The sequence below is a fragment of the Muscardinus avellanarius genome, assembly GCF_963383645.1.
Source record: "Muscardinus avellanarius genome assembly, chromosome: 17".
NCBI classification, from domain to species: domain Eukaryota; kingdom Metazoa; phylum Chordata; class Mammalia; order Rodentia; family Gliridae; genus Muscardinus; species Muscardinus avellanarius.
This window is the reverse complement of record NC_137803.1, coordinates 23,636,795-23,780,973: the sequence shown is the minus strand read 5'-3', so window position 1 is coordinate 23,780,973 and position 144,179 is coordinate 23,636,795. Positions and strand designations below refer to the sequence as shown.

The 144,179-nt window shown below is 37.4% G+C and overlaps 1 pseudogene across 1 annotated transcript; it reads right to left on the bottom strand.

Annotated features, from left to right (window-relative positions):
- Positions 1 to 51,000: 51,000 nt before the first annotated feature.
- Positions 51,001 to 133,012, bottom strand: LOC308276083 (G/T mismatch-specific thymine DNA glycosylase-like; annotated as a pseudogene). The gene is made up of 3 exons: positions 132,909 to 133,012; positions 51,692 to 52,151; positions 51,001 to 51,492 (listed from the first exon to the last, which is right to left on the bottom strand). The product of its transcript is annotated as a G/T mismatch-specific thymine DNA glycosylase-like (transcript).
- Positions 133,013 to 144,179: the final 11,167 nt, after the last annotated feature.

Here is a 144,179-nt window from a genome sequence, read left to right as displayed (position 1 = left end):
GCTGTGGTGTTGTTAAAGCTCTTCTAATCACTTGTAGTTCTCTTCCAGGCATTCAGAATATTAGATTTAGCTTCTGTTATTGTATGTGATTTGCAGGAATTCTAGGATACCAGTCTCTAGGGATTAGAAAAGAGTTTAAGAACTGAAATTTACATTTGCCCAATAATTTATGGAGACCGTAGGGGTTAGAAGTAGGTGGTGCTGACAGGCACAGCATCACAGATTTCAACAGGTTATTCCCTTGCCTGGAATTTTAACATAAGTTCTTCCCCTCTCACAAATTTTAATTCCCTTCACCAAGAAAATACCAATTCACTAAGCCACTAAGAATTATTAGGGGAAATCTTTTCCCTTTTTTTTTTTTTTTTTGGTGATACTGGGGATGGAACTCAGGTGCCTTCTACCTATGGGCTACACACCCAGACCTATTCTATATTTTTTATTTGGAAACAGGGTCTCTTAAGTCAGTGGAGGCTGGCTTCGAACCTGTGTGATCCTCCTGTCTCAGCCTCCTACATGCGGGGATTACAAGCGTGCGCCACCACACCTGGCTATATTTTCCCTTTTTTAAAAATAGAATTTTATTTGTGCATTACAGTCTCACATCACACTGTAGTTCAGAGTCATTAGGACATACAGCAGTTGGTGAGCTTCCTTCCTTCAGCCCTTCCTACTCCCTCTCCCTCCCCTTCTCTGTATATGATATTGAGATTGGCAATGATAATTTTACATATGTACATAACATCAATGTAAGTATTTCCTTCATTAATGCTCCTTCCCCCAACCCGCCCCAGACCACCTCTTCACTCCATTTGGATTTTTCCTCCTTTATCTAAAGTCCCTTTGGTATCTCAATTACTCCCTAGCTTCCATATAAAAAAGAAAATATATTACCCTTCACTCTGTTCTCATGGACCATTCATTTTCATGCATATATCATAATTTTATTCTTCTTTATTGCTGAGTATAATTCCATTATGTATATATTCCATAATTTTGTAATTTCTTCATCTGTTGATGGTCACCTAGATTGGTTCTATGATTTGGCTATTGTCAAATGTGTTGCTATAAACATGGATATACATGTATCATCATAATATTCTGATTACAGAAGACAGTATAAAGTTAAGTTTCAACTTTCTAAACATGATCTAAAATGATGTTTGAAGTGCACCAGATAGTATATTTTAGCATCTCTTCAAAAAGGTGTGCAGTATGAGGTCCTCTTGAGATCAAAGGATTATGTAGTCAAGCAATGAACATATTCTTCTAATTGACCTGTATGTCTGTGCCACTAGTTCAATGTGAGACACAATCAGTATAAAAAAAAGCAAAACAATCTTGAAAAAGAACAAAGCTAGAAGATATATATTTTCTGATTTCAAACCATATAAAGCTAATGTGAGATTATCATTTTTAATTTTGGATAAATTGCTATAATACTAGATGTCAACCACTAAGCCAAGCATGGGAAGGAGGGATGGGGAGGGAATGGGGTGGGGATCGGGTGGGGGCTGACTGGGCGATGTGTGCATATATGTCTACAAAAGTTTGTATCCCACTATGATGTATGAATACAGTGTAACAATAAAAAATAAAAAAATAAAAAAAGCAAAACAAAATATAAGTAGGAAATAGTTTGGCTTGCTCTTTCCCCTGATGGTTTCCAGACATTTCTTCTTACTCATATGTGCATAGGTTATAAATCAAGATTTAGTTTGGATAGTGAGTGGTTGATGCAGCCATTGGTTGGATGAGCTCTGGACTGTGGATGATTGAGCCCAGAATCCAGGTCAACACAGTATTAAAGGGCAAAATAGAGTAATAGATGCTCAGGAAAGTCAGAAGATATAAGCACAGCTGGAAAAAATATAATATTCTAGATGTGAAGGGAGGAGGGAGTTTTATATAAGGAGTAATGGGACCTATTCAATACCACTGAGAGGTGGAATGGTCAAGCTTCTTTAGAAAGAAGATCTTATTCTAAGGTAGGTTACATAAGAAAGCAATACTAATGAAGGAAGGAAGGAATATGAGGTACAATATCCAGGCAACTGGCTGGACAGTTGAAACTGGACCTCTCTGGGGCTTTTAAGAAAAAAAAATGAAGGATATGTCTTGTAATTGACTTCACAAAGAATGAAAAAAGGAAATATTTATCCTACCAGCTCCATCTCTTGATTTTTAAGTTCTGTACCATGGGATAGGAACTCCTATTTCCAGATTTCAGGGAGTTAAAATATCCGTGGTTTAGGTGAGGCAATACTATCCAGAAGGTTTGATGTTTTATCTACATGGAACTGATGGACATAGCAACAGTAAAGGCTTGGAGCAGAGGTTGGAAGGCAGGACACAAGAGGTGTTCAGTATAGAGGCAAAGTAAAAATCAGAATTATTTTCAGAAAATGACAAATCAGGTCAAGTAATGCAGGAATAATTTTAGTTCCAACACCAAATCATTTAGGACTTTAACAGCTTCAGGTGTAACTGGACCCAGAGGCTTGGCTGATGTCTTCAGCTTCCTTGAATCTTCTCAGTTTTTCTTCTCTTTGTATGCCCTTCATTTTCAGTGAGATTTCTCCCAAGCAGAAAGTGGTGCTTGGAAGTTCCAGGTTATATGCCATTTATATGTCATAATTTCAAAATATATGTTAGCCTTAGTATGTTTTTATTTTGTTGTTGTGGTGGTGGTTGCTATAGCAGTATATTTGAGACTCGTTACTTTATGATGAACAAATATTTATTGGCTCACATTTTGGAGGCTGGGACATCCATTATTAAGATGCCAGCATCTGTTGAGGCCTCCTTGATGTTTCATCACATTGGCAGATGGAGGGGAAAGTGAGAAATTACGCAGAGGATGCTGAACTCACCATTTTATTATGGTACCAATCCTGCTTACCTCTTAATATCATTACAATGGCAATTACATTTCAACATAATTGTGGAGGGTACAAACATTCAAACCAGAGTAATAAGGTACCTTCTCTCTTTCATCATTGACATTGGTCCCTTCAAAATAACTCATTGGTCTCATCAGGCTAGACTACCATTCCAAGTTGAGTTGCTGTGCTCTGGGTGACAGAGTATTGTTACGAGCCAGCCTATGCTGTGTCTCTACTGTGACCTTTCAATCATGACTTTATTGATAAACCCAACAAAAATACATGGAGCTTTAAAGGTGTGGCTTGAAAATAGAGAAGTCAGGGAATGTGAAGACAGAGCAGGGTAAAAGTATGATAAGCATCTTGTATAAGAAGAAAGAGTACAGGAACTGGCAATATTACGTACCCAAGTAACCTGACTTCTAAACTTAGCTACACTACTTTGCAGTTATGTGACATTGGACAAATTGCCCAACCTCTCTGAATCTGTTTCTAATCTAATATATAAATGAGGGCCAGAAGTGGTAGCACAAGCTTGTACTCCCAGTTCTTGAGAGGATGAGATAGGAGGATCACAAGTTCGAGTCCATCTGCATGCAGCAACTTAGTGAGGCTCTCAGCATCTTAGTGTCATAAATAAAGAGAAAAGAAAAAAAATAAGACAGGGATGGAAGTATAGCTCAGGGATAGAGTGCCCCTAAATTCAATCCCCAAACAGTAACACACACACACATGCATATGCACATATACACTCACACACAAGCATATGCGAATAATACAATTCAATTTTTTATTTTTATTTTTATGTTCTTTTATTGGTACATTAAGTTCCCACATAATAATGTAAATCATGTGGAGAGTGGCATACATGCACACAGCATTTATCTTTATTTCAGCATTAGCATCTGTATAAGAATCATCCAAGTCTACAGACAATATTCTTGTAGATGATAGTCATTAGAACTCCCTCCCTCCTTTGAGACACATGGTGTGCTCACTGTTAAACTATTCACAGCTGCCATAAAATCAGTCAATATTCTAATCATAATCTTCCATCAGAATCAGTTCATGTTATATCAATCATGTATCAACATGACAATATCTACTGTAATTTCACAGCATTGACAAAGTAATATCAGTCTCATTTAATGTAACACACTTAACCCATCTGAGTACCCAGAACTTGTTTATTTACAGCCTTTGAACATACATGGATGTCCTTAAATGCAAGAAGCATCCATAGATTATTTGTAGTTATTGGTGTTTGTAATGTTTATTACCAAACTATGGGTTTGTAGATTTAAAATATCTCACCAAAACATATGAACAAGTTTTAAAAAATGTCTGTCACACAGCTGAGTATCTGCATGTGCTCTCTGCTTTTCCTGACCTGGGCAGCCTTCCTGTCAACACCAACACTGACTCCATCAACAGTTTCAAAAGTGTAAATATTTTCTTTTTCATACTGCAGCTTTGTGTTTGAGAGTTGACATGACTTCATATAATAAAGAGTGGTGGATAGAAATGGAATATCCATTCATAAACATATCAAAGTCAATCAGTAAGCCAAACACGAGGAGAAGGAAGGGGGGATGAAATGGGGTAGTAATTGGGGAAGGGCTCAATGACCGATGTGTGCATATATGCCTCTACCATCTTGTACCCCATTAAGATGTATGACTACAATGTACCAATAAAAAATTAAAAGAAAAAAAGGAATACCCACTGCCTCTCAAAGATGCAGCAAATGCAATTTGATGTCATTCTTAAATGAGAAAGTATGTAGACAGAAGGAATGGCAGAATATTAATAAAATTATGAAGTGCATTTTAAGTTGAATTTGAAATAAGATAAAACACAAATATTCAATGAGGTTTTATATTATATTTTGTGATATAAAGAGAGATGATAAAAATAAGTAAAATTAAAATACTATGTTCCATTACTTCCAAAGAAGATTTTTCTAAGGGGAAAATTCATATGAGAGCTTAAACCAAAATAAGAAGGAAAGCATATAATTTTAATATATCCTATTTTGAACATTAAAACAATTTACTTAAATGTTGTTAAGAGAAAAATTATTCCAGCAGAAACCTTTCAATATCTGTTGGACTATGTTGGTTTGTCTACCAGCAAAATGGCACTTAACTTAAATAAGAACTTAGTATTTTAACACTTTATGTAACATCAACATTCCTCTACATTTTCTTAAAAATGTGTTCAAAGTACTAGTGGATATATATTTTCTATTGAGTGCACTAATTTTGGAAATGTTAGGACAAAAGTATCTTTATACTACATAGCATTCTCCATGTTTGTGATTTTGGCTGTACAGATTCAAATCAACTGTGATAGAAAATATTTGAAAAAAGAAAGGGCCTATATTTACCATGTGCCTATTTCTTTTCTTTTCATTTCATAAACAAACCAGCTTAATAATTATTTACATAATGTTTACATTGTATTATGTATATAAGTATCTGAGATATGACTTATTTATTTTGTGGTACTGAGGGTGGAACCCAGGGTATTATGAATATAATTAAATAAGATATGATTTATTTATTTATTTTTGGTGGTACTTAGGGTAGAACTCAGGGGCTTTTCTACCTCTGGGCTATACTCCCATACCTAGTTTTTTATACTTTATTTGAAAACAGGGTCTCACTAAGTTGCTGAGAGCCTCACTAAGTAGCTGAGGCTGGCTTCGAACCTGTGCGATCCTCCTGTCTCAGCCTCCCAAGCGCCGGGATTAAAAGCTTGTGCCACCACACCCAGCTAAGATATGATTTAAAGTGGGAGGATGTGTGTAGGATACCATTTTATTTAGAGGTCTTAAATCTGTGGATTTGGGGCTGGCTGTAGTGATGTACTCTCATAATCCCGGTAGGAAGCCAAAACAGGAGAATCACAGGTTTACAGCCAGCCTCAGAAACTCAGGCTTTTCATACCTTAGTGCAACCCTGTTTCAAAATAAAATTAAAATAGGTTTACCTCAGGTATTGGCCAATCCTTCCAAAGCACCTGCTTAGAGCATGCAGAACAGGGTTCTGGCTGACATAGACTTGCAAAAACATTTACAACTTTCTAAACTGATAGTAAATAAAGTTGTCCCTCCATATCCTTATGGGATTGGTTTCAAGACAATAAGTTACTGGGAATTGAATCCAGGGACATTCTACACCTGAGCTATACCTTTAGCCCTATTTTTAACATTTAGCAACCAGTATTCTAAAATTAGTAAGATCCAGCTCCAGCATACCACTGAGACTGCCAGACCCCACACTTAATCCCATTGCCTGCTCTTATTATGATGCAATCAAAGCAGCAGAGATAAGGATAGAAATGTTTAGCAACAGCAGTGGAGCAGAGAACCACGCATCCAAGTCATTTCTTCTCAACATGCCTGGACCTCTTTTGTCTGAGGGAAGCTCCTTCCACTACCTTACTCTGATAATGGTGCAGTTTCATCAAGACAGGCAATCTGTGTTTATTTTTCCCATGAACACGTCATAGCTTAGGTCATTAACATTTCACAGTTTCCTATTTGGCAACAAGCATTGAGTTATTTTCTAAGCAACCCAGAGCAATACTTGATTCAATAAATTTATTTGAAATTTTTTGAGTGCTGATTCAGTGCAAGGCTCAGACAAGAATCCTTCAGGGACACAAAGATGATTAAGACACGATTCCTATTCTCAAAGAGTTTAGTGTCTAACTTGGGAGAAGAAATATGTAGCAACTATGTAAGTCACATAACAAAAACACTTTAAAAAGAGAAAATTTCATAAGAGAAGTGCTGCTTAAAATCAAGAAAGACAAATATCGATTTTAGCGATCAGGAAGAATGGTGGTAACTGGGAAGGGCTTTGGTTAATTGGTGGCATCCCTCTGCATTTGATTTCTTGAAAAAAATCTTGGTAGTTGCCAGTCAAGCAAAGTGCTTTCTATTTAGATTGGACCAGGAGAAAGGTTAACATATAGCAAATGGGATTGAGTGTGGGGTCTGACAGTCTCAGTGGTATCCTGGAGCCGGATCTTACTAGTTTTAGAATACTGATTGCTAAATGTTCTGAGATTTTGAAAGCAGATTGACCCTGCCTTGATTGAAATCATCATTTGGGAGAGTTTGACATAAAATGCAGTGTACATTACAATTCAGGGTATTTCTCCACCCCTGCCCAGAGCCATTGTTTGTGGGCCTGGTTGTGTTCTAGGATGAGGGAGGAAATAAACACTTAACTAGTCAAGTGATTTCCTGGGTCTTTCTGTGGTTACTTCTTTTTCATTTGTGGGAAGTTTGATACTTACTGTTTTCCTAGTGCAACTATACAATGGACAGAAGGGAGAGTGGTAAATGAAATCCTAAAACCCAGTGATGAAAGGGTTAAGATGGATCAGGGCACTTCTGCAGCTTGTCTGCTTCTTGTTGGGCAGGTGCTCCTGGAGAAGTGCTAATAAGCATTGATCTCCAGGCTGTAATGAGGGGCTGCCAGCCACTCCATGGGAGTGCAGTTTCCCTGCTATGAGGGTCCTCTGAAGTGGCTGAATAGAGCCTAGAGCTAGAGAAATGTGGAGACCCCTCCTCCCCAGGTCTCTGTGGGACACCGGGGCAAGTCATTTAACCTCTCAGTGCCTAGTGGTCTTCACCTGCAAATTAATCTCCCTCTTCTCCTCTTGTCCCTGCTAGGATCATGTTTAGAGCATCTATAGGCCAAGCTGAGGCTATCTAAAGGTCTCAGGGAGCAAAGTACTGTGAGAGAATGAAACACCTGTCACTATTTTTTCAGGAAAGGAAGAAGACCTTGAAGATTTAGCTAACGTGTTTAACAGCATCAAATAGCTCCATTTTTATGGTAACTGGATAGAGAGATGGCGATGATATTTTGACTCCCTGAAATTTCGTATTAGCTCCTGCCAGAGATCTTAGCTACTTCTTTTTGAACTTTAAAAAATACTCTCCTTTTTCTGCTTAGCAAGCAAATATGGGGACTTGTATGAGAAGCATATGGGGACCAATGGAAAGGATTGGGTTTCTTTTTTTTTTTTTTTTTTTTTTTTTTTACTTACATTGACTGAGAAGTTTTAAGAGTCATTCTTTTCTGGTTCCATAATTGGTAAATTCCATATCTCCCTGAAGTGTCTAAGTAATATAAATGAATTCTGATCCCCGGGAATGGCCTTTTTATTCCATCACCAAAGCAACCCTGGCTGATACAGATGAGCTCTCTGGGCATTCATGAAATTGGCATCTGTGCCATTTAGAAAAGATGAGAGGCAAAGCCAATATTGGGTCCAAATATTAACTCTGTCATTTGCTAAGTGATACGGGTCAGGTCATTTCCATCTTTCTGCACTTAAATTTCTCATCAGTAAAGAAAGTTTTTGTTGGGCATGGCCTGTGCTCTTTGATTTTAGGCACATTTCCAGCTTTGCCTGCCTCTGCTTGGCTTTGTAAGGGTTTACTTTCTGCAGGCTCAGGTGCTACATTCTCAGGTGTTCAGGTAGCTGATTTTTTACTGGACTTGTCTATAGGGAGGTCTTGGCAGGAGACAAAAGGGTGGGTGTGATAAAAAAGACAGGAGGCTGCTCTGCCCCTCTCCTCCTGTGCTATGTCAAGAGTGTCTGAGTCTCCTGTGGGCTTCTGAGTTCAAGGATGGAGTCCTGGTTCCTCCATCCTGTAATTCCAGCTTTCCTCCTTTAGGCTGCACTGGTGTCCTGCTTTATGCAATAATCTGTGCTGCCTCAATGTCCTGATTTCTGTGTTCTTAGTTCTTAATATTGGAGCAGTTTGTTTCCATGGCTAGATCTTGACTGATATAGAGTTGATGACCTAGCTATTTTAAGAGGATGTTGTAAGATTTAAAGAAAATCCTACACAATTTCTTACTAGGGTAAGTATTAAATAAATGTCTATGGAGTCCTCCTTTTTATCAACCTTCTTTTCTTTTACCTCCCAATACCATCACTCCTCTCTCTCTCCTCCTCTTTCTCCTCATTTTCCTCCTCCTTTCCCTCCTCCTCCTTCTTTTTTGGGGGGATTGAACCCAGGGACATTCTACCTCCAAGCTATACCCCTAAGCCCTTTATTAAGTTTTATTTTGAAACAGGGTCTCACTAAGTTGCTGAGAATCTTGCTGAATTGCTGAAGTTATCCGTAAGCCTTTAATCTTTCTATCAAAAAATCCCAAGTACAGGGATCACTGGTGTGTACCACCATGTCTGGCTGCTCCTTGATTTCTAAACATCCTGCAAAGCTCAATATAGAGACTAATCTCTTCATGAAGTTTTGTTCATCCCTTATAAGATAGGATCTTTCTCATACCACTTTAGGTATGCATTTCTATCAGGATTTAACATATTTTTCGAGAAGTTAATTATAAATTTTCCTTTTCTTGTAATCTCTTTAATCTTTGTTTATTTCCCAAACCCTCAATATCTGAAAAATATTAGGTGAACTGAATAGAATGGAAATATCTCCTAAGCTGGGTGTGGTGGTGCACAATTATAATCCCAGTACTTGGCTTAAACAGGAGGACCGCAGGTTCAAGACCAGACTCAGCTACTTATGAGGCCCTCCACAACTTAGTGAGATCCTGATTTAAAACAAAGAATAAAATAGGGCTGAGCATGTATCTTGGAGGTAGAAGGACCCTGTGTCCAATCCCCAGTACTACAAAAATAAAAAGGACCTTTTGGGGTACTTTTTTCTCTTTTTTTATTCCTGTAGACTGAGAAGATTATGGCAGATGCAGAGCATAAATCTCTTAATTAAGTGTGGGTACATTTTTTATTCAGCTAAAAGTATTAAAAAAGTTGTTTGAAGAGTACAGCTACCCCATCTATTCTTGTGCTTATTTTATATTAGAAGTCCATTAAAAGTTACATCTATCCTGTATTCACTGGATGCCCCATGCTAAGTACATTCATATCAGAGAGTGTATAGGATATGAAAAAAATGTTTTTATTAGGGAGCAATAGAAAATAATGTCTAATTTGTGTTAGCATGTGGGATCCATGAGCATATATTAATTCATATATCTAGAGTCCTTATTTGAGCCTGTCATATTACAGGTACTCAACAAACATTTGTTAACTAATTGAATAAATGTATGTTTTGGGTAAGCTATTAAAATTATTTTTGTGATTTTATATCATTTTTATGTAAATTTCACATTGATTTTTAATTTTTTCCCATAGTCTTATTTTTATTTTTATAAGAAACTCACCTTCAGACTATCTTTTCTTTTTCCTCACTTTTTTTTCCAATTCAAACATGTTGCCCATTATTTGGCTTCCATAAAGCTTTCTTAAAATGTAAAATGAAGCCAGAGATGGTAGTAGATGTCTGTAATCCAAGTACTTGAGAGGCTGAGATGGGAGGATCACGTGTTTGAAAACAGCTTCAGCAATTTAGTAAGGCTCTCAGCAACCTAGGACCTTGTTTCAAAATGAAAAACAAAAATGGATGGAGTGTAACTCAGAGGTAGAATGCCTCTGGGTTTAGTCTATAGTAACACACACACACACACACACACACACACACACTGCAGTGATTCTAATTACTTCTAAGATATTATTGGTAAAACAGTGATAACAGGAGACTCAGTCTTTACTGCATGCTAATTCAAGGGCTTTCTTTCCTGCCCTTTCTCTGGTTTTATGCTTGATCCTCCCATCCCTCCTCATTCCAGCCAGCCCTCCTCATTTTCATAGCTATTATCTAAAAGAAGTGACCATGTAACTTAGAGGAAAAAAAATTTATTTGCTCATGGTTTAGTCCATGTGAGGCTGGGGACCATGGGAACTCAGATTGTTGTGGGAACAAAAAGTGGAGAGAAGGAAAGCACAAGGCTTTGCTCCTCATATCATAGAGAATGAAAACTCGAAAGCAAGTGAGGGAAAGAGGAACCATATGTAATCCCCAAGGCTGCAGCCCCAGGGACCTTCCTTCTCCACCTACACCCTACTGGCCTGGGCCACCACGCAGATAAATCCATTACAGAGGATCCTGCAGAGATTACAATGAAGCCCCATTTCCAACATTGCCATCCCATTTCCATCAGGGTTGGAGCACAACCCAAATTCAAACCACTATACCCACACAATGCCCTCTAGTGTGATCTATGTGAGGGAGAAGAGAGTGATTGATTAACCATAGTTATAAGTAAGAGGGATCCTAGATTTTAAACTTCATTTCATCTTTTTTTTTGATTTATAGAGTAACATACTGAGACCAAGGGTAAAGTGAATCCCTCATGTTTACAAAAGAAGTTAGTAGATGTCGTTTTCATCTTGGGTGGCTATAACAAAACACACCAGTCTGGGTGGCTTAGACAATAGACATCTGTTTCTAGGAGATTCTGGGGCTAAGAAGTCCAAGATCGAGGCAGAGGCAGACTTGGTTCTCAGTGAGTTCTCTCATACTGGTCTCAGATGTAGTTTTCTTGCTGTGTGCTCACATTGCCCTTCCTTGCTGTGTGTACATGGTAAGAGAAAGCACTGTGTGTGTGTGTGTGTGTGTGTGTGTGTGTGAGAGAGAGAGAGAGAGAGAGAGAGAGAGAGAGAGAGAGAGAGAGCGAGCGCTCTTCTTCTAGTGAGGTCAATGAGGTCATGAATGCCACAATAGGAACCTACCTTCATAATATAATCTAAACATTATCATTTCCAAAAGATCCCATCTCATAGTACAATCACATCTGGAATCACAGCCCCAACATATGGATTTGAAGGTACATAAACATTCAGCTCATAATAACAGAAAAGCAAGAATGACTTGATACCTGGTTCACAGCAAAATAGCAAGAAGTGGCAATAAATGCATATTGCTCCTGGTGGGTCCAGCCTTCAGGGATTGCTTCTCTGGTCTTGTCCCAGTCCTAGCACATCAGCCAATTAAGTACAAAGATCTTGCAGCAGTTTAAAGAGAGTGTCCATTCTAGTTTTTCTTTCTCTGATTATTCCATCTTTCAAAACTCGTCCTTGTTGAGGAAATTTATCTTCTGAATAAAGGGTTCTATTATCTTAGGAAGTATTTTTCTTAACCTTAAAGAACCTTAGAGGATTGAGCTAAATTTTTTTGGAGATGCGGTCCAGGCTTTCGTCAGCTCATTTTATCCTCCCTAGGGTCTTTGAGCCAGGGTTCCTTCCATAGACCATTGCTTTTCATTAAATGTCCTTGTCAAGATTTATGATACAGTAAAGAAAAAGAGCAACGTCAACTGTGCTGTGAAGGAAAATGAGATTCTGCTAAATTTAAGGAGACTTTCAATGAATAGAAAGATCAGCAGGTTAAATACTATGAAGTAGGATAATAGATTAATTTTAGAAAATATACACGTCATCCTAATTACAGGTACAACAGAGCAAAAAACTGGATAAGCCCCATACCATCCTTTTATAGGACATGACATAATTAATTAAATGACTATTCATTTTATAGATAAGATATATCTTTGACATAGATATTATGTATGGAGAAATCATTCATTCTGGATCTTTAATTTCATACACACTCATTTTTACTCAAAAAGAGCCAAAAATGTTTAAGCAAATACTAACCCCTCAAGAAAAAGCATGAACTTCAGAAAGCAAATAGATTTCTCCATTTTAAAACAAATTCTCATTAATTCTGGAATGCATAAGAAACCATATAAGCTGGACATGCAGGGACATGCTATAATTCCAGTACTTGGGAAGCTGAGACAGGAGGATTGAAGGTTTGAAGCCACCTCACCAATTTAGCTCTCCACAACTTAGTGAGATCCAGTTTCCAAGTAAGAAATAAAACAGGTCTGGGGGTATAGCTCAGAGACATAGTGCCTCTGCATTCAATTCCCAGTGCAACAAAAATACAAGAAAAAAGAACCACAGAGTAGTTGGTCTGTAGGGACAACCTAGTACAGGGTGAGGAACTCAAGCAATGAGTTGGGAGGATTCCCTATCCCCTTATAATAATATCCATCTTCTTCCCCCTACACACACATCCCTTTCTGTGATATAACCAATTGATGACATTTTCTCAGTTTTATGGAAAGCAGCTTCAGAATCATCTCCCTAGTTCTCCCTTTCATTCCATATTGCTAAGACCCTGAGCAAATTCTGGTGTCATTTTCAAAGGTCTTTATGTAATTCAAATCAGTGCATGTGAAATAAAACATTATTCTTTGGGCATACTGCATTTCCACTTGGATATATTCTGTTTGGACATCTGTCTGGTGGTGTCCCACATGCCCGTCTTAACCTTCCCTCCTCTTGATTCATACCTCCTCATCATTCCCAACTCATTCCCAAAATTAGAATCATCCTTCACTCCTCTTTCCTCAATTTCTATATCAAAACTGTTTTCAGACCTTTTGCTTTTGGACTTCTGGGAAGATGGCGACCGAGAAAAGCGGGGCTTAAGAGCCCCGCTAACAACCAATCTCCATTACCAGAAAATCAGCGCCTTTCAGAGCCAGAAAACACCATCACCAGAGGAACAAAAAAATCACCAGGCTCCAGAGAGAAAGCGGGCTGAGAACAGAGCTCAGAGCCACAGAGGAGATACACTGGTCTCATGTCCGAGGACGCGGCAGCAGCGCCATATTGCCGGCGGCAGCAGCGAATTCACTGGAAGGCTACAGCAAGCCGAGGTGAGCCGCTGTGGAACAGCCAGGCAGGAATTTTCAGCGCAGGCAACATCTAAAGCTCCCAGTGGCTGAGCTCAGCACACACTGCAAGGACTCAGAGTGGAATTCAAAACCAAGAAGAAATAAGCCAGCCTCACGGCCGAGGGCGTAGCAGCAGCACCATATGGCCACGGGCGGCAGCAGCAGCGAATTCAACGAATCCCGTACAGCTACATCTGCGAACTCAAGAACAGTGAGTCAAATTGCAGGCCACAGAGGAGAAATCCCAGTACTGTACTTCCTGGGAATTGACCCAGTGGGGGAGTGGCGGTGGCAGAGATATCACACCATAGGAAAACGTACAACCTGGCACCCCCCCCCCATAGTTTAAAGCAGCCTCTATCAACTCCCTGGGTCGGAGACTCTGTGATACAACCCAGTAAAGGAGTAGTGGGGTCTGAGATACTACAGACTCGAGATCCAGAGCACCTTAAGTGAAGTCATAGTGACCCAATGGAAGAACCCAGAGAAGGCACAAACTTCCGAAATCATGGGAAAGAGGAATAACAATGGAGCAATGAATGCCCACAACCCCACAACATCAGAACCCGATAAAACAGAAAATCATAGATTTCTAGAAGATCAAATCAGGAAAATAACTGTAGAAATAATAGAGGTGCTTCAAAGAGAACTCAGAGAGAGCCAAAAAGAGATAAAGGATGCAATTAATAAAGTAAAGGCCTCAATTCAAAGCACAAACAACCGATTAGACCACATGGAGAACAGAATCTCGCTCTTAGATGATCATTCCAAAAATGAATGCATAGTTTCTAATCTAGAAAAAAATATCCAACAGCAGGAATCTGACATTGAAGAAATATGGGCCCATTTTAAGAGAGCTAACCTAAGAATAATTGGAATAGAGGAGGGAAAAGAAAGTGAAACCAAAGGGATCAACAATCTCTTCAAGGAAGTAATAGCAGAAAATTTTCCAAACATAGAGCAAGAGGTCGATACACAGGTCCAGGAAACTTATAGAACTCCCTTTAGACAGGATCGGAGAAGAGGATCCCCACGCCACATAATTGTCAAAATGACCACTGTGGAAGCCAAGCAGAGAATCTTAAAGGCAACAAAAACAAAGGGCCAAGTGACATTCAGAGGCAAACCAATTAGAATCACTCCAGACTTCCCAAACCAAATCATGAGAGCCAGAAGGGCTTGGAGTAATATATTCCAAACTCTGAAAGAAAACAACTTCCAGCCAAAAAATTCCTACCCAGCAAAACTTTCTATCAAATTAGATGGAAAAATAAGAAGCTTCCATGACAAACAGCAACTGAAGGAATTTATGTCTTCAAAACCAGCGCTAGAGAAAATACTCAAAGAGATTAACTACAAAGAAGAAATAGGTAACACACACCAGAACCAGAGAAACAAGATTTTCCATCCAACAGACAACTAAGATTGGTTATCTGTGGAGATTCATTATTTATGTTAGTCTTTTACCTATCTCTAAATGGTATTGTTTGCCTTTATTGTTAATTTTTAGGATTTCTAGTTGGAATTTTAATATACCTTCAGATATAGCATTTGGAAATATTTTATCCCATTCTAATAGTAACTTTTAACTCTGTTTACATTGTCTTTGGATATACAATATTTTTTTTTATTTTTTAGGGAGTTTGTATACTCTTCTGTTGCCTGTGCCATTGAAATCATATCCAAGAAATCACTGCCAATTTCAATGTTGTGAGATTTTATGACCCAGATTTTCTTCTAAAAGTTTATAGTCTTAAGATTTATATTTAGATCTTCTATCTATTTTGAGTTAATACTTGTATATGGGATTAGGTAAGGGTCCAATTTTATTCTTTTCCATGTAATTATTATTTTCAACAATATTTAGTTAAAAGATTATTATTTCCACTACCAAATGTTCGTGGAAACATTGTCAAAAATAACTTGATAATATAGGGAAGAATTTATCTCTAGGCTTTTATTTAACTCCAGTGGTTTATATATCTGCCTTTAGAACAGTACTACACTGTTTCAACTATTGTAGCTTTATATGGTTTGAAATCAGAAAATATATATCTTATAGCTTTGTTCTTTTTCAAGATCGTATTGAGTATCTAGAATCCATATTCCATATTAGGATAGATTTTTTTCTGAAAAATAAATATATAAATATATGATAGTTTCGCCTAAAAAATAGAAAAAAATATTCTCTGGTAAGAAAGAAAGCACAAAGAAATATTGAAATGTTATCTTTAAGTCATCAAAAGCTTGGTATCAGACAAATGAAACTGTTATGTGAGATTATCATTTTTAATTTTGGATAAATTGCTATAATACTAGATGTAAACCACTAAGCCAAGCATGGGAAGGAGGGATGGGGAGGGAATGGGGTGGGGATCGGGTGGGGGCTGACTGGGCGATGTGTGCATGTATGTCTACAAAAGTTTGTATCCCACTATGATGTATGATGAATACAGTGTACCAATAAAAAAAAAATTTGCTTTTGCATCAAGGGAAAAAAAAAACTGTTTTCAAATCTTGTGAGTTCTACCTTGGCACAGTTTTTCAGAAGATGTCCTTATCCCCATTCTATGATCACTTACTCAGTATTTATATTTTACTTTCCTGAGAGCACCACAATTTTTTAAATATGCTTTACTCTTATTCAGCATTTTTCCCTTTTCATCCTATACAATTCTTCCAAAGTATTCTTTTTGCGTTATTTAACTAACACTTACTAAACCCGTATTATGTGCCAGGTGCTAAGTGAACAAAGATGATAAAGTCATGGACTTTTACTCAAGGAGCTCAGGTTAGAGCGAGATGTACATGCACAGAGGGTAGAGACGTGATGAAGAGTGTAGATGTTAAGAGTCAGAGGGATTTGGTTCCAACCCTAGTTCTGACTGTGCTTAGTCCCATTCTGGATAATTTAAATGCTCCATAGCTGAAGAATAGAGATAACTACCATGCCTATCTCACAAGTTTTCAGGAAGGATAGAATGAGATAATGAGATAAATCTCTGAATACATAGCAAATAATAGTAGCTGTAATATAAAGCAATGCTCCTCAAATTCTGTGAACAAGGACCATTTTATGATTGTTTGCTGGCTTAATTTCCACTCCATCATGTGATGGATAATGGTGTTACTGTGCTTGACTCATATGGAGATCACACAACATTCATCTTGGTGCTTGACTGACAATATCCAAACAGCTGTACACCTTGTTTGATGAAACAAGTCCATTGATTGCTGGCTCTAATGCCAAGGAAGTGTCACATTGTGGATTTGACATGCACAGTCATGAGCCAGGCCTAATCTCTGGACCACATGGATTGAATAACACTGTAGTAAAGTATGGCTTTAGGTAGCCTCACCTTCTTGCTCCTAAGTCATTGTCCATGAGCTATACAAAGTTCTTAATCTAACATTGAAGAGCCTTCACTCTCTGGGGCACATTCTATCTTTCAAGCCTTATGTCTCATGACTGTTCTCCTCCTAGTTGAAGATAGATCTTCCCCAGTGGTTGTCCAAACAGCTTCAATAATGCACAATAAGAATGGGGATGGAGGATAGTTCACCCTATTTCATCTTCGTCAAACACTGTTTATTTTCTGAAATCATTTTATTTCTTTATTTGTCTTCAGTCAGCGACCTTGCCTATTTTGTCAGCTAACCTGTTTCTCACGCTAGAAAAGTTTTTCAGATATAATGCATATTCAATAAGTATACATTGGATGAATAAATGATGATAAAACTGTGTTGCTAAATACATTTAAGTCCAACTTACTTGGCTGTTACTCAACTGGAAATTCTAAAATTGAAATTTCTTGCTTTTTAGCAAGAAGCAGTTCTTGATTCTCTTTTACCTTAAAATAATCATGTCCCCATCCATCTTCTCTGTCATTAAATATTTAGTTGACATTAATCCACAAAAACTAAACTGAGTGATTTTCTTCAATTTAACCTCCAAAAAGCCTCTTTGTAACCTTCCGTTTTACTTTGTCATGTGTCTTATTTTTGACATATGCCATTTGCTAAATTATAAGGGAACAAGGAACAAGAGTTTTCATAATTCTTATTTGCATTTTTCAAGTGTTTAACTGCCAAAGATGTGGGGAAATAGGAAGGCTTTGGTGGGATTACAAACTTGTTCAGCTGTTATAGAGATCCTTGTGGAGATTAATTAGAAAACTGGGAATGGATTCCCCATATGATCAGGCTATACCACTCCTGGGTATCTTTCCAAAGTGATTAAAATCAGAGAACTACAATCATATATGCATAACCATGTTCATAGCAGCACAACTCACAATAGCCAAATTATAAGGAAAATATACACAATGGAATTCTACTCAGCAATAAAGAAGAATAAAAATATGTAATTTGCAAATAAAAGGAAGGTGGACAATATTATGTTAAGCAAGGTTGGCAAATCACAGAAAGTGAAGGGTCATATGTTTTCTGTAATATGCACAAGCTAGGGACTAATTGGGATACAAAAGGGAATCCAGATAATGGAGGAGGAACTTCAGTGGAGCCAGGGAGGAAGTCTAAGGAAAGGAGAGGAGGAAGACTGAGGTTCATTAATGGAACTACTACCACTGACTATATGTATATATATATCAATTTACCAACATCAATCTCAGTACTCTGTATTAGGAAAGGAGCAAATGGTGAAGTGGGGAATGAAGGGGGAATATTGCTATGTGCATGTATGACATTTTCAACACAATTTACATTATGATGATGTGAGAATATAATGCACCAATAAAAACACATGAAAAATAATAAATATTTAACAGTCTCTAATAATGGGAACTTAATACTTAATTATTTTGATTACAGCTTAATTTCTTAAGATCTATAGTCTTAAGGACTAATTCAGGTTTTTCTTCCCATTTCATACAGCTTTTGTTAAATTTCTACCCACAGTAATCTATCTAAGTCCTTAAACGTATTTTGATGTTTAGTGTTTTGTATTTAAAAATTTTTATTCATGTTTTATTTCCCAAAAATATTTGTTTGCTATATGTTTACATAAGTATTTTAAATATCAGGACAGATAATGAAAAATAAGAAAACCCTGACTTCAATAACTCTGTTAATGGAATTTTTATTATCACAGTATTTTGTGTGTGGGGAGAAAAAGGAGAGATTTGAAAATATATACACATTCTGAGAGTTTAGGGGCCAGGGATCATTGTGACCTTCTTGTAGAATATAGCTATGGAGCCTGGAGGGTCATGCATATACTCAATACAAATGGGATTAGTTGGTGTTCCAAACACATACACTGGTGTATCCACATGGCTTATTATCTTTTACTAGAAGGCAATTATCTATATTTTGTAGTGAAATGTGATAACCATGTAACACTGATACTATGGACCTCTAATGCAGGTGAGTCTGACAATGTTGATGTCTTCAGCTATAAAGAAAGACCCTAATAACCCATACTCCATAGACCACTGAAGGATGGTGCTTCAAGAAATAATTAGATGCAAATAGAATCTGATAGGAAACATTTACCGGTCAGGTAGAGTAAAAACTTTGTTAATGTGAAATGCAAGGGACCAGAAAAAATGAGCTCTGAATTAATTGGGTTTGGATTATCAGATATTTTTATTAGGGGCATTTAGTCATTTGGTAATAACACCTTCTGTTTGAATTTTTTTGGTGTTTCCTCTCTGAGGTTTTACTATCAAGGTATGCTTTCTTATGGCAATGTAATGAATGCATTTAAGTATTAACCTTTGCAGCTAAACATATATTTCTAGTAATTTACTTGAGTTTGCACCAGCCCAGCAATTTTTCCACCTATCAGTTTTGTTTAATTATTATTATTATTTTTTTGGTGGTACTGGAAATGGAACCCTTCTCCCTCCGGGCTACACTCCCAGACCTATTTTATATTTTATTTGGAAACAGGGTCTCTTAAGCCAGCGAGGCTGGCTTTGAACCTGCGCGATCCTCCTTTCTCCGCCTCCCAAGTGCGGGATTACAAGCATGTGGCACCATACCCGGCCTATTTTCTTATTTTTACTGACTGCAAATACCCATAATTCTTTCCAATTATTTCTTTTTTGATAAGAGAGAAAATGGCAAGGGTCTTCCAAACAGTCAGAATACAGGGCCGTCTGATTATCTGCTTCTTCTGCATCATCTTCTGAGTGTTTAAATTGCATGCCTAAACTATCCCTTTATTTGCATGATAAATATTGTAGAAATCTAATAATTAGAAAGTGTAGAGGAATTCTAAGTCCCTGACCAAGGTGGAAAGTTCTTTTAGGATCATTCTAAATCATTTTTGAAAGCTATATTCATGATACAAAAGTCAAGGTTACCTGTGATGTTCTCTTAAGTAGGAGAAGCACAAAAACTGTTAGAATATATTCATGAGTCATTTCAAATTTGAAAACTTTGCCTTGATGGTTTTATTAGGCAAGAGGAAGTGACAGAATTTAAGGCTTGCTTATTTTGCTTAGCAAAATCTATCAACAGCCTGCAGTTTATTAAGGAAGACAGCTGCACATAAAGGCAACAACATATAAATAGACTCAGTAATATACTGGAAGTCACAAGTTAATGATAGTGGCAATGCTTGTAAGAACTTAGGAAAGGATCTTGACTGTATGTGAGGGCAGTACTGACTACCCAAAGTTTAAATAATGTTTAACATTTTTAAATATGTTTGTTCCCAAATACTACTGACTGTACATCTCATAGATTCTCCTAGTGTGGCAAGACTGATTTAATTATTAATGGCAAATTTCCATTTCAGCCATGAATGTATACTTACAATGTAAATAACATTTCTCCCATTCTTCATTTATTTAAGTAACTGGAGACCTACTAGTTTTTCAAAGCTGAAGGGGTAGCCAGGTATAGCCTTGCCTTTGTGTAAACATGAAAATGAACGAGCTGTCACTGTGGTGCATCTCACAGCCAAGGGTGATCTACCATCTGAGTCCAGGTCCCTTGATTCCCACACAAACATAATTTGCGGGGTCTGCTTTGTGTTACCATCACCATTTCCCTAATCCCATTCAACCTAACAAGCTGTTATCTGTACACATTCTGGATGGAGCTGAATATAAAGTACAGCACTTCCTTTTTAAATTTTTATTTGTTCTAAAAATTTTATATTTATTTTTGTGGGTTCTTTCTTACAGAAGTCCTGAACAGAACAGATTAATGCAGACATTTGGAAGTATTTGTATTAGCCTTGTATACAATGGGGGTAAATGAATGGATATTTTTTTATGATTCCTTAAACTCACATAAATACTAATTATTGAAAATACATTTTTGTTTCATGAGGAGGACTGGATTTCCAAGCTTCCTCTCAAAGTTGACTGACTTCAGACTAATAAATTTGAGATGAAGTTCTCTATAACTCAATCCCACTTAGCCATCCAATACCTGGTCCTTTTTAATAGATACAGTTTATATAATTTATATTATATTATTTATGGGATATAAAGCATTCAACTGACCTGAATGTGTTAGAGTTTGCCTCCTCTCTGAGAACTTCTGATCAGTTTAAACATTCTTCTTTGAAAATATTAGATGGTTTTGTTCAACCAAATAGATTCTCGACCTGAGGATAAGTGTAGCCTTCTAGTGTCATCAATGTTAGGAGCATGGTTCACATGAATGGCCTGTTTAGGTCTTCTTATGGAATAACCTTCTCAAAAGTTATATTGAAGCTCTTGTTATAAATGTTCAGAGGGTAATGAAACAATATTTTCTTAACAAGTTTGTTTTTGGAATTTTAGGGGAAATGTTCCCAAATATAGTGGAGATTTCCTTGAACTGAAAACTTCAGATAATGGTCTCTAACTGTAATTGCCATAAGTAATAGAAGACTATAAAGTGAGAATAAAAAAATGATAACCTAAGTCCAGAAAAAGAAAAAGGCCAAGTAGGGGATTAATGTCTGGAAAAAGACTGGAGAGCGCTTATCATCTACACAGAGCTTACAATGTGATCACTGTGAACCCTTTGCCAACACTAACCATCTAGCCTTTATCTTAGCACTGCTTGGTAGGTTATAACACTAGCCCCATTTTCCAGATGGAAGAGGTTGAGACAAGAGACGACTTCACTTGTTCAATGTTGCTCCCCTCAGAAAATTGACAGAGATGGGTTTGAACTCAGGCTGGTAAGCTGCAAAGTCTATGAAATACTCAGTACTGCTTTCTGTTCTCTGGGAGACAGGTTATGAAGTAAGAATCCAGGGATAATTTATACAAAAGTGTTGTTTGTTGACCTCAAGAGAGGACAGTACAGAGCTGCAGTGACTAGTCAGCAGGCAAAGAGTGGAGCAGGCAGGTAGACAGCTGCATCTTTAGGGGATGGGGAGGCACATGCTCAGCAATCCAACTGTGTGCTCTTGAAAGCACAGGTCCAAGTTCTCAAGCCAGAGGCCATTTGTGCAGGAGCAAGTGGAAGATCAGTGTCCAAGTAGATGGTCCAGAGTATGTTGGGAGTCTGGAAAGCAGGCTAGACTCTCCTTTCATGGAGATATTTTTAGTCTAAATACAAGTATCCCCACTTCCAGAGAAGCTGCTTGCTACTTCCTGCTGATGTAAAATGAAATCACATGACAGGGTAGCTTGGATTCCAGAGAACAGAATAGATAAGTGGGTCCTTGGTGGAGAAAAGTAGGGTATTATAAGATCCTGAAAGTTCATTTGAAACCTCAGGACAGTGGCAAGATAGTTGATACTTCTCTGTGACGTCCCCTGTGGATTTTTTAAGTCAATCTCCCACTCTTGCTCTTTCTCTCACTCTCTGTCTCAGTTTGGGGAAAATTGTCCTACCTATGAAATGTGGATTTTCAGAGGCCTTTTGCCAGGATGAAAGGCCTCCGAAGTTAGGATACTCTGATTCTCAGGATTGCTCCTTATCCAGCAGAGATGACTCTGTCTAAGGTATTCAGAGCTTCTATCATCTACTGCCTGCTTGAGGGGAGAAGGGCAGAGAGTGTGGCTGACAGTCCCTCCAGGGTGTCTGCCCACCCCTGGGTTATCAGCCTGACGGCCCTGTGCTCTATGCAGACTTTCCAAATATTCAGACTCCGGTTCTTCCAAACTTGTCAACTACTAGGCATTTTTGTGTTTCTGACCAAGCGACTTATTTTCTCCATTACCTCCTGGCTCCTCACCTGCTTGGCCCGGGAGCAGTGAGGTGTAGAAATGGCTGCAAGGAGGGTCTGCTGGTCACTAATGTGATTGGCATCTCTAGGTAGTGGCCATACTCAGCTCAGCAGAGCTGCTATCAGTAGCTATCAGCAGGCATTTCGTTCCCTTGGATTCCTTTAGTCATGCTATGTGGCATTTTGACATGCCATCTGACTCAGGGGCTGAACCCAGACTGAGAACTCAAGTGTATGACTAAGAGCTACCAACAATCAGCTCTCTAACCATCAGGAAAGAAAGCACTTGTTCCCAGTCCCTGCCTGATTACTCTCATTTTGCTTGCCTTTACCTTGCTTCTTTGTAGCAAATATAGCCTGTTAAGAAAAGTCCCCGAATGCTGTGCACCTATATGAAGTGCAAGACCAAGCTTTGTAATGTCTTGGTTGTCCCCTCTATAAAATGGGATTCGTTTGTGTTCAACAGGAATGCTCTAAACATTAAACTGTCCTTAAACTATGTTGTTACATTTCTTTGAATTCTGGCTAGAAATTAGAGAACATTTGCTTGCCAGACAAGTTACTCTACTCCAAACTTGCCAGAGTCAAGACCCAAAGAAATATTCACATAGCTTAACATAGACAAGGTTTGACAGGATTATAAAATAGAAGCATGCCTGGAAAGTTATTTAGATGGTTGGTGTGATTGTGTAGCCTTAAATCCAGCATATTTTTGTAGGCACACTTGATGAAAATCCTTTGAACAATGTCTTTCAGTACTTCAGCCACTCCGTTGGAATTATCTATCTTCGATAGCATGAAAAAATGGGTCTGTACTAAGAATTAGTCCCCACATAAAAATTTAGGGGACTTGAATTTAGCCAAATATGCCTTTAGCATTTTCCAAGAACAATTAGGTTTCAAAGGGGGAAGAAAATTTTTGGAGTGATGGCTCAAAAAATGAGACTAATTTGATGTTTCACACAAACACCAGTATAACCAGGCTGTTGCATGGGTTTGCCATTGCATGCCAGTAATCCCAGTACTCAGGAGGATAAGATAGGATGGTCACAGGTTCAAGAATAGCCTAAACAACTTAACAAGGCCCTCAGAAACTTAGAATCTATTTCAAAATACAAAATAAAAATAGGACTGGGTATATCTCAATGGTACAATTCCCCTGGATTCAATTCTCAGTACCAAAAAAAAAAAAGCAAAACTTTAATGTTTGAGGTCAACACATGTATTTATTTATCTTTTTCTCTCTACCTCCCTCTCCCTTTTGAAAAACTAAATTTTAAGAGTATTTGATGGGTGAGATCCTTAACTTCAAAGCACCACAATAGACTAAAGCTGTTTTAAATAACCCCACTGAATCGGGTCATTAGTAGTAAATGCATCAGATTAAAACGAGAGCTCCTTCTCAGAGCCTCAGAGTCTCAAAGCCAGGATTCTCAAAGTGGGGCCTTTGGACCAAGGTTATGAACATCATCTAGATACACCCTGTACCTGTAGACTCAGAGACTGAAAAGCGCCGAGCAATCTGTTTTTAACAGGTCCTCCCAAAGATTCTGATGAATCTCAGGTTTGAGAACAAATTAACTTGACCTGTACTCTGGTATCTCCTAGTGAGATGTTATATTTTGCTTTGTAACACATAATTATATTCCCTAATATTTTGAAGTAATGAATCAGGGATTCAGCTTCCAGTGATTTTAAAAAGACCTCCAAGGGGTTCTAGGGTACATTTAGTTTAACACCTGTCTAAATCTTGATGCTGAAAATTTGGGAAACTTCTCAAATTGTGCTCTGCGTGAAACTCACCTAGAAATTCATATACAATTAGGTAGGGCTGGGGTGGAGCCTCATATCCTATATTTCTTAACAAGCTTCCTATGGCTGCCCATTCTGGTGGAAGGGAATCACAGTCTGAATCTTAGGCCCCAAATCATCCCCAGAACCATGCACCACCCCACCTTGGTGGCTGGTCATAGCTGGCTTAGGCCTGCTTCCTGCTTCTTTTACCAATTGAGTTGTAAACTGCATGGAGTCAACTGTGTTTATTTCCAAACAGGCCAACCAGTTTGCAAGAAGTATAACTTACTGTAATTTAAAGTATTTTATAAGCCAATAAAATATTACTGTGAAAAAGTGTTTTTCTCCCCTGTGTTACTCTGAAATCTAAGTCGAAAACTTTAAGTGTCAATAAAGGGAAACTTCTTGGAATGGGGACTTGTCCAATTAAGTGTTGGCAAGCCACTGAATACTGTAAAAATCTAGATAGAGTCTACATTCAGAATGCTTTGTCAGAGGTTTTTAAATTCTTCTTGCTTACTTTAAAGAACTTGATACTAGAAATATCAAGTGAGTGGTTTATGTCGTAAGAGTGATTTAAAATGCCAATCATCAGACCCAGCCTCAAAGAAAATTTTCTGATCCTATCAAAGGTTTTGCAAGTAAACATTTATCTTTCTCAGTTAAAATGGAATTGTTGATACTTTATGTATCGTTACAGTGATTTCCTGTGTATTAAATTTTATTGATTCAATACTAGTCTTGATTGTCTTAGGTAAGGAGGGTCAATTGCAATTTTGTTTCACAAGAATATCACTATACCTTGCATGGCACATTAATGGCCTACCAGGCACTATGAAAAAATTTATCATTTATTTTAGTTAATCCTTATATGAGTATGACTTGGCATTAATATTCTTGTTTTAAGTGTGGGGAATGAATGCAGTGTAGCTGCTACTATTCTCACATTTTTTCCTCTGGCATCTCAACATCTAGCTCAGACTAATAAAATGGACAATTTGATATTCAAAGTATATCAAATAATAGCATGATTATCACTTTATATAGGAGCAAATCTATTTTGTATTTGAATATAATGCATTCTGTTCTGAATTATCAAAGCATTTGGTGAGTTACTGAAGGTGACACTCTGCAAGATCCAGCCCTACCATGTGCTTTCAGCAAGCATATGTGGCCAGCGGTCTAGGGGTGGTGGACTTTATTTTCTCAGGTGCCTCACAGCTTCACGACTTTTCTTATGGCTCACCTGTTCCAAATACCCTTTTACTTCTTTTATTAGTAAACTTCCATTTATCTTAAAATTAAGTAATTTCTCCACTAGAAACATTTTACGGAATGAGTCATCCTGTCTTAGGTGACAGTGCGTGGAGACATGTAGTTAATAGAAGTTCTAGGTGAGAGAGATGGATTTGCAGAATTAGTCCATTCAACAGATACTTGTTAGGTACCTGTTCATTGACAGAATGAACTTGGCCCAGCAGGATCCTCCCCCATGGAACCTACATGATGGTATCTGGAGGATACTGGTCCTGGCATCTGTAGCCATGTTCTCTTTTCCTGTTACCTTGCCTGAACTTCCTGATTTTGTCATACTTAGCTCAAAGACTTGGAGTTGGGCACTGTCCTTTGGGTCCTCAGATCCTTTATGTAACACTCTCAGAGAAACCTTACTCACCTATAGACTCGTGTGTCCTTTAAAAAATGAATATACCTGCCAGCCATGGTGGCACACATCTATGATCCCAGTACTTGGGATGCTGAGATAGGAGGATCTCAGGTTCAAGGTCAGTCCAAGCAACATAGCAAGACCTTCAGCAACTTTGCAAAATTGTCTTGGTCAACAAACTACTGACCAAACAACTTAGAAGAAGGAATATTTAATTTGCATACAATTTTCTGGAGATTCTGGTTTAGTCGATGTGAGCCCAGGGTCTGAAGCTCAGGGCATGGAAACCTGAAGCTGAGAAAGCTCCCCTCTTATATTGTGGAAGGTGGAATCCTAGAGAGGGAGACTAGGAGGGGGAGACAACCATATTTAGTCCCCAAGGCCACATCCCCAGGAACCCGGACTTAGCACCCAAACCCTGCTACAAACATTACTACCTTGTATCAATGAGGACTAGGGGGCATTATAAATTTAAGCCATTACAGAGACCCTTTTTTAATTTTTATTTTATTATTTTATATATTATATTTTATCAAAATAAAAATTAAATAAGGCTGGGGTTGTAGTTCAGAGGTAGAATGGCCCTGAGTTCAATCCTCAGTACTAAAATAAAATAAAATAAAATAAACACACACACACACACACATAGAGCTATACTAACATACTATTTTTTTCTGATGTATTGTTTGATTACCAAAAAAAATCATGTAATCTCCTTTTTTTTTTTTTTTTTTGTTTTTTTGGTGGTACTGGGGGTGGAACCCAGAGGCTTTCTACCTCCAGGTTATGCTCCCAGACCTTTTTTATATTTTATTTGGAAATGGTCTTACTAAGTTGTTGGAAGCCTCACTGAGTAGTCTCCTTATTTTTTAACACTTCTCAACTCACCTGCCTTTGCCTCTAAAAGAGCTTATCATGCTTCTTTTAGAAGCAGTTGTGTGTGCTTTTTTCTTTTGAAGTTGTACACATGACAACTGCTGTTTCTTATGTATGTTTTTAGAGCAACAACGTTCTTATTTTAACTTTGCTTTTACATTTTCTCTATTTTTATCATAAAATATACATAACATAAATTCTACATACAATTCAATGGCATGACGTATGTTGACAATATTCCAAGTCTATCCACAGAACTTTTTCACGATACCAAATTGAAATTTTGTACCCACTAAGCAATAGGTCCCCATTACCTCTTCCTCTAACCGATGGTAATCCAAGTCTAGTTTTTGCTCCTCTGCATTTGCATGTTCCTGCTACTTCATGTGGAATCCTACGATACTTATCCTTTTATGTCTGGCTTCTTTCATTTAGCATAATGTTCTCAAGGTTCATCAGTGTAGTGTAGTAAAAGGAGCACTTCACTCCTTTTAAAGGATAAACTGCATCTCATTGTATGGATGTATAACACATTTTGCTACAGAGGATCACATCTCCTATTGTACAATCTGGCAATAAGAGAGAAAAAGAGATGAGAAAGCAGTGTTTTCAGGTCTAAGCACTGGTTCTTTACCAAGCAATGTATGGAGACTGAAGATATTTTTGATTGTTATAATGGGATGGTAGTTGCTATTCACATCTGGGGATAGAGGTAAAAAATGCTAAATATTCTCTAAATCATAGGTCAGCCCAACCCCTAACAAAGAATTGGGCTGTGCCAAATGTAAATAGTGCTGAGGTTGAAAAATCTGAAGGAGGAGGAAATGGGGAGAGAATTGGAGAAGGGCTACATAAGTTATATGTGCATATATGCTTCTACGATCTTGTACCCCATTAAGATGTGTGACTACAGTGCACCAGTAAAAAGAAAGAAAGAAAGAAAGAAAGAAAGAAAGAAAGAAAGAAAAGCTTTCTCCCTTTACAGAAAAAAGAATTGATTTACCCAAGGTACTGTTCCAGTCAGAACTGCATTTGGCATTTCCTGACCCCAAGCCTGGTGGTTTTATCACTAGAATTCCCAGTATGGGTTTTGTAGCTTAATGATAATTTCCAGAGTGCTTGCATGGACTTGAACAGAGTGAGCTATTTAAGAAAAGAAGCTGTGTGCATAGCATTTCCACTGCTGAATCTATAAACTATACAGCCCAATAATTGCTTTCCCCTCTACTTCCACTGGAAGTGTTCTGAGGAATAATAAGTTGACATTTCCTAAGTTCTGTTTGAAAGAGGTGCTAAAAACTTCTCTAAATTATTTTTATCACCTCTGTAAAATTTAAAAGCAAAATATCATTCCTCGTCGAAAGCAGGCCTTACCCTGATTTTCCTCAATTATAACCTCTGATTAGCTATTGAAACTCTCTGATTACAGGCTGACATTGTGCTATCCCTGGAATAATACTAGTTAAATCTAGGAGAATAATTGATTGTAGCTTGACAAGACTGTGAACTGTTGTCATGTGGGACAGAGCTTCAAAACACTGTAAAAGATTTGCTGTTTTACAACAAATCCCCTTGTTTCAAATATGAGGTCGGTGCTATGGTTTCAGTTATTGATTAGTACTGTCAATTTGATTTATTAACTTTCTAATTACTAAAAAGGACTTCTAAAGATTTATCACTCCTTATGAAAATTATCATCCTAGAAAGTATTTTGAAGAAACTTTCTAGTTTCTATGCCTGTCTTCAAGATGGACTATTAACTGATGAATTCCATCCTCCATCCCTATTTTTCCACCATGATAATCATTTTGCCTTTTTTTGACAATCAAATCTAAGCCTCCTTTTAAGTGCTCTTAAAACAGTGAACAGTACTAATAACATTGAACAGTGTTCATCATTCTCTATAAATAGAGGGAATGAGGAAAAAACCAAAGAAGGGACTCATTCTAGAAGTTAGTAAGAATGGACCACAGGTGACCTGTGTTCTAACCCTGCACCAAAGGAAACTCTATTACTATTAAGGGCTCAATTAAAAGACATGTGCAGCTCAGGCCAGTTGGTGTTAGGTAGTCTCTTAGGAAACATGATCAATAAGGCTATCTTAACCTCTGTCAATCGTAAAGTCACAGTTCATTACCAGACAGAAATTGCTCCTCCTCACAGCCCCCTGGGTCTGTCTAGTTAAGGTTACACCTCATTGTGCTCCAGCCGCAGCTAGAGCTCCCAGGTACTACACCAGCAGGAGTAGCAATCAGATTGGAAGCTTGGCATCTCAGATTTTATTTTTGGAAGTTGAGTCTACATAGCAAGCCCTGGAAGTTTGATTGAAATTGTGTTCTCCTCAAGGAATGGCTTGGGAAAGCCAGTGGTGATTATGGGGGAGCTAAAGTCTACAAAACACTTATTGATTGGTTCATCTACTGCAGTGCATGAGTTTAACTTTAGCAGTTGAGGCCTGTTAAAATATAGCCCAGAGTTTGGTGTAGTCATGCATCCCTGTGATCTAGTACTTGGGAGGCTGGTATAGGAGGAACACAAGTTTGAGGCCAGCCTTAGCTACTTAGTGAGGCCCTTTGTAACTCAGCGAGACTCTGTTTCAAAACAAAGAATAAAAAATAGGGCTGAGGATATACCTCAAAGGTAGAATGCCCCTGGGTTCCATCCCCAGTACTTCCAAAAAAAAAAAAAAAATTGAAAATGGCTGGTGGTATAGCTTGGAGGTAGAATGACCCTGAGATCCTTGTATCCTCCATATAAACAAACAAATAGGTAAAGTAAGAGTGAAAGCAGGGTGTGGCCATCAGGACCTGAGGGGTAGGGCATTAGAAGATATTCTCATTGGAAGTTGTTACAAACTATATATGATTAATCCAGGGCCATATTTATTCTAATTCTTTGAGTGCCTGAGCTTCAGTTGTTTTTTTCTCCTTCAAGTCTTCACCTTGGACTTAGCTCATGATTCGAGCCATCACCCTTTGCTCCACTCTCCTTACACTCACCCTTGGAGATGCCATACACTAGAATACAAAATTTTGCCTTTTGTACAAATTAAATTAATCTCAGACTAGATGCCTCAATCAGTGTCACCAGGCCTGACCACTTGTGCAGCCTCATCCTGGAGTTCCCGGCTGCCTCTTGAACACACCCACTCGAGACCTCTTAGTACCTGATACACAGAATGTCTAAAGCCATAGTCATTGTCCCGTTCACTATATCATCATGTTTTCTGGCCTTGTTCATATTTCCTCCCACTATGGTCTCTATTTTCTTAGCCCATCTACTCTGAAGCCAGAAACACCTTTATATTTGCTCCTCAAGTTTTGTTTAATCGATTTTCCTCTCCAAATCCCTTGATGTGATCCTTCTTCAATTTCACTCCTGATTATGGCTTTCACCACTGGTGACAACAGAGGACTAGAACTTTTGTACTTGCCTGGTCCTGGTCTTAGACTCTTTGCTCTCCTCCAGTCTACATGGTAGCTATGAAAAATTTTCTAAACTACTGCGTTTTGGGAAAGTTTTAGTAACTATTCTAGGCATAGTCTTTGAGTGTCCCCATCATGGTATCAGGCATCATGTCTGCTTGTTATGAAATAATAAGAGACTGTTTCTGCCCTCGAGGATTATAATACATTAGGAAGAGGCAGACAATAAAAGTTTAAAAGTAAACATATCACTAAAATTCTAATTTAGTAGTTTCTATGGAAAACAAAAAACAAAGAGAAGAGAGTAGGATAGCACAATAATTGAGAGCTAAGGTAGTGACATTTAAGGACTGACCTAAGGCTTGAGAAGAGCCCAGTTATGAACTGTGGCTCTATTTCTTTCTATTAAAGTGAGTTAAAATTTCTTGTCTAAAAGAAAGACTTTTCTGACTTTCTTATTGCTCCATTTATAAACCCATCTGCCAATTTAAGTGGCCCATATGTTATTGCTAAATTCCATTTTGCACTTCCAGTCGATATCTTTGTCATGAATTTCTCTTTGTGGATCTTTCCTCCCCACCCCATATCTTTCTATTAAGATCATGTCTACATTTTAGTGGAGAGCAAAAGAACATATCTCTTTCTCAAGGCACTCATCAATACTCTTATCTAGAAACCATCACTTCATTCTCTGGACTACCACCAAATTTATATTTTTGCATTTCATATCTAGCTCTTACATTATGTTCAGATACACAAAAATTATTTGAGTGCAAGCTTTAATCTCCTATAAATTTTCAAACAGAAACAGCATATTTCTTTGTCTCCTGAGGTTTTCCAATGCAGTATTTCAATCTATATAAGCATCAGACAATCATTTTCATAATTAATAAACTATGTTTAAAAAGGGCATCAAGGATAATGATATCCAGTGACTCACACATAAGAGCATATGTTTTACTTTTCTATATTTCTAGTCCGTTGCACATTGTCTAGCCCATAAGAAATGCTCAGTAAATGTTTGCTGAACTAAACGTCCAGGTACATATGGAAGTCATGAAACAGACTGGAACCGTTATCTGCTAATACTTGGGTTCCCTTTGGCCCTAAGCTGAGTTTACCAATCACGGAACATCTTGATTATAAAAAGGCCACTTTGGGGGGCCTAATAGTTTCCATAATGTCAACAGTAAGTCTGTCTTTGTAGAAAATAATTAGATAATTTTCACTGGCTTTCTATATTCATTTGGTAATCACTTTGCCTCCTGAATATTATAAAATGCTTGGAAGAGATTTTTGCCCTTTCCTAAAAATCACATATAGATACATATTATTATTTTCAATACTTCAAAGTTCTGGCTCTTTCAATGGCACAGCTAGACCCTCTGTCTTCCAGGGCTGTGTTCTTCTTCCCTTTCTTCAAAGCCAAGCTGGATAAAAATAAACTCCACAGATGCTGCTCTGAATGTATGTTCATCAGCCTCAACAGCACATGGGAGCAAGATAAGAAAAGAAACCGCACCACAGCAGGCTCCTGGAGGTGCTGATGACAATTGGTGCAAGTCTCCATGGGGTTGAAACCAGAGAGCTTAAGCCACAGGAAAGTTTAGTATAAAGGTACTTTGTAGGTGAAAGTTATAGAAGGTAAAAATGCTCTTTTGTCAATAGGGGAAACAACCAAAGCAGCAGCAATAAGAAATGAAGGAAAAAAGGGTGGAAAAATATCTTTTATTTGATTCTCATGTGTAGTAACTCAGACATTCTATTTGATTCTCATGTGTAATAATTCAAGCTAATTTAACTCTCTAGTTAAATTAGCCAAGATTGTAGTCCTCTTTATTATGGGAGAAAATCGAGCCATTAAAATAATTATTCTAAGATGCATATGTTGATGATAATAAGATATGTTTTATTGCTTCTTTTTCAGGTTATTGAAATCCCATAAGAACTACTATCTTATTAAGTCTTATTACATGGTTATACAGTTGGGGTTGGGAAAATTGTTCCTCCTTTGCACTCTAGGAGATAAGGATAGAGTATTATGTGAATTGTCTCAGCCAACAGAAATTAATAGCAAAAATATTCTGGAATTCAAAGTTGTTGATTCTTATACTAATAAAATTACCCTTTGTAGTCCATCTTGTGTCATGTTAAAGTATTGGCTGACACATTTGATTGAATCTGAAGTGCTTCATTTAGAGTTCTTGTATCTCTTTATTTCTTGGTTTCTCATAATTAAAACAAAGAAAGAAAAATGGCAACAAAAACATTTTGTCTTTACCTGGAATTTGGCACGGAGAGGCATAAACCAGGAAGACTGTTTTCTTTGAACTTCTTTAGTTACTATTAAAAAGGACAACTATCTTCACTTTAACTATCTTCATTAAGAGGGACACCTCCTTCAAGCCTCAACGACAGTACATTTTTTTACTAATAAGAATTTCTTTTTGTTTACAATGATCCCTTTATTTCTTCCCACTGGGAGGAAAGATATTGACAGAATCTGGTGACTTGGATTGTTGGCATGTTCTGTGCCTTAATTTTACCCCTGTCTCTTCATCCTATTTGTCTAGAAATGCACCAGAATGCTCTCCATGGCTCCCTGTTTCTCTCTGACCTATTAGAAAAGCTTTTGTAGAGTTGTCTACCACTTGAAGTGCTTGAGTTAATCAATTACAGTTTGGTTCTGGATTTTCAGAGTTAAAGAGATGTGAATTTGATATCTAAAACAATGAAAAGCCTTTCAGTTCAAATCAGAATCTTTTCTATATGAAGTGGAGGTTTTGCCCATGGGTTTCCTCTCTGACTTTTCTCTCTTGAGCTATTAACATGGAGCTAGTATCTTTTATATATAAAATCTCCCCTGGCTATCACAGCCTCTCTCCTACCTGAAATCCTAATCTTTCATTTTTATATCATAATCATTTTAAAGTAACAACCTGACATATTATAACCACTTGACATGCTTGAAAAAGATAGAATATATTTTTAGCTGCCTAATTTTCTGCAGTGTTTGGAGGAATAGGTTTGCTATGTAGATAGTTTATTTCTGCTCTGAACTGAGCATGGGAGAGTTAGGAAAAGAATGAGGCTGTTTTGAAAGAGTTACTTTTTAGTTGCTACATAAAATTTTAAGACTTCAAATTATAAATTGCTTATGAAAATTTACAATAGAATGGGGCTTCCAAATGGCAATGTTCTTAGGAGATACTAGAGGGAAATCTAAAATACATGTTGACAAGAGAAACAATAAAATACAAAGGATATGTGACTGTTGGATGAGGGTGTAACATAATGCCATAAGTGAACTATAGGTTTTTCTTTTAGCTTTCTTGTCTTTCTTTAAAATTGAATTGCATCTACCTGCTGTTCTTTCCCTACTGATATCATTTATTTTCTCTACAACCTCCTGGCTTCTATACCTAGGTTTCTAAACAAACTCTTTGCTAACACCCTCTCCTCATTTTGTCCTTTGGGGCCTCATTCTTTTCTTCTTTCTAGATTAACTTTGTGACATTTGGCTCAAGGTCACTGTCAGGCACCTGTGAAGTCTCATTATGCAGAGACAATGCCCTTTGGAATTCATTGGAAAGATGGTGCCATCTGTAAGTGTCCATCCTGTGTGGAAGAAACCCACACCATGTGGCTCTTCTGCCCCATGCCTTCCATTCACTTGTTCCAACTTTTGCTTCTCCCTGGCTGCCAGCCAGTATATCAACACTTTAAACTTAAAAACAATGGCAGAAACAGGAAAGTCACAAATCCCAACCTCACCTCCACTTGTGATGTTTTTACTTATTCCTACATTTTAGTAATGAAATTCTCTCTTTTCTTCTCCCAATATTTTTTCATTGGTGATATAAAGAGTCCAGTATGATATTTGAGTTTCATTTCACATGAGGCCACCTACATGGGACCATTGAGTATCTCTTTGAAGAGCTTGATCCCTGGACCAGTAGTCAACTATTACACATCCAGTGAATGCTGGCAGTATGGTTCTTCTGAGGTCAAATTATGTAGGCAGAGATGAGAGGCAAAAAGTAGAGCAGAAATAACACATCTGAAGTCTAAGTGGTCCACAGAAATGACGTGAAAATGAACTATGCAGACAAGAACCAGACTGTACAATGGAGGATGGCCTTTCAAGTTAGAGACCTGTGTTTATGACTTAAACACTGTGAAAGTAATCTAACCTAATGGCTCTGAATCCTACCCATCTCAATCTTCTAGAAAATAATTTTTTATGGTATTGGGAATGGAACCCAGGGGCATTCTACCTCTGAGGTACACCCCCAGTCCTATTTTTTATTCTTTATTTTGAAACAGGGTCTCACTGAGTTGCAAAGGCCCTCACTGAGTAACTGAGGCTGTCTGCAAACCACAATCCTCCTGTATCAAGTAGAGCAGAAGAGCTTTCAAGTGTGCACCACTATGCCTGGCTCTAGAAAATAATTTTTAAACATATTTAGATAAGTATAATACTCTCTCCTTTGAATTTCCTCACTGTCTGTGGTGATGTCTCCTTTTTCATTTATGATTTTAATAATTTGAGTTGATTTTCTCTTTCTTTTGATTAGGTTGGCCAGGGGTTTGTAAATCCTATTAATCTTCTCAAAGAACCAGCTTTTTGTTTTGTTGATTCATTGAATTGTTTTTTGTTTTTTTTGGTTCTTTATTTCATTTATTTCTTCTCTGATTTTAATAATTTCTTGCCTTCTGCTGGCTTTAGGATTAAACTGTTGCGGTCTTTCTAGGTCCTTGAGTTGTGTCATTAGGTTGTTTGCTTGGTGGCTTTCTGTTCTTCTTATGTGGGCATTTAATGCTATGAACATTCCTCTCAACACTGCCTTCAAAGTGTCCCATAGATTTTGGTAAGTTTTTTCTCTATTTTCATTTAATTCCAGAAATTTCTTTATTTCTCCCTTAATTTCCATTCTTACCCACTCATCACTTAATAGTGTATCATTCAATCTCCATGCATTTAAATAGTTTATTTTGGATTTCCTGTTGTTGATTTCTACTCATTCCATTATGATCTGAAAGGATGCAGGGAATTATATTACATCTTTTGAATTTGCTGGTGCTTGCTTTGTGTCCCAGAATGTGATCTATTTTGGAGAAGGTGCCGTGGGCTGCTGAGAAGAATGTGTATTCTGTTGTTCCTAGTTGAAATATTCTGTACAGGTCTATTAAGTCCATTTGGTTTATAGTTTTCATTAGTTCTGAAGAGTCTTTACTCATCTTTTGCCTTGAATGTCTATCCAGTGGTGTGGGAGGTGTATTGAAGTCTCCCATTATTATTGTATTTGGGTTTATTTGAAATTCGATGTCCAAGAGGGTTTGTTTTACCAATGTGGCTGCACCCACATTCAGGGCATAAACATTTTCTATCATTATATCTTCTTGGTGGATTGTTCCTTTTAATAAAAGGAAGTGCCCTTCTTTGTCTCTTCTGATGTGTTTTAGCTTAAAGTCTGTTTTGTTGGATATCAGTGTTGCTACTCCTGACCATTTTTGGTCCCCATTGGCATGATATGTCTTTTTCCATCCTTTCACTTTTAGTCTGTGAATGTCTTTTGCTGTAAGGTGTGTTTCTTCCAAACAGCATATATTTGGATTATATTTTGTAATCCACATTGCCAGTCTGTGTCTTTTGAGTGGAGATTTAATTCTTTGATGTTCAGTGTTATTATTGAAATGTGTTGTTTGTTTCCTGTCATTTTGTGTTCTATCTTCTGTTGGATATAGTATTATTTCTTTATACTTAGATGCCCTGCTGATCAACTTCATGTCTTCTCTGGTTCTGGAGTCTGCTTCTTTTTTCTTCTTTATGGTTTATTTCTTTAAGTATTTTCTCTAGTGTTGGCTTAGAATTCATGATTTTTTTAAGTTCTGCTTATCTTGAAACACTTTTGTTTCTCCATCCGTTTTGAATAATAGTTTTGCTGGATATTGCAGTTTTGGTTGGAAGTTGTTTTCTTCCAGGGTCCTGATCACATCATACCAGTCTCTCCTGGCATTCATGACTTGGAATGTATAGTCTGAAGTGACTCTTATTATTTTGCCTCTATATGTCACCCGTCCTTTTTTTCTCACTGCTTTTAAGATTCTTTCCTTGATGTCTATGTTGGTGATTTTGATTATGATATGACATGGGGATGTTCTTCTTTGATCTTGTGTTAGTGTTGTTCTGTATGTCTCCTGATTGTGAGGATCCAAGTCTCTTTCCATGTTTTCAAAATTCTCTGAAATTATTTCTTTGACTAGATTTTGGATGCCATTGGTCTGTACTTTTATCCCTTCTTTAATGCCTTTTATCCGTAAGTTAGGACACTTCATATTGTCCCATAGTTGCTGGATGCTTAGGTTTTGTTGCTGTACTGATTTCTGTATGCTGTTGACTGTGTTTTCAGTTTTGAATGAACTGTCTTCTAACAGTGATATTCTACTTTCCATTTCATCTAATCTTCCAGAATTTCTTTTTATTGCTGTCTTCATTTCATTTTTTGACTCTTTCATTTTATTCCAGACCTCTTTCTGATTCTTTCTTAGTGTTTCTATTTTCTCTTTCATTTCTTGTAGACTTGTTTTAAAGCCTTTCATCATATTGTAGATCATGATTCTGAACTCCCATTCTTGTATTTCTTTTAGGTCAGTATTTGTGATTTCTGTTGTCTCTTCATTATTCCTGGTTCTCATATTTTCAATGTTCTCAGTCCTGTTTTTCTGATATCTACCCATTGTTTGTGAGTATTATGTCTAATCCAATCTTAGTATTAGGAGTTTAGAAGTATCAGTAGGTCAGCAGTGCTTTTCCAATCTTGAGGTTTGGGTGATGGGAGAGGAGCTAGGGTGATGGGTACAGGAGTCAGATTAGGTAAAGGATATGTTTAGATTGAGAAAGAATTTAAGTATGATAAAGTAATATCTTCTTGAGAATGAGAGAGAGAGAGAGTTAATTAGTAGGACTCTTGTAGTTAGTAGAGTATTTAAGTAGGCAGATATGAAATACTTTGAATATTAAACAAGGAGATATAGTATGGGAAAAAGTTTTGAGGGAAAAGAGTAGATAGGTTAGTGTGGGGAAGATTGTAAGTGGGGTGGGGGGAGGAACAAACAAACATAAATGAAGTATCAACACAAGATACAAAAGCTAACTATTATGTAATCAAAGAAAAAAAAAAGAGGAAAAAGAAAGGGTAAGAACGAGGAAAAAAGGATCAAGAATAAAATAAAAAGAACTAGTGACTGTGTGAGACCAGAAAACAAAGCAAACTATCAAATATATATATATATATTTTATATATATATTTATATATATATATATTCATTAAATTTAAATATATTTAAATATGTTATATATGAAATATGTTAAATATATTTAACATATTTCAAATATATATATATATATATATATTTATATATATATATATATATAAAGATAAAAGTAAAAGAAAGATGGGGAAAAAACAAAACAGCAAGAACAATAACAAAAACAAAAGCAATAATAAAACAAATCAACAAAACAATACAACAACAACAACAAAAAAAACAGTCCTACTAATTTACGAATATGGAGTCGGGTCCATATAACATTTGACTGTCTGATTGCTGTGGTAGCTTTCAGAATAAAATCCAATGTCTCTTAATTTGCTCTGTACTCTTTTGTCAGCTTCTTAAGCCACTCTCTGGGTGTTTGGACACCTTTCTTTGCTTTGACAGCTTTGGGTTTAGGTGCCAGGATGTCTCGTGTCACTGTTAATAAATTCTGTACAATTCCAAGATTCTGTGTATTTCCAGCAGATCCATACTTTTATCAAGACCCATGAAACCTGGAAGTAGATCCTGTCCCCAGATAAAAGATAAAAAAGATCAAATTATTAATTTGATCAAATTATTAATGTTAACCTCTGCATGTCTGTGTGTGGAACTGGGTTGTGAGCCTAAGAATATTCTACCCCTAAGTTATACTCCTTGCACTATTTTATATTTTGTTTTGAAACAGGGTTTTGCTAAATTATTATGCACTGGATTTAACATTGCCATCCTTCCATCTCAACCTCCCAAGTACTGGTATCATAAACATGTGCTTCCATGCTAGACTAATATCCAGCTTTTTCTGAGACCTTCTTCATGCCTGTGTGTATATGCTTGTATATGCATATGTGTTTAAATACACACACACACACACACACACACACACACACACACACAAACACTTAATTTCATTGTATTTCTGGCTATTTCTTAGAACCATCTCATGAATGAGAAGATTGTTTTTGAATTTTCTGGGCTTTCCAAACCTGATGGACCATTTGGTTAGTGGATGCCAATCTCTGTGGCCAGGAAGGTGTCATTAATCTCCTTTGAACTAGTACAGTATATTGGCTATATATTTTATATACATCTTAAAATTAACAAATTACTGTAACTTGACATCCCTGAAACACAGCTTCAATACTACCTTTTTTAGAATAAAGTCATTATTCATGGGTCCTTACCTTGAATAGGCAGATGGCTGGAACTGGTCCTTGAAGCCTCAATTTGAGTTACTTAACTGTAAGTGTTTTGAGTTTTGTTTTAAATTTCATAACAGGACAGCATGCCTTCCCCTAATAGATATTTCTTTCAATTTTCAAGTGAGAAAGTATGAAACTGATAATTTAACTATATACAAAATAATTTCTGTGTGTGTGTGTGTGTGTGTGTGTGTGTGTGTGTGTGTGTGTTATTGAGGAATTGAAACCAGAGCCTCTTGCATGTGAGGCAAGCATTCTACCATTGAGTTATACCCTGACCTTATTTATTTATTTATTTATTTATTTATTTATTTAATGTTTGAAACAGGGTCTCACTAAGTTGACAGGGCTAGACTCAAAGTTATGATCCTCTTGCTCCTGAGTGGCTGGGGTTACAGTTGTATACTACCATGCCTGGTTACAAATGAATTTAACTTAAAATCATAACTAAATGTAGAGGATGAGAACTCCAAAATGTGTTAAATATGGCATACATAGTAAACTGATCCTTCCTTAGATCATAAAGAGTTATTAGAGGAAAAGGCTAAACTCAAAAGTACAGAAAATGACAATAGGTCACTTCAGTGGGACATAGATTGTAAGGAAGAAAAGGAAGAAAAATTAGAAAGATTGGAATTGGGAGATAAAGAACTTAGAACAAACTATTTTGAATATACACTACCAAAAAACTTTCTAAAGTGCTCATTAAGATATATCTCTGTATAGGCCGGGCATGGTGGTGCACACTTGTAGTCCCAGCATTCAGGAGGCGGAGACCAGAGGATCATGGTTCATGGACAGTCTCAGGTACTTTGTGAGGCCCTTTGCAACTCAGTGAGACCATGTTTCAAAAATAAAAAGACTAAAAAATAGGACCTGGGAGGTAGCTTGGAGTTACAATGCCCCTGGGTTCCATCCCCCGTACCACACACACCACACAAATATATATACTGTTATAAACTAGAACTTATTATATATATATATATATATATATATATATATATATACTGAAGAAATATATGCAGATATACATATATATCTGCATATATTTCTTCAATGGACTGAGTTTAAACTATACGCTCAGTTCTAGTTTTAACCAAGTCTAAAGTTCTCTTTTTGTCTAGTGAATCTTTCCTCTTAGCCAGACAAGTACACTCACCAGATCAGAGTGAATGTACTCTGCACTTTGTCTCTAGCTGAACTTTGCTCTTCTAATTCTTTCCAATTTATGGAACATCTTCCCAAATGCTCCTCAACTCACTGTTATTTCTCCCTTTTGGGGGAGGGTAATAAATAATTTTTGTTCTGAAAAGGTGGATATTTATTAGAAGTACTCATGAATAAATGAAAAACTAAGTTTTTTCTAAAGCACATTTGATTATTTTACATCTGTGAAAATAATACTGTTATAAACTAGAACTTATTTTATTTTATTTATATTTTTTTTGTGGTGCTGGATACTGAATCCAAGTCATTGTACCTCCAAGTTATGCCCCTAGCCTGATTTTTAATTCTTTTTTATTTTTTACTTTCTCACACTTGATTTTTGCTATCTATGATTGCCAGTTACATGTTGTAAGCTCTTTGAGGATGTTTTACTTTTTCTCATACTTGTGCTCTCTATAATATCTAAAACATATCAGAATTCTCCACAAATACTTGTTGATTACTATAGCTTTCTTTGGCAACAAGAAAAAAGATTTTCCCTGCTTATGCATATTAACCCCAGGTCACATTATTATCGACCAAGTTTCCACTATTAGATATTATAGCATGGTTTCCAAGAGGTTTTCTCTGTTCCCCTGCAGTTATTGTGCAAAGCTATATTATCTCAACAACTGAGTCAATCTGATGGTTTAGGCTATTATTTAAAGAGTCATTAATTGAACAGGGAAGTGTTCTGCTCACCTATGATTGTATAGGGAACTATAAATATATGTGCAGTTGTGTAATTATTTCCACCATCACTACCTTTCAACATGGCTAATTATCACAAACATGTGAAATACAAATGCTATCTCTAGATGTTATTCAAAAGGACTCATGCAGGTACTATAATTCTCTTGGAAGTATCAACTGTGATTTCCCTTGCTCAAACTTATGGTGCCTGACATGTTACTTTCCCAGTAACTTGTGATTCTAACTTGTCCTCTAAGACCTCAAAGATTCTATCTATGATTTTAATAACAATTTCTTTCTTTGAACACTAATTTCCAGTAGTAGAATTTTCTGAACTAGAACCCCAGTCTTCCCATGAGTGAGTTCCCATACCTATTACATTCAGTGCTCCAGAGCACTGGATCTGACTACTAGCTGTGTGATCTAAGACAATAGATGTTGTGTTCCTAGTTACCATTTACATCCTGCCTATATTTTAATATATTGAATTTGCTATATTGGACCACAGCTTCATTCTCCCTTGCCGAGTCTTCGCTTTTATTTCCAGACCACATAGCTGGAGTAGTTGAAGACACCGGCAAGCAAACCTCAAGGGTGGCGCCTCATGCCAAATAGTGATTCTTTTTAAAAAGCTTGGTATGCAACCGAAAAGGTCATTTTGAAAAAGAAAGGTTATCATTGTACCAAGAGCATAGAAACTAAGGCGTAAAGAAAAAAAAAAAAAAGAAGCAAGATGGAACTAGAAAGTTCAAGAAGAACCAGATCATTTGGAGCTTGGATGGTTATGGCAAGAGTTGCATTCCTTGAGAGTCTGCCCCTGATTTATTTTCTCTAGTTGAGTTTCTCTTAGGGTGGAATTATTCTCTCCCAGTGTGTCAGATGCCATCTTTGTTATATATCAGTTGAACCAAACTTGTAGGATTCCAAAAACGCATATGATGAGACACAAATGTGGAGATGTGTGAGAAGCCTCAACTCTTCTAGCACCCAGCTTTTTGAGCCCTCCTAAAATCAACTGCTAGAGGTGTGAGTGAGCAAGCCTTCAGAAGGTCACAGCCACCTACCTTTAAGCCATCCTTGGTGATGCTAACTGTGGCAGAATTAGCTTATCCCTCAAGAGCCCTGTCCAACCACAGATTCATGAGCAATTTCAATGTGGTGGTTATTACAAGCAACAAAATTTTGAAGTGGGTTGCTTTTTAACCATCTTCTCTGCACCACTGTCTAAAATGATGGCTATTCCTTTATTGTGCCATCTTCCCCCCTCAATAAATGCCAAGTTTATCTTCCCATATACTCAAGTCAAACTTTTTTCAATCTCAATTTTTCTCTTTCTCTCATTTATCTCAGCATTTCATAGCAATGATCTAAAAGACTTGACCATGAAACTTAGAGGTTTTCAGTTCAGTTTGTGTCTATGTGAGTCCAGAGACCACTGATCTCAGGGCAGTGGGGAGTGGAAAGAGAGGGAGAGAGAGCACAGGTTTCGCTCCTCACATCATGGAGGCCAGAAGCAAGAGAGAGAAAGATAGCAAGGAATTGCCATATATAATCTCCACGGCTGCAACCTCAGGAACCCGCATTCTCTAGCTCAGGCCACTAACCAGATAAATCCATTACAATGAATTTATCCACTGCTGAGACTGCAACTCTTCTGACTTAACTCTATCAACCCTAAATAAATGAGCTCTTTAGGGGCCATTCTATATCCAAAGATATCACTCATAATCTACAATTGGTCAGGTCTATCATCCTGACTTCTATAAATTTCCAAAATATGGCTATTTCTCCCTGCCACTGTCATGAAGAGCTCAACATTGTCTTTCATATCGATTTGGAGAACAGGCTTTTGGAGAGATTTACTCTGTTTATAGACCCAATTTTTTTTTTGTTGCTCCCTTTCTCCATGGCCTTCACAAGTGACTCTCTAGCTGTGCCCACCTAGAAATGGAGAATTCACTTCTATTTGATATTATGTTCAGTCATGTGATTTGAAAAGAAATTTCATCCATTTCTACTTGCTGTATTGCTTCTTTATGTCTGCCTTAAGCTCAAGTTGGAGAAAGAAATGTGGTATAGAACCAGATCAGTCCATTTACCCAAATTGAGTCTCTTCTGGACTGACAAAGCTGCCTAGTTCACCTAATGCTGATAACAGACATGAACAAACCCAGTAAATATGAGAAGACCTGTTTCCCTGGCCCATAGATTCATAAGCATTTGTTTATTGCTCTAAGCCATGATATTTTGTGGGTCATTGTCATGTGATTTTTTGTGGCAATAGGAAACATGGGAATTCATGCTAGGAACCAGGTGTTGCTTTATAAAAAATCTAAAAAAATATATATGTTATTGGCTTTATTTCTAGAAATCGGTTTGGGGCTCTTAGTTTCAAGAAAAATTGCTATAGAAAACTGGAAGCGTTAGATCCATTGTATATAGCTGTAAAATATTTGAAGAAACAGCCTCCCATGATATCCTATAAGGATGTAAAATAGAACTAATGTTTTTTCAGATTTAGACAAAGAGATATCTAGACAAAATTGAAAATACCAGTTGAGTTACTAGCAGCAGAAGACACATTATTTAAGGAAGAGGTGAGCTTTACGAAGAAATTGGCTAGTTTGAAAACAGAATTTAAAGTGAGTGTAAATGCCTAGTACTTTAGAATAGTTCTCACCACTCAGTAAGTCTTCAATAAATATTTGTGGAAAGAATTAATTATTAATTTACAACTTCAAAAAAGTATTATAACTATGCCATAGAGAGTTCCCTGACACTCTATTGCACAAGAGTAATCATTTATGTGACCCATTCCAAGTATATTTAAATTAGAATTGGGATTTCTAGGAGGCTTTGCTCATCTCCAGTAAGATATAGAGGTGCTGGTAATAAACCTTTATTGTAGACTTTTCAGCTATTGTGAAGTTAAAGCACCCTTCTGCAAAAGATGCATATAATGTTTTTTTTTAGGAATCTACGAGTATCATTTTTCCTACTTATGCAGTTCCTTTTAGGTCCTATTATTCAACCACATCATCATATGTAATTTTTTTATATCCTTCTAAGTAAACATCAGAACCCAAATGTAAAAAGAGACTTCAAAATGATGCTTGATAAACTCTCATCATAAAAGCATGATTTTCTTTCATTGTCCGTGATTTGCAGACTAGGGCTTCTGGCTAAATATTGACCAGTGTAAGTAGTTAATGCTTCACTTAGAGTTTGACCATTCCCTTTTACACATTAACCATATTTATCTTATCATGTAATCATATCCACCTCTATCATATCTTCCTTTTTCTGCCTGTTTTTCTTCCTTGCCTTTTCAATTTACTAGTTATTGGAATTCTTATTTTGTTTCCAAATTGCTGTTTCCTTCCTGACGGCTTGGCATCATCTGCACCTTTGAACCCTGTCCCCTTGCAGAAAATATTAATCACTGCTGGGTCCAAGATTGACCCCTGCCAGCATCAGCTAAGATGTCCCTCAGGTTGCTCACAAGGAAACTCTCTAAGCCTTCAGACAGCCAAAAGATAACTGAGATATTTTTTCAGTTCTTCAAATACATATTTGTTTGGAGAAGAACAATTTTAACACATTTGATCTGTAGAGATGTAGCTTAAAATTGCTTATTATGTGCATTTTACACTTGGCAGAAAACTTTTGCAGGGGAAACCTGTAACAGTGGAGTCCCACCTACTGGGAGGACTTCCTGATCTGTGAAGAAACCTCAGTTTCTAACCTCAGTTTTAAAGCGTTTCTTCAACTTATCAATAGTGCTTCTGCAGCCCCAAAAGCTCTGGCTTACCTCACAATTCCAGAAAAAATTACACTTTTTTTTTCCTTTTCCTTTGCAGTACTGGGGATTGAATTTAGGGACATTCTAGCCCCAACCCTATTTTTTATTCTTTATTTTGAAACAGAGTGTCACTAAGTTGCACCAGGGCTTCACTAAGTAGCTAAGGCTGGCTACAAACCGAGATCCTCCTGTCTCAGCCTCCCAAGTACTGGGAATAGAAGCATGTGCCACCATACCCGGAAAACTACACTTTTTCTGTATACTGCTCTCTCCATCAGTTTAGGAAAGGTTTTTGTGAAAACTGAAAGGTCAGAGGTCATTAGAGCATCCCTGAATTTGAAGTGTGAGGATATAGTTACCCATCTAACTCTAACTCATACAGAACAGCATTGCAAAGAGCATGGTAGCATGGTATCCTTCAGCTCAGCCTTCAGTGGAGACTAGATGCCTGTCCTAATGTCGATTTGTTTTAAATCTCTCTCTCTTTTGCTGGCTGGCTCAGTTTTCTTTTAAATCACAGAGGTTAAAAATCCCACACGGCAAAAAATTAACTGCATAAGGAAAAGCAAGTGCTTCATTCATTCATTTAGTTCCTTCTCCAGGGACAATGCTGTTGAGTTTCTTAGATGCCTTTCAGAAACTTCATATACACATGCAAGTACTGATTTAATAAGCCATGTGAGGAAGTTCTGTTTTCACAGTTCATTATTTTATATTTATCCCTTAAAAATCTTGGCACTTTTTCCCTAGTTAATATGTAGGAATGGATCCCTTACTCGATAATATCTACGAATTTACTTCACTAGTCTGTACATGATATGTTTTATTTAATCAGCTACCACTGATGGACAGTGAGGTTGTTTTAATCTTTTATTACTACATAAAAATACCATAATAAAAATCCTTGTACTTTCATATTTGCATGCATGTGATGCTATATATTTCCAAGACATTCTTGTCAGAAATCCTTATGGTTTAAAAGTCACAGATGCATTTAACAAGTCCCTAGATGCTGTTAAGAGGTTGAACAATTAATACTGTACTTGAAATTGATGAGGCCATCAAGGTCCTCATGACTTTGCCAACACAGTATATTATTAGACATTTTATGTTTGTCAATACAGTTGATGAAAATGTATTTCAGTTTCTTCAAAAATGACTAATCAATTTGCATATATTTCCTCATTTATTATAATCTTGTTTCATCTTTAATCAATAAATTCTTATTGATAAAATGGGGGAGCTAATAATATTAACCTCAAAGGGTTTCTGTGAGATTTAAATAAATGAATACACAATGTACCATTACAAATATATTAAAATAAACAAATGAGCTCCATATAAATAAGACAAAACAATAATAACCACAGGTATGATGGAAACATGTGAATGGTTACTATAGAATTCCTTGTAATATCAAGGGATTGGTCATAACCTCACTGTGCCTCACGAGAGCTGTTTAAATAAAATGAATATAGTTCAAATATAATTCAATAGTATGCAGACTTAGAAAAAAAGAGAAATTTCTGTTCTATGAGCTGATATAAAGTGAATTATAAGTTAGTTTGCCAAATGAAGGAAGCCATATTATTGTTACTCTTCTGTATAAGAAAGAAGTAGATTATGTATTTATAGGAAAGATGAATGAAAGACTAAAACACATACCTACCTGAAAATAAAGTAGAATATGCCATATACATAAAATAAAATTGGACTTAACATCTTATGTAATTTAGACTTTTGAGATATGTATATGCTAATAAATTTAAATTTTAATTAAATAATGAGAAATGTAGACTCTAAAATTTAACCAGAGGACTTACATTTATTTGAAATTGATAATTCAATCATTACATTAAAAAGAATAAGTTCAAATTATTTTGAATACTATGACTTTGCATTATTAACAGAGAGCATTTTATAGTCAAATAAAAAGAATATATAGAAACCTTAAGTTCACTCAATAGGCTTATTATTACTAGTAAGTTAATAGTTTTAGTAATGTCAGTGATATCACAAATAGATTGCCATTGCAGCATGAAGCAATTGAGTAAATGTATTAATGTCATTCATGGTGAAAATGATGTGATAACAATAAGAATATATATATATATATATATATATATATATATATATATATATATATATATATATATATATGTGGTACTGGGGTTCCTGGAAGCCCTTCTACCTCTGGGCTACACTCCCAGACCTACTTTTACATTTTTATATGGAAAAAGGGTCTCCTAAGCCAACGCGCGCGGCTGGCTTCGAACTTGTGTGATCCTCCTGTCTCTGCCTCCCAAGTGCGGGGATTACAAGCGTGCGCCACCACGCCCGGTGAACTATATATTTTTTAAAAATATAAAGTTAAACTGGTATGGTGGCACATGCTTGTAATCCCACAATTCGGGAGACTGAGATCAGAGGATCGGGGTTTGCAGCCAGCCTCAGCTGCTTAGTGAGGCCCTCCGTAACTTAGTGAGACCCTGTTTCAAATTAAAAATAAAAACGAGGGCAGGGAGTGTAGCTCTGAGGTTGAATGGCCCTGGGTTCCATTCTCAGACCCACAAAAAAAAAGTTAATTTAAAATATAAATATACATTCATTATTTTTTCAAATATATATTTACCTACTCTGCCTAATGAAAAGATTTGAATGTGAATTACTCAGTAGTAATGAGAGAATCAACACCCAAATACTTTTTAAACTTTCAATGCTATTTAATGAAAAGTTCTAATACTGTCATGTACAGGATATATCAACATTTACTTACTATTCATCTTTCATGTTTCATGAAAAAAATCAAAATTGTACTCTTTGAAAAACCTTGAACACATTCTATTGTGAGTGTCATAACATAAAGAGTTTTTTCTTTCTTTTTTATTCAGATTTGATTCCGGCTTTAATTTTTTTAAAACTTTACTATAGCTGGGGGTGGTGGTGCACGCTTGTAATCCCTGCCCTTGGGAGACAGAGACAGGAGGATCGTGCAGGTTTGAAGCCAGCCGCACTGGCTTAAGAGACCCTGTTTCCAAATAAAAAATATAAAAAAAATAGGTCTGAGAGTGTAGCCCTGAGGTAGAAGGCCTTCCAGGAATCCCAGTACCACAAAACAAAACAAAACAAAACAAAACAAAACAAAACAAAAAACAAAAAAAAAACTTTACTATAAACTAAGTCTCAATGGCTTTAACAGCCTTTTGTTTTTTCTGAAGACATTTTAAGGATATACTTCAAACACAAAACTATAAATTTATTTATAACTATAAATTAAAAGTATTTTAAGGCATTTATAAAGATAATAGAAGAAAATGAAATATTTTGATGATATCATAATATATACTGAATAACAGTCAACAGACAAAATCACTTTTTATCTTATACAAGTACCATTGTTGACAGGCAAGAGTCCCAATGTTATGGAATAGATATGACTCTACCTTCTGATATGTGCTTGGAGTGCTGGACTATTATTACTGTTCTTCCCCACAATTCATTAAAGAGACTTGACGTAGCTTTGGAGAAAGAACAAATAAGCCCCACAATATTTTCTTCTAAGACATTGAGATACCGTGTACATACTTACAGTATATAGTATGGCCATCAGCAAACCCAAGCCCATCAAAGATGCTTCATAGGATATTGTGTTAAATGATATCTTAAGTCAGGGACAATATTATTTTACCTGGTGACTGCAGAATTCTTTTTCAGAAAACTCATTACACCATCAATGTAAAATTTATATGCATAGATTATATACAAAACCAGAAGATGAGATACAAAATGGCTAAACAATAATTTATGAGAATACAATATCTATTGTAAAGCTACAAGAATTATTACTCTAGTCCCATGAAAAAACTACTTAAATTGCTTTTAATCTGATTCAAGGCACTTCAAAGCACCAGCACAAAACATTCATGTAAACAGCAGTACAGTGCATTATTTAAGTAACATGAACAACCTTTACATAGTATGACCTACACTTAAGGAAAAATAAAATATATTATTGCCACAGCTAAAAAGCATGTTAAGATTCACAACAAGAATTAGTTTCTCTTGTTATAAATAGAACAGGTTACATAGCTTCCTGGGGTAACAAAAATCTTACAGATATTTCATATTGCCAAAACAGCATGCTCCCTGGGTGTATACAAAATCAGAATATAGCCGGGCGTGGTGGCGCACGCTTGTAATCACAGCATTTGGGAGGCTGAGACCGGAGGATTGCAGTTCGCAAACAGCCTCAGCTACTTAGTGAGGCCCTCTGGAACTTTGTGAGACCCTGTTTCAAAATAAAGAATAAAAACTAGGGCAACGGGTGTAGCTTGGAGGTCGAATGCCCCTAGGTTCCATCCCCACACACTAAAAAATAAAAAAAAAATAAAATCAGAATATTCAGGAGTGATTAGGACTGCATTTAAATGACATTTCTGAATACTCATCCTTAATACCCACCAGATCTTGGAATCTGGACTATCTGTAGCATCATGGAAAATGCATTAGAAAATCACAAAGGTACATAAGTCAAGCCAGCCTTTCCATGAGGTAAACTTAGTGCCTAGTAACAAACAGCAAGGATGCACACAAAGAATTTTAAAAATTATTGGCTTATTAGATTTACCTAGCAAGAAAATTATGCATTATTGATTTTAGTACATCTCATGTACAATAAGCACCAATAAAAATAAGATTATCAAATACCACTTGCAGTTTGTGGCTCTGCTAAAAGTTTATTTCTTATCACTTTCCATGCCACAACCCTTGTAGCTAAGGAGGACAAAATTAGACAGGTGGTAACGATTGACAGAGAAATTCAATTGCATACCTATCAAATTTATTCCTCTCAAGTAAAATATAGTGACAAAATGTAAAAGGTCACCTGCATTCTCTGGCACCCACCAGCTGTACAGAATAATTTCTATCTACTAGAAGATAAACACAGGTGAGGAGGCCAAAGGTCTTTGGAACAGGCTGGGTCAGCCTTGCTACTGCGAGGCCGTGTTCCCTTTCACTGCTAAGAAACTTTCACACGCGCCGCTAGTCAAGGAAAGAGGTCTGAGTGTGTACATAACTCAGGGAACCTTGAGTCGACCCTCAGTTACAATCAAAAGCTATCAAATGAGACTCGGTGTCATTTATGAAAAACAACACGTGCTTTTTAAAGCAGAGATAATTCTTATTATTAGCATACCCTTTAGGCATAAAGAGGACAATGATATATCTAGGTTCATGTCCAGTTAAGAGTCAACTATAAGTAGTCAGACTGTTATGTTTCAAAATTACAGATCAAAATAAAACAAAAGAAATTCTATTTCTTCCTACATATAGTATGCAAAAAGCTGAAATGATGACTAGTTCACATAAAATTTTCATTAAAAAATCCTACTTTTACCAAAAAATTCATGCATCTCTATGTTCAAAGGCACACAATTCACAATTGTCAAATTATGGAAACAGCCAAGATGTGCATCAACAGATGAATGGATTACAAAACTATGGGATATGTACACAGTGGAATTTTACTCAGCCATAAAAATGAACAAAACTACGTCATTTGCAGGGAAGTGGATGGGACTGGAGAACATTATTCTAAGTGAGATTAGTCAGTCACAAAAAATAAAAATTTGGATGCTCTTCCTAAGATGTGGAAGCTGGGGAGAAAAAGGGTCATAGGAGGAACTCTAGAAAAAGAAGAAGAAACCATATCTGAGCAAATAAGGCGACTCAGTACAGGGGATAGGAGGGAGGAAGAGGGAAATTCCCTAATGTACATGATGAAGATTCATAAAGAGATCAAATCAATCAGGAAGCCAAACACGAAAAGGAGGAAGGGAGAAGGGAATGGGGTGGGAATTGAAAAGGGCTAAATGAGTAATGTGAGCATGTATACCTCTACCATTTTGTACCTCATAGATGTTCTTATTCGTATTGAAGTCAACCACTAAACCAAGTGTGGGAGGGAGGGATGGAGAGGGTGTGAGGTAGGGGCTGGCTGGGTGATGTGTGCATTCATGCCTATGCCTACACAAGTTTTTTTTTTTACCCCATTATGATGTATAAATACAATGAACCAATAAAGAATATTTAAAAAGATATATGACTACAGTGCACCAATAAAAATAATTAAACAGACCATACATTTTCCTTCCAAACTATTCAGGTTCATACAGTTGATTCGACCACACAATTGTTTTATACTACAGTTACACTGCTAGTGCAAAGTACAAGTAAAATACTTCAGTTAGCAAATTGAAGTTATACTTTTTGACAACTCTATTAAAACTGCAGGCTTAGACAGAGCTGAGAAACACCATTCTTAGGCATGGTTTTGTTAGTTTTGACCTTGGATTTCACAGTGTTTATTAAAGGAAGGAATCTGGTCTGTAAATAATTGGGTCATCCACTGCCTGTTTTGAATGTCACTGAAAGCTGATTCTCCTCTCAGCTGCACTGTGTGCTATTAGCCCATTTGAAGGGAAACTGTAAGCCTCACTTGGGCATGGATTCTTACCATAAGTACCACCATATGCTGTTTCACAACGTGGATCATGTTTTTCTTCTTTAACCACCATCTTTCTTGCATCCTCTTGTGCAAGCTGTAAGTCAAATGTAGACTGCACCTCCTGAACTTGAGTGTTGTGCTCGATGCCTTTCAGTTGACCTCTAAAGTCCTTCAGCTTAATGTTGTGATGAACTTTGTCCTGGGCTCAGGGAAACTGAGCACATCATGTACTGGATAATGGCATGACACAGCAGAGGGCTTCTGTGTCTAGATTGGGTTGAAGCCCAAATTTCAGGTTCTTAACTCTTATTCCAAAGACTTCTTTACTATAATTTTTTCTTTGGTGGTACTGGGGTTCCTGGAAGCCCTTCTACCTCCGGGCTACACTCCCAGATCTATTTTTACATTTTTTTATCTGGAAACAGGGTCTCCTAAGCCAGTGCGCGCAGCTGGCTTCGAACCTGCACGATCCTCCTGTCTCTGCCTCCCAAGCGCGGGGATTACAAGTGTGCGCCACCACGCCTGGCTTTACTAAAAATTTTATGAGTACATTTTCCATTAAACATTGCTTTTTGTGGCTGATATTTCTATAATTTCTGAAGTAGAAAATGTCCTTCCCCATGAAATTCTTTGCTGAAAAGATGTTGTTACCTGGTGTCATCTCTTTCACCATGTTGATAAGTCCAATATAGTCTTCCCTAGTAAAATGTGATCATCCATGTGATTTAGCTGAACCTCACTGAGCCCTGACATGAACAGGTACTTCCAAAACTGGTTCTCAGGTCCAGGGAAATGATGCCCTGAGCAGCTGTTAGTCCCAGGTTAATAACAATAGTCACAATGTCCAGACTGAAGGGCAAATATCAGAAAGTCTTGGTCAAAAACTCAACTTTTAAAATGCCATTAAAATAGCCTACTTTTCTTTTCACTTTAAAAGTGTCTTTAATTTTTCTTGGTTTTCTTTTGATTTTGTAGACTTGCTGTTTTTTTTTTTTTGTTGTTGTTGTTGTTGTTGTTGTTTTTGGTGGTACTGGGGTTCCTGGAAGCCCTTCTACCTCCAGGCTATACTCCCAAGAGACCCTGTTTTGGAAACAGGGTCTCTTAAGCCAGTGTGGCTGACTTCAAACCTGCATGATCCTCCTGTCTCCGCCTCCCAAGCGCGGGGATAACAAGCGTGCGCCACCATGCCTGGAAGACTTGCTGAATTTTTTAACCTGGCAGGTTTCTTTGGGTTCCCATGTTTTGTTTTGTTTTTTTTTTTAGTTTTTTTTTTAGTTTTTTTTTTTTTGGTTTTTCTTGTTCTTCTTTTTGGAGGCTAACACATTCCCGTGTGTTGAAATAGGAATGAATAAAAAGCTTGGGCTTGATCAAGGGACTATCTGCCCAGGTTCTCCACTGCCATGCTTGTGGGAGTGGATGGTCTCTGAGGCACAGTGGGCTGCACATGGCAACAGAATGATAAAGATGCTTTGCATCTGATGGCTGCTGAGACCCAGACAGCGGCTGACTCAGCATCTCATCAGGAGTCTACATCAGTCCCCCAGCTGCCAGCAGCCCTCTTCTGCTCTCCTAAATCTTATTTTAATACCATTTGCACTAAAAGAAATCAGAGCTCCTTGAATAATTGACTGATTTCAGGCTGTCCTATTTACCTATTGTTGTGTAATAAATGACCCCCAAACTTAGTTGCTTACAAAATGAGAGCATCAGTATTTGCTCATGCAACTGTGATCTGGCCAGGACTTGGCAGAAACAGCCCTTCTCTGGTCTACTTATAGCCAGCTACAATAAATCTTAGTGTGGATTGCAGCATCACTTGAAAGCTTGCTCTCATCTCTGGGATGTGATGCCAATCCACTGGGAGTGTAAGGATGAGGTTCTCTTTCATCTCCATGTCATCTCTACACATTAGTGGCTTCAACATGAGCCTCACTGGGTGAACAGACCTCTTACTTGTTAGCTAAGAATTCTCAAGGAATATATATATTTATATATATATATATATATATATATTCATATTCATATTCTTAAGAAAGGTAAAGGCAGACATAAGCTATATTTCATCGTCAACTCTTAGAAGTTATATAGTATTTTCACTGCATTCTCTTTGTTAGAAGTGAGTTACTAAGGCCAACTCATATCCAACAGGAAGAAAACCAGAATCCTCCTTTTGATGGGAGTAATGCCAAAGTAAATGTGGACATGTTAAAAACCACAAGTCTACAATAAAACACAACATGAGCTGAGACCTTTGATTGTACTGAAAATCAATAAAGTGCTCACATATTAATGTAGATGAATCAGAAAGACACAAAAACTTCCGTAAGCATACTCCTACTGACCAGATTTGGGGAAATTAAAACATCATAGTCAATAATAGGCATAATGAATAAGATCTGAATTATAACATTTGTTAATAAAAACCTATGATTCTACAGTGACTCGAAAGGTAGAGGAGAGATCGCAAAAGTTCTTCTTTAGATAAACTGGCAAATTCATGTAAAAGAATATATTTTGAATGTCACTACTTTGGGTATTCTAGTAGAAAGAGTTGATTAGACAAGGGACAAATATGGATGCTAGAACCACTATGTGGAAAGGTGTTCATGAAGAGTATTTTCACATCCTGCCAAAGAATAACCCAAAGGAGAATATGCACTTTAACATGGTACATATTGACCAGTGGTCATTGTTAAAACAAGCCGATCAAATTTGGCTTCAGCGCTAAGGGGATTCCTTGACCTTCAACAATCTTTTAAGTCTTCTACTGTAATCCTGTGACATATTCTTATTTCTAGTAATTAACCCTAATTCCACTAGCCTCCATTTCTAATATCTGGTTTATACAGGTGAAAGGCTGTAGAAGAAAAAATTAAAATAAATGAATGAGAAATAGTGAAACAATCTTGAATGTGAGAAAAGGTGGCTGAATTCTTCAAAAAAGTTAACACTGAAGAAAGGTGGAAAGATGGTTGCTTAATCTGTTACTAAAGTTACTAAAGGGTCATAAAATCAAGGGGATGAATTAACTTTGAGAAGATCTTGATTCAATAAGTGAAAGTGTGTGTGTTTGAGAGAAATAAAGTTATAATAGACATTTATGGTACAATTGGTCATATTAGCATATGAAATAAATGTTATTTCATGGAATTATTTTTATGTGATAATGATATTACATTTTGAAAAACATATGCATTCATAGGTAATTTAGAAAGAAGTATTTATTTATTTATTTATTTATTTATTTATTTTGTGTGTGTGTGTTACTGGGAGTGGAACCCAGAGGCTTTCTACCTCCAGGCTCTACTCCCAGACCTATTTTATATTTATTTGGAAACAGGGTCTCACTAAGTTGCTGAGAGCCTCACTAAGTAGCCGAGGCTGGCTTCGAACCTGTGTGATCCTCCTGTCTCAGCCTCCCAAGTGCAGGGATTACAAGCATGCACCATCATGCCCGCCATAGAAAGAAGAATTTAAAGTAAATATGATGATATTTATAATTTTATAAAGAAAAAAAGAAGTAAAATGTTTAACCCTGTTGAATGTAGGTGGATCATATATGTGTATTCATTGTACTGTATATGAAAATATTTTATCATAGAAAATTAGAGATAACAAAAATTAATGTACAGTAAACTTTAAGGAACAAATTAAGTATTCAATCACATGATGTAATTTTCCCCAAAGAAATTCTATAATTTCTAAAATGTATATGCTATCTGTTCTCCAGGGGTTTCACACTGTCTTCTACAAGAGTGTTCTACAGAGATTTCTAGAGAATCTCCACAGAGGTGTATAGATAATAAATTAATTAATTAGTAGCTTCCAATGCCTTCTATGTTTACCTAAAAGCATATTTGAAAATCTCAGTTAGGCTTATAGGGGTAATTATTTGTATGATTTTCAAATAAATTGTAAGGTCTATCATCAAAAGTGTATAATAAACTGCATAGTAGCCATTGCCTAGAATCTTAGTACTTGGGTGGCTGAGAGGAGAGCATCACAAATTTGAAGCCAGCTTTGGCAATTTAGCAGGGCTAAAAAAACAGGAAAACCTTGTTTCAAATTTTTAAAAAATTAAAGGGGTGGGGTACATTTCAGAAGTAGAATGTTTCTGCCTTCAATCACCAGTAGCACAAAATTATGGATGATTCTTGCATTATTGAAAAACGTAGCAGCCACCTGGACAATTATTTTAAAAATAACCAAACACACATATAATTAAAGGTATGTTTGTGTGGGTATGTATATGTAGAGTGATCTAAACAATATGCCACTAATTAGTCATACTATATATTTATAAAGACTAACCAAAACAAAAATGGAAATCCTAGAATAAGGAAAGGTTATAGGGCACTGGTGATATGAGACCATCTTCCCCCACATTTATAGCACATATTTGTTTATAAAAAGCTATCCTGGATTCAGCCCTATTCCAAATAATAAAAAAAATGAATCTCCAAAGGCAAAATATCACAAATCAAAATTTAATGTGGGTGATCTGTGTTAGCATGCCAGATCTATGACCAATAATATGACTGCTTACATAGAGAAGAATGTAAACCAGTATACTGCTTCCTAATCTTTTTGTTTTAGAAGTTGAATCTCTTTGAGAAGAATTCAAATTTATATCATTGGAAGTAATTTTTCTTTTAATATACATTTTTAAACAGTTTCTTCTTTTACCATCTTGCTTTCTTTTAAATTGCATTTAGATGGGGCCCGGGTCGCGGGACTCTGGGCCCCAAGCAGAACTGCGAGTAGCACGCCAGACCCCTGGAGAAACCGGACCCAGTAAGACGCTGGGTTCTGGGCGGGGGTCGCGGGCTGGGCACGCCAGCTGGGGCCCGGGTCGCGGGACTCTGGGCCCCGGGCCGAACTGCGAGTAGCATGCCAGACCCCTGGAGAAACCGGGCCCAGAACAGAAAAAGATAAAGAAAAATATCGGAGAGGTGGTAAGAAAGCCGTTATGGATGCCAGGGCACTGGAGATGCAGACAAAACTTATCTAAATGCACTGGAACTTATGGAAAAATTCGCCGTGAAAGTGGACTGCTATTTCTCTATATTGTTAAGAATCTCAGACATCACATATAAGGAGAGAGTTTAGCGGAGACCAAGGAGAAATGCGGTGTTGAAAGAGTTCTCCGCGATGGTGGTGGAGACTTGTATTCAGGAGAAGCAGAAACCGGATCTTACCAACTTTATTTTTTTGGAGAAATTACACCAAATGTCGAATGCTACCATCACGCATGCTTAGGAACACTGGACAACATTCAGAGTGGAAAAAGAGCCTGGGAAGGATTTGAAACGGCGGAGGCAGTGGCAATGCCAGTGACCAATACTCAGGGGAGGCAGAGATCTGATACATTACACCTGGAACCTTTGAAATAATAACCACAGAGACAGTGATCGGAACCTGCTGAGGGGTTAGGCGGGCGCCGGGGCCAGTGGCCGACATCGGAGCTTGCTGTGAGGCAAGGTCACTACTGAGGCCTCCGTGGCCGAGATTGGAACCTGCCGAGGGGTTAGACCAATGCTGGGGCCAGTGAGGCCGGCATTGGAGCCTGCCATGAGGCAAGGCTTGTGCTGGGGCCTCCGAGGTCGGGTCCGGAACCTGCTGAGGGGTTAGGCCGGTGGTGGGGCCAGGGAGGCCGGCATCGGAGCCTGCCGTGAGGCAAGGCCGGTACTGGGGCCTCCGAGGCCAGGATAAGAGCCTGCCGAGGGGTTAGGCCAGTGCTGGGGCCAGCGAGGCCGGCATCGGAGCCTGCCTTGAGGCATGACCAGTGCTGGGGCCTCCGAGGCCGGGATCGGAGCCTGCCGAGGGGTTAGGCCGGTGGTGGGGCCAGCGAGGCCGGCATCGGAGCCTGCCATGAGGCAAGGCCAGTACTGGGGCCTCGAGGCCAGGATAAGAGCCTGCCGAGGGGTTAGGCCGGTGCTGGGGCCAGCGAGGCCGGCATCGGAGCCTGCCTTGAGGCAAGGCCGGTACTGGGGCCTCTGAGGCCGGGATCAGAGCCTGCCAAGGGGTTAGGCCGCTGCTGGGGCCAGTGAGGCCGGCATCGGAGCCTGCCATGAGGCAAGGCCGGTACTGGGGCCTCCGAGGCCAGGATAAGAGCCTGCCGAGGGGTTAGGCCGGTGCTGGGGACAGCGAGGCCGGCATCGGAGCCTGCCTTGAGGCAAGGCCGGTACTGGGGCCTCTGAGGCCGGGATCAGAGCCTGCCAAGGGGTTAGGCCGCTGCTGGGGCCAGTGAGGCCGGCATCGGAGCCTGCCATGAGGCAAGGCCGGTACTGGGGCCTCCGAGGCCAGGATAAGAGCCTGCCGAGGGGTTAGGCCGGTGCTGGGGACAGCGAGGCCGGCATCGGAGCCTGCCTTGAGGCAAGGCCGGTACTGGGGCCTCGAGGCCAGGATAAGAGCCTGTCGAGGGGTTAGGCCGGTGCTGGGGCCAGCGAGGCCGGCAGCGGAGCCTGCCGTGAGGCATGACCAGTGCTTGGGCCTCCGAGGCTGGGATCGGAGCATGCCGAGGGGTTAGGCCGGTGCTGGGGCCAGTGAGGCCGGCATTGGAGCCTGCCATGAGGCAAGGCTGGTACTGGGGCCTCCGAGGCCAGGATAAGAGCCTGCCGAGGGGTTAGGCCGGTGCTGGGGCCAGCAAGGCCGGCATTGGAGCCTGCCTTGAGGCATGACCAGTGCTGGGGCCTCCGAGGCCGGGATAGGAGTCTGCCGAGGGGTTAGGCTGGTGCTGGGGCCAACGAGGCCGGCATTGGAGCCTGCCATGAGGCTAGGCCGGTGCTGGGGCCTCCGAGGCCGGGATTGGAATCCTGCCAAGGGGTTAGACCGGTGCAGGGGCCAATGGCCAGCATCGGAGCCTGGCGTGAGGCAAGTTCACTCCTGCGGCCTCCAAGGTCGGGACCAAAGCCAGCTTAGGGGTTAGACTGGTTCAGGGGCCAGCGAGACCAGAACTGGGGCCTCCCATGAGGCAAGGCTGCTGCTTGAGCCAGCGAGGTCTGGATCAGTCCACTGAGTAGCCAGGCCACTACTGGGACCATCAAGAGTGGGATTGGTACTTGCAACGTAGCATGCACAGAGAAATATCGCAGAAAATATAAATCAGACGCTTCTCTTAATCAGCAATAACTAGGAGGAAAAGGGCAACAGGAAGAGGTTGAGCTAGAGAAAGGGCCCTATAGTGAAGCAACTAATGTGACCAATCAGAGGGTATGTAATACTGGAGGACGGAGCCTCTTTAAAATGCAGGAGGTACATAAACAAATGTATCAAAGTAAATTACCAAAGAAGTGTGGGATGGAGGGAGGGGGAGGGAATGGGATGGGGGCTGGAGGAGGGCTAATTGGATGATGTGTGCTTGTATATCCTCTCAAGTCTTGTACTCCAATGTGATTGATATATGACTACAATGCACCAATTTAAAAAATAAATTAATTAAAAAAAATAAATTGCATTTTATATAAAACATACAGGCTTCATGTCTAAATTTAAACTAGCATTACATAAAAGGTAAAGATAAGCAATATTATAAAGATCAAGAAAAATTAATTATAATTTTGGAGAATAAAGAAAAAAGTCACATTGATCAAGAAAAGAAGAATAAAAATCATCATAGAGTTATGATTTATGGGTAAAATTCTGTTCTTGGAGAGTTGGGTACATTTTCCAAAACAATCTCTGATAATGGATGTGAAAAGCAGAAGTATTGAAAATTAATGGAGTCAATGCTAGTATGCTCCTAATACCTATTCAGTTGTAATTTGGAAAAATAGTTTTAAAAAGGTATATTTGAGTCTTTGTTCAATGTGGCCTGCTTTATGTCCAGGACTATACCATCTGCTTAAGCTCCCTGTATTTTCTAAGGAGCATTTGGATTCAGGAGCCCTTATCCAAACCCAGATCTCTTGGCTGAATTTAATCAGAGTCTTTGTTTTGTTTGTGTGTTTTAAATGTTCTGGTAGAGGTTAATATTAGCTAACATGGATAGCTAGCTATTATGTATACATACCTACATATAGCTATATGTTTATATGTATATGTTGCCAATTTATAAAGTATTTTCCTATATATTATTTTCTCTAGTCCTTACATTTATCTTAGGGGGTATGGTATTGTGGTTATTTCTATTATTCCAAGAAAAAGAAAGACAGTATTGAGATAAAATTCTCTACTTTTCTACCTTACCTTCTCTAAAATTTTCTGTGATCAAAAGGTAGAACCTGAAGGGTGTAGTGGCCTAATCTTATAATCCCAGTATTTGGGAGGCTGCAACAGTAGAATCACAAGTTCATAGCCAGCCTTAGCACCTTACTTAGTGAGGTTTTGTTTCAAAATAAAATAAAATAAAATAATAAAAATAGGGTTGGTATAATATAGCTCAGATGTAGAATGCTCCTGGATTCAATTCCAAGCACCAAAAGGAATAAAAATAAAAGGTGGTTCCTTTTTGGAAAGCATTTCTAACAGTATCTGGCTTGTAATGCCCTCCATAAATTTGTATTATTGATAAATCTATGTTTCTCAAATTGTAGGACATACACTTCAAAAGAATACCCAGGGCACCCAACTCAGCATATAGTTTTGAACCATCAATTTCAGTTCATGGTAAATAATTTGTCATTGTTTTTATTCCAATGAATCTTGGAATAAAATATAAGACTCACCTGAATTTAAAGATAAGATATGAAACATGAATCCAGGCTCACAGCATGTTAATTTGATCTACAACCCTGCCTCTCCAAATAGCCTATTGGAGTTACTTCGGTGACAAAATTGGAAAAAAAAACTTCATGGTGAGTATTCTGTTCTCTTTTCCCAGTTTCTGGGGGACCCAGTTAAGCAGCGGTAGATAAGGTGAGACTCAGTCAGCCTTTGGTGGTATCGTCACATTGACCTAGTTCTTAAGAGATGCTTTTGAACTGGTGATGGGATTTCAGAAAGTTCTCTTGTCCCTAAATACACACCTACCAACCTAAAAGCCTTACATTTCCACCATTAATTACAATCCTTAAAACAAAACTCCCAGGGAAAAATTATTCCAGTTTTCTGATGTTATAGATTGAGAGGCTGAGAACCTATAAGGCGGAGTCATTTGATCAAGGTCATATAACACTATAAAAACAAAATCTAAGTAGGGTTCTGGTTTTGTTAGCCCCCAGCCCAGTACTATTTTCTCCTTGTTTTGAAAGGTGATTTCAAGTAAACAATTATAAAACTTAGAGTGGGGTGAGGAATACCAAATGTACACACTAGCAACCAAAGCAGAGAGAAGCTAGAATCAGAGTCATAAAGGAATGGCTTTTAGAAGGTCTGCTTTTGGGACAGGAGATAGAATACATGGGTGTGTCTCAGAGATACACCCTGCCATACCCTGCCAATCTCCATCAGCAATTAGGGTGTCCAGAATACTGAGGCAGAGGTATTCCTAGGAGTTCTAAGTATTGGTGGCTGTGATAATACAGAAGGGGATGCAGAGGGAAAAAAGAGTCATCCACAAAGGAGGGGAGAGAGAGAATACAAGCTTTCCAAAACTTTAATTTGGAATGGCAAGAAAACTTATTCTCAAAGAAGAAAAAATAGCCAATCAAACCCTCTCCACTTAAGTCTTGCCTCTGCCTATGAAGATCCCCACGGTGTCAAAGCCAATTCCTCCCTAGATTCTTTACAGAACTAAAGCAAACACAGTGAACAATGTTTACCAGAAGCAGTCAATGATGCCCCAAGGAGCAGTATTCCTGAGCTCGCAGTGCTGTCAGCAGAGAAATTGCTGATGTGATACTTAAATCCTAGGATTCAAGGGAGACAGCAACTGGGCCAGCAAAGAATGGATAAGAATAACAGTATGTAAGTATGGGTCCCTCTAAATGTCCCCCAGCCCAGACAACATGTGTTGACATCACACAGAGGTCAGAAATTAGAACTGACATCTAAGAACCACCATCTCTAGATCTCCCCTAAAGTGAAAAAATAGCCCAAGGTAACCATGTATTCTGACCCCTATTTCCAACTATTTGGCATGAGTTGTACTATTCCTAATATAATAACAGCTATATATGGTTTTATCTGGGCCAGGCACTGTGTTTAAGCATTTACTTGCATTGTATATTTGATTATTCTCACTAAAGACTTAGAAGGTAGGTGCTGTTATTTATTACTTCATTAAACAAACAAAAATTGTGAAGCCCAGATAATGCGAATAATTCATTCAGAATTTCTTGGCTAGTAATTGGTGGAACTGGGATTCCAGCTCTCAAGTCTGTGATTATCACCTCTAACATCCATGTAGGAGACCAGGCACTAACAAACCACTGGGAATGAATCAGCTGTAATCCCTGTCCTCGAAGGGCTCACTGCTGAGAAACAGACTAGCAGCTAACTACACAGGAAAGACAGGCAAGGTAGTAGAAGCAGTGCAGGGTAAAATGGGAATGAAAGGCAAAGACCCATGCCTGTCCTGATACCCAAGGAAGTGTTCCTCTGAAACAATGCTCTGTCAGTCCTCAAGAGTTAACCTAGGATGAGGTGGATGCCAAGACAGGGAACAGCAGGCACCATGACCTACAGGGGAAAGAGACCTGAGGATTTTCAGGTCAGTGATTCCACTTCAATATGATTAGAGTGTAGGATCTGAAAGAAAAGGGAGGGGTGATCCAAGACTGGAGAAGGAAGTATAAACCATTTCTAAAGGGGCCTTTAGCTACTTAACACCTGAGGTATGGGTGGGGGGATAAAGAGAGTACTCTCAGGTCTTTTATTATTTTTTTTTTAGAACAAATGGGCTGGGTTAGATAGTTTTTTTTAATCTTTCCTATTTAACATATGGAGATGCAACTGCTGACAAATTTGTTCAACATTGGTAAGCAACTTTCAGCATATTGGTATTCTAGACTTCTCATTCTACTGTTACCTTTAGAAAAAACCTTGAGGGGGAAAATTCCTTTCTGTAGATACACTCTGTTTCTTTTAATGATTATTTCTGCCTTGTCAGGATTACCTTCTCTTCCAGATCTTGCTTTGACTGCAGGAACACACAAAGTAACTCTAAGAGTTACAATGGATTGATCTTACAAGATATAGTCCAGAGAGGAAACAGCTTGATTTGGTTTGAGTAGATATCCCAGATATAAGCCATTTATCTTCAGACCTTGGCTATACCACTTGCCAGTTGTAGAACATTGGGCAAGTGACCTTGTTCCTCTGAGTTTTAGTTTCATCACCAATAAAATTGGGACAATAGTAGCTTCTGCCTCTTGAATAAAAAGAGATGACTGAAAGGTTTATTATAGGTCAAGCATTTGAATAGTACCTTGCACTAATAGGTACCTAATAGACATTAGGTCTTACAAGGTTTGTCGCAGAGACCGCAGTAAGAGTAAAGTGCTATGAGAATATAGAGAAAGGCAAAACTTAAGTGAAGGTAGTGATGTGTTTAGGAAAGATGTCACAGACAATTTGACACTTATCTAAGCCTATTTTTGGGAAAAGACAGAGAAATGTTATCATTTTTATTTATTTTTTTGGTGCATTGTAATCATACATCATTATGAGGTCCAGGATGGTAGAGGCATACATGCACACATCAGTCATTTGGCCCTTCCTCAATTTCCACCCCATTCCCTGCCCCTTCCTCCCTCTCATGTTAGGCTTAGTGATTGACTTTGATATGTGTGTGAATGTACATCATGGACATTTGGGAGTTTCCTTCTTTCTTCCTCCCATCTCTCAATTAGGTCACCCTCTTTACTCATCTAAAGCTTCCCCTTTATTGTCTGGAATCCATCCTATGTCCCATTTTCTCCCTAGCTTCTCCATATTAGGGAGAACATCTGACTTTTCATTTTTTGTGACTGGCTAATCTCGCTTAATGTAATGTTCTCCAGTTCTACCCATTTTCCTGCAAATGACATAATTTTGTTAGGCTGAGTAAAATTCATATATATATATATATATATATATATATATATATATCCCATAGTTTAGTAATTTATTCATCTAATATCATTTTTAATTTAATTTTGTAGCATTATAGTAATTTTATCTTTGTAGGAGCCTTTTATTGCAACTTTCTTGAAAGATGGTCCTAACCTATAGGTCCAATAACCAGGTCTTGCTGTCTCTGGTGTAGTTAGGTTTAGGTTATCATTTGTACAAATCATATCACCAAAGTTGATATGTATCCCCATTTTAAGAAAATATCATTTATAAAAATCAAAACTGGAACAATAAGGTACTGACCATCTTTGAATAGAATTATTTACTTTACAAATTCATTTGTAGCAAGGTTATTTTTTGTTGTTTAAACACTAAACTCCCATCTAATGTTAATTTACAACATCTCACTTTGGGTTTTCCATTGAACTGAAAAGACATTAGCTGTAACATATGAATTACTTATGTGGCATTTGAACAACTGAATAATGTTTTTTCTTACGGCATCTGTAAGATGCATAGTGCACATTATTGTCCTTGTTTTACAGTTAAAGAAGTTGAAATGCAGAGATGTTTAGTAAGTTTGTTTTCTTAGCTTACAAAACCAGGATGTGAAAGAGCCATGACTAAAGACTAGTTTCCACTATTCATGCTCTTCCCTAAATGATACAGCTTCCAAACACCATTGGTCCTCATATTAGCTTCGGATAAAATATCCTCTAGTAGAAATCATTTCTTTAAAAAAACTTCCATTGGTATATTGTAATTATACATCACACTAAGACTCAAAATGATACATTCATAATGCACCCATCACTTGCTGTATTTCCCTCCACATCCCAATCTACTTTCCCCTCCTTCCTCCTCATACATATTAATGAGATGGGTAGTGATACCTTCATCTATAGACACAACATTGTTTGAATTGTTTTCTTCTCTCTCTCCTTCCTTCCTCCCTCCTTTCCCCCATCCCCTTATACTATTGCAATGGACCATCTTCTTATTTCACTATAGTCCTTTTCATTTCCTATTTTCTCTCTAACTTCTAAATACGGGAGAAAACATATGACCCTTGACTTTCAGAGATTGGCTGATCGCACTTAGCATAATATTTCTGAGTTCCACCCATTTTCCTATAATTGACATAATTTTGTTCTTCTTTATGATGGACTAAACTTCATTGTGCATATATATCACATTTTCTTTATCTATTTTTCTTTTAATAGCCATAGGTTGGTTTCATAATTTGCCCATTATGAATTGTACTGCTATAAACATGGGTATTATTTTCTTTAATCTCTCCACTAAGAAAACCACAACTGTACTTCATTAAATTAGAAGATATTTTCAAGTCCTGATTTGTTTGCCAGTACTGCTTGCTACCTTTGATCCTTGTCTTAGCTTTGGTAGCAACCCAAAGCCATCAGCACAGCTTCCTGCTCCTGCCCTAATTCAGCTTTCCTCCTCAATTAACAAACTACCAGCTTAATGATAGGACTCTCTGCTTTCCAAAACATAAGCCGGTGAGTGGAAAATTCACTCAATAATCCAATCCCTTTGACTCTAATTAAGCCTATTTTAAGTCTTTGTCTAAATTTGGAACAGACAAGTTAACTGGTTGTCCAAGTGGAAGAAAGTGGAGAATACTCTTCCTGACCAGCTTATACAATGGCTGTAATCCTTTTTACATTAACAGGAAAGAAAAATCTCTAAAGTATAGGCTGCATTTGATATACCAATTTTTGTTTTACATTTTACTCTTAGTTGTCATGGGATCATTACTGGAGATCATATTTTAGCAAATCACAGGTTATTCCCAGTCGTTTTAATGGATTAACTTGGTATATAATTTTATTTTATTTTATATTTATACATTTATTGGTGCATTAAAGTCTAATAGTCTCACATCATAATGTAGTAAATAGTGATAGTCACATACATGCATACAGCAGTTGATACTCAGTCATTTTTCTTAACTAACCTGAAGTAAATATATTCCTGAGTTTTTTTCTAGCCATATCTCTCATATTTCAGATTAAGCTGTTCTCAACCTGTCCATCTGAGGTAGAGTTACTGCACAGTACCTAACAGATTCCCTAGATTTGTATGCTATCTGGCACAGTTTAAATATCACGTTCCAGGTTTTAATCAGATCACTGAAAAAATTTGTTTGTTGCTATTTATTTGACTGTAGCTCAATAGGTCAAGAGGTCTATTTGGATCTAAACTGTACAAGTCCCTAAAGGAGTTGATAAGGACAAAAGTGGAAAGTAATCTTCAGAACCAGAATGGTTCCCAATGTTAACAATGTGTAAAATAACCATGAAATCGCTACAACTAATTTTCCTAATGAAGAAGTCCATGTTGTTAGAACACAGAAAAATATTTTATGTAATGAAAATGTCCTCAGAAATTACCTAATCCACCTGCCTCCCTGAATCGATGACTTTACTGAGTTTGCGATGAATGCCCAAGGTCATTTAGGTCATTAGCAAGCCAGGTCTCTGACATTTAGCCTTCTGCTTTGTCCACCAGAAGCTCAGTCCCTTGCTCACTTGTAGTGGTCTATACCTACTACTATTAAGTATGCCATCCTTCCCTTCCTCCAGTCACAGAAGTTAGAAATTATACCAAGCATGGAAGCCAGTGATAGCCATGAATTTATCAATGCAACAACAACAACAAAGAAAAGAACATGCAGCATGAAATGATAGCCTGGTGTGGAGTGCTTCCTCATCATTTCAACTTTCAATGCTTAGACTCAGTGTTTATAAGCTTCTTTTTATTGGTGCATTTTGTTGTACATCATAATGAAGTTGAGAGTGCTAGAGACATACATGGACTACATTGTGATTGGCATTGGTAAACTTGCATATGCACATCATAAAATGCAACCTGTTTTTTTTTTTTAATTTTTGGTGGCATTAGAGATCAAACTCAGGGGCTTTCTACCTCTAAATTACACCTCCAGTCCTTTATATAGTTTTGCTTTTGAAACAGGGTCTCATTAGGTTGCTGAGAGACTCATTAGGTTGCTGAGGATATCCTTGAATCTGCAATACTCTTGCTTTAGACTCCCAACTAGTAGGCTTACAGAGATATGCTACCATATGTGGCTTAAAATCCAATCTTATGACATTTTTGTTTGCATGGGAAATGTACCCGCAATTGAGAAAATCAGGATGATATAGTAGAGATCTGGCTGTATACATATAGTAACTTGCAGAATTCATTCCTAAATCTACTGATAGGACCAAGATTTTTCCCTTCTGCTGTCTGTGTGGCATATATATTTATCACATCTTACTCATACAAAAGCTAAAGTTTTAAGTGGCCTTTATTGTTTAGTTTTGGGAATCTCTTCATGTGGACCCATATTTCTTGCAGGGGAGGAAAACAATCTTATAGATACTGAATATAATAGACAAAGGAATGAGATCTGGGATAGTGTTGAAAGTGGCTCTTTCTCAGTACACAACAAAGTGTGCCAAGTTGCTAGCTCCTGTTAAAGCTGGGATCGTTATATTTGTTTTATGCTGCTTCTGACCAATTAGAAAAATTGGTCCAATATTCTAGTTTCCCTTGGCTTTGCCTTAGTCTGTCAGAGCTTTTTCAGATTTTTTGTTTATTTGTTTCTTTTTTAAACTTTCTATTGGTACATTATATTCATACATCATATTGGGGTAAAAAAATTTGTGTACATACATGTACACATCACTGATTTATCCCCTACCCAATTCACACCCCATCCCCTCCCCATCCCTCCTTCCCTTACTTGGCTTAGTGGTTGACTTCGATATTTTTTTTTATTAGTGCATTGTAATCATATATCACATTAAAATACAAGACTTGAGAGGATATACAAGCACACATCATCCAATTAGCCCTCATCCAGCCCCCATCCCATTCTTTCCCCCTCCCCATCCCATGCTTCTTTGGTGATTAACTTTGACACATTTGTTTATGTACCTCCTGCATTTTAAAGAGGCTCCATCCTCCCCTATTCCATACCCTCTGATTGGTCACCTTAGTTGATTCATTAGAGGGCCCTTTCTAAAGCTCGACCTCTTCCTGTTGCCCCTTCCCTCCTAGTTTTTGCTGCTTAGGGGAAGAATCTGATTTTTATTTTCTGCGATATTTATCTGTGCACGCCGCGTAGCAAGTACCGATCCCACTCTTGACCGGCCCAGTAGTGGCCTGGCTACCCGGTGGACTGATCCAGACCTCGATGGCTCAAGCAGCGGCTTTGCCTCATGGGAGGCCCCAATTCTGGTCTCGCTGGCCCCGACACCGGCCTAACCCCTCAGCTGGCTCCAATCCCGGCCTCGCTGGCCCCAGCACCGTCCTAGCCTCAAGGCAGGCTTCTATACCAGCCTCGGCGGCCTCAGTAGCGACCTTGCCTCACGGAAGGCTCCAATGTCGGCCGCTGGCCCCGGCACCAGCCTAACCCCTCGGCAGGCTCCGATCCCGGCCTCGCTGGCCCTAGCATCAGCCTAACTCATCGGCAGGCTCCGATCTGGCCTCAGAGGCCCCAGTAGCGGCCTTGCCTCCTGTCAGGCTCTGATGCCAGCCATTGGCCCCGGCACCGGCCTAACCCATCGGCAGGCTCCAATCTGGCCTCAGAGGCCCCAGTAGTGGCCTTACCTCCTGTCAGGCTTCAATGCTGGCCGTTGGCCCTGGCATCGGCCGAACCCCTCGGCAGGCTCTGATCCTGGCCTCGGAGACCCCAGCACAAGCCTTGCCTCATGGCAGGCTCCAATCACGGCCACACTGGCCCTGGCACTGGCCTAAACCCTTGGCAGGCTCCGACCCCCGCCTTGGAGGCCTCAGTAGCGGCCTTGCCTCACGGAAGGCTCTGATACAGGCTGCTGGCCCCGGCGCCGGCCTAACCCCTCGGCAGGCTCCGATCCCGGCCTCGGAGGCCCCAGCACCGGCCTTGCCTAATGGCAGGCTCCAGTTGCCAGCCTTTCTGGCCCTGGCACTGGTCTAACCCCTTGGGAGGCTCCGATCCCGGCCTCAGAGGCCTCAGTAGAGGCCTTGCCTCACAGAAGGCTCCGATGCCAGCCATTGGCCCTGGCACCGGCCTAACCCCTCGGCAGGCTCTGATCCTAGCCTCGGAGGCCCCAGCACTGGCCTTGCATCACAGCAGGCTCTGATACTGGCCATTGGCCCCGGCACCAGCCTAACCCCTTGACAGGCGCTTATCCTGGCCTCGGAGGCCCCAGCACCAGCCTTGCCTCACGGCAGGCTCCAATCCCAGCCTCACTGGCACCAGCATTGGCCTAACCCTTCGGCAGGCTCCAATGCTGGCCATTGGCCCCGGCACTGGCCTAACCCCTCGGCAGGCTCTTATCCTTGCCTCGAAAGCCCCAGCACCGGCTTTGCCTCACGGCATGCTCCAATGCTGGTCGCTGGCCCCAGTGTCGACCCAACCCCTTGGAAGGCTCCGATTCCGGCCTTGGAGGCCCCAGTAGTGGCCTTGCCTCACGGCAGGCTATGATGACAACCATTGGCCCCGGCACTGGCCTAAACCCTCGGCAGGCTCCGATCCCGGCCTCAGAGGCCTCAGTTGCGGCCTTGCCTCACGGAAGGCTCTGATGCCAGCCCCTGGCCCCAGCACCAGCCTAACCCCTTGGCAGGCTCCGATCCTGGCCTCGGAGGCCCCAGCACCAGCCTTGCCTCATGGTGAGCTCTGATACTGGCCTTGCTGGCCCTGGCATCAGCCTAATCCCTCGGCAGACTCCAGTCCTGGCCTTGAAGGCCCCAGCACCAGCCTTGCCTCATGGCAGACTCCGATCCCGGCATCACTGGCCCCAGCATCGGCCTAAACCCTCGGCAGGCTGCGATCTCAGCCTCGAAGGCCCCAGTAGTGGCCCTCCCTCACGGCAGGCTCCGATGTTGGCCATTGGCCCCGGCACTGGCCTAACCCCTCGGCAGGTTCCAGTCCCTGCCTCGAAGGCCCCAGCACCAGCCTTGCCTCATAGCAGGTTCTGATCTCGGCCTTGCTGGCCCCGGTACCAGCCTAAACCCTTGGCAGGCTCTGATCCTGGCCTCGAAGTCTCCAACACCAGCCTTGCCTCACGACAGGCTATGATCCCAGCTTTGCTGTGTCCATTGCTGGCCTCACCCCTCGGCAGGCTCCAATCCAAGCACCCTCTTCACCCAATCAATTGTCCCATGTTCTCAAGGGTGCGTGGTGGTAGCATTCTTCCTCTGGGGTTATTATTTCAAAGTTTCCAGGTGTAATGTATCAGATCTCTGCTTCCCTTGAGTACTGGCCACTGCCTTTGCCACTGCCTCCACCATTTCAAATCTTTCCCAAGCTCTTTTTCCACTCTGAATGTTGTCCAGTGTTCCTAAGCATGCGCGACGGTAGCATTTGACATTTGGTATAATTTCTTCAAAAAAATAAGGTTGGTAGGATCCGATTTCTGCTTCTCCTGAATACAAGTCTACACCATCATCGCGGAGACTGCTTTCAACACCGCCTTTCTCCTTGGTCTCCACTAAACTCTCTCCTTACAGGTGATGTCCAAGATTCTTAACAATATAAAGAAACAGCAGTCCTCCTTCACAGGCAATTTTTCCATAAGTTCCAGTGCATTTGGATAAGTTTTGTCTGCATCTCCAGTATCCTGGCATCTGCTGTGGCCTTCTTAACTCCTTTCCGATATTTTTTTTTCTTTTTCTCTTCCTTTTTTTTTTTAAATAAGAAAAGATAGTATGTGTGGTTTGAGGAGGTAGTGGGATCAGGCACTCAGTAGCACTGTGACCCAGCCCAGTTTCTCCATGGGTCCAGCGTGCTCCACACTACTCCACCTGGGGCCCAGAGTTCTGCGACCCGGGCCCCGGCTGTTCCGGGGTCCGGCGTGCCCCACCTGACCCCTGCACGGGACCCAGGGTCTTACTGGGCCCAGTTTCTCAAGGGGTCTGATGTTTTATGCATGGTCTGGCCCGGGGCCCAGAGTCCCGCAACCCAGGCCCCAGGTGATCCAGGTTCCGGCACTTTTTTCAGATTTTTAAAAATTTCCAATTGGTACATTGTAGTCATATATCTTAATGGGGTACAGGATGGTGGAGGCATACACACACATTGCTCATTTAGCCCTTACCCATTCCCACCCCATTGCCTTCCCCTCCCTTCTCATGTTTGGTTTAATGACTGACGTTGATATGTTTGTGAATGTACAGCATGTACATTTGGCAATTTCCCCCTTCCCTTCTCCCATTCCCCTCAGCTAAATAGCCTTATTTGCTCATCTATGATTTCTCCTTCTTTATTTAGAGTGACTCCTATGACCCTTTATATCCCTAGCTTCCCCATATTAGAAACAGTATCCAAATTTTTTACATTTTGTGACTGGATAATCTCATCATAATTTTCTTCAGTTCTATCCATTTTCTCACAAATGACATAATTTTGTTCTTTATAAACCCATAGTTTTGTAATCCATTCATCTGTTGATGGTCATCTTGCACTGTTTCCATAGTTGGCAATTGTGAATTGTGTGGCAATGCACATAGATACACATGCATTAGTTTGGTTGTATAGATTCCACTTTTTTTTTGCATAGATACCCAGAAGTGGTATTGCTGGATCATATGGTATGTTCATTCCTATTTCCTGAAGATTCTCTATATTGTTTTCCAAAGTGATTGCACTAATTTGCAATTCTACCACCAATTGGCAATTCCACCATGTGTCAGTATTAGACATCCCACTTCTCCACATCCTCATCAGCATTTGTTGTTTGTGTTTTTAATGATTACCTTTCTAATTGGAGTTAGGTAAAATCTCAATGTAATTTTGATTTGCATCTCTCTGATTGCTAATGATGCTGAACATTTTTCCATACATTTATTGGCCATTTGAGTTTCTTCTTTTGTGAAGTGTCTATTTAGTATACTTGCCCATTATTTGTTTTCTTAGCATTGAGTTTCTTGAGTTTTCTGCATATTCTAGATATTAGTCTGTTATCAGGCAGGGTTGGCAAAACTTTTCTCCCATTCTGTTGGGTCTCTTTTGAGGTTCTATAGTTTTCTATATTGTACAGAAGCTCTTCAGTTTAACCAATTCCATGTATTGATCTTCCTTTTAATTTCATGTACCTTTGTGGTCTTGTTGAGAAAGTGCATATTTGTTTCTGAGCCTTCTACTCCATTGGTCTATGTGTCTGTTTTCATGACAATAACATGCTGTTTTTATTAGTATGGCTTTGTAGTATAGTTTAAATCATGTATTGTGAGGCCTGCTGTATGCTTCTTGTTGCTGAGAATTACTTTGGCTATTCTGTTTTTTTTTTTTTTGTTGTTGTTGTTGTTGTTACAAATGAATTTAAGGGCTGATTGATTTTTCCATGTCTGTGAGAAATGACCTTGGTGATTTAGTGGATATTGTGTTTAATCTGTAGATCACTTTTGGAAGACTGGCCATTTTGATGGTATTTTTTCTGCCAATCTAAGATCATAGAAGATCTTTCCTTCTCCTAAGGTCTTCTTTGATTTCATTTTTCAATATTTTATAATTTTCTTTGTAGACATCTTTACCTTCTTGGTTAGGTTTATTCCTAATTATTTTATTTTTGTGGGATATCTTGAGTAGAAGTGGTTTCTGAAATGTTTTCGGTGGATTTATGGGTATTATACAGGAAATCTACTTAGTTCTAAAGATTGATTTTGTATCTATATACTTTGCTAAATTTGCTGACCAGTTCTATAAGCTTTTTATTTGAGTTTGTTGGGTCTTCTAAGTATCATATCATGCCATCTGCAAATAGAGATAGTTTTAGCTCTTCTTTTTCTATTGGTATTCCTTTGATTTTCCTCTCTTGCCTTATTGCTCTGGCTAGAGTCTCAAATACTACATTGAAAATAAATGGTGACAATAGACATTACTGTCCTGTTCCTGTTTTTAAGGGAAATTCTTGCACCTTTTTCCTTTTATTATGATGTGGCTTGTGGTCCTATTCTATTCTATATTGCCTTTACGATGTTGAGGTATGTTTCTTATTCTTCTTCTTTTTTTTTTTTGAAGATTTAAAGAAGCTTATTAGAAAGATAGAAATACAGAGGATAGGTACAGCTCCATACCAGACTGGCATGGCGGGGTGACTCGAATGAATACACCCGAGGTATGTGTCTTCTGTTCTGATTCTCTGCAGTGTCTTTAGCATAAATGGGTGCTCAATTTTGTTCAATGCTTTTTCAGTGTCTATTGAAATGATTGTGATTTTTGTCTTTGGTTCTGTTGATGAATTAGTTGGATTGTTTTTAATATGTTGAATGAGCCTTGCATCCCTGGGATGAATCCTATTTGTTCATGGTGTATCATTTTCTTGATGTATTTTTGAATGTGTGTTGTTAGTATTTTATCAATTTTATCTCTAAGTTCATCAATAATAGAGGCTATAGTTTTCTTTTCTTGAGTTGTCTTTATTTGATTTTGGGATTAATGTGATGTTGGCTTTGTAGAATGTATTTGGGAGAGTCATTTTTTTTCTATTTCATAGAATATATTTAGGAGTATTGGGATTAGCTCTTCTATAAAGGTATTATAAAATTCTCTCAGGAAACCATCTGGTCCTGGGCTTTTGTTAAATGGTAGGCTCTTTATTCATGCTTCAATCTCTTTGATTGCTATTGGTCAGTTTAAATTTTCTATATCTTCTTGACTTAGTTTAGGAAGGTTGTGTGTATGTAGAAATTTGTCAGTTTCTTCCAGATTTTCCATTTTGTTATAGTTTTACAAAGTAGTTTCTGATAATCCTCTGGATTTCCATGCTGTCAGTTGTAATATCTTCTTTATACTTTCTTATTTTAGTAATTTGGATTGATTCTGTCTTTCTTTGGGTTAAGTTAGCTAGTGGTTTATCTATCTGGTTTATTATTATTTTTTTTCAAGAAACTAGTTTTTGGATTTGTTGATTTTCTCTATTTTTTATATTTTACTTCATTAATTTCTGCTCTGATTTTAATAATTTTCTATCTTCTACAGGCTTTGAGGTTAGACTGTTCCTGTTTTTCAAGGGCTTTGAGGAGTGTCATTAGGTTATTTATTTGATGATTTTCTATTCTTAAAAATATGGAATGCTTCATGAATTTTCATATCATCCTTGCTCAGAGGCCATGCTAATCTTCTATGTATTGTTCCAATTTTACTATGTGTGCTGCAAAAGCCAACACCTGAATCAACATTTAATGGAACATTAGTTACCCCTTTTCCTCCTAAAAATTCATTTATCTATGATACCACATTTTATGATCACATCATATTGGTGTTTATTTTTTAAAGTTATGTTGTTTTGTTCATCATGGGTTAAGGACCATTAGGCTATTTTATGTGTTTGTGTATACATATGCATATAGACATACTATATATAGCCTAGGCATATAGAAGGATGTAGCATATAGATTTTTATGAATAACTTCTATGATGTTTGTACAATGATAAAATGCCTAAGGATACTCAGGATATATCCCTCTCCTTAAGTTTTAATGTGATACATGACACAGAATATGGAAGGGTTAGAATACACAGCCACAGGTAGGCTTACTTCTCACTTTCAAGATGTTTTTGTCATCCCAGCCTGAATGATATTATCTAAAAGGACACACTATAAGTGCAATTCCAATAGAGTATGATTCCAATAGTGGAAAACTTGGCTGGCATTAACTGGAACTTGAGGCATCCAGATTCTTAGAAAGAAGAGGTTGGGTTAAGCAACCATATACATTCTTGAAACCTTAACCTGTGTTATTGGATCCTATCCATCAGTAGTATAAAGAAGAAGGCTGTAATAAAGTTGGACATAAGTTAGTCATATCCTGTCAGGCCCAAGCCTAGCAATAATAGGTAGTTGACAACTGTGTTTATCTATCCAACTCATATGTCTATAATGACTCCCCCATGCCAGTCATTGTCCTAAGTACTAAAAATATTAGCAAACACTATAAAGTTCCCTCCTGGAAGGAATTTACATTCGAAGACAATACACAAAAAGGCTGTTATAATTGGAGAACTTCCCATGAACACAGAGGGTTCTCTCCAAATTAAAGAGGGTACTCAAATCCAAATGTTACATTCCTCTATCTGCCTAAGGCTACATGATGTTTCTGATATCCTCCATTACAGCCCAAAGACTCTCATATAGCGTGAGGTCTATTAATAAAAGAGGGACTGACTGAGATGATAGGCAGTCAAGATCATGGAGCTGTGTATTTTCAGATAGAAATAGATGGAAAAGATGAAGCAGGTGAGATCTAGACCTATAGGTACTTCACCTAGAGATAGAGATCCTTTTTCTGAAATCTACAGTTGTACTGGACTAGGATTAGATTCACCCTTTCCCAATTAGGGGATATGATGTACAGAAGCTGATCCCATAAAACGAATACTGATAAAAGTAAAATATTTATAGTGTTACAATAATACAAGGCAACAAAAATTCTAAAGAAAACTGAATAAAGCAGATAGAAAAATATTTAAATGGTATAATATATATATATATATATATATATATATATATATATATTATATGCTATTTACACACATAGCAAAATATATGCTCAACACACATACATACATACATACATACATACATATAGCCTTAGGAAAATATATTACAACCTTGAAAAAATATAAAAAACCAGCTGAAGATATTGGATTGAAAAATATCTAATGGCTCTACTATCTTATATTCTATTGAGATGTATGACTGCAGTGTACCAATAAAAAGTTAAAATTAATTTCTTTTTTTCTGAGCTTTAATTTTATTTTTACATACTATTTTTTAATTTATTGGTGCATTGTGACCATCCATCTTGATGAGGTTCATGGTGGTAGTGGCATACATGCATAGAACATTTATTCCACCCTTCCCCAATTCCCATTATACATAGTTTTCTTTATGTCAATTATATTATTTTTTATAACTGTATCACTCTTACATACTAATAAAATTCAGTACACAATGAGAGCTAATGTGTCTAAAATTTAAGCTAAATGCTCTAAAAAGACTTGATAAAGATAATTTTTTAAAAATTATTAATGGTGGGGTGGGTATGAGTGAGAAAAACTTAGTGTTTGGAAAAAAATCATAGGAATCTGCACAAAAATTGTACTAAAATTTCTTCTCAGGTCCTGATAGACTTATCAGTCCCCTCTATCAAAATGAATTTCAAAAGAAAAATTTAATAGCATACTAGGGAAATAATTAAGTTATGGCCTGGGAAAATATTTTTTGAGAGGATTTTTCAGATTAAGAGGATGCCATAAAATAGAAAATATTTGAAAAAAATAAGAAAGATCAAATGATCTTATTCATCTAATAAGAGTCCTAGGAGAAACAGTAAAAAAAAAAAAAAGAAAAAACTGCTTATAGGTTTTTCAGAAAATATGTAACTTAAATGATAGGGTGAAATGAAACCTTTTTTGCCTTAATGACTATCACCTAGTCCGAATTGATTTTAGAGTATTTATTTATTTATTTATTTATTTATTTATTTTGCGGGTCTGGGGATGGAACCGAGGGACATTCAACCTCCGAGCTACACCCTCTGCCCTAGTTTTATTCTTTATTTTGAAACAGAGTCTCACTAAGTTGCAGAGGGCCTCACTAAGTAGCTGAGGCTGTCCCTAAACCGCAATCCTCTGGTCTCAGCCTCCTGAATGCTGGGATTACAGGCGTGTGCCACCACGCCTGGAAAGATTAGTCTTTGTTTTATTAAACATTTATTTAAAGAAAATATATATTCAAAATACTTAATTTATAACTTAATGTCACACCAACATTAATAAGATTGATTATAGTAGAAACCAAGAAGAGATAAAAGAAATCAAGTGGCACTTTTAGGGACTGGAAAGGGTATTTGGGAGATAAGAAAGAATAGAGTAGAAGGAAGTGATTGGATACTATTAATGCATGATGTCTGTATGGATAAAAATATCAGTGAATCACATCAATTTATGCAACTAATATCTGTCAACAATTATTTTTTAAGGTTGGCCAAGTTTTCATAAAAGACAGAGACATAGCTTTTAGAAAAATAGAGAAACCAAACCAGGACAAGTGGATTATATATTTATAAGTAAATTCTAACCATCAAAGTAATGCAATGAAATACACGTTTAAACAAGCTATGGGGAGTATAAGGGAGGAAAGAGAAGAGAGGGAAAAAGGATGACTGCTCTAACTAATAAGCATTGAATTGAGAACAGATACAAAAGGTAGTAGAAACAAATCCCCGTTTATTGATATTATAATAAAAATGGATTAAAGACACATATTTAAAAAGGGTAGAGCCAGGCATGGTGAAACGCACTTGTAATCCCTGTGCTTGGAAGGCGGAGACAGAAGGATCACACAGGTTTGAAGCCAGCCTCGCTGGCTTAAGAGACCCTTTTTCCAAATAAAAATATAAAATAGGTCTGGGAGTGTAGCCCGGAGGTAGAAGGGTTTCCAGGAACCCCAGTACTACCAAAAAATAAAAATAAAAAAGGCTAGATTTTGAAATTTAGATTTTGCTTTTAAACTTAAAACTATAGATAAGATGGTTAAAGATAAAAATATGGGGAAAGAACTAGTAGGAAATTATGAAACAGATCTGGGATTGTTATATTTTAACAGTGAGTAAAATGAAATGAAAAGGCATGTCACAGAGAAATGGCACAGAACCTAGTATATCATATGTGTGATAGGACAGCTGGCTGTTATTAATATTCTTACAAGACAAATTGTAGAAAATGTCTTATGCAGAAGAATTTTGAATAACTTATTTACATATTCTGTCATCAGAGTGGTGAAACGTAATTCTCCACTTTTAAGTCTGGGCCATTCATAATGACATCTTTTAAAAGAGTGGAGTATAGATAGAAAAGGAGGAAACTGAACACTTTCATTAGAAAAACCCGGCAGTGATTACCTCTACTGTATCCAGAGCCATATCAACAGATGAAAGTAGTCCTTTCCCCCAGTGCTTTTCCTCTCCCCAGCCTATAACTCCAGTCTAATTCTGAGAGAAACATCAGACAAATCCCAGTCGAGAAACATCCTACAAAATACCAGGCTGGTACTTTTTCACAATTGTCAAAGTCATGAAAAATAATGAAGGTCTACAAAAAGTGTCCTAGCCAAGAGGAGCCTGAGGGGACACAATGAATGGATGAGATGTGGTGTTCTGCAGGAGATCCTGAGACAGAAAAAGAATGTGAGGTAAAAACAAATAAAGAAACTCAAATAAAGTATAGACTTTAGTTAATAAGGATGAATCACTATCAGTTATTTAATTATAGCAAATGCACCACAGCAAGTGCAGGATGTTGATAATAGGAAAACCTGCTGTGGGATATATCAGGACTCTGAATTATCTTCAGAAATTTTCTGTAAATATAAATCCATCCTAAATATTTTCACAGTTTATATTTTAAATGATAGTGAGGCTTTTAAAAATGATCACGATCCTAAATGTAAGAACTAAGTCTATAAAATTCTTCAAAGAAAACGTACCAGTAAATTCTCTCGATTTGAGGTTAAACCATGGTTTCTAGATACAATATCAAAAACATTAGCCAGTATGAGGGATCCTCTGAAGAATGGTAATGAGCATACTACATGATCCAGCAATGCCATTTCTGAATTCTACCCAAAATAATGGAAACCAAACTACCAAAATAATGCATGCATATCTATGTTCACAGCCACACAATTCACCATTGCCAAACTATGGAACCAGCCAAGATGTCCATCAACAGATGAATAGATTACAAAACTATGGGATATGTACATGATGGAATCTTACTCAGCCATAAAGAAGAACAAAATTGTATCATTTACAGGGAAACACCTGGAACAGGAGAATATTATGCTCTGTGAGTTTAGTCAGTCTCAAAAAAGTAAAAAGTCAGATGCCCTCCCTAATATATGAAAGCTAGGGAGGAAAAGGGTCATACTAGGTATTCTAGATGAAGAAGGAGAACCCATAGATGAGCAAATAAGGTGAAATAGCTGAGGGGGATAAGAGGGGAATGATGGAAATTCTCTAATGTACATGATGTACATTCAAAAATATATCAAAGTCAATCACTAAGCCAACCATGAGGAGGGAAGGGGGAGGGAATGGGGTGGGAATTGGGGAAGGGCTAAATGAGTGATGTGTGCATGTATGCCTCTACCATCTTGTACTCCATTAAGATGTATGACTACAATGCACCAACAAAAATCTTTAAAAAATCAAGCACATCAACATTTAAAACTTCTGTGCCATAACCAATTTATCCAGAAAGTAAAAAGACAATCCTCAGGAAGAGAGAAAATTAAATATAATAAATGAATTATATCTAGAACATATAGAAACTCTTATAAATCATTAATAAAAAGACAAATATCCCAATTAAAATGTGTCAAGATTCAGGTAAGACATTTCTGTAAAGAAAATAGTCAACATTTGTATCATGAGTGATTAATTAAATACACACGGGAGTTACAATGCTATACCACGTCCCACCCACTGGGTGGCTAATATCAACCATTGTCTGAGATGTTGAGAAACCGGAGACGAAAGGTTGTTGAAGAAAGTATAAAACGGTGAAGTCACTTTGAAGAACAGATTGGCAGTTCTTTAAAATGTTAAACGTAAGCGAGGCTTGGTGGTACATGCTTGTAATTCCATTTGGGAGGCTGAGATAGGAGGACTGTAGTTCATGGATAGCCTCAGCTACTTAGTGAAGCCCTTTGCAACTCAGTAATACCCTGTTTCAAAATAAAGAATAAAAAATAGGGCTAGGGGTGTAGCTTGGAGGTAGAATGCCCCTGGGTTCTATCTAATTTTCTCTATCCCCAGTACTACACACACACACAAAAGCTAAACCTAGAGTTCCTATAGGATTCAGCTTTTCCATTCCTAGACATATACCCAAGTACCCAAGAGAACTGAAGTATGTATTCAGACAAACACTTGTGCACCAAAGTTCCTAGTAGCATTATTTATAAGAACTAAAGTACAGAAACAGCCTAAAAGTCCACCAGCTGATGATGGCATAAACAAATGTGGCATATCCATACAGTGAAATATTATTTGAAAATAAGAAATGAAGTATCAGTGTGCACAAAACCATGGACAAACGTTGAAAACATTATTCCACCTGGAAGAAGCTAGACACAAAAGACCTCATATTGAATGAATCCATTTAAGAGTTGTCAAAAATAAGCAAACTCATAAGCACTAAAAGTAGAGTAGAGGTGGCTAGAGTCTGGGGCTAAGGAGGGGATGAGAAGATCTGCACAGGTGAGTGTGTGGACAGGTTTCTTTCTGGATGAAGGGAATGTTCTCAAATTTGGAGAAGTGATGTTTGAGTAACTTCAAACAAAAACTATAAAATTGTATACTTTATTATGTGGATATCAAGGTATATAATTATATCTCAAGCAAACTGCTTTATTTAAAAAAAAAAAAGGAACAGAAAGCCCTTAGAAAGTCTGAGAACCCCAGATACCAAGCTTGACTGAGTAAGCAGAGAATACATTTCTTCTTTTGCCCACATGAACCCTTCCTTAAAATCAATTATGTCTCAAAGCCACAAAGTAATCTTAATAAATTCAAAGAATCAACACCATACAAAATATGCTCTTTGACCACAATGCCGTAAAATTAGAAGTTATTAACAATAGAAAGCATTTAACATGTGGGTAGAAACTATATATTATGGTTCTTATAATAACCCATGTTTTTAAATAACCCATGGGTTAAAGAGAAAATCAAAAGTGGAATTGTAAATGGTTACAGCCAAATAAATGAAAGCAGTGTATGTTAAATTTGTCATATATTGCTAGAGAGTACCAGGAAGGGAATATAAAGCTTTGACTGTAATTATAAAAACACAAGAAAGTCTAGAGGTATATGAGGTAAATGTTCAACTCAGTAGGCAGAAAAATAGAAACAACGTGCACTTAAAGAAAAGAGAAACAATAAAAATGAGAACAGAGATCAATGGAATATTACAGGCAAGCAAGATAATTAAAAACTGGTATGTTCTTTGTAAGAACAAATATAACGGATAAGCCTGTGGTTGAACAGATCAAGATGAAAAGAAGAAATGTAGCATGCAAATAAAAAATATAGACATCTGTAAAACATGGCAAATTCTATAAAGATATGAGTACAATAAATAATTATATCAGCATATATATGAAAATCTAGTTAAAATAATAAACTTGTAGAAATCCACAAAGTATCATAGTTACCCCACGAAGATATAGAAAATATGAAATAACAGTGCCTGCTCAAAAGATTGGAATGGTGGGAAAAAACAAATGTATTCCTGACACACATACTCTCCCTTGTTATTTCTCCCACATTTTCTGGCTGAATTTTTGGGCTACTGGTTCCATTTCCCAGTAAACTATGCAAATTGCTGATTCACACACACACACACACACACACACACACACACACACACTCATGTACCCTTACTGGTACATTGTAGTCTCACTTTATAACGTGGTATGGAGTGATAAGGACATACATGCACACAGTACTTGTTGACCTTCCCCCCTGGCTCCCTCCCCACACATTCCCCTTGCCCATATACGATGTTGAGATGGATTTAATAAGCTCAAATATGGGTATAATGTTAATAGGTGTGTTCCCTTCATTAATTATCCCTTCTCCCCAAACTCCCCTCCCTTAAACCCCTTCCATCACTCCATTGGTGTTTCTTCTCTATTAGCTAAAGTCCCTCTTGTATCCTGATTACTCCCTAGCTCCCGCTTATGAAAGAAAGCATATAAGTTTTGCTTTCTGTGACTGGCTCTTAATGTTCTCCTGGTCTATCCATTTTTCTGCAAATGACATAATTTTGTCCTTCTTTATGGCTGAGTAGAATTCCATTGTGCTGACATTCTCTTTGAATCGTAGATACTATCATGGCTTGCCGTGCTTATAGCTCAGAACTGGATCCCTACAGATTAGAACCAAACTTTATAATTTTTGTCCTATAGTTTTCTCCAATTGTTCTGATCTTTAGAACTTGGATAAGTCATACTTCTTCATCTTTTCATGTTTCTCCATACCCTGGAATACCTCATTTAAGCTTTCCGTCATCTCAGTAATTAGTTCTTATTTCTTAGAACACAAATCCAGTATTCTTCCTTGTTCATACAACTCATCCCCAGTTTGATGGAACACCTCTTACTTTTCACTCTTGATGCAATCGATACAAGTGGCATTTGCCTTCACAAATGGTAAACTAGCATCATCACTTGGAATAGGTAAATAATGAAGTATTTTTTATGTTGTAATTTAAATGGGTACTATAGCTTATGCCTATAATTCTAGCTATTTAAGAAGCTGAAGAAAAAGTATTTTGCATCAAAGAGAGAGGTGAGGGTATACTGGGGATATAGCTAAATGAGTAATAGAGCATCCCTGCATTCAACTCCTAGTATCCCTAATCAAAAAGTATTATAGCTTGCTCTTAATTCTCCATCAGCTGTCTGTGCTCAGCTATTTATAAAAACATTAGCACGTGTTAGACAAGTGATGAAAGCCAGCACTAATCAGAAATGTTTCTCTTTGATATTATAGCAGAACATAGAGAAAAACAGTTGTAAATGGAACAACTTCCTGAATTTCACTAGAAATTCTTCCATCCCCATACATAGGAGTACAGAGACTTGCCTAAGATAGAACTTCCGTCTTTATGGAGTCCATATATGATGCACACATTGTCATGGCATCTTGCATCCTTATATGATACTTAAAGATACAAACAAAACAAACTGAACAACAATAATGTGGGTCCTTGAGAACCCCAGCTGCAATGGGAAAGTTTACTCTGGGAGGAGCTCGATGAAGGACATGGAACTTTTTGGTGACCCATAATTTATACGTGACATTACGTAGTTGGCTATCTGCTTCTGAGTTTGGCAATGACTGTTGATTCATGGACAGTGAAGTGCTCTCTCAAGGCACATGTGAGAGTGAACGTGGTGTGCCCAGCTTAGTCCTGAACAGTGATGAAAGTGGCTCATTTTTCCAAACTGGCTTTGTCTTTATTTCCCTTCAGGATTGTCTATAAATCTCTCTTAACATTGATTGCTAAAAAGAGTTTCCATTTCTAACAAATGGTGCAGTATTATCCTTTAATGGAAGACATGTGAAATTTAAACTTAAAGCGTGCATTGCTTTTAAGGTTCCTAGGTTGCATTCACTGGTAAAATTAAATTTAAAACACTGTTGAGATGCATCGGATTTTATCAAAGCACCTTCACATATTATTACCTTTCAAATGGGATTATTTCCATTTTAAGTAAGGATAATTTCTAGTTACTATATAGAATGATGCTTTTATGAATGTTTCATACCTTAATAGAATAAAAATCTTGGCAGAATGGTGCCTTACAATTATGTATGTCTTTAATCTGTAATTTAATTAAAACTTTAGTTCTGTGCCATCAAGGAGTTAATGTAAGAAGATAAGCAGTACATCAGAGCACCTGTCTAAACAAAGTATGAAATCTCAAAGTTAAAATAACAAGATAAGCCCGGCACAGTGCTGCACATATGTAATCCCAATACTTGGGAAGCTGAGGCAGGAGGATCACGGGTTTGTGGGCAGTCTCAGAAACTTAGACTCATTTTAAAAATTAAAAAAAAATTAAGGCTGGAGGGTATATTTCAGAGGTAGAATGCCCCTGGGTTCAACCCCAATACCACACAAACAAAACAAAACAAAACAATAAGCAGAAGGAAGGGGAGGGAAAAAGAGATGGTTAAATAATAAAGGAGGGGAAGGAATGGGATGGGAGGAAAGAGGAATAAAGAGAGGAGAAAGGTGAAAAGGGGAGTGGAGCTGGTCACAGCAAGCCTTGAATGGAAAGTCATTTTGTTTCCAGGAGTCTGATCTACTGTTCTACTTAAAGACACTGAAGCAAGCAGGTGAAATAGGTAAAGAAGCCTTTTTCTCTCCATGGTTCCAAGACCCCTTCCCGGCACTGAAATATTGTGGTGGGTACTCATAATAAAGGGAGTGATCCTAGTTGGAGAAGATAACACCAATAGGAAACCCCTGAGACTCCCCTTCCCTTCAAGTAGACCCTACAAACCCCAGGGAAGTCTTGCGATAGAACCAGCAAAAACACCTAGATTGAACTAGAAGCATCATTGTCGTCTGCTCAGAGAAGTTACAAGGGTAATGGGAGAGTGATTACAGAAAGAGATACTTGGAGACATTTTCTAGAAAAATGTTTTCTATGCTTTTAGCACCAGCAGCAAACAATAAGAGCCCCAGGAAACAGTGAAGACCCACCAGTGCAAACTAATATTACAAAGACCATAGGCATAAGATGGCAGTTAGGACCTCAGCCCACAAGGGTGGGTTGGGACATATATATGCAAAACTTCATGAAGTTGACATCTGACAAAATACAAGATCAAAATAAAACCCATATTCTCCCAATAGAATAGCCAGAATGTATGGGATACCATCAACAATCAACAGTTCTACCAAGAACGAAGCGTATGATGGCTTCAATGAGAAAAGATGAACTATTGATCCTAACACCAAGGTGCAATAGATGATGGAAATTTTCAAGAGTTTGAATGTAGCTGTCATGAAAATATTTCAACAATGAATTGCAAATTCTCTTGAACAAATTAATGTAGGAAATATCAGAAAAGAAACAGAAGTTATGAAAAGTAGAAATGCTCAGCTGAAAAAAGTAACAGAAATATAAAAACCCAATGGATGGGTGGGTTTAATAGTAGAGTTGAGATGGCAGAGGATAGAATTGATAAAGACTGATAAACAGAGTCACAGAGACTTGTGTGACAATAATAAAAGTTCTACCGTTCATGTACATTGAGCCCAAAGAGAGAAGAAAATGAGGCTGAGAAAGTACTAGAGGAAATACGGTCTGAAAACTTCTCTAATTTAGTGGAAGACACAAGAACCTGAGCAAATCCAGTCAGGAGAGGCCCCAAGAAATAATTATACTATTAAAAAAAACAAAGAAAAGCTAATGCAACGACAGTAAGAACTAAAAGGATCCAGAGAGAACTGACCAATTATGCACAGGAAAACACCAATTTTAATAATGAAAAAATTCTCATCTGAAATGAAGGAAGACAAAAAGAAAAAGCACAATATTCTTCAAAGTCTTAACAAGAAACAGCCATTAATTCTATAGCTGATAACTTGTATGTATGTGTGTGTGTGTGTGTGTGTGTGTGTGTGTGTGGTACTGGGGGTGGGACCCAGGGGCATTTTACCTCCAAAGTCTACCTCTGGCCTTATTTTTTTATTCTTTATATTGGTCTCACTAAGTTCTGGAGGGCCTCATTAAGTAGCTGTGGCTGGCTGGGAACCATGATCCTCCTGTCTCAGCCTCACATATGCTGAAATTATAAGTGTGTGCCACAATGCCTGGTGCTTGCAACTATTTTTATGAATGAAGAAGAAATACCAACTGCCTTAGATGAAGGAAAATTTTAAAAATTTGCCATGATGGGGCCTAAACTTAAAAGAATGGTTTAGAGCCAGCTGTGTTGGTGCACATTTGTAATCCCAGTACTTAGGAGGCTGAGATGAGAGGACCACAGGTTCAAAACCAGCCTCAGCAACTTAATGAGGTCTTCTCCAACTTTATGAGACTCTATTTCAAAATAAAGAATAAAATAGGGCTGGAGTATAACTCAGAGGTAGAATGGTTTAATCCCTAGTACCACAAAAAATTATTTAAGGTATTACTTCAAAGATAAAGGATATAATTTTAAAAAAGAAATATTGAACTATCAGAAAGGAAAAAGAACAATGAGAAGAAAGGAGGTGTGGGTGGATATATTAGATTGTTTGTTATGTGTTGGATGTGTTCCCATAAAATTTTAATGTTGAAGCCCCAATTTCCCGTTGAATTGTGTTTTGGAGAGTTCCTATGAAGAGAGTAAGTGAAGGCATATAGATGGTTCCTTTAGAGGGAGAGGAAGAAATGTCAAGTCTGTCTGTCTGTCTGTCTGTCTGTCTGTCTCTCTCTCTCTCTCTCTCATCTATCTCTTTCTCTCCCATCTCTTTTGACTGTGGTGAGGCACACACCTACATAGGTGGTATAATTTTATAGCACTGAATACATATGTACAAAATGTACAAGCAAAAACAGGAAAGTGAGAATAGATGGGCAGATCGATGTTAGTATCTGCCTGTGATATAACAGCATAGTTTTACAAAATGTTGCCTTTGAAAGAAACTGAGCAATGTATGCAAAGAACTCTTTGTATTGTCTCTTGCAGCTGGATGAGACTTTACAATGATCTCAATAAAAAATGAATGCAATTAAAAAGTGTAGGTTCTCGGCCAGGCGTGGTAGCGCACACCGGTAATCCCAGTACTGTACTTAGAAGTTGAGACAGGAGGATGACAGGTTTGAGGCCAGCCTCTGCAACTTAGTAAAACCTCATTTCCAAATAAAAAATAAAATAGAGCTGTGGTTGTAGCTCAGAGGTAGAACACTCCTGAGTTCAAGCTCTAGTATTCCGCCCCACAAAAAGAGCAGGTTCTCATGCCATCACCTACTAATTGCTACTTCAGAGAAGGAACCGGTCCATATTTGTTTCATTCTTTGTGCTTTCAAGTTATATCAGGGCCCACTGCTATCAAGTCAACCCTCTTCCTACTTCCTAAGCAACCATGGGTTTCTGTCACTGTAGTTTTGCTTTTTTTGAGTTTCATATAAATGGAATCATAGTCTGTTATATTTGAATCTATCTTGTTTCTCTTAACATGCTGCTTTTGAGATACATCTCTACTATTGCCTATATTAATACTTTGCTCCTTTTATTGCCAAGTTTTATTCCCTAGTGAAGATCAATTTTAAAAAAATTATTCTTTTGCCAGTGGAAATACATTTGGGTTATTTCTAGTTTGGGGTAGTTGTGAATAAAATAGCTTTAAACATTGATATATGGGCTTTTATGCCAACATAAGTTTTCATCTTATTTGAGAACTTAAGAATTGTATTGCTCAGGTTATATGGTAAGTTATGTTATACTTGTACAACATACAAAGACTTCTAAAATGTCTATACAAAATCTGACTTTTCATTGTCAGAATTTTTTTACTTTTTAATTTTAGTTATCATCGTGGTTATATATTGTCCACTCCAGTCCATGCCCACATCTATTTATAGTCTTTTAGAACCATTAAGTGAATGCTCAAAATACAAAAACAGTGTCGAGGGACCTAGTTTCTGTTAAAAGAAACTCACATAGAGTCTTCTTTGAATGGTTCAACTGGAAAGTTTTCCACACTTGCCTCAGATAACTTTTTTTTGCATCATCAGTAGCTACCGCATTCAACAGTATTTATACGAGCTTTCCTTCTCTCTTGCCTTCTTGTTGCTTTCTGAACCTTTAAAGCAATTTTATACTTCTTTGTATCAGCAGTTTTTTTTTATTATTAGGCTGTTTCCTCTATTTGAACACTCTTCCTCACTTTCTGCCTCACAAACCTCCATTTTATCTCTTAAGTTCCAAGCCAAATAAAATTTCAATATTTTTCTGTATCAGTGCTCAATGCTACTGACAGGTTTATTTGTTCCTTACACTGTAGTGACCGCACTTTATGTGTGAACTTCTTCAGTAATCACTAATCACCTGGTGTGCTCTGGGCATGTGCTGTGAGAGGCGTACTCTTTTGCTTGACTACAAGTTTCTCAAGATATAAAAGCTGTCTTCCTTTCCTTTGTATTTCCAAGGAAATTTCAGCATTACTTGTTAAAATGAATTTGATAATGCAAATTCTGTTGTTTTTCTATATCTGTAAGTTTTCTCTGAAATCTCAAACCTGTGTTTATTTTTCAGTGTTCATTCTATGTATGTATGTATGTATGTATGTATGTATGTATGTATGTATGTGATACTAGCGATTGAACCCAGGGGCATTCTACCTCCAAGCTATACCCTCAACCCTATTTTAATTTTGAAACAAGGTCTCACTGAGTTTCTGAAGGCCTTGATAAGTTCATACAGCTGAACTTTAACCTGTGATCCTCCTGTCTCAGCCTCCCAATTACTATGATTACAGTTGCTCATCACCACACCCAGCTTCAGTACTCTTTCTTGGCGGTGTAGGTTATATGCTTTGAAAGTCTTTCCTCAATGAGGATCTGAGTGGCATACCTCCAGATCTGCCACAATGAGTTAACAGTGGATAATTTTCATTTTTTACCATGTGCCAGAATAGGGCAAAAAATTGTTTTATGCACATTATCTCATTGACTCACACCTTCTGCTCTTAAAGTAGCTACTACTATTACTCCCATTGTATGGATAACACAGCAGGCTAAAGAGGAGTAATTGGCCTATCCCAAGTCATTAGCTTATCCCAAATCACACAATGTGTCCATTTTAAGGCTTAGATTTCAATCCAGGCTGCCTGATTCCAGAGCTCAAGCATTTGACTCTAATGGTATCCTGTGCTCTCTGCACTGTACTTGACTATACCTCCCTGAAACTTGATCATCCACATGTAGTGAACAATTTTGTTAAAACAGGAATGGGATGTCCAATTACCTCCCATTCTAAATGTATACATGTATATTTTATCAAGCAAAGACTTTTTGTTTGTTTATTTGAGCCCAGTGTGGTATGTCCTGATGGAAGAATTTCCGTTCTGGTCTTGTGCAAATTTCAGTGGGCTAGTATTGAGGTGAGTCATGAGTTAGCCCCACCTGCTTGCCATGTTTATGTTAATGGAGCACACTGATTGAAGTGCTGGGAAGCTGCAGGGAGCCTGAGCATGCCCATCAGAATTTCCAGGCTGTCCAATTTATAACCTTCTAGGGACTCAGATGAAAGTCACCATGTTGCTCTCTGCTGAAGAGCTTTTCAAGAGAGTAATTCACCTTCAGATTTCCATGCAGCTGTAGGTAGCAGCAGCAATTAGCACTGAGGAATTCTGTGGTGGACCTCATTTCCCTTCAATTATCTTTTGATAGATCTATATTAAATAACCAAATGAACTTTGCACAGGTGTGATTTAAAAAAAAATTCTTGGCCTTCTCAATCTTACATGTTTACTGACAAGGTAATATATATGCATGTGTTTTATTTTAGAGATTTCAGTTATTTTCTATGCACTAATTTTTTCCTAGGGATAACTGGAATAAAATAAAGATAGACTGTCCCAGTTATTATTAGAGGTGATAATTTGCAGTCTAAGTGTGTTGCCATGGATACCTAAGAACCCCCCAAAGACTAAGGCCTGGGAGTCAGGGCCTAATCCTGAGGTGCTTTTCAATAGCACCAGCTGTCCAGAGCCTGAAAGGCGTGGCAAATTACACCATTATTAGAGTGAAATGGTATGGCTAAGCTAATTATTTGTGGGCTCTAGACACAGGTGTTCATAAAAGGCTGAACGTGCACTCCTAATCAAGTCTGATTGGGCCAGAACAACAGCCCAGCATGGGACTATCAAAGAGTTGTTTATAGTGTCTTTCATTTAAATAATAAAAGAGGCCACTGTAGGCCTTCTGTTCAGCAGAGTTTTTAATATTATTCTGAGTTCCTCTTACCAGGTAATCATATTTGGTGTTTTCCTCTGACTTGGTCCAGTCATAGAGATCTGTTTGCTAATAATATTTTCCTTGAGAGTCATATAATAGTTTGATATATTTTTGCCATTGCATGACTGTCTAGTAAATGCCACTTTTAGCAAATGCAATTTGACGTCACAGAATGGGAAAGTGGAGCTTTATCACAAATACTGTATTATATTATAAAAACTGCTCATTCAGATAACTGGTAATTCTCTGTTTCAATTTGTTTTATTTTGTTTGTTTTGTTTTTTAATTTGTGATAATTTTCTGACAATTTTTTGTGTGCATAGTATGCTAAGTAGCCAATTGATTTAGAAATATGCTTTGAAATTTCCTTGACCTAAAGTATTTGGTTCAGCTAATATTTCAATAGCATCAATCATTAAAATGGGAAATGTCATAAAGACTCATAATAGAATTCTATTATACTAATTTATGATTAAAATATCCTGCTTAGCCAAACTGACCTGAATTTTCTAATCTGCATCTTTAATAAAGAGTATTTTGATGTGTATGTTTTGTGACATTTACATTCAATGGCTCCCAAACAACATTCATACATAAAATATTTTTCTTCCAAGTAACAATGATGTAGTAGATTCCTTACTCTGATACTATTTTATAAGGAATTGACTTGTTTATTTTAGATTTACACGACTAATAAGATCATGAGTATTTCTGAAAGTGGTATGATTAGATATGATTTAGAAAGTTGCATGGTTAGCACCTAATACTGTTGGAATATCCCATAGATTCTTTCTTTTATTATTTTTTTGGTGGTACTGGGGGTGGAACCCAGAGGCTTTCTACCTCTAGGCTATAGTCACAGACCTATTTTATATTTTATTTGGAAACAGGGTCTCACTAAATTGCTAGAGCCTCACTAGCTGAGGCTAGCTTCGAACCTGTGCGATCCTCCTGTTTCAGCCTTCCAAGTGCAGGAATTACAAGCGTGTGCCACCATGCCTGGCTTCCCATAGATTATTTCATCTTATATTTTTCGCTTCATATTTTTACAAATGTTCATAAGCTTAGAAAGTATAAAAATATATTTATGTAGAGAAGTCACCTCTGGTACAATCAAATGATGTATTCACCCACTCTCTGCAGGTCAAGAATGGATTATTGAGAGAGAGAGAGATGACCTCATAAATGAATGTCTATATGTAGATGAATATATTATTCTATATAAGTATCCTACTACTTTTTGGATGATCAAGATAACTGAGTTTTGTCTCCAAGTGGGTATTTTTCCTCCTTGCAGTTCTCCTATGCTTGTAAGTTGATCTCTTCTGAAAATGATTATGAAGACATTAAGGACAACTATTATTATCCTTTGCAACATCATAGGCAAAGGGACAGAATTTAATACAGTTCAGGTAGAAAGCATATGATTATCCCTCTTACCCATATTAGTTAAGTTTTGTAAGCAGATAAGAGTGCCCAGGGTGATGAGGAAGAGAAAATTGCAGTGGCCACCTTGCACTTTGAATCTTCAATGGTTTTCTAAATTATTCAGTTACATTTAAATAACTATATATACCACAGACCCACTGTGATTGTATCGCTTCAGGAGGAAGGACTGAATGTAGACCCTGAGATGGAGCTACCAACATAAGTTGTTATTTTCCTTTAAAATATATTTTTTTGTCTTTATATTGCATGGCACAGATATATCTAGTTTAACCATTTCTCAGAAATATAGCTTTATCTCGATTCTTTATGACCCTGGGGTAGAACACTGAACCTGCTCATTTATTGTGAGAGTAACATCTCTGGTAAAGTAGCTTTCAAGATTTCTACTATAGGAGGGAGTTAGGTGAGCATCTGTACCACTCAGGATTGGTAGGCTATGATGCAGCAAACACCCAAACTCTCATGGACTAATAACCAAAATCATCAATTTCTGTTCATGTTACATGTTCAAGATAAGCAGGTGATGTCAGTAATTTGAGTCATTAGGGGACCAGTTGATGGACACTTTTTGACTCCTTTTTATAACTTTTATTAATATAGAAAATATGGATCTTGAACCAGCTCAGAAAGTTTATTCAGTACTGACACAAATAACTTCTGCTCACATTGTATGAGGTCAACAAATCATATGAACAAGCTTAAATCCAAAGAGCAATATCCACAAAGCAGAGGATGGAGAGATTCAGTGAGAATCACATAAACAATAACTATTACAACACCCTCGAAATCACTTGTAAGTAAACTCTTAATGGACCAAATTGGCTCAAGAATGAGGAACTTAAATGATACCTAATTAAAATGGAAATTCACAGGAAGAAAATAGGAAAAATTATATAAAAAATTAGAGATGTGTCTACCTTTCTTCTATTTGAAAATAATCTTGAATAACAGAAATATGAAAAAACTACACATAAAACAGGGAGAAAGCTTTTCATGAAAATTTACCATAATAAATACTATAACACAACAAGATAGTTTTAAAAAATGGCATTTATTTGAGAAATTAGAAAATTATAATAATAAACACAAAGAGCCTGAGGGAAAACAATTAACTAACATATCATTAAAAATAATAAACCAATAAATGTGATCTGTCAAAAGATCTATGGGACTGGGCATGGTGGCTCAGTCTTGTAATTCCAGTATTTGGGAAGCTGAGACAGGAGTACTGTAGGTGCATAGCCAGATGTAGATACTTAGTGAGGTCCTCTACAACTTAGTGAGACCCTGTTTCAAAAGAAAGAAAAATATTGAACTAGGGGTGTAGCTCAGAGGTAGAATGGTAGGAAGCCCCTGGGTTCAATCCTCTGTTCTGAAAAAAAAAAAGAAAGAGAGAGAAATAATATAAGGCATCAATAAAAGACAGAAAAACTTGATAATTTGGATCAAATAAAAGAGACAGTATAAATAAAAGTATCCAATGCAATAATAAGTACATAGACTGACAGATTTAGGTGCAGAATTTTAAAACTATAGAGAAAAAATTGTACAACTCTATTCTCATAAATGACTATTTAAAGGAACTCTTGAAAAAAAAAGACTAATGAGTCAAATAACTTCACAGAGAAAAAATACAGTCAAAACTTTCATCAAAAATTTACTAAATCAAGCCTAGTATGATGGCTCATGCTTGTAATCCCAGCATTTGGGAGGTTGAAACAGGAGGATCATGGTTTTCAGACAGTCTCAGCTAATTAGTGAGAACCTGCAACTGCAACTCAATGAGACCTTGTTTCAAAATAAAAAATAAAATATTGGGCTGGGGGAGTAACTAGGAGGTAGAATGCCCCTGGGTTCCACCCCCAGTACCGCCAAAAAAAAAAAAAAAGTCCTAAATCAAATTAATTTTATGAAAGAGTTCTACAAAGTCTATAAATAAAAAAAAATATTGGTAGTCTATGTACTGGTTCATAGAATAGAAGTTCATAGAATATTAACAAATCAAAGCTAAGAGTATATTTAGAGAGAATTACACTATGATAAAACAGTATTTAATTAGTTATGCAAATTTGATTCACAGCAAAAATACAACTGCTCACAGATTAAATAATAAATCTTGATAAAATTTTCCAAATTATAAAACTTGACACCTATATAGATTTGTAAACAACCTAGAAAATTAAGAAGAGAAAGAAACTTCCTTAGGCTTTTAAAGGATTACTACCAATGAAAGAATAAACATATTAAAATGGTGAAACATTGGATTCATTTTAAGATCATTAAAATGGTACCACTATCACTACTTTAAAACATGCTGAAGTTTTAAGCAGTATAATTTTTAAAAATTGTATTAGTGCATTATAATCTTACATCATAATGAATTTCAGAGTGATATACATACATGCATATACCACTTGGTGAGCTTCTGCTTGGCTTAAGAAATATAATAATTTCTTTTTTTTTTGGTGGTTCTGGGGTTCCTGGAAGACCTTTTACCTCTGGGCTACACTCCCAGACCTATTTTTTAAATTTTTTATTTGGAAACAGGGTCTCCTAAGCCAGCGCACGTGGCTGGCTTCGAACCTGCACAATCCTCCTGTCTCTGCCTCCCAAGCACGGGGATTACAAGCGTGTGCCACCACGCCCGGCAAGAAATATAATTTCTATAGCCAGAAATGATCTATCTATCTATCTATCTATCCATCTATCTATCTGATTGATATCTATTTTATTTCAATTTAACAAAAAGAAGACTGTAAGAATAGACATTTGACAAGAGTAAATTATGACAGAAGGAGGAAGATGCTGTATTAGTCTGGGTTTCCCAGAGAAAGAGAACCAGTAGGATATTAATCTTTCTCTCCCTCTTTTTCTGTCTTGTCTCTTGGAATTATCTCACATGATTATATAGGCTGACAAGTTCAAAATCTGCATTGAGAGCTGGCAGGTAGACACCCAGGAAGCATTGATGTGGCCAATGGATTCTGAAAACCATCTTCGGGAAAAAGTCTCTCTTTTTTGGTGAAACTGTCTTTTACTGCCAAGACCTTTGACTAATCAGGTGAAGCTCACCCACATTAATGTTGATAAACACTAACAAAACTGTGTACTTCTTTCTTCCTAAGAAAATGACAGAAGTTATAAACTCATACACACACACACACACACACACACACACACACACACACACACTCATGCACGTACATGCCCAATATATCTGTCAGCATTATTGCAGCCCTAATCTAAGTATCTGATCACGTAACTTAGAGGAAAGAAGATTTTATTCTTTTACAGTTTGGGCTCACTCCATATAAAGCTGGGGACCATGGACCTCAGAGCATGGCAGAGGAAAAGCACATAGGCTGTGTTCACATCTCAAAGGCCAAAAGCAAGAGAGAGCAGAAGAAGAAACTCTTATATAATCCCCAAGGCTGCACCCCCAGGTAGCCACATCTAGCCACACTCAATTGGGATACAAGGCTACCCAGGTGAATAAATTACAATGGATTTACCTCCTTTTGAGATTATGATGCTCAGGACTCAGTTACATCAGCTCTAAACACCAATTTATGAATAAGCTCTTCAAGGAGGCCTTTTATATCTAACCATAACCCCTCACTTCACCCATAAGCAGAAATTCACCAAGTGAAATAACAAGTGACTTTTTACCCATCACACTTAGCAGAGTTTACAATTTGGATAATATTCAACATTGGTGTTATTTTAAGTTATGATATCTTTATTGTTAGTAGGAGTGGAAATTGGCAATATATTTTTGCCTAGGAATTGTGCCTATCCATATTTAAGGTGTGAATCCCTATAAACCCAGCTACATCAAATTCAAACAATTTAATCTGTTCTTATAGATTTAGTTCTTGCCCATCTTGAGGATAGTTGTTATCTCATTATATTTCTAATTGGTCAGTTCTTGCATGGGGCTATAATTACCTCATAACCTTCATCTGTGGGAAGATTTTGTTTTAATAAAAATGCAAAGAAATTTGTGCACTCTAAAAGTAGAATTTTAGAAATTAGCATTGAAGTTTGGAGATGGAGATAGGGGAAAGAGAAGTATGATCTTTTCTGATGACCTTGAAAATATATTCCTAGGTAATAAATGCTGCAACACCTGGAGAGGCTAGCCCTAACTGGGGGAATGAGAACAAGCTCAGGATGCATGGGGAACAGGGAACCGGTAGACGTACAAAAGGACTCACCAGCTAATCTGTGGAGTGAAGACTTTTTACTGTCAGGCAGGAATAGAATAAAAAATAATTGAGAGGAACAGTTGTAGGGAATGGTAATTTTCCAGGTCTCTGTGAGGGCATGAAGTTAATAAGGATCTGGATAAAAATAGTGAATAGTTCCATAGCAATGACCTGTGTCAGATCTTTCCCTAAGAATTTCACCAATATCAACTCATTTAATGCTTACAAAAGCCCTTTGATGAAAGTATTGTTTCCGTAATCCACATTTCACAGGGGAAAAAGAAAGAAAGATCAGTGAAGTAGGTATGTCACAAAACAAGGACTTGAACCCAAATAGGCTGGCTCTAAAGTGTCTGCTTATAGCCATGGGTGGTAGTGAAAAGTCAGGAACCTTAGAGATAGTGTTGACTGGGTTTTTCATTTACTATCTTTACACTAAAGTCATTTGCTGACATGGGTGGAGGTGAAAGAAGGTAACTTCTCAAGGGACAGGGTAGTGATTACTTATGATCTTCTGAATGTCTAGCATCATTTCATGATTCAGAATGTGTGCTAGCCAGGTATGGTGGTGCACGCTTATAATTCCAGTACTTGAAAGGCTGAGATAGGAGGACTGCCATTTCAAAACCAACCTCATCAACTTAGCGAAGTCCTCTGCAACTTAGTGAGAGCCTGTTCCTAAATTAAATATATATATGACTGGGAGTGTAGCTCAGAGGTAGAATGACCCTGGGTTCTATTCTTAGTACCACAAAAAATAAATAAAATTAAAAATTAAAAAAGGATGTTTGCTGATACTTCTTCTAGATACTTTATTCCTTCCTTACTAAATTAGAGTATGTTGTCCCTGGTAAAACCTTCCTGACTTTGCTCCTTCTCCTACAGACAATCATCAGAGCCCCTTTGTTTCCCCAGCATACATCTAGCCCATGATTGACCAATGTGAGTGAATGAAATCATTGCCATGCCTGTCTTCTTACTGAACCTTAATATCTGGTTTCCTGGTGGCAGGTGGCAGGGGCCTGTCTTCCTACTGAACCCCAATATCTGGTTTCCAGGGAGCAGATTAACAACAGTGAGAAGCAAAGCCATCCTCTTCTGTCTCAGATAATGAGTTTCATTACAAGAATACACAGAGAAGGAAACAGAACAGTAAATTCTCCCAATGTCCTTTTAAAGTGATGTTGTTGGAACACAGCCCCTCTATATGATGTGTTGTGAGCTCCTTCACACTGGACAAGTGCCTCCCTAATCTAATGATAGCATGTGTCCATTCTGAGGACTCTCCTGCTTCTCTCTTGGAATACTTCTGCTGTTTCTGCTACTGGCTTACATTTTCTTTTCTATTCATCTTGTATGCAAATTTCCCAAGAGACTTAAACTAATCACCACCCCAGTGGTGAGATATTATTGATCAGTACTCACGTAGAAGTACCCCTCAGAGATTTCTGAGATCAGCCTATCATATTTGTGTCAGACAGTGATTTTTTAAAAATCAATGATGACCAAAAAAGTGCGATCGTGGGAAACGATTATATAGTGACTCATGGGCAAGAGAGTACCTGTGGTCAGTTCCACCAAAGCAGGATTTAGCTATGAAAAACATCAAAACCTCCATGTCCTAGGTAATCATAAAGCTATTTGTATGTTTCTACAATCTAATACAGTGCCTCTTATATATCAGATGATTTATACCCATTGATTCAGTGCCAAAGATAGCCTGAAGTGACAAAAGACTCATCAAAGAAAGCAAGAAATTAAAGCTTCCTCTGAATTACTCATTAAACATTAAGAGTCACTTGTGAAATTTCTATTAGGTCCAGTAGGTGTCAAGAAGGGTGGTAGGCATGAAGGATATAAAAATGGAGTAAGATAAGGTCCCAGAGTTTGAGAATTTTCATCTAATGGGGAAGGCTGGCTAACAAATTTGCTACTATTATATTATAAGTAATATAGCAGAATGGCAGCAGGTCTAGGGCTTAGGAAGAAGAATATATTTATTTCTCGAAATCCCAAAACACAAGCAATCAGAGTGAGGGAGTAGAAAATATAAAGAGTTTAGAATTCGTTTTACGAGAGCTTGCCACAAATCATTGAGTCATGGAGCTGAAAGAGGTATCTTTTAAGCTTACATTAGACCAAATTGCTGGTTTCTAATTGCTCCTCCTTGATCAATGGCCACATATTAGGGAGACCCTCAAGTGAGCTGAGGGCTGCACAAGCACACTTAGTGGAAAGTAACAAATGGATGCATGTGAAAAATGAAGTTGCCCTTTTCTTTAGTTTTTCATGCTAGGGGACAGGACGGTGTTCCTGAGCTCTGTAGTTAGTGATCTGCATGGATTTCTCTGTACCCACTGGTAGGCATGTAACTTAATTCACAGGATGCTCTGGATTTCTGCTGCTTTTAACTGGTGGCTTCCTGACAGGCAGACATTGAGAAGAATTCATCCAGGATACTTTCTAGTTCTTCTAATAGGACAGGTAAGATAATGTCCTCTTCCTAGTTGAAGAGTACACTTGGGTGATTAGTAAATGGAGTTGATCTTCCCTTGGCTGGAGCAAAATTTTCTCTTTGTAAAATATTACTGAGTGTAAACAGTGGGCTAGGGTGGTGAGGTGTCTGGAAGTCATTTACAACAATCAGAAAAAATGCTAAGGATGTTTAACCAAGATAAGTTAAAGAGAGAAAGAGGCAGAGGCATGTCTGAAGAGAGAGAGCACCATAGGGCCTTGAAACAAACAGATGCTCTTGTATGCTCAAGAATGCAAATTATGACAGGGTCCAACAATTAGACCTATCTAATAGTTGAATGCCTACTTTTATAACAGTGGGCATCCCGATTCTGAAATTCTCACGAAATGATCAGCTCATATCAGAAAAACTATAGAAGAGATTTCTCCATTGGAATTTGTAATGGACCAAGAGGATGAGGATGGTTAGGTGGTCTTCTAAGGCTCAATAAACATAGGATTCTTTACTTGAAATTTAATAAGCATTATGTTCCATAAGCTTATTTCTTAGCAACTAGCCAATAACTGGCAGTATCCACTTGTATTCATTAATTAATGCAAATCCTGGCTTATTTCAAGCATTATTTATACCAGAAATTCCTACAGCTATTGAGTAAGGCATTACCAGATCCTCCAGGAGGCCCTCTTAAAATGCGAACATGATTATAATAACTCTTTGACAATTTTACTTAAGCCCTCACAACAATGTCATTGGAAGAGAAAGATGAGATATTATTCCTACTTTACAGATGAGGAAACTTATTTTTGAGGGACTGTACTACCTGGAAAATGGAAATAGAGCTCATTAAAAGACCATGACACATTGATATGGTTGCAAGAATTTCCTCATCAAACAAGCCGTAAACTTGTCTTGGAAACCTTTCTAAGCTTTTTGTGATAGGGCACAGAAGCATTTTTTATGAGGCTTTGAAATCTAGGATCCTGCCAGGACAGTGCAAGATCACTAGACATTTACTGGTTAAAAACAAACAGTTTCAGTCCTCTGCATCCCTCACCTTGTGACTTCTCTAGACTGCACTAGAGAATGTGTCATTACCGTGGGGAAATATAATTAGCCCAGATCTACACTACCACCTGAAATATTATGGTCATGCATTAAGTTGGTGGCAGTGGCCATGTTTACTTTGATATACCTTAGTTACTTCTGTTCTTTCTGCTGGATGATTCATGTTGGATAATTTGATAGTTGAACACTTAAGACAATAAAGTAACATGGTTTAGCAACAGAAAGAAAAACTAGAAGACTATGATCGGTTTGCAGTTCACTTTTAAGCCATTAACTAAGGCTACCCGAATGAAATCAGACTCCATCTATAATATGAAGCTCATGTAGAACCAGATTTCAAATTCAACACTCTACCACTTTAGATATGACATATTCTACCTTGAGAGGTCAATTTTATATTTAAGGTTGCTCTGTTTTCAAACAAAATATGTACAATCTCATGAACTATTCAGGTAAGGTCTTATTTGACCTTAGAGATATTAGCTTGTCCCCTGTCAGTGTGAGCCAAATAAATATATGACATTTTCTACTTTTCAGCTTTTATTTTTTAGTACTGGGGATGGAACCCAGGGACATTCTACTTTCAAGCTATACCTCTAGCCCCATTTTTTATTCTTTTTATTTTGAAATAGGGTCTCACTGAGTTGCAAAAGGCCTCACTAAGTAGTAGCTGAGGCTGGAGGCAAACTGAGATCCTCCTGTCTCAGCCTCCCAAAAGCTGGGATTACAAGCATGTGCCATCACGCTCAGCTCTATTCTTTATTTTGAAACAGGGTCTCACTGAGTTTCAGAGGACCTCAGTAAGTAGCTGAGACTGTCTGTAAAACGCAGTCCTACTGTCTCAGCCTTTAAAATGGTGGGATTACAAGCATGTGCTACCACGCTTAGCTTTTTTTGTTGTTTGTTTGTTTGTAAGTTATGAAACTAAAAGGCTTGAGGAGAGGACAGCAACCTGAATTTAGTTTCAGTGGTACAGGTTTCACAGCTAAAATTGAGACCCAGAAATCTTCTTCCTAAAAAGTTCCAAAGAGGTCACTTGTTGAGAGGGGAAATAGACACTCTAAATGGACCTTGAATACCATTATGAGCTGATCTGGAGAAAAGTCAGCTTATCAAGGTAACCCAGAGGTGTTCTACCTCTAAACTACATCCTCAGCCCCCAACCCTATTTTATTTTGAAACAGGGTCTAAATAAGTTGCTGAGGCTGGCCTCAAACCTGTGATCCTCCTGTCTCAGACCCCCTAAAGTACCAGGATTCAGGTTTGTGCCACCATGTCCAGCTGCTACAAGTATTCTTAAATGGTACTTAACCCAGGAGCAAACTAACATTTTATATTGTAATTAAGAGCAAAATATATGTTCCTATTCAGTGATAATTCAAGTATATTCACTGTTAACTCCCACTACTGCTGATACAAACAGCTACAATTTATTATTTCTTATATGCTATAAAATATAATATTTTGCATATTTACTCATTTAAAGTTCATATCAGTCATATAAAGAATGGTCTAAAAATACATCTATGTTAGAGTCTGGGCATTTTCAAATTGCCTCTTATACTCTGTACTCTAGCCTCTTATATTTTTATACTCTAGATACTTGTGTTCTCTCTCCAAGATAAGATACTGTGTATATGATCACTAAGATTCTTAAAGCAACAAAGCCTTTCATTTTAGACTTCTTGGCTTCAGTTAATTAAGTGTTCTAATTACTTATTTGTGATCCCCAGACTTCAATTAGGTAAAATCTTAAATAGATTTGATATTATTTTCAGATAGATTGTAGGAATAAAGGTCAAGAAACACCTTTTTCTTTAAGTGGGTAGGTAGAAATATGAGCGTGATTACTTTTTTTATTCCCATAAAGAGCTTAGCCTGGATCTAAAGATTTTTTGCATGTATAATTTTTTTATGTTCTTCATGGGAGATTTGCCTTCATAAGGATTATAGGTTTTAGAATACTGGGAACTGGATTAACACTCCTCTCTTCTTCAATTCAGAAATTAATTAGTCTTCGATTTCTCTCTCTTTCTGTGTAGTTAACATTAATATTTGACACACGACAGATTTTAGCAGCTACATTTTTGGCAAACTGTGTTTTCGATGATTTTCTACAGGCCCAGCATTTCCCATTATAGAGATACTGTTACTCTCATTAATCACGGGCCTCATGTGTGTTACATAAAATCATGTATACAGAGCCCTGGGGACCTGGAAATAATTGTTAATGAACTGTGGTCTCTCTGACACAACATACAACCTCCGCCTTGTCCCATTTCCCCCCACTCCTCCTCAATCTTAGGCTCCAACCAGCCATTCTTTAATTTTTTCTTTCATTTTTCACCCTTGGTATTCTTAGAGGACAGCCCCAGGGTCCATATTGCTTATTTCCTAAAGATTTGGATATGCTAGCAAAGAAACTTAGAGACAGGGCAATTGCATTTGACTACAGCGTTTGGTCTTCAAAGGACCAAAGCCTCCAGAGACCCTCTTCAGATGCTAATATTCACACAAAGTGCTCTGGCCTCAGCTGGCCTTCACCTGCAACCCTGACAGGCAGGAGCCTTTAGAATAAGATCCTGGTTTCCATAAAAATAGGAAGGGCACAAATGGTAAATGACAGAGATCTAGCAGGGCTATAAAATTATTTAAAGTCAGCTTCTAGGCAGTTAAAACTAATTGCTGTGAACACAAAGCCCAGGCAGGAGCCCTCTTTTTTTTTCTTTTTAAAAAAATTTTTCTTGAGATAGCTGACTTGAATCCTTTGCTAATGTCCACACATAAAGTTAAGGGATGCTGCTAAAAGATGTGGCAATCATTGTTCATATTTGAGTATGTTTTTAAGTGGCAGAGAAAAGTGATGCGTGGTGGTGTGAAAAATGTTAACAGTTAGTTCATAACTGTGCCTAGCTGTTTCTTTGATTCAACAGGGGTTAGTCAGTTCAAATGTAGGATTATTGTTATGATTGCCAGTCTTACATCTGATATTACCTTATAGCTAGGCATAGTTTACACCAGTTCATTCTGCTCTTATAAAACAGATTTGTAAGTAAAAAGTTACTTGATTCACCAACATATCCAGGATTCAGTAAGCTGAACACAAGCTAAAAGGCCTGCTTTCCTTTCTGCCCCTTTTTAAAACTAGTGGTATAGTATAAAGGGCATTCATAAGTGCAAGGTATTAGGCTTTCTTACGTGATCTCACAATTCTGCTCCTGCTTCTTGGTACATACCTAATTTGTAAGATCAATTTTTTTTTAAGAACACTATGACTTATGCAGTGATTACTTCACTTTTTAAACTTAGAGACTGGATTTAACATGCACAAATTTACTTCAAATTTCAGCTGGCTCTTTAGTTTTCATTGCTCTGTAATATATACATGTGTTACACACATTTAGTAACATCTTAATGTGAACTTACATTTACTAAATTGAAAACACATCTTTATAAGAATGGATGTACATATGTGTACATATGTGGACATTTTTAAGGCTTCTTTTGGTATTTAGTACATGTATGAAAGGGTCCCAGGCGGCCTATCAAAATCTTCATGGCCTCTCCAGAAGTCCTTAATATTTTTTCTCTTGGTTAGGGATCAAGAATTTAGAGGGAGAAAATTCAAGGTAAGTAGCCAACAGGCTGGGGTTTTGTCTGTTTCCAGTCTTTATACTCTGTCATTCAGTCTCTCTTCACATGCTTCCTACTTGCAAAATAAGGTTGACTTATACCTGCCATACTTATATCATAGTCTTTAGGAAAAATGCTATCCAGTAATGATGGCTAAAAATTTACTTTCCAAACTATAAAACCACTATTCAAGATGCTGTCGTCTACTAAATTAAGGTGGTATTTTATGATTTGACAGAGAATAAGGAATTGTGTACATTTTCATATTGAACAAGGTAGAGAAAGCTTTGGGATTCTTAAAATATGGTAAAACCAAGAATTGGATGGAATCTCAAATCGACTTAAAGTGGCGGTATTATTTTTGTCTGAAATTTGTCAGATCTCAGGAAAATGACATTCTAGAGAAGAGGCACCAAGACTTCTTTTCAACTTACCAATGCACTAAAAACATACACTGAGCATGTTTTTCCTGTTAGATGTAGCACTTTGTTCTGAGGACTGAGATATAGACACTTGTGTGTTGAACTTGCCTGTAGATTAGATGTGTGTATATCAAGTATATCCCCAGCATTCTCCTCTCTTGCTTTCTGTTCCTTTTTTCCTTTCCTTTCCACTCCTCCCAGTTGTTCCTCAGAGAACAGTTTCACAATCATAAAGTCACTTTTAAAATCAAGAGCATTCAAGTTAGTCAGCTACTGTCTGTAGATCAAGATTCTACAAGTGGAACAGTGCTCTCGTTTAAGCTTATGCCATTCATACTTTGGGGTTATAGAACATCACTACCATCTACTAGAAGGCAGAATATGTGACTTTATCTGTTAAAATAAAATTGTCCCCTAATTAACTTCAAATTTAATAAACAAGTAGATAAATAATGAATAAAAGGGGAAATCTATATATTCTAGCACATTTAGCTTAAATGATTCTAGTATCTTATCATTTAAAATAATTTTGGCACTGACTAATAGCTATCCTACATCAAATGTTATATGTTTATATGTTTTCTTTATGCTGTTTACTTTAGCTAACAGTCTTGCTGCAGTAACGTTATTCATGTGATTTCACCTTATGCAAAAATGAGGGCTTGCATAAAGTTTGGGGAAGATTTTTTGTTCATGGATCTGTTGTTGGTAAATCAAATGTTTATTTTTCTACTGAAATTCTAAAGTTACTTTATTTTCTTTAAGATCAATCCTTAAATAGCTTCTCAAACCACAACTACATGTCATTCCATAGTAGGCGGATTGCAAAAGGAGGAAAGCCACAGTAATTCTCTATAATGTGAAAGTTGCCAGTGATTTTAAAAATGGGAAAATAATAAGTAGATAGTGTCTTTATGCTATAAATAATGCCAAATATTTGGTCAATATTGAAAATAACCTTTACTTAAAGGAAAAAGACAATAGGCTTTATGACATGCTTATCTAAAAAGAACTTCTTCATAAAATACATGTGTACATTATAAAGACCACTCTACTTCCAGGAAATGGAGCCCATGATAATTTTCCTGTTCCTCATGCTAACCACAGCATAAAATTTTAAACAATATTTTGACGTAAGGCTGAAATTAAGATTCCATGCTATGTTCTTTGACCTATGAAACCCTGAAGACTTAAAAAGAGCTAAACATGAGTTTTTCATTCAGATATGTCCTTCACCTAGTGGGAAAGATTCCATATCCAGCACTCAGCTAGTTTTCCTTATGGGAGACCAGCTGTGCTCCACCTAGTCTTCTGCCTAATGGGCTTGAGTGCTCTGCCAGCCTGCAAAATTATTTATCCCATGAGAACTAGGGGGTCACCTCACCTTCTCCCTACTACGAAGACTGTCTCCTATATTCTGCAGTGGTTCACTTTGTTCCCTAGTGCATCTTCAGTATGGGCCTACACACCACGTTGAATTCTCCTCCCTTGGGCTCTGAGTGCATATATTTGACTAATAAACTGCTATGGTCTTATTTGCCTACTGTCAGGTGGAAGGCAGTTGGCCATCTGTTTAGGGTAGGAGTACTATTTAGGGCAGGGAATTAAATGAGGTGAATAACAGAAATCAGTAAATTCAACTAGGTGATTAGCAGGAAACACACACACACACACACACACACACACACACACACACACACACACTGAAAGGGAGAAAGAAGGAAATACATTACCAGTGGAACTTGTAAGTCAAGGAATGACAAAATAGTGATTTCAATTTGGAAATACAGAAGGTACAGACAAAAGTCTGGTGAAAACCTTTTCTAAAAAAAATAAACAGCCAAAGTTGTTCTCAGCAACAAAAATTGGTGCAGGAGGCATCACAATACCTGACTTTAAACTATACTACAAAGCCATTGTAATAAAAACAGCATGGTACAGGCACAAAAACAGATACATAGACCAATGGAGTAGAACTAAAGACTCGGAAACAAATTCACACACTTACAGCCAATTAATTTTTGACAAAGGGACCAAAAACATACATTGGAAAAAAGATGGCCTTTTCAACAAATGGTGTTGGCAAAGCTGGTTAACCATATGCAGAAAATTGGAAATTAATCCCATTTTCTCACCCTGCACAAGAGTCAATTCAAGATAGACCAAAGACTTGGAAATTAGACCAGAGACCTTGAGGCTCCTTGAAGAGGACACAGGTCCAACACTGAAACACATAGACACAGATAAAAATTTTTTCAACAAGACTCCGAAGGCATACGAAAATAAAATGTGAATCAATATGTGGGATTGCATGAAACTAAAGAGTTTCTGTACAGCAAAGAAACTGTCAAGAACCTCAATCGAGAGCCAACAGAATGAGAGAAGATTTTTGCCACCTACTACTCCGGTAGAGGACTAATATCTAGAATATACAGAGAACTCAACAAACTCAGTACTAAGAAAACAACCCAATCACAAAATGGGCAAGTGAATTAAATAGACATTTCCCAAAAGAATAAATTCAAATGGCCAATAAATGCATGAAAAATTGCTCAATATCATTATCAATCAGAGAGATGCCAATCAAAACTACCCTGAGATTTCACCTTACTCCAACTAGAATGCCAATCATTCAAACACAAACCACAACAAATGCTGGTAAGGATGTGAAGATGTGGGAACTCTAAAACATTGTTGGTTGGATTGAAAATTAGTGCAACCAGTTTGGAAAACAGTACGGAGAATCCTCAGAAGAATGGGAATGAATTTACCATTTAATCTAGTAATACCACTTCTGGGTATCTACCCAAAAGAAAGGAAACCAAACCACCAAACTAATGCATGTGTATCTATGTTCATAGCTGCACAATTCACCATAGCCAGACTATGGAACCAGCCAAGATGTCCATCAACAGATGAATGGATTACAAAACTATGGGATATGTCCACAATGGGATTTTATTCAGCCATAAAGAAAAACACAATTAGGTCTTTTACAGGGAAATGGATGGAACTGAAGGACATTATGCTAAGTGAGATTGGTCAGTCACAAAAATAAATAGGATGCTTTCTCTAATATGTGAAAGCTGGGGAGGAATGGGTAACAGGAAGAACTCTAGATGAAGAAAGAGATCTTATAGAGGAGCAAATAAGGTGACCTAACTGAGGGGATGGGAGGGGGAAGAGGAAACTCTCTAAGGCACATGATGCACTTAAACAAACAGATCAAAGTCAATCACTAAGCCAAGCATGGGTAGGAGGGATGAGGAGGGAATGGGGTAGGGAACGGGTAAGGACTACTTGGGTGATGTGTGCATGTATGTCTCCACAAGTCTTTTATCCCATTAAAATGTATGACTACAATGCACCAATAAAATAAAAGTGAGAAATAAAAAAGAAAAAGAAAAAAAGCTTAGTTTAAAAAATAAACAATACCACTCTAATATAGCCAAGCAGCACAGAAACACTGCAGCCCTATTTACACATGCTCACAGTGAAATCTAATGAGTCTAAAGTTCTTCTCTCAGCTGGGTATAATTCAGTACACCAAGATACTGTCAGAGAAGCCAAGTAGGGAGCTGGGACTATAATTCCTTCTGAATGATAAACTTCCACTCCTCTTGTGGTATTATGAGAGACCATGTGGTGACCCCAGATTTCCTCCCACCCAGTTTAATTAGGGTTTCCTCTTCCAGTCAAGGAGATACAGAGGGGTCCCAGCGGGGAACATGGGCTTATCCTCACATACACCAATAAAGAGTAAGTACCAACTTTCTCCTAGTCTAATGATGTCAGAGTAAACTAGCTGAACAAGGTTCAGCGTCTTACAGCACAGTGTCCCAGAAGTCCAAGTGTAAATGAACAGTCATAGAACAAAGTGGGAAAAATCTTAATTTGAATGAAAAGTGACAATCAATAGATGTTACTTCTAAGATGACAAGAGGTTGTCAAATACTTTAAAACCAGTTGTGAGAAAATGCTTCATCAAGCAATTATGAATAGGTTTAAATGAATAAAAGAAGAAAAGAGGCAGAAGAAGAAGAGGAGGAGGAGGAGGAAGAGGAGGAGTAGGAGGAGGAGGAGGAGGAGGAGGAAGAAGAAGAAGAAGAAGAACAAGAAGAAGAAGAAGAAATAATATAGGATAGAAAAGCAAATAAAAGTTTTAGAAATAAAAATATAGAACTGAAATGACTCAATAAATAAATTCAATAGCTGAGTACAAGAGAAAAAGAATTAGTGAATTTTAAGATAGAATAATGGTGTTTAACAAATCTGATAAAAAAAATACCGAGACAAGTCTGCATAGAACCTCAGAGACCTGAGAGATTTATAAAAAGTATTTGCTTCATGAGAATAATATAGAAGAGGAGAAATAAATCATGATTTAAAATTTTGGCTGAAAACTCAAATTTTGCAAGACTACTAGAAGATTCAAGAAGCTATGCAAACTCCAAAAAGGATTACTTTAAAGAAATGTACACTAAGGATGATAAAAATCAATCTTCTAAAAACTAAGAAAAACCCTTGAAAGCAGTGACTTACACCTTACCAATACAGAAAAAGCAATGCGAGACATAGCAGAATTCTCATCAGAACCCCTGGATGCCAGAAGGAGGTGTGGCATGCCATGTTAACTTTTGAAAATATAAAAGAAAAGAATTATCAACCCAGAATTCTGTATCCAGCAGAAAGATCTTTCAGGAATCAAGATAATCTCAGGTGAAGAAAATTAAGAGAAATTCTTTCAACAGAATAACTCTTGAATAATTATTTTTAAAAATCCCTAAAAGGAAAAGAAATTAGCTCATCTATGGTTTCTCCTTCTTTGTCTAGAGTTCCTCCTATGACTCATTTTCTCTCTAGATTCTGCACATTAGGGAGAACATCCTATTTTTTATATTTTGTTACTGACTAATCTCACTTAACATAATGTTCTCCAGTTCTATCCATTTCCCTGTAAATGACATAATTTTGTTCTATTTTTTTGTATGTGGTATTAGGGATTGAGCCCAGGGGCATTCTACCTCTGAGCTATACCCTCAACCCTATTTTTAATTTTTAATTTTGAAACAGAGTCTCACTAAGTTGCAAAGGGCCTCACAAAGTAGCTGAGGCTGTCTACAAACCTGCTACTCTGTCTCAGCCTCCCCCAAACTGGGATTACAAGCATGCACCACACATTTAGCTATTTTATATTTTTATGGCTGAGTAAAATTCCATTGTGTACATATGGGAGGGGTGAAGAAAGAAATTCCCTAAGATCATGATGTATATTCACAATCATATCAAGGTCAATCAGTAAGCCAAACATGAGAAGGAGGGAGGGGGAAGGGAATGGGTAGGAATGGGGAAGGGCTAAATGAGTGATGTGTGCATGTACCACTACCATTTTGTAGCCCATTAAGATGTATGACTACAATGCACCAATAAAAAATTAAAAAATAAAAAATTTAGAAAGGAAAAGAAATGAGTAAAGAAGCAATCTTGGAAAACCAGGGGGTGGGGGGGAGAAGAAAGAACAATGGAACACCTAAAAACATTGGCAAATCCAATTTATTTTTATTCTCATCTTGATTTTCCAAATTGACTATTGAAGTAAATTTTATAACACTATCCTATATGCTTATAAAAGTATATAGGAGAAATATTTGGGGAAATTATACTATAATTTTACCCCTAAATACTATAGATAAATAAAAATGGAATTCTAACAAATGCTTAGATAAACTACATAAAGTCAGGAAAAAAATATGAAAATAAAATACCTAGAACAGAGAACAAAATAAAGAGAGACTTAAATCCCATTATGTCAATAGTTATATTAAATGTAAGAATTAATTTTTACAACACAAATCAACATTTATTTAAATTTAAATTGGAAAAATGTAGATTAAAAATCCTAACTCAAGAATATTCTATCTATAAGAAACTAAGGCCAAATATACTGATTTAGGTAGACAGAAAAAAAAGATGGAGAAAAAAATCAAACACTAAATGCTAAAGTAGTTATTGTTAATGCCAAATAAAATGGACCTGAGATAAAAATAAATAACAAAGAGGGACAGTATAAAAGGGCCAATCAACTAAGAAAACATACCCATCCTAAGTCATGCTCCAATCAACACAACTTTAAACCAGTCAGCAAAAACTGATAGATCTAAAAGTAGGGACAAACAAATTCAAAACTAATGTTGTAGGCTCTAAGTAGACAAAAGCAGAAAGTATAGAGAAGAACTCAGCAATACAATCAGACAATAGGACCTAATAAATATTTATAGACTATTCCAACCACAAAAAAAGAAAACACATTTTTTTTTAAGTTTACAAATCACACATGTCAGGTTATATCTTAGGTCAAAAATAAATCACAACAGCTATATATAATTGAGTGGAAATTGTGTAGTGCATATATTTCTAAACTCTTGTAATCTCAGTACTTGAGAGGCTGAGACAAGAGGATTGCAGGTTTGCAGCCAATCTCAGCTACATTGTGAGGACCTCCACAACTTAATGAGACTCTGTATCAAAATAAACAAAGAAAAATAGGGTTGGGGCTATAGTTTGGATATGGAATGCCCTTGGATTCAATCCCCAGCACTGCAAATTATATATATATAATTTATATATTTTTATTTATATATAATATATAAATGTATAATATATATTTATATAATATTTATAACATATATGAATAATTTATATATATTATTCATATAATGAATAATAGAAAGAAATGTACTCAATTTGAATGAAAGCATCTACAAAACATCTTGAAGTTAACATTATACTTAAGCGCAAAATTACAAATTCTTTCCTCTTAGAATCAGGAAATAGGAAAGGTTGTATGTTCTACTACTCTTATTCAAACTAAAAATTGATTTCACAATAGGGTAAGAAAAGGAAATGAAAGGCACACAACTTAGGAAAAAAAAAAACTAATCTTCTGCCAGTTGACATAATATTCCATGTAGCTAATTCTATGGAATCTATAAAAACAAAACAAATTACTTGGGCTAATAAGGGAATTCAGCAAAGTTACAGAATATAAGGAAAACATGAAAATAACTGCATTTTTATATAATAGCAAATAAGATGTAGACACTGAAATTAAAAATACAATGCTATTTAAGATCCCTTAAAAGAAAAATGTTCGTTGTTCTAACACATATGTATAAGACTTACAGGCTCACTACAAATTTCAAATGAAAGGCAGTAAGAGCTAAATAAACATAATCATGTTTAGCAATCAGAAGACTCTACCTAGAGAATGCCAATTCTTCTCAAATTGGTATACATGTATAATACAATTGCTTTCAAACTCCACTAAGATTTAGGGGTGTCAAGGATATAGAAAAATCTACATAAGGGCAAGGAATTAAAATAGCTAAAATGATTTTGAAAGAGAAAATGAAGGAAGTCAGTATACATAATTTCAAGAAATTACACAGTTTAGAAATCAAGACTGCTTGGAATGATAGACATGTAAGTCAGGGAAACAGAATAGAGAACCCAGAAATAGACTCATATAAATATGCTGAACTGATTTTTTAAATCAGTTTGCAAAAGCAATTATTACAAGAAGCATAGGTATTAGAGGAATTACGTATTCATAAGCAAGAGGGAGAGAGTGAGGGAGGGAGACAGACAGAAAAGGGAAAAAAAAGAAAAAAGAGGACATCAGCCTCCTAACTTTTACAAACTAAGCACAAAATATGTCACTAATTTAAATATAAAATATAAAACTATGAAATTATACAAATCATAGGAGAAAATCTTCGGAATCTGGAGCTACACAAGAAATTCTTAGACTTAACACCAAAGGCACAAACTATTACAAAATGAAGTTAATAAGAGGCACTTCATAAATTAGCACTTTTTTGCTCTAAAAAAAATAAACTCTAAAAAGATGAAAAGAAACTCCAGGCAGAAAAAAAATATTTGCAAACCACTATCCAATAAAGGGCTAATATCTACAATAGGTATGTATTTCACAAAATAGCAAAAATGTAACTAAATAAAAATATTGCTTTAGCTTTACATTGCTATGACCAACTTAAGTGAGAAAGGCTGTATTTTGGTTCATGGCTTCAGAGGTTTCAGTGTATAGTCACCTGGCTCTAAGGCAGAATATCACAGTGGAGGAGTGGGGCAGGCAAAGCTGTTCAGCTCATGGCAGGATGGAAGCAAGAGAAAGGAAGGGGCAGGAAAGAAGATAACCCTTTCCAGGGCTTGCCCCCAGTAACCTACTTCTCCAACAGCATCTTTTTTCCCCAGGGGTCCACTCGGCCATCAGTAGATCAACCCACTTCCTCAAAGTTCCCCTTCCAAACACATGTGTCTGGAAGGACATTTAGTATCCAAATCATAACATATGAAGAGACCTTTCACCAAACAGGTTGTACACATGACAAGTTAAGTATAGAAAAATATACTTAACATCATTGCTCATTAAGGAAATGCAGACTAAATCCACAATAAGACACAAATACTCATCAGAATGGCTAACATATAAACACATTACTACAGCAAATACTGGTAAGGATGCAAAGAAGTCATCAACATACTGCTAGTGAGAATGTAAAATTAGATAGCTATTCTGGAAATCTCTTCTAAAACACAAAAGGTGCAAGTGCTTTTTGATGCAAAAATTATACTCCTGGGTTATTTATTCCAGATGAATAAAATTTATGTACACATATTGATAAAAAAAATTCATGATTTTTTGTAATAGCCAGGAACTAGAGAAAATTCAGTTATCCTTCAGTAAGTAAATGGCTAAATGATCTGTCTCATATCCATTCCATAAAATATTACTTAGCAATAAGAAAAGGCACACTGTAGATACACATCCCAACTCGCATGAGTTAATCCTAAGTATTATGATGAACAAGAAAGGTCAAAACAAGCAGATTATAGAAGGTATAATTCCATTTATATAACTGTCTTGAATGGATACAATTATTGAAATAAAGAAAAGCTCACTGGTTGACAAGGATTAAAGACAAGGTGTAAAGGAGTGGGGGAATACATGAGGATGGAGGAAGTAGATGTGAATATAAACATGTATAGTGAAGAACTTTTCTTGTGATGGGAATGCACTGTACCTAGTTGCTCCGATATGGATGTTCTCATTCCTGTATTGTACAATAGTTTTGGAAGATGTTACCATTGGAGGCATCAAGGTAAAGGGAACATGGGAACTTTCTATACTATTTCTAACAACCATAGATGAATATATAATTATCTAAAAATGAAATATTTAAAATAATTATAGGTATCTGGTTGTATTGTTTCAGTTTAACATGTAATTTTAATATAAGCCAAGGTGTGATTGCATAACAAGATACGAAACTACAGAATGAGCTCTACTGATATTATTCTCCAAGGACGGATTTGCTTCACGATTCCAGTTTGTAGTTGTTTTGCATCAGTTTTAAACATTTGTATTCCTTTTGCCTTCTTAAGGTCAATGCTGCCTTCCTCTCACACCTGATGTGTTCCTGATGAGCACAGCAATGGTTTCCTGGAGTATCACATATTAGAGCAAAAGCCAGCATAGCTCTCACAGCTGGGCAACCTTCATACCTAGAATAAGTCCCACTGGGAAGTAATGAAGTTCATTTGAACCATCCTTTAATACTATTAATAATAAGGAACTCAAAGTGATAGAACTTAAAGCCCATTCATCATCGCAGTAAATAACATCTGAATTTAAAAGAGACCTACTGCTTTTGCTCATTAGATACACACAAGAGGTTCTAGTAGCTTTTGATTTATTACCTCATATTTTAAACCTTTCTCTCTCTCTTTTTTTTTAAATACATAGTGAGTTCAAATCCCCAATCGATATCCATGGTATTGTACTGAATTTTAGTTCGGAAGCAAAAAGAAAAAAATATTTATCATGGAAGAAAATTTTATAATCTGTCATTGAATGACAATCATGCTTAAAGTCTAGAGATAATAAAGTACAAGAGTTCTATCTCTTTTCTCCTCTAAAGTTTATCACCAAGTGCTTCAAAGTCATTATACAGATAAGAACAGAACTATTTGGCACGGTTAGCATCTGGGATACCATTTCATGCATGTATGGATGTTTATGCTGTTTTTTTTTTTTTTTGGCCCGTATTACTATTGTCCTTTTTGACCTGGATAACTCAAATTTATCCCTATCTCAATTAAGTTATTCTAAACAAGCCATTCTTTTCTTCCTCCAGAAAGTCTCCCTTGACTCTTTGAGGATACAGTAGATGATTTCTTATTCTTTTGATATCTTTGAACATATATACACATCAGAGCATTTTGCTACATTTTGAGAAATGTATCTCCAGTAAGATAAGCAGTTTAAAAAGAGAAGCTATGGCTTAACCATTTTATCCCAAGATTTCAACACAGTGTCCTCTGATGCCAGTGGTGATATCAGGGCGATAATAAAACATTTGTCAGCTCTAGTTTAAAGAAAAATGGAAAGAGATCATATACAAACTATAAGATGATTCAATTCTTAGTACAGTTTGCCTTCAATAGAGAGCAGCAGACATGATTCACTAGCTGTTTTTCCATGGATGATTTGTTCTAAAAAGGCGAGTGGCTTTTGTGCTTTATTATTATTATAAGATTATACATGCCTTGAGGACAGAAACCCCATTGACCCTACTCACAGAGGGGACCCTCAGTGTATCTGGAATGAAAGATGAGGGAGGCCTGAGAATCATCACTGTATGAGATAGCTGTTCTTACCAGGTAGTTTTGTTGCCGTGATAAAAGTATCTGATAAGAGAAGAGAAAGGACCATTCTCTACTCACACTAGTTATATCCCTTCCCCCTTTTTCTCTCTGTGGGTCAGGTACTCTGTTATATGTTTCATAAAAACTCATGAAATTTTCAAATAATTTTATGAAGTAGGTGCTGTTTCAGGTTGATGAAACTGAGACCCTAAAAGATAATTAAGTTCACCTAAATTCCAAGCTCATATGAGTGGCAGAGTCAAGCACCAAATTCAGTGAACTTATTTCAAAGTCTGCTGGTGATTGCTGTATCATGTTATCTAAGCCTAGTGATAAAAAGAAAACTATTACACAGTCGTGAAAATCAAATATGAAGTTGGTTGTGTAGCTTGCCCAAGACCGTTACTTGTAAATGGTGGAGCACAGATGTTTTAGTTGGCAGAAGGGGCAATGAAAAGGGCTTTTAAGATGGTTAAATTTGGAGTATTTAATTCAGCACTACAGTACCTGCCAACTAGAATAAAGCTCTTTTCTTTTCTTTTCTTTTCTTTTCTTTTCTTTTCTTTTCTTTTCTTTTCTTGTGGTGCTGGAGATTGAACTCAGGGCATTCTGCCTCTAGCTCTTGTTATTTTATATTTTAGGTTTGAAATGGGGTGTCACTAAATTCCTGAGAGTCTTGCTAAGTTACTGAGGCTGGTTTCAAATTGATATCTTATCTCAGCGTTCGAAGCACTGGAATTATGGTCAGTCACCACTATGCCCAGCCTGGCTAGATTTCAAGACCTCAAGGTGCGTGTGTTTGAGTGTGTGTGAGTGTGTGTGTGTGTGTATGAATGTATAATTTACTTCAGAGGCTCTGAAGTTAATGTAGCATAGAACTTCTTTGAGGAGAAGGAAAAACTCGCAAGTGTCTACACACTGTTAGTACCTAGAACTCATACCCTAGTCCCTGGACCTGCCCTATAGGAGTTCCAGCCACTGGAACAGGAAAGAGATGTAGAGAAAGAAAAGAAAAGAAATGAGAAAGAAAAAAGATGTAGAGAAAAGAGATGTAGAGAAAGTCTTCTGCTCATTATTCAATACCATTGTTGGCAAAGAGTAAATTTCAGAATTTTTACAATTTCAACAAGAGGTAGCTGTCAAAGTCATTTATTATTTAAAACTGTAATCCTGGGTAAAATATCATAAGTTATATTACTGAGACTGTACAAGAATTGGCAAAGGCCACTTCTCAGTGTCATGATTCTATAGTGACATTGTGCAGAGTGGGATGTGCAAAGTGACAGGGAAACTCCCTAATGCACATGATATACATTCACAAACATACCAAAGTCAATTACTCAGCCAAACATGAGATGGAGAGAGGGAGGGAAAAGGGAGAATTGGGGAAGGGCTAAGTGAGTGATGTGTGCATGTGTGCCTCCACCATCTTGTACCCCATTCAGATGTATGACTACAATGTACCAATAAGAAAAAGTAAATAAAAGTGGCAGGACATATTGTCAATCCTGCAGTGAAGGATTTAGATACGAAAAAACAAAAGATTAAGGTGTTTGGCTTCTTAAACAAAAACAAACAACAAAAAAACCTTCCCAGCTGTGCTGTTCTTGGAGTGTGTGTGTGTGTGTGTGTGTGTGTGTGTGTATGTGTCACAAAAATAAGTTATCTAATTAAAAACACTTGGCAAATATGGAATGATACAAAGAAAAAATGACGTTTAATCTTTTTTAAAATAACCACTATTAACATTACAAAATATCTTTCTCATAGTTACATGTGTCTGTGTGCGCACATTTGGAATATGTGTGTATGTATAGAATCACTTAGAGAAATGGAATCATATTGCAAATTTTTTTATTGATGCATTATATTCAAACATCATATTAGGATAAAAAACTTGTGTGTACAAACATGTACTCATCGCTGACTTAACCCCTACCCAATTCCCACCCCATTTCCTCCCCGTCTGTTCTTCCCTTGCTTGGCTTAGTGATTGACTTCGATATGTTTAAGTACATTGTGTGTTTTAGAGATTTTCCTCTTCCCACCTCCTTTCTCCTCCTTTAGGTTGTCTTGTTTATTCCTCTATAGGATTTCCTCTTTCAAGAGTTCCTCCTATGACCCATTTCTCCCTAACTCTCACATATTAGGGAAAGCATCTGATTTCTTATTTTTTGTGACTAATCTCACTTAGCATAATGTCCTCCAGTTCCATCCATTTCCCTGAAAATGATGTAATTGAGGTTTTTATGATGGCTGAGTAAAATTCCATTGTGTTTATTTTGCACAGAATGATAAGTATTTTTATAAAATATTTTGTATACCTTTCCACAACATAATAGACATTATATTATATTGTCTATATTCATAATACATAGTTGTAGCATATAGACATTATCTGTTTAACTTATATCCTCTTATTGAAAGCTTTTAGTCCAATTCTTTCCTCTGCTGTAACTATTGTAGATATCAGTCTCTTTTCTAATTTTTTAAATTAAGTATTTTAAATTGACAAATAATAATTGTATGCATAAGTAGGGTACAGTTTACTGTTTATATATAGATATATCTACACGCAATGTGAAATGAGTATACTATTAATATACTTGTCACCTTTTTGTGATAAGTCATTTGACATTTTCTCTCATAACTGTTTAGAAATATACAACATATTATTATAGGTTGTAAATTAGATGTCAAAAGTCTATTTCTCCTGTATGATCAAAACTTTGTGCCCTTTGACCAGCAGCCTCTATCCCCACTCCCCAGCCTCTGGTAACCATTATTCTGCTCAATACTTATTTGGAGGTAGAAAAATACAGACACGTGTGTGTGTGTGTGTGTGTGTGTGTGTGTGTGTGTGTGTGTGCACGCACCTTTACTCCTAGCTCTAATTATTATCCCAAAATAGATTATATAAGTAGAACTGAGTTACAGGGTAGACATATTGAAATTACTTAAGTATACGCTATTTAAATATCTTATAGAAAGTGGTATAAGCTTGTACCTCTACCAGATTTTATTTCTCTTATAAATGTTAGCACAGCATATTTTAAAATTTTTATGAGTTGAAATTAAAAAAAATTTAATTCATATTTGAGAAATACAAAATTTATTAGGAAATATATTATTGTGTCTGATTTTCATCTCCAACATGGAATTAACAAGTGATACTTATGTTGTAGGATTATTAGGTAAATGTTTAGTTAACATGCATAAAATATAAGCACAATGTAACTACTCAATAATATTTCATTGTCAGTAAGGTTGAACATTTGATTCTGTCTATTTAGAACATACCTATCTTATTTGCTCCTCTATAGGATCTTTCTTTCATCTGGAGTTTCTCCTATGACCCCTTTCACCCTATTTTTCACATATTAGGGAAAGCATCCAATTCCTTACTTTTTTGTGAGTGACTAATCTCACTTAGCATAATGTCCTCAAGATTCATCCATTTCCCTGAAAATACCATAATTGTATTATTTTTATGGCTGAGTAAAATTCCATTGTGTACATATCCCACAGTTTTGTAATCCATTTATCTGTTGATGGACATCTTGGCTGGTTCCACAGTTTGGCTATGGTGAATTGTGCAGCTATGAACATATCTGGCTGGACATGGTGGCACATACTTGGCATCCTAATCCTTGAGAGGCTGAGACAGGAAGATCCAGGTTCATGGCCAGTCTCAGCTACTTAGGCCCTCTGCAACTTAGTGAGACCATTTCAAAATAAAGAATAAAAATACAGGTGGGAGTATAGCTTTGAGGTAGATGCCCCAAGGCCAATCCCCAGTATTGCCAGAAAAAGAACCATATATATGTTTGAATTTTCTCTTTCATTGAATTGTAAGTTTTTACAAATATAAAATATAGCCTTTATGACACATGCATTTCAAGTATTGTTACCTACTTTCTCCTCTGCCATTGAATGTTGTTTGCACTATTCTGACAGTTTCAGCTGTCTGTATTTTTTTGCCTCCTATGCAGTGAAGTCTAGTCACGTGACCTGCTTTCTCCAACATGAATAATAGCAATTGTGTCACATGGTTTAGCACCAAGCATACAATATCAGCTTCTGTGCTGATGGTGGCCACTTGTATAGAGGTTCCCATTTTCAAAATATGCAAATAAAATGAATCTTTGTTGCTTGAGCTACTAAAATTTGAGAGGGTATTTATTAATACAGTACACTCTAGTTTACTGATACTGATGCAAGCATATTTTTGCATTTTTTTTTCAGTGTGATTACATTTAGTGATCTTTCCTTTAAAAGTGCTATCTTTTCCAGGCGTGGTGGCACATGCTTGTAACCCAATACTTGGGAGGCTGAGACAGGAGGATCGCAGGTTCTTGGCCAGCTTCAGCTACTTAGTGAGGCCTTCTGCAACTTAGTGAGACCCTATTTCAAAAATAAAGAATAAAAATAGGTCTAGGGGTGTAGCTTGGAGGTAGAATGTCCCTTGCTATCTCCAGTACCACAAACAAGTTCTGACTTTGATGTAATTCTGACAAACTCCAGGAAGATTGTTCTAATGACTGGAATACCTTGACATGGGATGAATACCTTTTGAGATAGCAAATTGCCTGTGTATGAATGTTTTTAAGAAGAAGAAATGATTGTATGTCAGAAATACTGTGAAGTTTTTATATATTATAGGAGTTATCAGGGTAGTTGACCTTAAATTTCTTTCAGTTCTTTAGGTATTAAGTATGTGTATGAATGTTTTTAAGAAGAAGAAATGATTGTATGTCAGAAATACTGTGAAGTTTTTATATATTATAGGAGTTATCAGGGTAGTTGACCTTAAATTTCTTTCAGTTCTTTAGGTATTAATTATAATACATAGTTATTACTCACAGGGGACTTGCAATATGGCTCAGTTGTGGCAAAGAAGGTAGAATCTGGGGAAAAGATTCTTCTATCTTCTTTGATGAATATTTAGAAAACTAATTTCTAGTTTGTGGAAAAGATGTAAATTTCCATGACTGCATATTGCAGTTTTATGATCTGCAACATCTCTTCAATGATTTATTCAGCCCAAACAGTAAAAAAAAAAAAAAAATAATAATAATAATAATAATAATAATAATGCCTTCTTACATAACTTGAATTGGAATCTCTACTGGGAATATATTTTATTGTTGTTATTTGAGTTCTACAGACTAAACTAGTAAGTCAAGATGGGTATTAGGAATGTAGCATCCATGAGAAGGAGTGATTCTTAAAACAACATTAATTGAAAGAAACAGTATATCTCGCCTATTCTGACTAGGGCAGTGCTTTAAGAAGTTGATGCTGGGAGTCTAGCACCCTCTGAGATAATAAAGTGTGTCACATCAGCAGGTTTGTTTATTCTCCAAGCCATGAGATGACCTTGACCACAGAGCAGGCTTTATCATTGAAATGGGCTCCTATAGGTTAATTTTCACCTGCCTTTGCCATCCCCTTTTTAAGACTCCTCATGGTTAATGAATCTGGGGAGGGAGGAGAGTCAATATGTTAAAAGTAAACAAAGGGCCAGCCTGGTGGCACACACTTTTAATTCCCCCCTCCCAGGAAGGCAGAGACAGGAGGATTGTGTAGGTTCAAACCAGCCTCTCTGGCTTAAGAGACCCTGTTTCCAAATAAAAATATAAAAAAATAGGTGTCTGGGAATGTAGCCTGGAGGTAGAAGGGTTTCCAGGAACCCCAGTACCACAAAAAAAGTAAAAAAGATGATTTGAAGAATTATATAAAAATATTCTTCCAAATGGTATATTTAGATTCTTTGAAGAAAAATACCAAAGGATAACCTATTTAGATATTATAATTTGATTAATCTTTACTTGGAAAAATTTCTACTTTTGTTAGCCTCATATATTTTTTAATTCAGTTTTCTTCTTTACCATAGTAACCTTTTGATGTCATTTCCATCGGCCTTTTTACCTCTGGCATCTAAATGACTATGGCAGGGTTGTATGTTGTACAGAGATGTGTTGAAGAGATCAGGAGAGAATTCCAGCTAATGACTCTACTAGCATCTAAAGCTTCTTTCTATAAAATAGCCTTCTGACTTCTACCATATAAAGTGATGATGAGAAGCTAATTGTATGCACCAGTTACAAAATCCTAGGAGAAACGTTCTAAAATATAAAACAGTATTTTTAGCAGGGCATGATAGCACATGCCTATGCTCCCAGTGCTTAGGAGACTGAAATAAGAAGAGCACAGTTTCGAGGCCAGCTGCAGAAACTTAATGAGACCTTCAGCAACTTAGGAAGACCCTCTTTCAAACTAAAAAAGGAAAATAAGGTTGGGAGTGTATCTCAGGTAGAAAGGCCTGGAGCTTAATACAGAGTACCACAAAAATCTATAAATAAATAAATAACAACATAAATTAAATGAACCAATACTTTTTCAACATTCACCTTGTCTCTCATTCTAAATATAGTTTGATACTTTAGGTATGCAAAAGTTCATATACCCCTCTTTTTCTCTCTTCTCTTCCATTTTCCTTATATTATCTCCATTAAACCTATCATCCTCTATGCAGCCTTAAATATTTCATGTTCTCTTCATGTTAAGAAAAATCACTTCCCACTGATAAAGGGATCTAATGATGTAACTGCTCTTGTAAATATCCTCTAACTCCATTCTAACTTTCAGAGGTAACTACCATTTTCAGACGAAGTAAATTAAGTTGGTTATTGATTGGCTTTTTCCATTATGATATAAAATTTGGCTTTCTGAGGTTTGCCTCCAATATGTATCTCTTTACTATAGTTCTAGCAATGACTTATAAGGGAGAAAAATCACATATATGGGTCTAAACAGTCTATTTCTCACAGAAGTTCTCTAGATTCTATTTTAGCTATAGTGATACATGGTTATATAACCTTTAATTTTGCAACTATGGCACTTCTTTCCCTATTTACTATAGTAAATAGTGTCCTTGTCATATGTGTGCTATAGGAAATAAAACTTGTAATATTTATTCAGGCAACTATAACTTCATTTCTTAATAACTGAACAACTCTAAAATAGAATCAGATTTCCTTGAACTGAGGGAACATCTGTTTTTCTCCTCCCAAGTACAGTGAGAGTTACTGATAAGTATTGACTTTAATAGTAACATTTAAAAACACTACAAACCATCTTGATTTGTCCTCAGTGTAGTGACTAATCTCTTAACTGACCTTCAAGGTTGATGGGTTGCCATCTGCTCTTTGGAAGAAGAAGAGGAAGAAAAATATTGAAATTTTTGTCCTTGATAAGTTTATATTCTGATTTAGAAGGTAAAGGTTATGAAATGTATATATATATAGAATACATTGGGTAGTATAACAAATAAATATAATAGCTTTTGACTCATCTATAATATTTCTAAAACTAAGTATATATATTTACTCATTAGTATTTTTAATATGCATTTATTGTTGTGTTTTAGTTTCTTATTATAGTGTTGTCCAGAGTGATGGAGACATACACACACATAGCACTTGGTGACCTTCCCCAGTTCCCTCTCCACTCCCTCCCCTCCCTCATATATGATATTGAAATTGGTATTGAAGTTTGCATGTATGTACACAATGTCAGTGGAAGTTTTCCCTTTATAGTTTTCCCCACCACCACCACTACCACCACCACTACCCTCCCTAGACACCCTGTATTGTTCCACTGGGGTTTCTCCTCTATTATCTTAAGTTTTATTGTATCCTGATCACTCCGTAGCTTCCACATATGAGAAAAGCATATGACCCTCTACTCATATACTTAAATAGTTTCTACTTATTGTGATTGTTTGATCGGGTCCAGCTACCCCATATCAGACTGTTTAAAGTGTAGAAGTGAAATATAAACTTCAGCTCTATCCTTGAGGTTTGGTTTTCAGTGTCTGCTTGCCAGTATAATTATCTTTGACAATCTGCCCTGGACTTTGTCTTCTTAGAGGTGATTTTTTTCCTTCCTTCACTCTTCTTGCATTAATGAACTTCTGCGGACTCACACTCTGACCTCCTTGGACTTGTGCAGTCCACTTGGTCATTTGGGGTAAGTCAACAACTGCACACTCTGGCCCATGAGCTCTTTGACATATGGAACTTGTCAAGACTCCTCCTGCAGAGCCAAAATTCTGTCTTTTATATAATCCTGACTATTCTTACTAGATCTTACTCTTTACCATCTATTCAAGTGATACTTTTTTAATGTACTAGAGAATTATAGGACAAAAGTTGGAAAGGGAAGCCAGGTGTGGTGGTGAACACTTGTAATCCCAGCATTCAGGAGGCTGAAACTGGGAGATCATGGTTCGTGGACAGCCTCAGCGACTTAGCGAGGCCCTTCACAATTCAGTGAGACCCTGTTTCAAAAATAAAATTACTAAAAACTAGGGCTGGGGGTGTAGCTCACAGGTACACTCTGGGTTCCATGCCCCTGCTTTCTATCCCCAATACCACACACACACACACACACACACACACACACACACACACAGAGTTGGAAAGTGTCCTACATTAAGAACATTTTCCTGTAGCTGAAGCTGGAGAGAGCCTTATTAATAGTTTTGAGCAGAAAATGGACAATATGGAATGGAAGTAAAATGTGTCTGTCAGTATATGTGACATACATTACTGAGAACAAGAAAATCAGCCAGGAGGACATATAATATTATGTATAAAGTAATAACTGAGCACAGTAGTGTATTCCTGTAGTCCCAGTACCTGGAAGATCGAAACAGAAAGATCACAAATTTGAGGTCAGCCCGAGCATCTTAGATCCTGTTTGAAAACAAAAGAGGGCTGGGGGTGTAGCTCAGTGGTAGAATATTCCTGGCTTGGATCTTTAGTACCAATCAATCAAGCAAGCAAGCAAGCAAGTAACAAGTGTTCATTTTAAGGTAACAACAATAAGGATCCAAAAGAAAAACAGGCAAGAAAAAGAAAAAGATGAATCTTCAAAACATAAGGAATTTCCAAAATGGATGTGGCACAATTTTGGTGGGGGGAGGGGTTGGTGATTTATTTGTAAGAGATTGGATGAGGGATAAAATGCTATTGTTGTTCTTTATCTGCCCACAGAACACATATTAGAATGTTACTTTGTATACTGTCAACCATGTTTTATTAATTATCTTCTCCAGAGCTAACAGAGCATTCAGCTTTTCATATTCGAAATTTGGATCCTGCCAGTCTCATTGGTTCATTCTTGTAACCTCAGTCCTTGAGATGCGGAGATTGGAGGAATGCACGTTCCCAAAGCCCCCTCCACACACACACATTTGGATAACTGGCTAGAAATGAAGTAGCTGACTCAGGAAAGTGCTTTTTGGTTTGGCCAATTTAACTAAAATTGAATTATGTTTCCCTTACTTTTCTTCTTTGTATGGTTAACAGAACAGGGTTTGGCACAAGAGAGATGTAAATGCCATTTAGAAGATGAAAGTAAAGCAAAAGATACTTTATTCTTTGGAGACTGGCTCATGAATCATGACAGTATATGCGTGTTATTGATGATCTGTTGACTCCCATCATTGGCATGCAGCAATGCACAATTTGTAGTCAGGTGACTGTAGAAGCAACACTATGTGTGACCACAGATATGATATAAGCTAGTGAAAGAAACGAGTAAAAATGGGGCAGAAATGTTTGAGCCTATGACTTAAATTCCAGCTAAATGTCTGAAAAGCAACCAAGAATCTCTAGGATTGCCGACTGTGAAAACAAACTCTTATCTCCTGTTGCCCCATAGCTGAGATCTCTGAAAATGAAATCCAAAGTCTAAACATACGTGTAACTAACCTAATTATGTCAAATTAAATTCCTAGTTACACAGAAGCTTTTGATTTCAGGCATTTGGAGCCTGGCATGATGGCACATGTCTGTAATCCCAGTACTTTGGAAAATGAAGCAAGAGAATCAGATTATAGGTTCCAGGCCAGCCTCAGCAACTTAGTAAAGTCCAAGCAACTTAGTAAAATCCTGTTTCAAAATATACTATAAAATGGGACTATGAGTTTAGCTCAGAGGATGAATATTTCTGGATTCAATCCCTAGTACAAGGAAGGAAGGAAGAAAAGAAGGAAGAAAGGAAGAAAGGAAGGAAGGAAGGAAAAGGAAAGGAAAGGAAAGAAAAGGAAAAGAAAGGAGAAAGAAAGTCAAGAAAGAAAACAAAGTATGGGCATTTTTTGGAAGTAGTAGTAGTCCTTTTATTCCTGTTTGAGGAAGTTAATATACCTTGCCTGAAAAACTTAAAATTATTTCCCTGAGGTATAATTCTTTCAGGGACAGCTAATTATCCTCAAACTTTATGTGTAAAATTTCCAGTGCTTCTAGGCCAACTATTTAACTCAAGTCCTGGCAATGGCTGAGTGAGTAAGATGCAAATTGTGACCTCCTCAGAGATACAGCTTACAGCAGAGAATTGTATTCCAATGTTTGTTTACAGTAGCCTAAAGTACATGTAAGTGAATGAATTCTAAGTGCATTTGGAGAGGGTAGAAGGAAACCTATACCACAAAGTCTTCTACGCTAAATAAGTTAAAATGGCAAAATTTCCTTGGTATATTATAGATAAAGATGCCCCAAAGCGTAGTGAGATCAGAATGCTACAGTATATTTTCTAAGTAAGATCTACTTATATACCCTCTAATGATTTTCCCTAATGGATTCCAGAAGAGCATCTCTTCACCAAGATGCTACAGAAATATTTGTAGGGATAATTTATTTTAACAGGTCTTTGATAGTCTATGTAGATCAAGAATGATAGTAGGAATTGCTTACATAAAATTGGATCTCCCAATTCAATAAGGCTGATAGATTTGGGAGAGGTGGAGGACATTTAACTATTGAAGACCAGGTGGATATAGTAATGTAAATAATCATTAGAGCCAAGAGGTTGCCAGAAATGTCTGTACAGTGGTCACTGCCGTGGATAGTCAATCATAGTGTCCTAGAACTGAAGCAGATGAACACCATATTATAGTTTTGATTAGTACAAATGGAAACCCTCAAAGCTCAGGACTCAAGTCTAAGATGAATCTTCTCGAAGGTGAATCCTGGAATTTCAACAAGTATATAGACTTGAGCCAGCTAATAGATTTAGAACTCTATTAAATGAGGTAAGGTTTTCCTGAGGAATGACCTTGCTAATAATCAAAACTTAAATGTAGAGACTTCTCGGAAGATGGCGACCTAGGAAAGCAGCATATCTTAGTCCTGCTGACATTTGATCTCTAGCACAGTGAAAATAGCTTCTTGACTAGCTGGGTGTGGTGGCACAGCAGAGACAGGAGGATCGCACAGGTTCAAAGCCAGCTTCTCTGGCTTAAGAGAGCCTGTTTCCAAATAAAATATAAAAATAGGTGTGCGAGTATAACCTGGAGGTAGAAGGGTTCCATTCCCATTCCCAGTACCACTAAAAAAAAAAAAAAAAAAAAAAAAAAAAAAAAAGGAGCTTCTTGACTAAAGAAATAAATCAGCATAAAATTAAACAGAGCAATGACAAATTAAAAGGTATCAGAAATGAAGCTAGAAATGAAACAGAACAGAGGACAGAAAAGTATCCTGCCCACCCCTAATGGCTGTCGGTGCACCATCTTGCCTAACCATGCTGAGACTGCAGGCACTACAGCCTCCAGAGACTCCCAGCAAAAAAAGCCAGTGACTTTATATGAAGTAAGCAGCTGCAGCTCATCAGAATTGTAAGCAATCTATACCTCACCCTACTTTCCACAAAGATCCTACTGCCCAGACCCTGGCTACAAAATGCAGCAGTAGCAGCTGAGCTCAATGTATCTGGACATGACCCAGCTATACATAGGAATCCTCATTCTCCACAGACAGGGCTGGGTTCGTCTGACATCTCCCCCTATCATCATCATCATCTCTGTATCTCCAGAGATACAGAGTGGTACTCAACAACACCTTAAGTGAACCAACCATCTGCATGGGAGTCTGACCAGTGAAGCTACAGGGAATCACACAAAAATAAAGACTCTTAGGTTTCAGAACTTTTGCAGTTCACCCTGGTGAACATAGGGACACAGCAGAGGCATGGATTACCAGACAGTCTCTAGGACCAATCGGGCAAAAGGATATAAGGTTTAAAGAAAAGAGTGCCCTAGTAGGAACTCCAGAATTGCCACAGACCACTCAATCATGATGATAGGGGAGATGTCAGACCAACCTAGCCCTGTCTGTGGAGAATGAGGATCTCTATGCATAAACTGGTTCTTGTCCCAATGGCAGGAATGTGTGGAGACCTACTATTAACACTAGATACAGCTCCAATGATACCAGCCACCTGCATAGACTGATAAAGCCTCAGTAACAGGCTCTTTTTGAGAGCTCAGAGACCTAGGCTTGGAGAAGAAAGGTGTCAGTGGCACTCAATGCCTGCACAAACAAAGAGAGAAACCAGGCCAGGGTCCCAATCATTGAAGGAGACCAAAAAGCAGGGATATAAACATCATTACTATAGGTTACAAAGCAAATGAGAGTGCTTGGAAAATGCTGAATAAATTATTATAGAAAGTGAACCTTAAACAGCTGAAAGAACCTACACAGACCCAGAAAGACTACAGGGGCCATGTTTGTTCAGTATTTATATATTTATAGAGTTGTATTATTTATTTATTTATTTATTCATTTATTTAATTTTGTGTGTGTGCTTCTTTGTTACTCTCTTCCTCACCCCTTTTACAGGCTTCTTCCCTCTTTCATATATATTCTCTTCTCTTCATCCCTTCCTTGTTTTTTTCTTCTTTGTCTTGTATTAAATCCACTTCACATCACTATACTAAGTACTATACACTGGTTAGTAGTATCCCCCTACATATTCACTATTTGTTTTCTTTTTTTTGAAAGATTTTTTTATTTATAAGTGGAACATATTGAAAATGGTGTATATTTAGATTGTGCTTCGTGCCCTCCCCCCCCCATTTCCCTTCTCCCCTCCCAATAAAGAGTGTCCAGGTTAACCCTCTTATATTTATACTATTACACATATTCGTATGTAGCTCCTCCATTGAACAACCTCAGCTTTCTTCCTCTCCTATCCTTCCATTCAAGCTTTGCTGAGATTTTCCCTCCATCATCTGGAGTCTCTCTTGTATTTAGTACTTAATCACTTTCCTCCTCACTCAAGCTTCACCATTAAATACAGCACAACTTGCCCTTGTATATACCAGCTGACAGCTACAGAATGAGAGAAAGCTATCAAAAGCAACAAAGATACAAACTTAAGAAACCTGTAATCATGAGAAGTAGGAATATCAAGGAAGCACTGAGCTCTCACACTCTTACAACAGAACCCACCAAACAGAATTGCAGAGATCACTGGAAAGACAAATTGGAACTTTAATAGTAGACATGATATAGGATTTTCATAAAGAATTTAGAGAGAACCTGACAGAGATAAGGGAACAAATAAACAAAAAATCTGATATTCTGAACAGGAATCAGAAAGAAGCTCGGAAGGAAGTGAAAGATGCAATCATTGAAATAAAGGCACCCATACAAACTATAAACAGTAGGCTAGACCACATGGCAAAATAGAAAATTTCTTGTAGAAGATGACCACTCACAAAATGAACATAAAGTATATAATTTAGAAAAGAACAATTTGACAGCATGGATTGGGCATTGAAGAGATAGAGAGCTAACCTATATAAAAAAGACACATAAAAGGGAATAGAAGATGAAACCAAAGAGATTAGCAATCTTTTCAAAGAAGTAATATTCGAAAAATTTCCAAAGATAGAAAAAGAGGTCAAAATAAATTAATTTTAAAAAGTAAAAGAGGTCAGTATACAGGTACAGGAAACTTATAGAACCCCCATTAGAAAAGATCAGAGAAAAGATTCACCAGGCGACATAATGATGAAACTGACTAACATAAAGGCCAAGGAAAGAATAAATAGGAAAACTAGAATGCAAATAGGAAGCTGGGCGTGGTGGTGCACGCTTGTAATCCCCATGCTTGGGAGGTGGAGACAGGAGGATCACGCAGGTTCGTAGCCAGCCACTCTGGTTTAAGAGACCCTGTTTTAAAAATATAAAATAGGTCTAGGAGTGTAGCCTGGAGGTAGAAGGGCTTCCAGGAACCCCAGTACCACCACCAAAAAAAAAAAAAAAAAAAGAATACAAATAGGAAAGAATAACTAAAACTATCCCTGTTTGCATATGTTGGAGACCCATCAAACTCAACCAGAAACCTTATATAACAGATCAACAAATTCAGCAAAGTATCTGAATACAAAATAAATGTTTTAAATCAGAAGCTTTCCTATATGTCAACCATAAATATACTAAAAAATTCTAGAAAACACCTCTACTCAGGATATCCCACAAAAATAAAATATGTAGGAATAAACCTAACCAAAGTGATAAAAGACCTATACAAGGAAAATTATAAAACATTGGATAAAGAAATCGAAGAAGACCTTAGGAGAGGGAAAGATCTTCCATGCTCTCGGATAGGCAGAATAAAGACCATCACAATGACCATTCTTCCAAAAGTGATCTACAGATTCAATGAAATACCCACTAAATGACCAAGATTATTCCTCACAGACATAGAAAAATTATTTTTTAATTTTTTGGCCATTCCCTAATATACATGATGTACGTTAATAAACATGTCAAAGTCAATCAGTATGCCAAACATGAGAAGGAGAGAGGAGGAATAAGGTGGGAATCGGTGAAGTGCTAAATAAGTGGTGTGTGCATGTATGTCTCTACCACTTTGTACCCCATTAAGATGTTTGACTATAATGCCCCAATAAAAAAGTAAAATAAAATATTTGGAACAACAAAACCCCCCAGAATAACAAAGTAGTATTCAGCAACAAAAACCATGCACCAGGCATCAAAATACCTTACTTCAAACTATAGTACAAAGTCATAGTAATAAAAACAGTATGTTATTGGTACAAAAATAGACACATAGACCAATGGAATAGAATAGAAGACTAAGAAACAAATCTACACACATAGAGCCAGTTTTTGACAAATGGCCCCAAAACATACCCTGGATAAAAGATAGCCTCTTCAACAAATGGTTTTGGCAAAACTAGTTAAACATATGCAGAAAAATGAAAATAAGCCACATGTTCTCACTCTGCCCAAACATCATTTCAAGATGGATCAAAGACTTGGAAATCAGACCAGAGACCTTACAACTCCTTGAAGAAGGCATCGGTGCAATATTTAAATGCATAGGCACAGGTAATATTTCAATGCTTTTTCAATAATATTCCAAAGGCACAAGAAACTAAAAGGAGAATCAATTCGTGGGATTGCAATAATTTGAAGAGTTTCCATACTGCAAAAGAAAATATCAAGAACTTTAACAGAGAGTGGACAGAATGGGAGAAAATATTTGCCAACTTCTCTTCCAATAGGGGAGTAATATAAAGAACATACAGAGAACTCAAGAAAATAAATGCTCAGAAAACAAACAAAAAAAAAACAATAAAAATGGGCAAGTGAATTAAATAGACACTTCACAAAGGAAGAAAATCAAATGGTCAATAAATGTAGGAAAAATATTTGATATTAACAATCAGATGAAAATTAAATCTACCCTGAGATTTCACCTAACTTCAATTAAAATAGCCATCATTAACAATATACATACATTACATATCCACACAAACAAACACAAACACAAACAATATCAAATGCTGGTGAGGATGAGAAGTGGGAACGTTAATACATTGTTGGTGGGACTGCAAATTAGTGCAACAACTTTGGAAAACAGTATGGAGGATCCTCAGAATAATGAGAATGAACATACCATATATTCTAGCAATACCACTTCTGGGTATCTACCCAAAGTATGGAAACAAAACTACCAAACTAATGCTTGAGCTTGCCAAGATGTCCATCAATAGATGAATGAATTGCAAAGGTATGGGATATGTACAGATATTTTAAGTCACTAATTTTGTGGTAATTTGTTAAGCAGCAATTTAAAACCGATTCATGAAGGAAAGGCCAAGTGGAAGTTATTATATTTTTCTCTTCTGCCAAAGTAGTGAAATGATAGTGATGGCAATGATAATAATGATGATTATGATGATGATGATACCACATTTTTAAGGGAATTACAGAATATATTGCCACCATGAAAGACTTGAAAGTTGCATGGGTGGTGATTCGTAACACAAACTCATTAAGTTAACCTTTTTTGGCTTGTGAAGAGAACAGATGTTCCCGAAGAATAATAGTAGATTATTGGAAATTTAATGATATGATAATTTCAGTTGTATCTGTTGTTCCAGATGTGGCTTCACTACTATGGTAAATCAACACATCCCTCGGCTACAGAGCTATTTATCTGGCAAATGCCCTTTTCTTTGTGCCCATTAATAAAGAGCGCCAGCAGCAATTTTAGTTCATCCGATAGGGCTAGGAATCTACCTTGACTTTCTTTATTCAGGGCTACACCTATCCTCTATGTTACAATCTATTCCCCAAGATCTTTCTTGCTTTTTCTCGAACATTTATTGCCATGTTAGTCAACTACTTTTTGCCACTGTAACAAATAACTGAGACAACTGACTTAAAACAAGAAAAGGTTGATTTTGGCCATGGTCAGTTGTCCTGGTTGCTTTTGGGCCTATGGAGAGTTGGCACATTATGGCAGGGACTGCATGTCACAGTAAATTGCTCAGAATGAGGGTAATACAAGAGGAAGAGAAAGGGCTTAGGATCCTTCAAGGAAATGCCCTCTAAACTCTGAAGGCCTTTACTAGGTCCCACCTCCAAAAATTTAAAAACTTCCCCAGAGTGCTATAGGTTGGGGACCAAGCCTTTAACACATGTACCTTGGGAAACACTTTCCAGATCCAAGCTATGCAGTTATATTCTGATAAGTGGATCTGATGAGTAAGAAGTAACACAACCTTTAGTTATCTGATTTAAATCCTAGGAGGGTGGGCAATCCCACAAATACTCATTGCAAATTAGTGTTCATTTCCTATTACTGTAACAAAGTACTGCAAACATAAGGCTCTCAAAACACAAATACATCATCTCACTGTGTTGGAAGTCTGAAGTCCTATAATTAAGGTGCTTCAGGGTTGAATTTTCTTTCTGGAGGTTCTATGGGAAAAATCTGTTCGTTGGCCTTTTCCAGCTTTAAGATATTGCCTGTACTAATCGTTTCCTACATCCTCCATCTCCAAATCCCACAGCACATCACCTTCAAATCTCCCTGCACCTCTCTAATCTTTGCCTCAATCATGTCTCCTCTGATTTTGGCCCTTCTGTCTCTCCTTTGTAAGAATTCTCCTGATTACATTCAGCCATAATACATTATAATCTTTGCACTCAAGATATTTAGTCATATCTGAGAAGTTATTTTTGACATGTAAGTTAATATATTCATAGGCTTAGGGAATTAGGATACAGACATCTTTGCAGAGGGAAGGGAGTTTTGCTTTGTTAACACATACCTCACTAAAATTTGTCAGGATTCTTTGATCTGAGGCAGTCAGGATAGCCTTTTCAAAGTCAAGGACATGCTGCTGCATCTGGCTACTCCTACTTTGTGTTTTAGAGAAAATTTATATCTCATTTGAGCATTTACTCTAATGATTTACTGACAAATCTGAAAGGGTACCAATTTTGCACCGGTATAGACAATGCAAAAAAACGTTATGCACCAAGTAGCCTGCTTATGCCTTTCATGGACTATATAATCGAACATATTCAGTGGTGCTTGAAGGGTTAGATACATATTACTTTGGAAGTCTCCTATGTAAAGTCTAGGAGGGTCTCCCATTGCAGACCCTCAGGATTTTAAAATACAACTATGCTAATCTCCACAGATAATGCTTATCATTTTGAGAAATGGCTTTTGGCTTGTTCCTGAGACCTAAGAGAAACTAAACAATTGGCCATGAACCAACAAGATTTTCATGTGACTTAATATACCTATCATTAAGTGGATATCATCTGGTCCACCCTATATAAATTTGTATATATACAATAGTACTTTATCACAAAATGAGGGAGGTATACACAATATTGAGCTTAAGCAGCCATTGAAGTCACAGGTGAGTGCAGATGCTCATGCTTCGTGGTTTTGTAATATCCCTCTTCTCACCCTGCACCTATGGCCTCATGATGACTTCTCTATGAGCAATTGATTGAGGAAGAATAAAGTACAGTGGGGGGGATTCTTTCAACGAGTGTCACTTTTTTCAAAAATAATTTTGATTGGTGCATTCTAATTATATGTTACAATGAGGTCCAGAGTGGTAGAAACAGAAATGCACTTGGTGTGTTACCCTCCTGTTCTCATCTTGCTCCCTCTCCCTCCCTGCACATATTATTGAGATTGATGATTATTTGTATATTTACGTAGTATTACTTGAGCTTTTTTCCTTCATCAGATTTCCTCTCCTCAACTCCCTCTCTTAATCCACAGGCTAGATTCATTGTTCATTTATCTAATTGCAAATGATGTTGAAAATTTTGTTATATATTTATTGGCCAATTATTTCTTCTTTTGAGAAGTATCTCAAAAGAAGAATTATCTTCTTAATTCTCAAAAGAAGAAGTATCTCAAAAGAAGAAAGGTCAATTATTTTATTTATTTATTTATTTATTTATTTATTTATTTTGCGGTACTGGGGATGGAACCCGGGGCATTGTACCTCCAAGCTACACCCCCAGTCCTATGTTTTAGTCTTTTTATTTTTGAAACAAGGTCCCCCTGAGTTGGGAAGGGCCTCACTAAGGAGCTAAGATTGTCCGCAAACTGTCTTTGCCTCCCAAATTATTGGATTAAAAGCATGCACCACTATGCCCAGCTCAATTTTCCATTTGGACTGGGTTATTTTTACATTTTTAAATTCTTTATGTATATTCTAGATATTAGTTTACATGAGAGGAGTAGTTGGCAAAGATCTTCTTCCGTCCTTTAGACTCTCTCTGCAGGTTCTTAATGGTTTTCTTTGCTGTACAGAACCTTTTTGATTTAATAGTATTTCATTTATTGATTCTCATTTTTTATTAACTGAGCTTTAAGGTTCTTATTAAGGAAGCCTCAACCAGTGCCTATGCATTAAGTAACTGGTCTTATGGCCCTCTTCTAGTAGCTGTAGAGTGTCTCATCTAATTTATAGATCTATTATACATCTTGAGTTGATTCTTGTATAAGGTAAGAGATTGGGGTTTAATTTCATTCTATTTAAAATTCATTTTCCCAACACTTTTATTTGTTGAAATGGCTTTTTTTCCATCATATGCTTTTGACACCTTTGTAAAAATCAACTGGCTGTAATTATGAGGATTAGTTTTTGTATCTTCTATTCAATTCCATTGATCCTTGTGTCTGTTTTTGTGAAAATGCCATGTTATTTTTATTACTATGGTTCTGTAGTATAATTTAAAATCAGATATTGTCATGCCTCCAGCATGGTTCTCAATTTATATTCTAAACTAATCTGGATACAGCTTTTCCTGAGTGCCCAGCCTGCCAATAGCAGAGATTAATACTAAGTTCATGATGGGTCAGTCAGCCATCTGGTAATAGATTGATCACATTATTACAATTTCCTCCATCAAGTGGCAGCAATTTATTCTTACTAAAAAAAGGACATAGTACTCTGAATATAGATTTTCTTTCTTTGTCTTCAATTCCTCTGCCCACACTACCATCCACAGATTTAGAGAAGCCCTATTCATATCATGATATTCCAAAGGGTGTTGCTACTGAGGAAGGAACTCATTTTTATGTCAAAGTCCAACAATGAACTCATGCCCATGGAATTTATTACTCTTACCTTGTTCTCCATGAGCCTGAGGTAGCTGGAGTGGTACAGAGTTTTTCTGAAGACTTGGTGATGGTGATAGTGGGACGTAAACATCATGCATGAATGAGATAGCATCCTCCACAAGTAGTTTTGAATCAACACTTAGAATCTGTTTCTTTTCTCTGGTAACCAAAACTTAAGTGTCTGGTGACTAATGTAGAAGCAATAGAAGCAGCTCCTCCCCCCCCATAGACCATTAAATCCACAAGCTAAAGTTTTGCCCCCCCCCCGACTATATTGTGCTCTATTAGTACCGTGGTCACTAGAATGACTTCAACCCCAAAACAGTCTCATCAGGAATAGCCTCACCTAGATGTCTCTGGAAACTTCCATAAAAGCATACATATCATTATATCATTTTATTTTATTATTCTAAACATTGACAGACTTTATTGTGGGGGGTTCCCACCTGGGACCCCACCTTCTTAAATAAAAAAGTGCATAGAAAAGAGGGGATTTAGAAACCTTTGTAGAATATCTACATCCTGAGCCCCCAGGGCAAGAAGGGAGCGATTGCTGGATGGGCTGGAGAGGTGGAGGCAGGGCCCTTGCCACCTGTATGCCCACATCCACCCAGGATAGGAGGATGGGAGTGAGATGCTCTGGGAGGGACTAGGGAGCCCCCAGGCTAGTAGGGGCAGGATGGCAGCAAGGGTCATGAGGAGTCATGGTGGGCAGCCACGGTCTCAATTAAGGAATCGACAGCAGCGCTTGGCGCCACAATTGCAGGGCAGCTTGTTGCTGGCATCCTCGTTGGGGAACTTGTAGTCATAGGTGAGCTCCTCACCACGCAGGATACATAGCAGGGCAAAGATGACAATGTGCTTCTGGCCTTCCACATGGATGACACGTGAGAAGCAGTTGGGCTCACATGAATGGTTGATGAAGCGGGCGGCGTTGCCATACATCGTGGCGTCCACCACGTCAAAGTCATCCATGTGGAACATGTAGCACCCGATGCCCTTCCCATCGTAGAACTTCTCCCACTTGTCGGTCAGCACAGAGCGAATGACAGTGCCAGAGTACTCAATGACCATCTCGCCCGCATCGATGTTGCGCTTGCAGAACAGGCCTCGTCCATGGATGGCAGATCTATAGACACCCACAGCCTCTTTGGAAGTCTTCTTGAGGTGGCGAAAGCGCATGGCCATGGGCAGCTCCAGGCTGGTGGCACGTCTGGTTGACCTGAGCTGCACCTCATCCTCTTCCGCATCACAGGTGGCCCCCTCAGGGAGCACTCGGTGCTGGGAGGCCAGGAAATTGAACATGTCAAAGGTGCACTTCCGGAGATAGACCTCGGCACGAGCAGCCCCGTGGGGGTTCAGGGGTGGTTCTTCTTGGCCCTCTCCCTGCTGGTGGTAGCAGAACTTACAATGCTGGCAGCGCGGGGCCCCAGGCAGTTCCTCCGCTAGGAAGATGACAGCATCGTGGTGGATGCCCAGGAGTCTTGCCCCACTCATTCCACTGAAGGAGAGATGTCTGAGCCGCGCATGGCCCCGGGCCTCTTGCACTTTCTCAATCAGAGTTCTCCATGCCCCCTCCAAGCTCTCTGCCTCCACACTGAAGCCATCCTCGCTGCTGATCTCAAAGCGCAGGTGCGGGCCAACCCGTTTTGGAGCCTGGTTCTCTGTGTCCTCTGGGGATGGAGGCTCCTCATCAGAGCTTGAAGCCTCACCTGAAAAGTCATTATATCATTTTAAAGGCCTTATTTTCTGTCACTTAAATTGATTCTACCAGTATTTTATGAATGTTTGTGAAACTGGTGAATGTATAAAATGTAGCTAAAAAACTCTCAACCCAACTTTTAAAATAACACTATATTCTACTCAGAAAATAAAATCACAAAATATGTATTGGGGAAGAAATAAAAATGATGATCAAAGACTACAGTGGTTAGTAAGGATGAGGAGTTAAATAGTTTATAAATATGTGCATGAAATTTAAATTTAAGGCAGTTTAAGCCATGTTCGGTGGTACATGCCTGTAATCCCACTAGCTGGGAGACTGAGACAGGAGGATGACAAGTGCGAGTCCAGTCTCAGCAACTAGCTGAAGCTCTTCACAACTTGGTGAAACCCTGTTTCATAATAAAAGATAAAGTATTTGTGTAGCTTGGAGGCAGAATGCTCCTGGGTTCAATCTTCAGCAACATACACACACACATACACAGATTAGATTCTCAGGGTTAATTCTAAGTTTAGGTAAGTTATATTTTATCATTCTTTGTTGATTTGTGAAGACTTAGGAGCCATGAAGAGAATACTACTGGTCAGAAGGGGGACAGCATGTGAAGCAGTAATGATGGAGTGAAGCACTTTAATATATTTAAGTTCCCTAGTTTATATTAATATAAACAACAGTTACAAAGTATCATTACTACTAGAAGATGCTATGATACCCACTTATACCTTTAAAATGGTAAATAAAAGAAAATGGTAGATAAAAGAAAAATCAATGAAATAGTTTATTCTGACTTTAGTATATAAACTGTACTGCTGGAAAACTAAGTAACAGAATAAAATAAATAATAAATAAATAAAATAAATGAAAATAATTCTTATGACAGTTTTTCAACTAGTAGGTTTAGAAAATGATAGACTTAAAAAATGACCATTGAAAATCATAAGGAATTAATTGAGAGCTGGGCGTGGTAGCACACACTTGTAATCCCAGTGCTTGTGAGGCTGAGACAGGAGGATCACACAGGTTCGAAGCCAGCCTCAGCTACTTAGTGAGGCTCTCAGCAACTAAGTGAGACTCTGTTTCCAAATAAAGTCTAAAGTAGGTCTGAGAGACTAGCCCGGAGGTAGAATGCCCCTGGATTCCACCCTCAGTACCACACACAAAACAAAATTAATAGAGGCAGAGATCCATCATTTCCAGCTGTGGAGATGATAACAAGAGTGAAACCTGAAAATACACACCATTTATGAGGTAGTCTAGCTAAGGGTAGTTTGTACCAATCTATACTTACTTACAATCTATAGTAAATAATTAGTAACTTTAAAAACAATAGATTTTACTTACAAAATTTATAGAAGCAAATTTATAAAAACTATTGAATAGTAAAAATTAGAGAAACATGTACACTTATGTGGGATGAGAAACTCAGTAAAATTAAAAGTGTGGGAAACACAATGGGACAATTGACTCAGTTTACTAAACAAATAAGCTGAAAGAAAACATAAAGATAAAAGGGACATTTGAAATTAAAAGAGACACTGTCAAGTTACATGAAAATCATTGCCTGTACATTTACAATCAGTAAATGTTACATACATCAGCTATGTGTGTATAAGATTATAATTTTAAAAAAGGAAGACATAAATATCATGTTAATTAAGAAGTAGACCTTATTCAAGATTAACCAAAATCAGCAGTTAAGGTTTAGAAATGGATATGATAGTTCACCCCTGTAATCTCAGTACTTAGTAGGCTGAGACAGGAGGATTGCAAATTCAACAACTTAGACCCTGTTTCAAAATAAAAACATAAAAAAAGACTAAGGGTATAGCTCAGTGGTAGAACAAACTGGTTTCAAGCCCACAGTAGCATACTCATACAAACAGACATACAAGCTTAAATATTCAAATATATTTGCTGATATTAAAGGAATATTAATTTTTAGCCAGGCATGGTGGTACACACTTTGTAATCCCAGTACTGGGAATTATTATTTTTATTGTGATTTTTGTGACATTCTGATTTTATAAATTATTGTTAATTTTATTCTGATTGTCTGATCTGTCACACTTTAATGATCACGTAAAATATGTGAAAGATTCCTTGTCTTTTAGGGTTATATACTGAAAAATGAAATTTAAAAGTTTGATTTCTACAATTTAAAGTGATCTACCTCTGTTTATAGTTACAGAATATTATGAAGAGAGAAAAAACTGGTTTTGACCTATTAGGGATTTCAGTAGGGAAGTTCTTTTTCTGAGTCTTAAAATAAGGATTTTGTATGATTTCTCAGATTTGCCCACAATTTCATTAATATACTAGTAGGTGAAATATAGTTCATGTTTATTTTTTTCTTCTTTCCTTTCTCCAGTTTTTGTGTTACTGGGTATTAGAGCCAGGGGAAGTCTATTTATGAGCTGTATCTTAGCCCTCTATTTTAGTTTGAAACAGGATCTCTCTAAGTTTCTGAGGGCCTCAATAAGTTATGGCGGCTGGATTTGAGCCTGTGATATTCCTGTCTCAGCTTCCCAAGTACTTGGATTACAAGTGTGTGGCACTATGCTTGGCTACTGGCTCAATTCTGATATTGTCTGACCTCTACTCTAAGCATTGTCAACCTGTTAGATAGAAAACTCCATTGCAAGCCCCCCAAAAATATTTTAAAAACAATACACATGTGTCAACTCAAATAGAGACATAGATAAAGTACACAATAGAGAAAATAAGTCTATTATTTGTTTTGTGTCACCTTATCTTCTCTTTCAAGAATTTCTGTAATTTGGATAATTGCTAGGCTATTTTGAGTTACCTGTTTTTCACATTATTTTTTTAAATTGTCTTAAAAAGAATACAAGTTTTTTCTTACAAAGAATACAGATTTTGTCTTACAAAGAATACAAATTTTGTCTTACAAAGAATACAAATTTTGTTATGGGGCATTAATTCCCTAGGATAAATTAAACTTAGAGTTAGTCTAAGTTTAAAAATGTCTATATGGCTGGGCATGGTGGTGCACACTTGTATTCCCACTACTTGCAAGGCTTAGATGGAAGAATCTTAGGCTTAAGAACAGTCTTAACAAGTAGTGAGACATCAACCTAGTGAGATTCTGTTTATAAATAAAAATAAAATGGGGCTGAGGATGAATCTCAGAGGTAGAATGCTCCTATATTCAATATCTAGTGACACTAAGAATAGAAATAAAAATAAAAATGTAGCCGGACGTGGTGGCGCATGCTTGTAATCCCCGCGCTTGGGAGGCAGAGACAGGAGGATCGCGCAGGTTCGAAGCCAGCCGTGCGCACTGGCTTAGGAGACACTGTTTCCAAATAAAAATGTAAAAATAGGTCTGGGCGTGTAGCCCGGAGGTAGAAGGGCTTCCAGGAACCCCAGTACCACCAAAAATAAATAAATAAATAAATAAATAAATAAATAAATAAATAAACAAATAAAATGTATGTATATATATGTATGTATACATTTATTATAAATTTATATATAAATGTACTTGGCTGGCACATGATTGGAATTGCATGACTGCGGCTGAATTTATATAAAATATGTAATTTTATGATCATTAATAACAGTTGTAGCTATGCAGGCCAAGACAATGATATGGGTAATTGAATCTCATGCTTCAGAGCACAAAGTGATTGCTCTGAGGAAGTCAGGGGAGATGTCTTGCCCCACAAAGAGAGTTTTACATTTGAATACCTAGGCAGAGAGAGATGAAGAAAGATCGCCTTTTGCTAAGGCATGAGGGATTTTGTGCAGTGGAACATACCGCTCGGTAAAACAATGTCGTTGGTTCTGTATTAAAACACATCGTGATTTCTTTTAACTCACATGATATGTAGGGTCATATCGAGCCATGATCACAAGAGTGCCAGCTACTGACTGGCACACTGAGCAGGCAAAAGGAACAGTGGCCTGGAAGACATGAAGGAATGAAGAGATGGAGAAAGGGAGGGAGAGAAAAAGGGAGGAAAGGAAAGAGGGAGAGAAGGAGAAAGGGAGGAAGACTGCCTTTATACTGAGGTTATAGATAATACTACCAGACCTGACTGATAATATCTTCTTAAATGTATATCCTGTCCTTCCTTTATCACCTGCCCCATTCTAGAGTGATGGGAAGGGTTCTAAACTATGAGAGGCATGCCTCAGAGTATGGTGCTTAACAAGTTATTTAACTTTTTTGTGGTATTGGGGATGGAACCCAGGAGCATCATACCTGTGAGCTACACCCCCAGCCCTATTTTTTATTCTTTATTTTGAAACAGGGTGTCACTGAGTTGCAAAGGGCCTCATTAAGTAGCTCAGGCTGTCCATGAACCATAATTCTCCTGTATCAGCCTCCCACATGCTGGGATTACAAACCTGCGCTACCACCCTCAGCTCTCACATTATTTTACTTCTGAGGATTGAACTCTTCTTGAAGGGACTGAAAAGGGTGCCTGGACTTTTCATCTCTGAAATGACAGATTTGGAAATGAAAATTGCATAGGATTAAAGATATAAAACTAAATTGAGAGTTTATTTTAAGCTGTTTTTTTTAATGCTATAAGGACTTTATTTGGACTGGGTGGCTTAAGCAACAAATACTTCTCAAAGTCCTGGAAATCCAAGAACAAGGTGCTGGCAGATTTGGCATCTGGTGAAGACTCTCTGCCTGTAAATAGTCGTCTTCCTGCTGCGTCCCTGCATCACTTTTCTTCTGTGATGTGCAGAGGCAGGACAGCTCTCTGGCATCTCTTCTTATAAGGGCACCAGTTCTCTTGGGTCGGGGTCCACTCATGAACTCCTTTAACCTTAATTATTTCCTTAGAGGTCTCATCTCCAAATATGGCCACACTGGAGGTTAGAGCTTGAACATTCAGATTTTGGAGAGACACATTCAGTTCATACAATTAGCAACATGAATACAATTCATAGGTTAGATCATAGTATTATATCAATATTAAATCTCATGATTTTCATAGTTGGATGAACCATGAATATTTATTTATTTATTTTGTTAAATAAATTTTTATTGGTGAATTGTAGTCTTACATCTTAATGGGATAAAAAACTTGTGGAGATATACACGCACACACCATCCAATCAGCCCCTACCCAATCCCTAACCCTTCCCACCCCTCCCTCCTTCCCATGCTTTGATTCCTTATTAACTTTGATATGTTTGTTTGTTTTTTCTTCCATATATGGTCAAATTATTTTTGACAAGGTTTCCAAGAGCATTTGGTGAAGGAAATAATAATCTTTTTACTAAATATTGTTGAAAAATAACTACATGAAAAAGAATAAATTGGGCCCTTACCTAACATCATATACAAATATTAACGCAAAATAGATAAAAGAACTAAATGTAAATCTTAAGACTATAAACGTTTAGAAGAAACCCATTATCTATTTTAGTCTTTTACCTATTTCTAAATTGTATTGTTTGCTTTTATTGTTGCTAATTTTTAGGACTTATATTTGGAATATTAATATACCTTCAGATATAGCATTTGGAAATATTTCAACCCATTCTATCAGTAACTTTTAATTTTGTTTACATTGTCTTTGGATGTACAATATTTTTCTATTTTTTATGAAGTTTGTTTGTTTATTCTTTTGTTGCCTGTGCCTTTAGAATCATATCTAAGCTGCCTTTCTTTATTTATTCAGTTCATGTTTCCTTTCTCCAGAGTCCTAAAGCAGTTAATATTCTGTACCACGCAATTTCTCAGTTGATTATGTATATTGTTTGATAGTGTTTGCTAATTGTTTCTTACATGAAAACCTTGTTTCTTTAAGTGGATTGAATGGTCCTTGAGTTTAGGAAACATGACTTGTGCTTCCTCAGATTTCCCACACATAGGCCCTTTCTTCCTTTCATTACCTCTGTGCCTACATAACTACCTACCTTTCAGTTCTAACAGGACCATGTGCAGAGCTCTTCATAGCATGTGAAAAAGTTCTAATATCTGGTTTTCATCTAGATCCTAGGATTTCAGCATTAAAATTATGTTCATTTCTGTAGATGATGAAGCTGAATCACAAAAATTAAGTAATCTCTCATCTCCACCTAGTTGAGTAATAGAAATATAACTGGAAGTAGAGCTGGACATCTGGACATCTGGACTTACCCTTAAAACTTAAGACCATGTCTTATCTTCTGATAAAAGAGAAAGAAAAGTACCTTATGTGACCTTAAGAAACTTTTACTGTACAAATGCTTCTTGATTTATGATGAGACTATATCCCAATAAACCCATTGAAAGTTGAAAATATCCTAATTCGCAGATGTATTTAGTACACCAAACTCCAGAACATTAGAGGTTAGCAGAACAGTACACTGTTGAATATCAGTTGTTTACCCTGTGACCACTGACTGCAAGATGCGTCTGACTGCCATTGCCTGGAATCATGAGAGATAATTTAACAAAATAGCCCCTAGCCCAGGAAAGAATGAAAATTCAAAATTTGAAAGACTGACTATGCATGGCTTTCTGACCACTGTAAAGTTGAGCCATCCTAAGCTGGAGATCATCTGTATATTAAATTATTGTGACTCTGTGGAAGCAGTGCCATGAAATACTCAGAGAGAAGTAGTTGGCTCTTTAAGAACAGTAAAGGAATGTATGAAGTTCTCATGCAATTGGTGCAGAGTTTAGACTGTATTTCTCTCTCCGAGGTGACATCGTTAGCACTTTAACCCACAACCAGCACTGGTTTGATGTGATCTTTCCTTTATGTCAGGACCTAAGCTAGCGGGATCATCACTGAGTGCCAGGTGAGAAGCTAAAGGATTTATGAGAGATAAGAAAAACATGGACAGAACCTGCTCTGAAGGTCATATCCTACTTTTCATTAAGTATTTTTCAAGTGCTAAATCAGAGGCTGCCCACTTTCAAATATCCTTGACACTTCCTTTACTACCTGGGGTCTCCTATCTCACGGCAGACTAGAAATAAAGTTAGGAGAGTGAACTTGGTAGAAATGGACCTGGTGGTCAGGGTCCAGAATTGATTGCATGACAGTAAAACACAGGAGAAAAAGCAAAATAAAAGAGAATACAAAACTCCATGTGCCCTAGAATTCCCACTAATTGGTATATATCCAAATGAAATTATTATATCAATATTTGTATGTCTATGTTTATTTCAGCACAATTTCAAAAAGCTAAGACATGAAATTAACTGAAGTATCTATCAACAGATAAATGGATAAAGAAAATGTAAAATATTAATCATAGAAAGAATGCTATATTGTCACTTGTGCCAACATAGTTAGAAATGGAGAATATTTTAAATGAAATAAACCTGACAAAGACAAACACTACCTGTTTTCCCTTATATATGGAAACTAAAGAAGTTGACTTTAAGCTGGACCTGTGGCACATGCTTGTAATTCCAATACTTGGGAGGCTAAGATAGGAGCATCACAGGTTTGAAATCAGCCTTAGCAACTTAGTGAGGGTCAGAAACATAGTGAGACCCTGTTTCCAAATAAAAAATAAAATAGGGATGGAAGTGTACTCCAGAGATAAAACGCCCCTGGTTTCCATCCCCAGTACCACACACACAAAGAAAAGAACTTGACCATATAGAAGTAGGGAGTAAAAGGTATTCACTAGAGTATAAGAATGGGAGGGAAAATAGACGAGTTTAACTATTAGGTACAAAAATCAGTTCCACAGGAGAAATCAGTTCTAATGTTTTATATCACAATAGGGCAACTATAATTACATCTCTATTTCAAAACAATTAGAAGATTTCAAAGTTGCTCAACATGTATAAATGTTGTTAGAGGAGATATAAATGCTAATTGCCCTAATTGACTATTACATATTGTATACATGTATTAAGTTATACTGTACACTATAATTATGAACAAATATGTGTCAACAAAGAACTTTAAGGCCATGCACGGTGGCAAATGCTTGTACTCCCAGTACTTGGGAGGCTGAGACAGGAGAATCACAGGTTCAAAGCCAGCCTCAGCAGCTTAGTGAGGATCTCAGCAACTTAGTAAGACCCTTTTTCTAAGTAAAATATGAAATAGGTCTGGGGGTATAGTCGGGAGGTAGAAGGCCTCTGGGTTTCATTTCTAGTACCAAAAAAGAAAAAGGACTTCCAGTAGTCTAGGACCATTGACAAAAGGATATAACTGGTAGAACCTCACAAGCAATAATTACCTACTCATCTCTCCATCTAATTCACAATTCACAAGAGTTTAAGTGACAGGCAGTGTTACAAGTCTGAATATATGAATTTGGGTAGCACTTGCTCCCTGCTTGTATGTCATTCATAATCTATTTGGAGTCCAGAAGTGACTAAACCAAGAATTACAATAAAATTAAGAAAAAATGGTACGTAAAAGAAGAATGTAGTGTGGTGGGTTCATGGGTAGAGGCAGCAGCATATAATCTAACTGGTGGAGAAAAGATGAGGAAGTTGCCAGCAGGAAGTATTGTGAAATAATAAAGAAGCCAATCATTCACTACATTAAGACCAAGATGGCAAAGGTGTTCCTCAAACCCTCAAAGCAAGGCACAATAGTAGCAGTGTTTGATTTGCAGAAAGAACTAAATAGGAACAAAGGAGCAATATAAGAGTTACCACTCCTCCCAGTGTGCATCTGAATAATATCTTCCAAGATTCGTCTCTGCGATTTGTCTTTGAGGATTTGTCTTTCTGGTATGAGGAAGGAGCTGTATTAAACAGGGATGTGTGCCCTCTACAAGAACCCTTTCTGAAATAGAATTGGCCACCTGAGTAGCATGATTTAAACTGTCTCTAACAGTCGTTCTGCCTCTGTGTCTCAAATCCCAGCGCTAATGATTTCTTAAATCATTAAAATATTTTATTCAGATTCATTATTATCTGGTAGGTTTAACATATTAATCTAGGAGTAGCAGTTAACCCAACTGCTAATTTATCAGAGCTCTGAGAAAAGAAATGACTAGCAGATATGTTTTGGGATGGGTGCGTTAGTAAGTGGAGGAAAGTATCACTCAGAGAAAAAAAAAAAGTGTCGGTCCTTAGCAGGGATACTGCTAACTTCTGGTAGGTGTCTGAGCAAATATAGGCATGTGAAGCAACAAGAAACAAGGTGGAATGATAATAAAAAGACTCAGGTGGGCATAGGGGCACACACAGGTAATCCCAGTGTTTGGGAAATTGAGACAGTAAGATCGCAAGTTCGAGGCCAGCTTCAGTGACATAAAGAGGTTCCCAATGACTTAGGAAGACCCAGTTTCAAGACAAAAAATGAAAAAGGGATATGGCTGTATCTCAGAGGTAGAATGCCACTGAGTTCAGTCCTAAGTACCAAAAGACAAGGACACATACCATTGGGGTAGGTTGGCCTTTGCAGCCAAGAATCTAGATTAATCCAGCATGCTGGAGTTGAGACCACAACCCTCTGCAAGGCATACACTATCTCTATGATATGCCATCTCATGCATATCAGTTATCACAGGAAACCTCAGACTTCCAGGTCATCCCTCACCTCCAAACTCTGCTTTTCAAAGGATCTCTTTCCTACTCAGTTCTCAAAGAACATTTCCTACTCCTTCCTTATTTTATTATGCCCCAATTCTTGGAATCCACGATCACAACTGCCAAAAATCCTTCTATCTCTTCAAACTCTTCTCTGAAATACCTTTCACTTTACTTCTCTAATGAAGGGTTTCTCAACCTCAACATTATTGCCACTTTGGGCCAGATAGCAGTTTCCTGTCGGAGGTTGTTCTGTGCATTGTGGAATATTTCCCAGTATTCCTGGTCTTTATCAACTATATGCCTTTAACTCTTCCACCCCAGTTTCCAGATATTGCCAAAAGTTTCCAAAAGAGGGGAAATTCATTGCTAGGAATTCACCCCCATTGAATGCCCTGACAATGACGGTACCGGTCATGCCCTATGACACCACATGCACTCAAACCTTCTCAAGATGTGGCAGGTTTTGTTGCCAGTTTCCCCTTACCTGACCTTGCCCCCCACAACTGGGACTGAGATGAGGTCGGTCACTACTTGTACTCCTTATTGTCACATCAGACCATCCT